Source organism: Hypanus sabinus, chromosome 10, assembly GCF_030144855.1.
Source record: "Hypanus sabinus isolate sHypSab1 chromosome 10, sHypSab1.hap1, whole genome shotgun sequence".
Classification (NCBI taxonomy): Eukaryota; Metazoa; Chordata; class Chondrichthyes; order Myliobatiformes; family Dasyatidae; genus Hypanus; species Hypanus sabinus.
The window spans coordinates 51224154-51368332 of record NC_082715.1 but is presented as its reverse complement, the minus strand read 5'-3'; positions in this window follow the sequence as shown (position 1 = coordinate 51368332).

Here is a 144179-nt window from a genome sequence, read left to right as displayed (position 1 = left end):
GGTTAAACCAGAAATGTGAGCAACTAGAAAGAATCCCTATTACTGATCCAAAAAGGTTACATCAACAAGTCAAGAATATCACTGGTAAAAAGCTCCTCTGTTCTTCAGGTGGATGTTTGAAAGCAAAGGACGGTTCCACTATCATGGAAAAAGATGAGATTATGAACAGATGGACAGAGTATATTCAGGAATTGTGTGAAGATGATCGAGGTGAAAAAACAGAAATTAAGAAGAACATTGAAGGTCCAAGTATTTTAAAATATGAAGTTCCTAATGCAATAAATAAGATGAAGAAAGGAAAGGCAGCAGGCCCTGATGAATTAGTAATAGAACAAATTATCGCCCTTGAAGGTTATGGAATTGAAAAACTTACTGGTTTAATCAATGACATTTAGGAGACTGGAATAACACTAGAAGAGATGAAAAAAATCAGTATCCTTCACTCTTCCTTAGAAACCTTGAGCAATAGAATATGAATTACATAGGACCATAAGTTTAATGAGTCATATCACCAAGATACTTCTAAGAATTTTGATGACAAGAGCTAAAAGTAAGATGCAAGCTGAAATAGTTAAAGAACAATGTGTTTTTTTTGAAAGACAGAAGTACATGAAACACAATATTTATGTTAAGGATACTATCAGAATGAGCTATTTAAATGAAGAAAGATTTGCTTGTTTGTTTTATCGACTACACAAAAGCATTTGATGAAGTGAAGCACAATAAGTTATTTGAAATATTACAGGAAACTCTAGATCTAGATTCGAAAGACCTCCGCCTAATCAGAATTCTGTACTGTGAACAATTTGCCGCTGTAAGAATAGATGGAGAAGTGAATTAATTTACGAAAATCCAGAGAGGCATTAGACAAGAGGCATGTGTTTTCTCCCCTGAATCGTCTAATGTGTACAGTGAAACAATATTACAAAATATAACAGACATCTTGGGAATCAAAGTTGGTGGTAATAACATCAATAATTTCAGATACGTGGATGATACTGTGTTAATTGCAAGTATGGAGGACAAACTACAAAACTTAATTGATAATTGTTGTTGAAGAAAGTGCAAAAATGGGTCTATCTATCAATTGCAAAACAACAGAATGTATGGTGATATCCAAAAAGAAGGAGAATCCTAGCTGCAGGCTGAAAATAAACAGGAAAGACATAAAACAAGTACAGAACTTTTGCTACTTAGGAAGCAGGGTGACATCAGATGGCAGGTGTGGCAAGACACCTTTAGGAGAATGAAGAATATACTGGTCAACACTAAACTAGGCATGACAACCCGCCTCAGAGTACTGAAATGTTACATTTATCCAGTCATGTTATGTGGCTCTGAATGTTGGACAATATCTAGTAACATGAGGAAATGAATTGAAGCAGCAGAGATGTGGTTTTTGAGGAGGATGCAAACAGTATCATGGACGAAACGAATATCTAACAAGAATGTCATGAATAGAGCAAGCACTAAAAGAGAAATAATGTATGAGAGCATGAAAAGGCAATGTAACTTCATTGGACATGTGATTAGGAAAGAGGAGTTAGAATGCATGGTAATTATGGGAAACATTGAAGGGAAGAAAGCAAGATGAAAGCAAAGACAAATGATGATGGAGCTGGCAGCCAGAGAACTGGAAATGAATACCAATGAATTGATCCACTTGATCCAAAACAGAAATGTGTGGCCATGGCAGTCAAAGCTCAAACTGGGCATGGCACCTGATGATGATGATAAGATCATCTCTTTTTCTTCTGAATTTTAGTGTGTATAGTCCCAAGCAACTCAGCTTCTCCTCATAGAGTAATCCCCTCTTCTCTGGAACCAACATCATGAGCCTCCTCTGCACTGCCTCCAAAGCCAGTACATCTTTTCTCAAATAAGGAGACCAGAAATACATGAGTACTCTAGGTGGGGCTTCACAGCTGAAACCCTGTACATTTGCAGAATAACATCCCTTCTCTTAAATTCAATCCTTTTAATAATGAAGGCCAACATTCCATTTACCTTCTTGATAGCTCGTTGCACCTGCAAACCAATATTTCAGAATTCATGCACAAGCACTCACAAGGCCTACTGTACACCTGGGGGACTTAGGAGTCCTTTCACCCTTTTCCTTCCAAAATGGAAAACCTCACATTTGAAGTCATTGTACTCCATTGGCTAGAGCCTTGCCCATTCAATGAACCTATTTATATCTTTCTGTATATTGTGAACAGTTGCAGGTCCAGTATCGATCCTTGTGACACTTCACTCACTATTGACTACCAACACTTCATCACAACTGGTTAACCAATCCACTACCATTCTAGTATATTGCACCCAAGTCTATACATCTTTTTCTGCAAGAAGCTCAGTTCATCATGAAAATCAACCTCCCCTCAAATGACCTCAACCTCCCGTTGCCTCGGGAAAGCAGCCAAAATTATCAGACTCCATCCAGGTCATTCTCTCTTCTCTCCCCAGCTTCCACAGGGCAGGATGCTTAAGCTTAAAAACATATACCATCAGGCTCAAGGACAGTTTCTATATTGCTGTATTGCTGTGAGAAGACTCTTGAACAATAAAGGTGAACTCTTCATCTCACTATCTACCTCATCATATCACATGACCTTATTTTTCTCCCATCATTGCACTGAGTCTGTAATGGTAACTACAACACCATATTCTGCATTCTGTTATTCCTTCTCCCTTGGTACTTATGTTTTGGAATGATCTACATAGATGGCATAGTTTTTCATTGTGTCTTGATGCATTTGCCAATAATATACCAATTAACAATGACCAAAGCTGAATATATATCAAAGAGAAGCACAAAGGAAAGATTTAATATAATGTTTCATTCTGTTTAAGTAGCAATATGTCTATATCTACTTGGGAATGGGTAAACCCTGTTACATGAGGCAAGGGCAAAGAGCTGGCAGTATTCGTACTTGCTTACCCTCATGACATTGCTCCCTTAATGGGCAAAGCTCCCTTCTAGGAACATAATTTTTGTAAAAATGCCCTTATGATCTGCTTAATTTTAATTTTTATTACTCATTATAGATGTTCAGCTAGCTGTATTGCTACCTCAAAAAACACTTACCAACAAATACATTGTTTCTCAGATCAATTAAGGAGAAACATAATTTTCCAATCAATTCCGTAATAAAGTTGTGTGGACTTGTCATCCCTGACTGGAGCCCATCAATGAGCTTATTTTGTTTACTCAGGAGAAAGCAGCGCAATGAAAATATGACAATAATATTAAAAATGGATTCCACTCTGACTCAAAAAAGACTTCAAAACCTGAAGTTAAAAAATAATAGTCTTACCTAAACTGGCTTTTTTTTTCTAAAAAAGGAGTTCTTCACAGTAAGTTTAATCATGTTGAATCTATTTTGAGAACAATTTCTTCCCTGGTGTTATTAGTGCTATGCCTTTTGCAGTGGCATATGTTGCATTCCAGGACCAATGGACTAAAGCCAATTATTACCTGAAATAGAAGCACCTGATTGTTGACTGGATGCCTTCCATGACCTGAGACTGCATATGCAACTTTTGTTTACATTCCTTTAATTTATTTTATTTTTTTGCTTGGGCCAGTCATCAGCCAGTAGAAAGTCATTTAATGCACCAACACTGCTCTACCATGTCAATATGTTACCACCTAGGCATGCTGACAATTTATTCTTCCAGAATACGGAGCATGACATTCAGAGAAATAGCTTTAATGTGCAGATGGAATGGGAAATGAACTTGTTTCGTTGCACTTCAATATCAAGAAGCACTATGATTAAAGTATAACAGCCTCCACTAGAACTATCAAAGCATATTTGGCTGTTCCCCTATTGTCAAGGCAGCAAAGCTTGAAACACGTAGACCTACTTATCTTGTAGAGTTTTTTTGCAGTGGTTACCAGGAAAATTGATGAAGGAAAGGCATACTACATGGACTTTAGCTAGGCCTTTGACAAAGTTCTGTGTGGGAGCTTGGTCCAGAAGGTTCAGACACTTGGTATTCAGGATGAGGTCATAACTAGCTTTCTACATTGGTTTCTTGGGATAAGTCGGTAAGTCGGAAGTAAATGGTTGCCTCTCGACTGGAAGCTTATGGCTAGTAGTTTGTCTTCGGGATCAGTGCTGGCTTGAGGTTTGTCATCAAGAACAACTATTTGGATGATATTGTGGTAAACTGGATCAGCAAGTTTGCAAATGACACTAAGATTGGGGGTGCAATGGAGAGTGAGGAAGGCTATCAAAGCCTACAGCATGTTCCAGATCAGCTGGAAACATGACAGATGGGATTTCATACAGCCAAGTGAAAGGTGTTGCTCTTTGCAATGACAAACTAAGATAGGACTTACACAGAGAATGGTAGGGCACCGAGGAGTGTGATAGAACAGAAATATCTAAGAATACAGATCTATAATTCCATTAGAGTAGCATCACAGGTATGGGAAAATATGCAGATAGTGGAAATCCGAAGTATCACACACAAAATGCTGGAGGAACTCAGCAGGCCAGGCAACATCTATAGAAAGATTTTGGGCCAAGAGCCCTGGTAGACAGAGTTGTAAAGGCACACTGGCCCTCAAAAATCAATGTATTGAGTTCAGGAGTTGGGATGTCAGGTTGAAATTGTCTAGGACATTGGAGAGGCCTAATTTGGAGTATTGTGAGCAGTTCTGTTGACCTACCTAAAGGAAAGATTTCAATAAGATTGAAAAATTATAGAAAAAATTTACAAGGATGTTGTCAGAACTTGAGGACCTGAGTTATAAGCAAAGATTGAACAGGTTAAGCCTTTATTCCCCAGAACATAGGAAAATGAGGGGACATTTGACAGAGATATATACAATTATGAGGTGTAGAAATAGGTAAATGCAAGCAGGCTTTTCTGCTGAGTTTGGGTGAGACAAAAACTAGAGTTAATGGTTAAGAGTAAAAGGTGAAATGTTTCAAGAGAACATGAGGGAGAACATCTTCACTCAGGGTGTGTGGAAAATGTGGAACAAGTTGCCAGTGGAAGTGGTGAATCCAGGTTTGACTTAACATTACTTCAACAAACTTCAACAAGTTTGGATAAGCACATGAATGGAAAGGATATAAAAGTCTTTGGTACAGTTGCAGGTCGATGGGACTAGGCAGAAGAATAGTTCAGCACAGGATAGATGGGCTGAAGGGCCTGCTTCTGTGTTGTAATGTTCTATGACTCCATGATTCCTTTTGTAAGACATAGCAACACCATGCACTGTGTACAATGCCAGTCGATGTGCATGCAGAGCATACAAAGCTATTTCACAAGGACCTTAACTGAATAACACATTGCTGCTTCAACGTGAATGAGTGCAGATTAATTAAAAGGCAGCTTAGCATTCCTCTTTGTGGCCAATTGATTTCAAGGCCACTATTTTTTATGATTGCACCAAAAATAAAGCTGATTAAAACAACTGATATTTTAAGTATTTTCCTTGACGACGTTAGCAACATTTCAACAATATGAGAGTGTGCAAAGAATGATCTGTCATAGCTGGGTTATGGTAATAGTATCAGTTCTTGTGTTGAAGGAGGAGCCATTTCTTCAGTAATCCTTCCACCATTCTCTAATACAGTTGCCATGATAGAAATGAGTCAGTATCAAACAAAGCCAGGAAATACAATTGATGGAAGTTTTTTTGGAATCCATTTACACTTGTGTTTGCTCAAGCTACGTGAGTGGTGGGACATTTTAGCCAAAGATAATCAACCATGGTGTACATCATAGCCAAAGTTAACCAGAACAGTTAGGTGCTGAAGAATAGTGGTTATCACTTTGGTAAATGGGAATAACACTGGAATTGTGCCTTATGAAAAACATGAAGCTATCGACATCTTTCAGCACCAGGCTTCTTCAGTATACACAATGATCTGAGCATCTGTCCATCCCAGAAGGCTAACAACATTTCAATTTATTTTATGGCTCATACTCAAGAAAGTGTTGTAAACCCCAGAGGACTTCAATTTCTTTTTTGTCTGTTTTGCAGGTCAGCACAGCATATAGCTCAGATGAAGCACACTCTTACATAACATCCTAACATAGTGATCTTCAATACAGTTATTTTTTATTTTTGAATATTTCTGACAATTGTGGCTTCCTTTGATTTGTTGTCAGTGGGAAATCTTCGGAAGACTTCCAATGATCTCAATGGTTCACTGGGTAGCTGACCTAATACAGTACTTAGAAAAAAACTGCAGTAACATCATGGATAAAAGTCACTGGGAAGAACTAATGCCATTTTGTGTTATTCTTCATATTAAAATAAGAGAAGGAAAAAGAAGATCAGGAATAATCTTATTTGTATTGTCTTTGTAATTTAGTTACCACCTGAAGGTTTTCAATAGGTGAGATATTCAGCAACGTTTGACTCACAGCCAGATAAGGTGATATGAAGAGAACAGTTAATGGAGTTATGTTCTGAATATCTTAAAAAAGGGAAGAAAGATAGACATGTAGAAAAGGTTTGAAATCCAGAGTTTAAGACTTTAGCATCTGTAAGCATGGTTACCAAAGGTAGAAAGACTAAATGTGCGATTAATCAATAGGCCAGAAAGGAAAGAAAACAGATGGATGAGGTGACAGAAATTATAGCAATAGAGGCCAGGAAGGAACTCAGAAAGAAGGAATGAGGTTTTCCATTGTTCAGCCAAGGTGAATGAGACTTAAACTGAGTTTGTGTTTTAAATGAGACTTCCTAGGATAGCTTTAGAATTGTCATCTCTGGAGGTGGTATATGTGTAAATGAGGGGTTTGAACAGCAAATAAGTTCTCCATGTGTGGAATTGAGTGAAGTTGCTGTGGTGGAAATAGGAAGCAATACTGATATATGGTCTGGGAAATATCTCAGAACAGACCCTTGGTAGTGAACAGTCTGGTTCAGGTCCAAACATTTATCCTTGAGAGGGGATGTGGTCAGAGATTAATAAATTAAGTATGTATCAGACAAATATAATGGGTTGGATCTCATTTGGCCCAGTTCATTTGTACCTCTTGCAGGTTGCTACAGATTTGTGGTTGCACTTCGCCAAACATCCTGCTAACTACCACCTTCAGGTGATCTGCTTGATGTATGAGATGAAAAACAATGTGGGCAATTTTAACCCTAAAGTATGGTCAGACCTCCTCATTCATACCTGAATTAAAGTCCAGCTAAGGTTTGGTTAACTTTGTGAAACAATAACTTGTGTAAGTGTACAAGGCCCTTTGTTACTGGCAGATAACTCAACCAACAAGCTGTTAAAATAATGGCTAGAGTGAACAGAGTATATATATTCCATTTTAAATCCATCGCCCCGTTGTATGTGTAGCTTCTCAGGAAGTTTCCAGCTATTGTTAAACTACAAAACTGAAACCTCATTGAAAATATACTTAATTATTGCAGCATTTTTAAAACCACTTTAACTGCAAGCTTTAGCAACTTGTAAATGAAGAAGGTATCAAATTGATGTTTTTGTTCTTGTGCACATAGATATTTGAAGCTGTTTATTACCCATAAACTGCTGCAGGAAGGAACAACAACTGAAATTAAATGAAAGCCATTCTTAATGATTGCTGCAGTGTGCCTGGGAAGAGAATAAAAGAAAACATTATCACCAGTTTAAAAATGTATCTGCTCTCATAACTGGTAACAATTAAAGGACTGCGTTGAATAAATAGCTAATAAAATGACTGAATAGATTTCAATAGTATTGGTAATACCACTGCCAATGTGATAGGCTTAAAATAAATTCCAATTTAATATGAAATAAATTAAATTATTCACAGTTCAGTTTAATGGTTATTGTATTCCTCATCTACCTTTTGTCATGATTTGTGAAATAAAATATTATCATTAACATTTTACTTTATTTCCCACATCTATGCCAATAATATAGATTTCAGCTTTAGACAATATTAAATAATCCATTAGCTAAAGACTGTAATGTCTATAGTTTGCTTGCAAGCTACATTTGTTTTTACTTTCTTTCACTCTGTTCAAAAATTTGTCTTGTACATACTGGGGTTACTTTTCTTTCAAGATTTCTTTATTACTTATTGTGTAAGATGACATTTCCTTGTGTAACTAGCAGCCTATGGGCATGTTGAATAATATGTCAACTCCTATGAGTATAATGCAATTAAACCTCTGTATTTTGCTAAAGCTAGCAAATCAGCCATTGCATTTTCTGAAGCAAAGCTGTGAAGAGAAAAGAACAATTTGCACATTTCTGGCCCAAGGTAGCATTAAAGGCCACCACACACAAAATGCTGGAGGAAATCAGCAGGCCAGGCAAAATCTGTGGAAAAAAGTTCAGTCAAAGTTTTGGCTGAAACCCTTCAGCAGGACTGGAGAGAAAAGCTGAGGAGTAGATTGGAAAGGTGGGGGAAGGGGAGTGACAAATGCCAAGTGATAGGTGGAACTTGGAGGAGGAGGAGGGATGAAGCTAAGAGCTGAGAGGTGGATTGGTGAAAGAGACAGAAGGCCATGGAAGAAAGGAAGAAAAGGGAGGTGGGGGGGTGTAGCAACAGAGGGAGGCAATGGGCTGGTGAAGCAGTCTCCCAATCTATCTCGGGTCTTAGTGATATACAGGAGGCCACACTGAGAGCACTGAACACAGTATTTGACCCCAACAGACTCACAGGTGAGGTGTCGCCTCACCTGGAAGGACTGTTTGGGGCCCTGACTGGTAGGGAGGGAGGAGGTGTAGGGGCAGGTGAAGCACTAGTTCTGCTTGCAAGGATAAGTGCCAGGAGGGAGATCAGTGAGGAGGTTCAAATAAACAAAGGAGTCACGTAGGGAGCGATCTCAGCGGAAAGCAGGAACTGGGGGGGGGCAGGGAAATGAGTTTGGTGGAGGGCTGTAGTTGGAGGTGGTGGAAGTTTTGGGGAATTATGTGCTGGATGCGGAGGCTGATGGAGTGGTAGGTGAGGACAAGAGGAACCCTATCCCTGGTAAGGTGGCAGGAGGATGGGGTAAGAGTAGACATGCATGAAATGGAAGAGATGCAGTTGTGGGCAGCGTTGATGGTGAAGGAAGGGAAGCCTCTTTCTTTGGAAAAGGAGGACATCTCCTTTGTTCTAAAATGAAAAGCCTCATCTTGAGAGCAGATGCAGATAGGATTCACTCACTATGATTCCCTTGTCCATTTGTCCCTCTGCACTGATCACCCTCCTGGCACTTATCCTTGCAAGCAGTACAAGTACTTCACCTGCCCCTACACCTCCTCCCTCACTACCATTCAGGGCCCTAAACAGTCCTTCCAGGTGAGGTGACACTTCACCTGTGAGTCTGTTGGGGTCATATACTGTGTTCAGCCTCCTGTATATCGGTGAGACCCGACATAGACTAGGTGGCTGCTTTGCCAAGCACCTATGCCCCATCTGCCAAAACAAGCGAGATCTCCCAGTGGCCACCCACTATAATTCCACTTCCCATTTCCATTCTGACATGTCCAACCATAGCTGCATCCACTGCTGGGATAAGGCCACACTTAGGTGGGAAACAGCACCTTATATTCCATCTGGGTAGCCTCCAACCTGATGGCATGAACATTGATTTCTCAAACTTCCAGTAATGACTCGTCCCCACCTCCCCTCTTCATTTCCCATCCCCTTGTTCCCCTCTCATGTTATCTCCTTACCCACCCATCACCTCCCTCTGGTGCTCCCCCCACTTTTTTTCTTTCTTCCATGGCCTTCTGTCTCTTTCACCAATCAACTTCCCAGCTCTTTGCTTCATCCCTCCCCCTCCAAGTTTCACCTATCACCCAGTGTTTCTCTCTCCCCTCCCCCTCTCTTTACCAACCTACTCCTCAGCTTTTTTTCTCCAGTCCTGTTGAAGGATTTCAGCAGGAAACGTTGACTGTAGTTTTTTCCTTAGATGTTGTCTTCTGAGTTCCTCCAGCATTTTGTGTGTGTTGCTCGGATTTCTGGCATCTGCAGATTTTCTCTTGTTTGTGAAAAAATGCCACTTTCCACCTTCCCCCTCAGCTGGTCTCACTTATCACCTACCATCTTGCACTTCTCCCCTTCCCTCCACCTTCTTATTCAGGTTCCTGCCCCATTCCCTTCTCGACCTGATAAAGGATCTCGGCTTCAAACATTGATTGCTTAATCCTCTCCATAGATACCTCCTGACTTGCTGAGTTCCTCAGGCATTTTTTGTGTTTTGTTAAAGGCCTGATGTTGGAGCTGAAAGTGTGTAGAAATACTGACAATAACATCTAGAAGTTGAGAAGGGTGATCAGTAGGAAGGGAGTTTGTACCGATTTGGAAGATGATGGAGTAGGACTTCAAAAGGCAAGGAAGAACAGGGCTACGTGTATGGTCAACAAATTTGGATGCAGGACATAGCCAGATCTATGAGGACTGAGCTTGGGCTTCATTTGGCATTGTTGCAGTGTCATGGCTGAAGAGAAATTCTGCCCTGGGGCATTTAAGCAAGGTGGCTTTATGGCAAACAAGCTCTGTGTGTAGAATTCCACAAATATTTGCCAGATGTCTTACAAATCATCAGAAACCTTAGAGAGAGGATAATCACGAGATACTGAAGTTGCTGGAAATCCTGAGTAATTCCCACAAAATGCTGAAGGATCTCAGTAAATTAGGCAACATCTATGGAGGGGAATAAACAGTGGACATTTTGCACTGAGACCCTTCATCAAGACTGGAAAGGAAAGAAGCAGGTGAGAATAAGAAGGTAGGAAAGAGGAAGGGTATAATCTGGCAGATGATAGATAAGATCATGTGAAGGGAACATAGGTATGTGGATGGGGGGTGGTGAAGTAAGAAACTGACAACTGACAGGTGGAAGAGGTAAAGGAGTAAAGAAGAAGGAATCTATTGGGTGCAGGCTATGGAAGAAGGGGGAGGAGTAGGGCAATCTGAGGGAAGTGAGGGGCAGGTGAGGAGAAGAAAAGGAGTGCCAGAGTAACTAAAATGGGGAATGAAAAAAAGAGACCAGGGAAGGCAGGAGAGGATAATCGATGGCTTTTATGCTGAGAAACTTGAAAATTTTTGAAGAAGTTTAGTTGCAGTTAGTCAGATGGCTGTGAAGTGCCTGAGCTGAAATATCATGTCGGGAAGTGTATGATCATGCACTTTGGTAGAAGGAATAAAGGTGTAGACTATCTTCTAAATAGGGAGAAAATTCAAAAATCAGAGGTGCAAAGGGACTTGGAAGTCCTTGTGCAGGATTCTCTAAAGGTAAACATGCAGTTGAGTCAGTGGTGAGGAATGCAAATGCAATGTTAACATTTATATCAAGAATATAATATAGAACAGAATATAAAAGAAAGCATGTAATACTGAGCCTAATAAAGCATTGGTCAGACAGCACTTTTGGAGTATTGTGAGTGGTTTCTATTCTGAGAAAAGATGTGCTGACATTGAAAAGGTCCAGAGGAGGTTCATGAAAATGATTCCAAGAATAAAAATATGTTTGATGGCTCTTGGCCTGTACACAGAGGAGTTTAGAAGAATGAGGGGGAATCTAATTGAAACCTACAGAATACTGAAATGCCTAGAGTCAATGTGGAGATGATGTTTTCTATAGTACGGAAGTCTAGGACCAGAGGAAACAGCTTAGAATAGAGAAATGCCTATTTAGAACAGAAATGAGGTGGAATTTCTTTAGGTTTAGGGTAGTGAATCTGCAGAACTCATTTCTATTGATGTCTGTGGAGGCCAAGTCATTGAGTATATTTAAAGCTGAGGTTGATAGGTTCTTGATTAATCAGTGCAGCCAAGGTTTTGGGGAAAAGAGAGGAGAATTGAATTGAGAAAGATAATGAATTAGCCATGATGGAATGGCGGAGCAGACTCGATGGTCTGAATGGTCTTATGATCTTAAGGTGACCCCCATTTCAAAATGATAAAATTAAAAGCATCCTCAGGGCAAAAGGACAATGCCCTTCCATGTGTGACGTCACACATCAGACATGAATACTATTTGTATAATTAAAGCTGCTTGACTGAAAGGAAAAGCAACATCAGAATTGGTGCTTGATCTTATGAATGAAAGAGAATGCTTGAACAATAAGAACATTGAAAAGTTACCCTTAAAGCAATTGGTGAGGAGCAGATTTTCAATTCATTAGCCTAGAGCGTGGGTTCCCAACCTTTTTTTATGCCATGCTCCATTACCATTAACCAAGGGGTCCATGGACCCCAGGTTAGGAACCCCTGCTCTAGAGCCTGGACTAGATGGGGAATGTTCTCTGGGCCTGTAAATTAGCAGGCTGCATCTTTCATTGGCTGAGCGACTTCAAATCATCTGTTACTGTGGCCTCAATATCAGTTTCCACCATTAACCTCTGTGCTGGACTTTCATGAGCCAACCTGAGGCAGCTACCTCTGTGGTTATGGGTCTGTTGCGAGTTAAGCTATCATCCTGATAGTGCCAGAAGTTGAATGTCATTAAGGGCACTTTAGCATTGTTAGGGGTCATGAAGTAATTGCAAAAAATGTGATGGACAAATTTGAAAATGTTAATGAAACTCTTCGTAGCCCAAGGGAAATAAGGTAGGTGGCCATCGTAAATCAGTGATCTAAGAAGAATTATAGAATAATAACACCTCTTGGTTCACTATTTCAATACCTGAATGTCAGTGAAACTTCAGCCAAAGGCAAAAGGAACTTAACCACAATTGCAGAGCTGGTGAAGTACTGCATGAATGACATTCTAGGAGACACTAGGAACTTCACAATTAATTCTTTACCAAAGATTGTTAATGACCATACTGTATGTTTTTCTCTACACACTTTTACACCATTAAATCCATCTTTCTATATTTACAGAGAGAAATACCAACAACTGCGCACTGACGATGTCGCCTCGCCTAGCGATGAAATGTCTTTGAGCTAATTGCCAAGCTCCGTGAACACCACAATATTAAATAAGTAGTGAAAAAAATAGAAATAAAAAAGTAGTGAGGTAGTGTCCATGGGTTCAATGTCCATTCAGAAATCAGATGGCAGAAGGGAAGCAGCTGCTCCTGAAACTCTAAGTGTGTGCCTCCTGACGGTGACAATGAGAAGGCATTACATGGGTGGTAACTCCTATTTTACAAAAGGACAACTCCACAATTTTATGGCCAAAAGAACATCTTTATCAAGGACGGCAAATGATACTTACTATACAGAGGCTTTCTGGTACCTCGTGCAGCATGGGCGGTGGAACTATATACAACACACACCAGAAGTAAAACCCCATCAACCCCAGATCCTGCCTCTTGCTACCAACTGCTTCTGATTCGTATTAATTTACTTTTAATAATACTCACATTACAATACTTCTCCCCCTTTAAAATCAACATTCCCCAAATATAGAACTGGGAAATAGAAACAGTGGTATCATTAGCAACAGGTTACCAATACAAAAACACCTAAAAAATGTGGCAAGTTCAACATTCAATCTAACAACAAAAGAAACTATCCAATCAAAGATTCAGTCTGTCAGGAGGTTTGCAAGGGCGCTGCGATCTGTGCACTACCCCCGGTAACCCAGCAGGCACCATTGGACAGGATGTTTTGGGTGGATCTACTGTTGGGGACATGAGAGGGGTCCGTGTGTCCATGTGAGAATGTCCATCCTCTTCAGGGGACTCTGCCCCCTCTGCCAGCGTGTCTCCCTCTACCCTACAGAAATATAGCTACTACCATGCTTTCTTTGTAGCGGCATTGATATATGGGTCCAGGGTAGGTCCTCAGAGATATTGACACCCAGGAACTTGAAATTGCTAAGTCTTTCTACTTTTGTTCCCTCTGTGAAGTCTGGTGTCTGTTCCCTCATCTTACTCTTTCTGAAGTTCAGAATCAGTTCTTTGGTCTTTTTGATGTTGTGTGTAAGGTTTCTGTTGTGACACTACTCAATCAGCTGATATATCTCGCTCCTGTACACCCTCTCATCACCATCTGAAATTCTGCCAACAATGGCTGTATCAATAGCAAATTTATAGATGGCATTTGAGCTCTGCCTATTTACACAGTCACGCGGGTAGAGTGAGTAGAGCAGTGGGCTAAGCACTAAGGTCCCTAATGTAAGGCATTGAACTGATGAATATGAGGCATCCCGACTCAATTCATTGTTGATTTATGTCTTCGCTCCTGTGATTGGTTCCATGTTCACTGGCATCACATACTACCAGTTCATAAATGAGAGAAAATCTGCAGTTGCTAGAAACTGAGCAAAACACACAAAATGCTGGAGGAACTCAGCAGGCCAGGCAGCGTCTATGGGAAAAAGCACAGTCAACGTTTCGGGCCGTAATCCTTCGGCAGGACTGGAGAAAAAAAGCTGAGGAGCAGATTTGAAGGGTGGGGGAGGGGAGAGAGAAACGGCAGGCGACAGGTGAAATCCGGAGGGGGAGGGATGAAGCAAAGAGCTAGGAAGTTGATTGGTGAAAGATAAAGAAGACCATGGAAAAAAGAAAAGGGGGGGGGTGGGGGAGCACCAGTGGGAGGTGATGACATGAGGGAGGGACAAGGTGATGGGAAATGGCAAAGGGGGGATAGGGGAAGGCATTACTGGAAGTTTGAGAAATCAATGTTCATGACATCAGGTGGTATCTCCCATCCACTGCCACCAACCTCATTGTTCCCACACCACACACCTCTCGTTTCTACCTCCTACCCAAAATCCACAAACCAGCTTGTCCAGGTAGACCCATTGTTTTAGCTTGTTCCTGCCCCACTGAACTCATATCTGCATATCTCGACTGTGTTTTATCCCCCCAATTCAGTCATTTCCTATCTACATCCATGCCTCTTCACATGCTCTGGATCTTTTCAATGATTTCAGATTCCCTGGCCCCCATCATCTTATTTTTATTATAGATGTCCAGTCCCTGTACACCTCCATCCCCCACCAGGAAGGCCTCAAAGCTCTCTGTTTCTTTCTGGACACCAGACGCAACCAGTTCCCCACCATCAGCACTCTCTTCCACCCATCAGAACTTGCTCTCACTCTAAATAATTTCTCCTTCGGCTCGTCACACTTCCTTCAAACAAAACGGGTAGTCATGGGCACTCGCATGGGTCCCAGCTCTCTGACCCGTGCCTTGTCTCTTCGATGTGCTCTTGGGTCCAGGCCCCACTGCCCCAAATTGGCCCATACCTAACCTTTCGAACCTATCCCAGTGCTTAAATTGGTTAAACGTCGGCTCATTCCTCACTCTTGGGTCCTAGCCCCACCGCTTTGAATCTGCTTAACCCCAGCTCATTTCACCTCGGATCTGTCACTTCAAATCAGCTCCAAGTGTGCATCAGCAATGGTCAAACATTGGCTTATTCCTCGCTCTATGGCCGTTTTAGAATATTCCATCCAAAAAAAACCTTCCAGAACTCAAATGGGACCTATAAAAAGCAAATGGCACTTTCACCAATATTGAAGTTATTGGAATTTGCCAAATAAAACCATTGTTAACTTCCAAACAAGGGTGAAGGGTAACCAGTCACTAAAAGATGAAAGGCATGAGATTGCGACCCTAATTTCTTAAAGTTTGATAGCCAGCTCTTCTTTTCCTCAAAGCAATTACATTACAGTTAGTATAAGGGCACCTGAAGCTCATTCTCTTGGTGCATGGGATGCGTGTACATTCTGGAAGTCAACCTTTGGAAAAAATGGTATAACTTTTCACAATGATGCTCTCCAGATAATAAAACCTGAATTCTGGTAACTTGCAGAGCACTATAGCCTATTTCCCATCCCTTTTTCCATCCCTGGGTTCACAAGATTATTTGGGGATGAATGACATGAATATCGGGTAGATGTGCTTATGCCAGGATAAGTCAGAAGGTTTTAGTTCAAAGATATCAATGTGTTACCATGGCACAAAGAGCTTACATATTTCATTGGTGAAATTCACTTAAAATCTGGAATTGTTCCCCCAGACCAAGATCCTGCATCAGTCACGTTACTTTTTGATTTTGAACTTAGAATTTCTGGAATGGTTTATCGACTTTCATGAGGTAGCTTTGTGATAAAAGAAAAAAGAGGATTAATCTCTGTAGCTTGAACTCAATTATTTAAATGTCAACATTTAAAGCACTCGCAATTGATTTCAGATTTTCTAGTTTGCAGAATATACACAGAGATAATGAGATCCCTTCGATTACCCTGCAGTAAGCTCTGAAGGTTCTTATTTTTACAGCCTTGGAGCTCTTCAGGATTTGCATACCAAATACAATAGAACAAAGCCAACAAAGATAAATTATATTTCTAATGTATGTTCTTCTTTCCTAAGTGATCTTAAGCACCTCAGTGATCGTGTTTCTTTTCTCTTCACTTTTCCTATTTTTCTTTGATTTTACTTTTAGGGAACATACAAAGTTATACTTAGGAATCATTAGTCCAATTTGCTTAGAGCTCAGACAAACCTGGCAAGTTATTTTATTATAAACACAATGGTGGAAAACCTAATTGCATTCTGTCCCAGACAAATCCTTCCAGAGCCTAATTCCCCATGAGTTAACATACTGCATAATATTACTGCTAGATGGAACAAAATGAATAAACATTGAAGGTATGATTTATTAGCAATATTAAGACTATATTACCCAAATTAACTGGAAGTTTTTATTCCATGGATAATAGGATAAACATCTCTAGATTTTTGGTTTGGAATGCTAATAAGATTAGATGTACTTGAATCCGCTTTTACATAGAAACATAGAAAATAGGTGCAGGAGTAGGCCATTTGGCCCTTCAAGCCTGCACCGCCATTCAGTATGATCATGGCTGATCATCCAACTCAGAAACCTGTACCTGCTTTCTCTCCATACCCCTTGATCCCTTTAGCCACAAGGGCCATATCTAACTCCCTCTTAAATATAGCCAATGAACTGGCCTCAACTGTTTCCTGTGGCAGCGAATTCCACAGATTCACCACTCTCTGAGTGAAGAAGTTTTTCCTCATCTTGGTCCTGAAAGGCTTCCCCTTTATCCTTAAACTGTGACCCCTCGTTTTGGACTCCCCCAACATCGGAAACAATCTTCCTGCATTTAGCCTGTCCAATCCCTTTAGAATTTTATACGTTTCAATAAGATCCCCCCTCAATCTTCTAAATTCCAGTGAGTATAAGCCTAGTCGATCCAGTCTTTCTTCATACGAAAGTCCTGCCATCCCAGGAATCAATCTGGTGAACCTTCTTTGTACTCCTTCTATGGCAAGAATGTCTTTGCTCAGATTAGGGGACCAAAACTGCACACAATACTCCAGCTGTGGTCTCACCAAGGCCTTGAACAACTACAGTAGAATCTCCCTGATCCTGTACTCCAATCCTCTTGCTATGAATGCCAACATACCATTTGACTTTTTCACCGCCTGCTGTATCTGCATGCCCACTTTCAATGACTGGTGTACAATGACACCCAGGTCTCGTTGCACCTCTGCTTTTCCTAATCGGCCACCATTCAGATAATAATCTGTTTTCCTATTCTTGCAACCAAAGTGGATAACCTCACATTTATCCACAACCTCACATTTACTCTGCAAAGTGAACACTGGAAGCACAATTGTAAAGGCTGGACTGAAGAAAATTAAAGCACAGCAGCAGATTGATCTGATGAGCTATACTGGCAAACAGTTGCTTGAGAACATCTTTAGTTTGTGTCTGTAGTTTCTAAAGAAGTGAGATAAAATAACCAGGATATCCTCATACAATAGAGTGATAAATTGTAGAATTCCAAATTTGAAATGGTATTATTGTCAAAAAGCAATATGTTGAGGCATTGATTACTAATTTCTTCCACCAGAAACATTTCATATGTTAAAACAAACTTGATAATAAGATTTTAACCATTTCATAAATGAACTTGTTAAAAAAATAATAAATTGTTTAACAACTGCTTTCAGTATCTAACAACAATTCAAAGAAAGAGAGGAAAAAGTTAAAATTTTGATCCAGATTAGTAATTTAAAACAATCGATATTGGATCAGCACCCCAACAGACATCCTTCCCTTTGAAGTACCTGATATTTTCTTCAATGCTTAGAGGTTCTCATAAAATATTACTATTAAAACAATATTATTGAATTAATATATGGGAAGAGTTTTGCAGTTCTGCTTGTGTGATATGCAGATTGTGAAGCAGGAGTTATGGGAAAACTAGGATAAATTAATGAAGCTATATTCCTTGTACCTGGTATCAAGGTCTGGCAAGTTCTGTTGCAATGTCATAAACAGATAAATGTTGGTTCACATGGCCATTAAACATTAAGGATGTCATATTTCTCTAGCCCAGAAGAATCATTCTTTTGCAGTGAATATCCATGCAATAGAATCTTAATATTTGGGCAAAAGAATGCATGAGAAGTTGCTCAAAGGCAAGACTCTAGGCAGGTAGAGCTTGCTTTGCATTATGTCCTTTCTATAACTAATTGACAAGAGGCTGGGGATAAATTATTCATTGGTTTGGCAGAATTTCATATTCTTTGCATCAAATTGGGACCATCAGAAGTAATCTTCCAAGCATGAGAGTTCAGATCTCAGGTGAAGACTGAACTGCTCCAACCACAAAGCAGAAATTCAGCCTGAAGACCACAGGATTCTATTGAGCATATAACAGGGAGATATACTCAATAGAAATTGTTCTATTGACAACCACTTGCATCTATTGGAATGACTGTAACCTTGCTTGTGCTGAAGTGAACTATGATCACTGACAACAATAAAAATCAACATCAAATCTTCTGGTTTTAATATTTATTAAAAGCCACCTGTCTTGATTATAGTGCCAAATTCATTATCTCTTGTTTTACACTGTAAGTCCTTTAAAACAAGCCTATTAATTGGATTTGAAATAAAAGTCATCCCTCCATCTTAGAAAACGTGAAAGAATTATTCCCAAGGTTGATTTTCTCGACATCTAGTGTTCTCCAAAATGCATGCCTTGATAAAAGCAAGCAGAGGAACATTCCAAATCTCAGGCATTTTAGTGCAGTCAACTGTAGGCATTCCGGTAATGGTTCCAAGATATTTCCTTGGTCTCCATCCTTTAGCAATAGTCAATCAGCTACAGACAGACAGAACTGGCAGGAAAAAAAACCTGCCATATTGAAATTTCTTATTTCTCAACAATGCAAAATTCATCCATACTCTCAGTAATATTATAGTAGGTTTCAAGTTATGAGATTACTTCAGTTTTAATAAACTTTATACTTAATAAGCATAACAATGCTTTTTTTTGCAGTGGCCTTTCTATAGGTGATCCTAGGCCAATACTGTTGCCCTGATGTGTGTGTGTATATATATATATATATATATATATATATATATATATATATATATATATATATAGTTGTTAAACCCTCAAAGGAGCATTATAAAATATGAGCTTATGCTGTGACAAGTTCTGTTGTAACAGGAAGTTGTTGAAGAATGAAACTGTATATATTAAATAAAGAAGGAAAAATAGTTCCTTTGCCATTTGGACTTAACAATCAATTCCATTGTTAACTTTGTGAATTAGGTTTTGTTGAATTCCATGGTATTGAATATTAGGTGTGGAATGCAATTTGCATCAGTACAATGTGTTTTCGTTATTTAACGTAAGTAATTGAGGAACAAGTTCTACCCTGTTAAAAGAAGAAAAATTAATTTATTTGTAATTAGAAAATCACATTTCTCTTCAAAAGAATTGCAGAAGCATCTTGATTAAAGTTCTGCCATTTGCAAAGGGTTCAAATGCCTCTTTATCAATGCAAACATTCTAACATTACTGACAAACATCTAGAATTTTTGAATTGAATTCACTTATTTCTTACATTCTTCACATACATGAACAGCCAAAATCTTTTCATTACGTCTCTGTCTAAATGGGCAATATGCAATTGTACCAGCATGAATTAATCAGTCTGTTGGCCTGGTGGAAGAAGTTTTCCCGGAATCTGTTGGTCCTGGCTTTTTTGCTGCGGTACTGTTTCCTAGATGGTAGCAGCTGGAATGGTGTGTGCTTGGGTTGACTCGGGTCCCCAATGATCCTTCGGGCCCTTATTACACACCTGTTTCTGTAAATGTCCTGAATAGTGGGAAGTTCACATCTACAGATGTGCTGGGCTATCCACACCACTCTCTGCAGAGTCCTGCAATTGAGGGACGTACAATTCCCATACCAGGCAGCAATGCAGCCAGTCAGGATGCTCTCAATTCTGCCCCTTTAGGAAGTTCTTAGGATTTAGGGACACATGCTAAGCTTCCTCAACCATCTAAGGTGAATGAAGCACTTTAGTGCTTTTGTCACCACACAGCCAGTACATTAAGATCCTTGGTGTTATGTATGTCGAGGAACTTAAAGCTGTTCACCCTCTGAGCCCCAGATCCATTGATGTCTATAGGGGTTAGCTTGTCTCCATTCCTCCTGTAGTTCACCACCAGCTCCTTTGTTAATGTGACAGTGAGGGAGAGGTTCTTTCTTTTTTGTGTCATTTTCCACAGATGCTGCCTGACCTAGGAAGTATTTCCAGCATTTTCTGTTTTAATTTCAGATTTTCAGCACCTGCATTTTTCTTAAATATTCAGTAATAACATTCTTCTTGATTGCAAAAAAAAATACAAATATTCTGTTCTCAGTTCACCTGTAGCCTGCAGTCCATTGGACTGAATTGAACTGGTTGCTGATCACTCATGGCTCAAGCCGTTCAGGGTTTTTCAGGCATTCTTGAACAAAGAATTCAGTAGGACTTGAAGCTCAGATGCCAGTGCAGGACTTTCCATTGAGCTCTTTGGCAGAGCAAGGGTTCAGGTGTAATCCTATAAGACCATAAGACATAGGAGCAGAATTAGGCCATTCAGCCCATTGAGCTTGCTCCGCCATTTCATCATGGCCGATCCTGGATCCCACTCAGTCCCATACACCTACCTACTTGCCATATCCTTTGATGCACTAACCAATCAGGAAAATATCAACTTCCGCTTTAAATGTACCCACAGACTTGGCCTCCACCGCAGTCGGTGGCAGAACATTCCACAGATTTACTGCTGTCTGGCCGAAAAAAAGTTCTCCTTCCCTCTGTTCTAAAAGGTCACTCCTCAATTTTGAGGCTGTGCCCTCTAATTCTGGATACACCCACCATAGTAAACACCCTCTCCACATCCACCTTATCTAGTCCTTTCAACATTCGGTAGGTTTTAATTAGTAATTTGCTTCTGACCCTCAGTTTAACACCAGAGATAGCGTGGGTATAAATAGCAACTGCATTCATTTTGACTGGACAAAAAGTAAGTTCCAGTAAGTGCTTGAGTTCTTTCAATTTCTTAATTTATTAGTTGTAATTCATTTTTAGATTTTCTGATGTTATAGTACATTTTTAAATGATTTAAAATAATAATTTATTACTTAAATACACCTGAACTGCCCCAGGCTGTGAGGTACATTCTCATAATAAAGAACATTTCAAAAACCTTTGACACTAGCACCCCTCAAGACTTTCTCTGCCCGGCATAGATTCTTCGATCTTCTGCATTGGGACAAGCCCATTTGTGGGTACTGTGGCATGCATATCTGTCACAGATCCGCAGGGTGCATCCTCTTTAACATAGTCTCGCCTCTCCCTATTTCCATAATCTCCTCCACCTACCACCAGTCTTCAATTTTCACTTCTACCCTCATGATCATTTCCCATATTTCATCTCTCCAGCATTGGCAGCCATGCCTTCAGCTTCCAAGACACTAGGTCTGGAATTTTCTCTATAAAACTTTGAAAGGGAAATGGAAGGTTACGGGGTAGTGTGGGTTTAGTACTTCTTTTTAAAGGATTATATGTGTCGGCACAACATGGAGGGCTGAAGGGCCTGTACTGTGCTGTAGTGTTCTATGGTTCTATGGTAAAACACTTCAAGGCTCTACTCCAATTTTCTCCTTTAAATCTTTCTTCAAACTTTCGGTCATCTGCCCTCATATTTACCTGGGTTGCTCAGCTTGAAAGGGTACCTGTAAAGCACACGAGAAAGTTCGCTATTTTAATACATATGCCAAGCAAATGTAAATTCTGCTAATTCTGATCTATGCTGCTCTGTCCTACAGCATTTATTTAATTCTATAGTTAACTTCCATTCCTTTTGTGCCAGATTTGTTGCTAGGCAACCCAAGCTCAGAACAGCTACATACCACACACAAAAGGAGTAGACCACTTTGTGCTGGAGGCACAGTATGTCATTCAAGCATACTATCTCAGTCTGGAAGATTTGAAAAAAGACCCTGATGGCAGTTATATACAGGCCTCCAAAAAATAACTGGGAGGTGGACCACAGATTACAATGGGAAATAGAAAAGGCGAGTCAAAAGGGCAATGTTATGATAGTCATGGGAGATTTTAACATGTAGGTCGATTGGGGAAAATCAGGTTGGTAATGGATCTCAAGAGAGTGAGTTTGTTGAATACCTAAGAGATAGCTTTTCAGAGTAGTTTGTCATTGAGCCTGCTAGGGGATCAGCTATACTGGATTGGGTGTTTGATGCACCATCAATAACTCTCGAAGACGTGAGGCGAGATTTAGGCTTTTATTGGCTGGAAGAAAGAGCAATCAGCAATTGACCACCACACTACATCCTGGAGACTGAGGCTGGGGCTGTGTCTCCAATCGCCTTTATAACGGGGTCTGTGGGAGGAGCCACAGGAGCAGTCAGCAGGGGGCGTGTCCAGACAGGTATATGCAGTTCACCACAGTGTTATATAATGAACCGGAGGCGATTAGGGAGCTCAAGGTACAAGAACCTTTAGGATCCAGTGATCACAATATGATTGAGTTGAACTTGAAACTTGATAGGGAGAGAGTAAAGTCTGACATCGCAGTATTTCAGTGGAATAAGGGACATTACAGTGGTATGAGGAAGGAGTGGGCCAAAGTAAATTGGACGGAGCTGCTGGCAGGGATGACAGCAGAGCAGCAATGAGGTGCATTTCTGGAAAAAATGAGGAAGGTGAAGGAAATGTGTATACCAAAAGTGAAGAAATATTCAAATAGTAAAATAGTACAACCTTGGCTGACAAGGGAGTTTAAATCTATTGTAAAAACAAAAGATAGGGAATACAACAAAGCAAAAATTAGTGAGAAGATAGAGGATTGGGAAGTTTTCAAAAACCTACAGAGAGCAACTAAATGAATCATTAGAAGGGAAAAGATGAAATATGAAAGCAAGCTAGGAAATAATATCAAAGTGGAAAGTAAAAGCTTTTTCAAATATGTAAAAAGTAAAAGAGAGTTGAGACTGGATATAGGACCACTAGAAAATGAGGCAGGAGAAATAATAATGGGAAACAAGGAGATGGCTGATGAACTAAATGAGTATTTTGCATCAGTCTTCACTGTGGAAGACACTAGCAGTATGCCTGAGGTTGTAGTGTGTGAAGGAAGAGAAGTGGGTGAGTCACTATTACATGGGTGAAGGTGCTCAAAGAGCTAAAAGACCTAAAAGAACATAAATTACCCAGACCAGATGAACTGCACCCTAGGGTTCTGAAAGAGATAGCGTTAGAGATTGTAACAACATTAGAAATGATCTTTCAAAAATCATTGGGCTCTGGCATGGTGCCAGAGGACTGGAAAATTGCAAATGTCACTCCACTCTTTCAGAAAAGAGGAAGGCAGCAGGAAGGAAATTATAGATTATTTAGTCTGACCTCAGTGGTTGGGAAGAAGTAGAATCAATTGTTAAGGATGAGGTGATGGAGTACTTGAAGACAGCATGGTTTCTTTCAGGGAAAACCCTGTCTGACGAACCTGTTGGAATTCTTTGTGGAAATTACAAATAGGATAGATAAAGGGGATGTAGTGGATGTTAGATATTTGGACTTTCAGAAGGCCTTTGACAAGGTGCCACACATGAGGCTGCTTACCAAGTTAAGAGCCCATGGTATTACAGGAAGCTTACTAATATGGTTAGAGCATTGGCTGATTAGTAGGAGGCAGCGAGTGGGTATAAATGGATCCTTGTCTGAATGAATGCCAGTGCCTAGTAGTGTTCTGCAGGGGTCGGTGATAGGACAACTGCTTTTAATGCTGTATATAAATGATTTAGATGATGGAATAGATGGCTTTGTTGCCAAGTTTGCAGATGATACAAAGTTTGGTGGAGGGGCAGGTAGTTTTGAGGAAACAGATAGGCTGCAGAAGGTCTTAGACAGTTTAGGAGGTTGGGCAAGAAAGTGGCAAATGAAATATAATGTTGGAAAATGCATGGTAATGTACTTTGGTAGTAGAAATAAATGTGCAGACTATTTTCTAAATGAGGAGAAAATCAAAAATCTGAGATGCAAAGGGACTTAGGAGTCCTTGTGCAGAACACACTGATGGTTAACTTGCAGGTTGAGTTGGTGGTGAGGAAGGCAAATGTTAGCATCCATCTCCATCCATTTCAAGAGGTCTAGAATACAAGAGCAAGGACGTGATGCTGAGACTTTATAAGGCACTGGTGAGGCCTCACCTTGGATATTGTGAATAGGTTTGGGGCTCCTCATCTTGGAAAAGATGTGCTGGCATTGGAGAGGGTCCAGAGGAGGTTCACAAGGATGATTCCAGGAATAAAAGGGTTATCATATGAGGAATTTTTGATGGCTCTGGGTCTGTACTTGCTGGAATTTAGAAGGATGGGTGGGGGATGGGATCTCATTGAAACCTTTCAAATGTTGAAAAGATTAGACAAAGTAGACGTGGAAATCAGGTTTCCCATGGTGGGAGAGTCTAGGACAAAAGGGCACAACCTCAGGGTAGAGTGGTCTCCATTCAAAACAGAGATATGGAGAAATATCTTTAGCCAGATGGTGGTGAATTTGTTGAATTTGTTGCCACATGAAGCTGTAGAGACTAGGTCGTTGGGTGTATTTAAGGCAGACATTTATTGGTTCTTGATTGGACATGGTATCAAAGTTTGGGAAATGGGGTTGAGGAGGAGAAAAAAACCCAGCCATGATTAAATAGTGGAGCAGACTCGATGGGCCAAATGGTCTAATACTGCTCCTATGTCTTATGGTATCATGGAAAGCAAAATCACTATAAAATCTTGAGAATGGAGACCCAGTCTTGTTCTTGGGTTACATTAAATTAGTAACACTCACTCTCAGTCAGGACCTTTCTCCTTTTAATGCACTTCCTCCATTAGAGCTGCCTCAGGTTAAGTGTATTTACTATAATCTCTTGGAGAAGAGAAAGTGACACAGCAATCAAAACATTGTACAATTTGTACAGTTCATCCAGGTCTAAATCTGTGTACTGTGACACAAGGATGAGAATTGATGGGATTTTGTTGGTGTTACAGTAATGTATCTAAATGGGGTCCTTGAATACTACTAGGAATCTGGCAAATTCTGCTGATAATGATTCCTGCAAGACAGAAGGGGTTTTAATTGAAGGCAGCAGATTCTGGGACATGGAACAAAACTCGATCTGCAGAAGGAACTCAGAGGGCCAAGCAACAGCTGTGGGAGGAGAGGGGGAGAGGAAGCAGTGAGACGGGGCTGGCAGGTGGACAGAGACAGGGTCAGGATAAGGGTTAGGGATGAGCAGAAGGAGCCAGATGGAAGGGTTGGATTTGGGAGAGACAGAGGTAGGTAGGTGGTGGATGGAATCAGTCAAGGAAAAATTAAGAAAAAGGAACAGATAGTGCCAGAAGCAGGGAGGAGGGTGAAAGTAGAACTTGACGGTAGTGGGTCATACAGGAATCACAAAGGCTACACATACTAGAATCTAATAAGCAAGGAAGATGATACTCGGAGTCACTTATGGCAGCAGTTGCAGATGGAACCAGATGAGATATGTAGGTAAATGTGTAGGTAAAAACTGGATGAAACTAGGGGATTAAAAATGGAGCTGCAAATAGTTGTGGGGGGGGGGGGAGAGGCACAAGAATGTGAGGAGTAGATTATAGTGCATTGATTCTAATAGCATAGAATTCTTCCATGTGATACTTTAAATGTGCATGGCATCACTATCTCCTTTGAGCACATGATCTATCCACATACCATTCAGAATACCAGTGCACCACCCTCTCAATATCAATAACGTCTAGTTTGGGAATGAATCTAAAGATAATTGGATATGGGAGAGAATGCATCAACCATCCCTTTTCCAAATTGCTAATTACCTGCTAGTTGCCAAATATATTTGACTCCTCACTACATTTTATCAGCTGGTAAATTTTCTGGCTTAACTGCATCATATTTGGGTGAATCTGCATCAGTATGTGCTTCATGGAGACTCTGCCTTCCTTCAATGTGACAGCCCAGCTCAATGTTATGCCTCTGCATATGTGGGAGGAAGAATACAAATTATTATAATATGCAGGAAACTCCTCCACATTCCCTGTTGCTTTCTCCGAAATCCAGTGTTAAGAAACATCAGAAAGGACTGGAGCAAAATGCCAGCCAAGACGGGCTGTGCCATAAATGTTGAAATGTTGAGATGGACAAATCACAAGGCAAAAGATGGTCTCTATCATTTGTTTTAATCAGCAGCTCTCTGTTTACTAGCACTTATATATGCCTTAACACAGTGAAATACCACCATCATGCTAATACGTGTAACTACAGTACTTGATTGAGTCAGGGGCATCTTCATCTCAGAGATAAAAAGCCCACTGCACTATAGAAACACTTTGGTGTAGATTAAACTTGTCAGATATCTGCTTGTAGGCCACAGTTTGTGGCTCACATCTTTGGATTACAGTGCTAATTTTCAGGTTATGAGCTGCTGAGAGATGTAATGTGTGATTTCTACATATAGTGCTTGATAAGTGGTATGTGTGCTTATAACAATGCAGATTCCCCCATTCATTCTTGCAATAACAACACAGTTCATTAGAAAATTCAAGATCCTGTGCTTTAAATAATCAGATGAGATTCTGATCACAGGATGCGTTTATAGTTCTGAATAACTGTACAGTCTTTTCCTATTTCTCACATTATTCTCAAACTGATTTCAGACACATGGCATGATGCTTAGACTTTAATAGGAACACGTCAGATATCATTCTAAAGTAGTCTACCTGTAAAACACAAGTCATAGCTTACAAAAATAAAACTATTATATGTAGCATAATTATTGTTAAAAGCCTGCTACAAACAATATATTAGTGGTCTGTTGTCCTAAGATGTACTTAATAAATGGATTTTAATTACTTGTGTGTGATTCAGTATGGTCTGCTAATTGTCCAAATAAATTACCTGATATGTATTTTCCAGTTAATGGTACATTAAGGCATTGTTTGAAACAGGTGCAGGAAGCATCAGAGGCGTCAGTGGCAGTGGAAGGCAGGGGGAGCACCACCAAAGGTGGTGAGTTCTCTCTCCCTGCATGGGGGTTCGTCTTAAACACCGTAGCCAGTGCGCAGGCGCGGTAAGTGTCAGAGGCATTGGTGGCAGCGGAAGGAAGGGGGAGCACCACCAAACGCAGTGTGTTCTTTCTCCTTGTGTAGGGGTTTTGCTTATTTTTTAAACCATAAAAGAGAGTGAAAGTGTTGAGCAGAGTGGCCATCATTGGAGTGGGGGCTAGAGTCAGAGTAGGAACTTGGAGGCTTTGACTCAAGAGGCTTCGATGAGAAGAGGCTGAGGCCAAAGAAACAGGTAAGAAGGGTAGGTTTTTCCTTTTGTTATTGCTGATTTGGTCTGGGTTGACCATAGTACAGTGCGGGCAGAACAACAGATATGGCAGTGGAATGCTCCTCCTGTTTGATTGTGGAACTCATGGAACCTGATGTCTACACCTGTGAGGAATGCAGCCAACTCCAGCCCCTGAAAGAGGGCTTTAAGTAGCTATAGCCTAGAGTTGGATGAACTTAGGATCATTCAGGAGGCAGAGCAATTGATAGCTAAGACCTTTGAGAAAGTGGTTACACTCAGAGTGTAGAATTCAGGAGGTAGATGGTTGAACACTGAGGGAGGTAAAGGGAAAAATAAGTCAGTGCAGGGTTCCCCTGTGGCTATTCCCCTCAGCAACAGGTAGACCCCTTTGGATACTGATGAGGGGGATGACCTCTCTGAGCAAGGCAGCAGCAGCCAGACAAATAGCTCTGTGGTTGGCTCTGCGCCTCAGAAGAGAAGGGTGAGTCCAGGTAGGGCAATAGTCATAGGGTACTCAATGGTTAGGGGACAGATAGGAGATCCTGCAGCAGCAAAAGACCTGCTAGGATAGTGTGTTGCCTCCCGGGTTCTAGGGTCCACAATATCTCTGAGCAGTTGCAGAATATTCTTGAAGGGAAGGGTGAGCAGCCAGAGGTCGTGGTACATATTGGTACCAATGACATAGGCAGGAAAGGGGTAGAAGTCCTAAGTTTAGGGAGTTAGAAAGGAGGCTGAAGAGCAGGACCTCCAAGATGGTAATGTTTGGATTATTCCTGGTGCCATGAGCTAGGGAAGGTGAGAAGAGGAAGATAGTGCAGAAAAATGAGTGGCTAATGAGATGGTGCAAGGGGCAAGGTTTCAAATTGTTGGATCATTGAGACCTTTTCTGGGGAAGGGGTGACCTGTACAAATGGGAGAGATTGCACCTGAACTGGAGGGGAACCAATATCCAGGGGGAAGGTTTGCTAATGCAATTTTGGTGGGTTTAAACTAGATTTGCTTGGGGGTGTGGTGGGAACCAGTGAAGAGGCAGAAGAAGGGATGGTTGGCGCACAAGTAGAGACCACTTGTAGGGAGTTTGTGAGGAAGGATAGTCAGATGATATAACAAAGATGCACTCAGCCTGATGGTTTGAGATCTGTATATATTAATCAAAGAGTATCATAACAAGGCAGATGGACTTAGAGCATGGATCAATATGTGGAACTATGATGTTGCGACCATTACAGAGACTTGGGTGTCTCATGGCAGGAATGGCTGCCGAGTGTACTGGGCACTCAGAAGATGTTTCAAAAAGGGCAGGAAGGGAGGCAAAAGAAATGGGGCATGACGTTGCTAATCAGGGATAGTATCACAGGTGTAGAAAAGGAGGAAGTCATGGAGGTGTTGTCTACTGAGTCAGTGTGGGTGGAAGTCAGAAACAGGAAGGGGGCAAAAAGTCTACAGGGTGTTTTTTATTGACTCCCAATAATAACAGAGACATCAAGCTCAGATAGGGAGGCAAATTCTGGAACAGTGCAATAATTATAGGGTTGTTGTGATGGGTGATTCTAACTTTCCTAATATTACATAGAAACATAGAAAATCTACAGCACGATACAGGCTCTTCGGCCCGCAAAGCTGTGCTGAACTTCTGGCATCTCCTTAAATAGCAAGAGGTTTGGATGGGGTGGAGTGTTCAGGATTGTTTCCTGACACAATATGTAGATAAGCCAATTAGCAGAGAGGCTGTACTTGATCTGGTATTGGGAAATTAACCTGGTCAGGTGTCAGATCTCTCAATGAGAGAGCATTTTGGAGGTAGTGATCACAACTCTATCTCCTTTACCATAGGACTTGAGAGGGATAGGAGCAGACAATCTGGGAAAACATTCAATTGGGGTTGGGGGAAATATGATGCTATTAGGCAGGAACTTTGGAGCATAAACTGGGAGCAGATGTTCTCAGGGAAATGCATGACAGAAATGTGGCAAATGTTCAGGGAATATTTGCATGACATTCTGCTTAGGTATGTGCTATTGAGGCAGGGAATGGATGGTAAGGTTAAGGAACCATGTGTACAAAGGATGTAGAAAATCTAGTTAAGAAGAAAATAAATGTTTATGAAAGATTCAAGAAACTGGATACTTTTAGAGCTCTAGAGAAGGTTGCCAGGAAGAAACTTAAGAATGAAATTAGGAGAACTAGAAGGGGTGATGAGAAAGCCTTGGTGAGCAGGATTAAGGAAAATCCCAAGGCATTCTAGAAGTATGTGAAGAGCAAGAAGATGAACTGTGTGAGAAGAGGACCAATCAGGTGCAAAATTGGAAATGTGTACATGGAGTTGGAGGAGATAGCAGAGGTACTTAATGAATACTTTGCTTCAGTATTCATCAGGGGAAAGGACACTAGCAATTGTGGGGATGACTTACAGTGGACTAAAACGCTTGGGCATATAGACATAAAGAAAGAGGATGTGCTGGAGCTTTTGAAAAGCATTAAATTAGATAAATCACCAGATCTGGATGAGGAATACCCAGACAACTGTGGGAAGTGAGGGAGGAGATTGCTGAGCCTCTGGTGATGACATTTGCATGATCAATAGGGATGGGAGAAGTAACAGTGGATTGGAAGGTTGCAAATGTTCCCTTGTTCAAGAAAGGGAGTAGAGGTAACCCAGGAAATTATAGTCCATTAGTCTTACTTCAGTGGTGGGCAGGTTGTTGGAGAAGATCCTGAGAGGCAGGATTTATGAGCATTTGGAGAGACATAATCTTTGTCAAAGACATGGCTTTGTCAAGGGCAGGTGATGCCTTACAAGCCAGACTGAATTCTTTGAGGATGTAACACATGAAACACAACACATTGATGAAGGCAGAGAAGTGGATGTAATGTATATGGATTTCAGTAAGGCATTTGATAATGTTCCCCATGCAAGGCTCATTCAGAAGATAAAGAGGTTTGGGATCCAAGGAGACCTTTTTTTGTGGATCCAGAATTGGCTTGCCCACAGAGGCACAGAGTGGTTGTAGATGGTTTGTATTCTGCGTGGAGGCTGGGGACCAGTGGAATTCTGCAGGGATCTATTCTGAGACCTCCTCCTCTGTGATTTTTATAAATGACCTGGATGAGGAAGTAGAAATTTGAGTTAGTAAATTTGCTTATGACACAAAAGTTGGGGGTGTTGTGTATAGTCTGGAGGGTTGTCAGAGGTTACAATGAGACATCAATAGAATGCATATCTGGACTGAGAAATTGCAGATGGAGTTCTGTCCAGATGGGTGTGAAGTGGTCCATTTCAGTAGGTCAAATTTAAAGACAGAATATAATATTAATGGTAAGACACTTGGCAGTGTGGAGGATCAGAGGGGTCTTGGGGTCCACGTCCATAGGATACTCAAAGCTGCTGCGCAGGTTAACAGTATTGTTAAGAAGGCATATGATGTGTTGGCCTTCATCAGCAGTGGGATTGAGTTCAAGAGCAACTATATAAGCCTTTAGTTAGATCCCACTTGGAGGACTATGTTCAGTTCATTACAGGAAGGACGTGGATACTATAGAAAGAGTGCAAAGGAGATTTACAAGGATGTTGCCTGGATTGGAGAGTGTGCCTTATGAGAATAGGTTGTGTGAACATGGCCTTTTCTCCTTGGAGCGACGGAGGATGAGAGGTGACCTGATCAAGGTGCATAAGATGATGAGAGGCATTGATTGCATGGATAGCCAGAGGTTATTTCCAGGCTTGAAATGGCTAATGTGAGGGTGTATAGTTTTAAAGTGCTTGTAAGTAGGTACAGAGGAGGATATCAGAGACATGTTTTTCACAGAGAGTGGTCAGTGTGTGGTTTGCACTGCAAGCGACGACGGTAGAGTCAGATACAATAGGGTCTTTTAAGAGAATCTTTGATAGGTACAGGAGCTTTGAAAAATAGAGGACTAGGTGGTTGGGAATTTCTAGGCAGTTTCTAGAATAGATGACACGGTAGTACAACATTGTGGGCCAAAAGGCCTGTAATCTGCTGTAGATTTCTATGTTCTACGTTCAAAGAAAAATATTAAAAATAAATCCTCTTAAAAGCAACCCAACGATATTGTTGCCAGGAGTAAAATTGTTTAACTCCCTCAAAAATTCTTTAGAACTATTGGACGATATAGAGTTAGAAGAATTTTTAAAATAATTTTTTATTCTTTTTTTTCTACAACAAACAAAAAAATTACAGCACATCCACAAAAACCACAACCTTAACAAAATCAAATTAAATATTGAGCAGCAAAGGGAGAAAAATATAAAGGCAAAACTAAACATACACAGCAGAGGTACACCGCACCAAAAAACCTCAGTCCTCACCCCGTAAGAAAGACCAATACAGGGCCCCATATCCTTTCAAAGATGTCCCCTCATTACATAGTCTCAGTCTCTCCAAATGTAAAGAATTTGCCAGTTCTCTCAGCCACAGATCGTACGTAGGCACAGAGTCCACTTTCCACATTTGCAGGATTAACTTCTTAGCAATCACCATTCCAACCAATACAGCCATTTTTTCATACTTACTGGCTGAAGATAGAGAGCTTGTTGCTCCAAGGATGGCTATGATAGAGTTAAAAGTTAACAGAGGAACACAACACTCTTTTGATCATGTGCAAGTACATTGTTTCTCACTTCAAACTTCTTACTATTTTTTCATATTTTACCAATGTTAAGTAAATTAACAAAGTGAAAAAAAGTCATTGCGTCTTGCCTAAGGGTGTCGGCCCAAGAAAGTCAACTGTACTCTTTTCCATAGATGCTGCCAGGCCTGCTGAGTTCCTCCAGCATTTTGTGTGTGTTGTTCGGTTGTTTGGACTTCCAGCATCTGCAGATTCTCTCTTGTTTGTGAAAAGTCATTAAGTTACTGGAATACCTTCTTTAAAATACGTGCACTTAATGAGACAAAAGGAATGTCCAAGTATACGGCGCGTGCGCGCGCGCACGCACACACACACACACACACACACACACACACACACACACACACACACACACACACACACACACACACACACACACACACACACACACACTTTCTCTGTAACTTCCTGTTACATATTCTTGCATCTCAGAATACAGAATGACTCATGTGATATTATTCTCAAACTGATTGTGATCTTATATTTGCAATTATTGTTCACAACCTGTGTTGGTACATTGCTTAAGTGAGGTAGATATACAGGTTATATGTTCTATGGTTATGGTTGTACAAGATGTTGGTAAGAACACATTTGGGGTATTTGTGTACAGTTTGGGTGGCCCTGTTATAAGAAGGACATCACTAAATTGCAAAGAAGGCAGAGAGTATTTATGAGGATGCTGTCAGGTCTCAAGTCATAGGGAGAGCATGGGTAGACTAAGACTTCATTCCTTAGAACATAGGCGTTTTAGGGGAGACCTTATAGAGGTAAATAAAATCTTGGAAGGTATAGATAGGATGAATATTGTCTTTTTCACAGGAAAGAAAACTAAAAATGAGATTTAAGGTCAAAGGTGGAAAATTGTAAAAGGGACCTGAGGGGCAATTACTTAATGCAGAGGATCATGTGTGTATGGAATGAGTTAGCAGAGAAAGTAATTGAGACAGGTACAATAAAGGCATTTGGGTAACTACTGTACATGGAGAGCATATGAGAGGCATATGAGTCAAAAGTGGGCAAATGGAACCTCCTTGGTGGGCACCATGGTTGGCATGGGCAATCTGGGTTAAAAGGTTGGATTACTCCATAACTATGACTCTACAGACACATTAACTCCAAATAACCTGATCATTCTCTTACAAACATCTATATGTTTCCATTGGTTAAAATTGGGAATGATATTCCAAATAGCTTTCTAGTTAATACAGTGCGAATGATAAAAGATTTGAATATGGTTAAGACTAGAGGAAGAACTTGGAATCTTTTTTGTGGAGATGTTTTTGCCAGAACTTGTGTGATCCAGATGACTCCTTCTTCTTATTTAATTACCTTCTTTCTAAAGAAGCCCATCCCGTATGCATCATTCATTAATAAATACAATGGAGAAGCCAGCCTCTTTACCACTGCTCTTCTGCTTCAGTTAGTTCAATAGTCCAGGCAGTTGCCAGTAGGTTCATGCCCCTTCCAATTTCTTTCAAAATTTCATGTGGGGTCTACTTGTAGTACAAGGATTAAAAATACTGAATGTCTGCAATTGAAAGTGAATTTTCGTCTAACAACACTTAGGTTGAGCAAGCAGGCTTACTTAGAAAACAAGTAAAGCATAAGGGTCACATAGCTCGTAAACGTGTCATGATGTAGTGAAATAAGGCAAGCTTGTTTATGGTAAGAAGGCAATTAAGAGTAGCTTGATACCAAGTGCAGTAACTGGTTTTGTGTTTGGGAGAATATGTGGTACCATTCATGTAATATAATTGATAGATGCGTGTATGAATCACAAATATTTTAACTATGTAAGAGTGAGCTATAAGTGAGCTCAATTGACTTTCCCTCAGACTGGGATCATGAATGATTCCAGGACCTTTGAGCTCTCCAATCCATCGCTCTTGTCATATCTCCAAAGTTCCCAGCAATCGGAAGGACACAAAGCTCACTGCTTTATTAATATTTTAGAAACTCTTTGTTTTTAAAAAATATTTTAATAAACATAGTACATGTAATTTTATATCATTGACGTGTTCTCTCTCCAGCACAGGTCTGAATCCTCAAAATCTGCTTTCATTCTGTTACACTAATTAAGTGCAAAATTAACTCGGTGTGAAGGCTGACCACTCAAGCCCCATGCGTGCTTGGGAGCACCTAATCCAGTTTGATATTCCAATACAATAATGAGACTGTGTGGCTCAGATAGTAATTACTAGCAGTGAGTTTCTCCTGGAAGGCCAGAGAATATGCTTCACATTTTCAGCTGTTAATTGGGAAGTTGGGAAACTGATACACCAGTCAAAATACCTTGTAGCATTTTAAAAAGGAAGTTCTTTTCACATTTTCAGACCGTTAGATTGTACAACCTGGACAATATTCTTGATCAGAGATTCTCATATTCTCAGATATGACAGTGGACCAATTGATAACAGATTAAAAGGTCCATGCCCGATGAGATGGATAAAAAACAAAGATCAATTCCCTAAGTATTCAGAGTGATGACATCAAAGATCTATGACCCCAGTATCACGTGTTAGACAATGGGTAGGAAAAATATGATAATCTGATTCAAATATTCAAGGTAGATCTTCTCATTATATTTCTGTGTTGCCAACAAAGCATGACCGCCATGTTCACAAGCAACAGAACAACAACAGAAAAGCAAAAAATATAAAATGGCAAAACAAAGCCCTTTCCTAGCAATGGACACACAGACAGTCCTCCCACCTTTGCCCTCCAACCTCCAATGGACTCGGACCAACAGGCATTGGACCTTCAAATTCCTCAGCTGACTGGCAGATTCAAGGTGCCGACCATTGGGCTTTGATCTTCAGTATCGTTGCATCATCGGTAACAATGTATGAGGACCCTGAACTCCAGGCCTCAGACTCAGACTTGCTGATAATGGGATACCGATCACTAGGTCTTGAACTCTGGCCATGTCAATTCATATACCACATACTAATTCATCATCCCTTGTGCTTCCTGCCCATAAGGAACTCTGATCTCAGAATCTGTGGATTACTCGCTTATCCTAGGTATTGTGGTCACCAACTCTCAAACTTGCTGGTCTTCAGGTCCAATAATGACCATGGATGTCCTCGGTCTCATATCCACATTGCTGGCCTTTGAACATGGAGGCCTGACCTTCAATTCCCTCAGATCCCTCTCCCTAAGCCTTAACCTGATTCCTAATTCCCTTCTCTGTACCTAAAACCATTCTTATAAGCCTAAACAACAACTAAGTCTGTGCCATGAACTCGACAGAGATTGCACCTCAATGTCACCATCTTAAACAGTTTCCTTTAATTGATTTTCATACACTGCTGTCAACAACAATTTTTTAAATTGTATCTTCCTGTATGCAATGCCATTATCATACAGTATAGTCAGTTAAACTTCCATGGACTATAGTTGTCAAAATTAGTTGTCTAATCTATTCATATCATCTATGGAAAAGGTAAACAGTGAAAGTTTTGGGTCAAGAGAAAGGGTCTCAGCCCAAAACATCGACTGTCTGCTTTTTTCCATAGCTGCTGACTGGCCTGCTGAGTTCCTCCAGTATTCAGTGTGTGTTGCTCTTCATATCATGTTCTCTTTCCCTTTATTTATTGCAAACCTTTTGTCACAGGTCCATCAAGTAGTGGTCAGTACAGATTGTCCTGCAGGAGAAGGACAGACTAGATCCTATGGGATGGTGTCATGGGCAATCTGTTACACTACTTATGAGAATGCCTCCCCACCCGAACTCCAAATCCTCATTTGTCTGGCAGTGAAAGGGAGCATCTCTGTCCCATCCTTCTGGCATAGTCAGCATCTCACTCCCAAAGTACACTGTGAAAGTAGCATTTGATGGAGTGGCAGGTGTATTTGGAAGTGGCAGATGGAATAGAGTGTCGGGAAGTGTATGGTCATGTACTTTGGTAGAAGAAATGAAAGGGTTGACTATCTTCTCAATGGAGAGAAAACACTAAAAGCTGACCTGCAAAGGGATTTGGGAGTCCTTGTGCAGGATCCTCTAAAGGTTTATTTGCAGGCTGGGTCAGTGGTGAGGATGCACAATTGTGCTATTACCATTCATTTCAAGAGGAATAGAATACTAAAGCAAGGATGTAATATTGAGACCTTATAAAGCACTAGTGAGGCCTCACTTGGAGTATTGTGAGCAGTTTTGGGATCCTTATCTTAGAAAGGATCTGCTGAAACTGGACAGTGTTCAAAGGAGGTTCACAAAAATGATTCCAACACTAACAGCTTGTCATTTGAAGAGCATTTGATGGCTCTGGGCCTGCATTTACTAGAATTCAGAAGAATGAGGGGTAATCTACCTGAAACCTATCGAATTGCGAAAGGATTTGATAGAGAAGATGTGGAGAGGATGTTTCCTAAGGTGGGAATGTCCAAGACCAGAGAACGCAGCCTCAGAATAGAAGGGTGCCCTTTTAGAATGGAAATGAGGAGGAGTTTATTTAGCCAGAGATTAAGTTATCTGTGGAACTTAGTGTCACGTATAGCTGTGGAGGCTAAGTCTTTATGTATATTTAAGATAGAGGTTGATAGATTCTTGATAGGTCAGGGCATGATGGAATACAGGGAGAAGGCAGGAGATTGGGGCTGAGAGGAAAACTGGATCAGCCTCGGTGAAATGACAGAGCAGGCTTGATGGGCCAAATGGCCTAATTCTGCAAATATATCTTGTGGTTTTATGGTCTTGATCTGCCCATAACATGTCTTCCAATATAATAAGATGTCTGTAATTGGACGCTGCCCAACAGGTGTGCTCTAGATTACATTAAGGGATGTGCTGAGACCCTGTGCTAGCACAAGGACTTTGTGTGGAAGGGCTGTAGACAAAGGTCCTACAGTTACTGTATATTAAAGGGCTGAGTCCCATGTAATTGTCCCCCTAATATTTGAATGATGTATTCTACTTAAGTGTACATGAGTGCCACTGGCACTTGTACATAGAAATTATTAACTTAATAACACTACGAATGTATTGACTTATATTACAATATTGACATATAGATCAGATGAATATAAATATATGAGTACTAAGAAAGTCGACTGTTTTGTATTTCTTGTGAATAGTTTTTGACAATTAAGTTTATTTTTGCAATTAAAAAGTAATGACAACCTAAACTAATCTCATTGCAAATGGGTCTAGCTTAGATGGGCATCTAGTACAGCATAGATGGGTTGTTCCCTAGGACCTGTTTCTTTGCTGATTGACTCTTTGACTCTATTTTTGTTTTATACTCCTCCACCATGATTCAAAATGGGCCAACAGATATAAGCCTCTATTATCCAACAACCTTTGAGTTTGTTTTGGAAATATGCATTAATATGCATTTGCCAATATTAAATGTCATTTTCTATTCATTCGTACTCAACAGCAATTTTTAAAAATTGTCACACTGTTGTTACAGTGACATTTGAATCTTGCAGACTTTTCATACACTCAAAAAATAACTAATGATTATGGAAAATGTAAGAAATTTCAGGTAGCAGATGCAACTGCAATTCTGAAATTTGCCTATTATCATATCTGGAAGTTTTAAAGATACAAATGCAACATCCTAAATTTCATCAGATTTAATCAACACAGAGTTTTTGAAGCTGACGAGATTATCATGACCAGAGACAAATACAAATGGTCCCCACAGAAGTAAGAACATTTTATAAATACACTGGGTAAGAATGTGCTTTCAAAATAATGGCTACGGGGATAATACTTGTTATTATCTATGATTAGTGCTATAAAGAGTGAATACATGTTAAAGTTACATATTCAAAAGCTATCTGAGCTGCTCACTAAAAGGGCAATTTTCTCTTGATCGATTCCTTTCTTGCTCTGATTACTCTTCTGTAACGTTGCTCATTCAACAACAAGTCAGAGCTTGTCATTATGAGCAGCACAGTAGCGTAGCAATTAGCATAACACTGTAACAGTACCAGTGACCTGGGTTCAAATCCATCGCTGTCTTCAAGAGGTTTGTACATTTTCTCTGTGTCCAAGTGGGTTGCTCAGGTTTCCTCCCACATTCCAAGGACATATTGGCTGATAGGTTAGTTGATCACGTGGGTGTATTTAGGCCGGAAGGGATTGTTACCAAGCTGTATTTCCAAACAAAGATAAATTAAATTAATGCTTTCTTAATAGCATGATGGCTGTTAATGACTGCAATCAACTTGCTAGCCAATGAAAATGAATGATTACAATTCGTGATTTGATTTGAGGTTTGACTTTTTTGGCAGGGCAATTTTAATAATAACGATTCTTTTAGTAAATACCTACTATCTATATTTCTGTCTCATCAATCACGACAGTGACGGCACCTCAGAAGTACGTCATTGATTCTCACAAGTGCCTCAGTGAGGCCTCAAAGGTTTGAGGAAAATGTTATTTAGGTGAATCTTTTTCCTCTTCCATTTATTCACTTAACCAAACTATTCTTGCCCTCCTTTTATGTCTCTTTCTCTATGTAATATGATGCAAAATATTAATTCACTCCATTTAATTACTGCCCCGACCCACCCCTATTCCATTGATTATCTAGTATTCTCATTAATTAAGGAGATGATCACTAACTCAGGTCATGGGTCACCTGCTACACAGTTAGCAACTTACTCTTCATCGACTAAATAGGAAAAATGATTTGGAGTCAAGATGTGCCAGGGTATGTTTGCCTAATAGCCCGTGCCTGAGGTGGTGCTGTAGGCAGGTTCTTCATACTTAAGAAGTATTTGGACAAACACTTGAATCATCAACACATGGAAGGCAAGGGGGCCAAATGCTGAAAAATAGATTAGTGTGGATGGGACCAACATTCAGACTGTGACATCATAGAAAGGATTAAAACTGACAGATTCAGATCTCGGTGGCAGTACAGGAAATCCAGTCATCAAACAGGCAGAGTCTAAAGAACAAAGCACCAGAGTGAAGGATAAAAAAGAGGTGGCCAAAAGAGGCAGAGAGGCAGCTACGAGATTGCTTCAAGTCAGTGGATTGGGCCAATGAATATGCCATGGTTGTCACAGACTTTAAAAAGATACTCGTGAAGATGTGTGTACCCACACAATCATTCAGAGTATTCTCCAAACAAATGCCCTAGATGAACCAAGAGATCTGTAATCTGCTGAGGACCAGAACAGTGGTGTTCTGGCCCAAGAAAGTACAAAAGGTCGAGGCCTGACCTCTGGGTGGGCATCTCACATGCAAAGTGGCAATTCCAGAAGGACGCAGGGCTTGAATGCCATCACTTCCTACAACACAAAACCATGTGATTTAAATAACAAAAAAGATTTTGCTCAGTGTCTTGGATCTGCTCTAATTTGCCTGCCTTCACAATAAGTGCCATTTTAATGTCTCTCCACTCAGCTCTGGACATCTGGACAATGAAGATACGTACACCAGGACAGACTTCATTGCTTACAGCTCAGCATTTAATAATATCATCCCCTCAAAACTAATCAATAAGCTTCCAGACCTAGGCCTTGATATCGCCTTTTGTAACTGGATCCTCAAATTCCTCTCTTGCGGATCCCAATCAGTTCAGATTGGCAACATCTCCTGCACAATCAGCACAGGAGCACCACAGGGCTGAGTGTTTCACCTTCTGCTCTACTCGCTTTTTACTAAGGATAACTACAGCTCCAATGCCATCTTTCAGCTTGCTGATAACTTCACTATTGTTGGGCAAATCAAAGGGAGTGACAAGGAAGGAGGTTAAAAATCTCATTAAGTGGTGCCATAACAACAACCTCCCACTCAACATCAGCAGAACCAATGAATGGATTGTTGCCTATAGGACAATTGTGGGTCTGTGAGCTAATGCTCATTAGAGGGTCATTCAGCAGTGGAAAGGATCCTAGACATTACCATATCAGTCTTGGGACCAGTACATAAATGCCATTCCAGCCTATCATCCAGGCCATTCTCTCTTTTTGCTGTTACCATCAGGAAGAAGATACAGGCACCTTAGATCCCACACCACCAGGTTCAGGAGCAGCTATCAGCCTACAATCATCAGGCTCCTGAACCTGTGTAGATATCTTCACTCACCACGACACTGAAGTGCCATCGAACACAACCTATGAACTCACTTTCATGCACTTTATAACTCGTGTTCTCAATATGATTTATTTATACATGTATGTATGTATTAATTAATGGATTTATTTATTTGTTATTACTGCTTGTTTCTTTTTGTGTTTGCAATTTGTATGTCATTTTTCATTGGTTCTATTATATTTCTTTGTTCTACTCTGATTGCCTGCAGGAAAATTAATTTCAGGGTAGAACATAGAACATAGAATAGTACAGCACAGTACAGGCCCTTCGGCCCACAATGTTGTGCCGACCCTTAAACCATATAGCCCTCCACCTTAAATTCCTCCATGTACCTGCCTAGTAGTCTCTTAAATTTCACTAGTGTATCTGCCTCCACCACTGACTCAGGCAGTGCATTCCACGCCCCAGCCACTCCCTGAGTAAAAAACCTTCCTCTAATATCCCCCTCGAACTTCCCACCTCTTACCTTAAAGCCATGTCCTCTTGTATTGAGCAGTGGTGCCCTGGGGAAGAGGAGCTGGCTGTCCACTATCTATTCCTCTTAATATCTTGTATACCTCTGTCATGTCTCCTCTCATCCTCCTTCACTCCAGAGAGTAAAGCCCTAGCTCCCTTAATTTTGATAATTTAGTGTTTGATAATAAATTCAGTCTATAGGTTGTAGAATCAGTTCTGAGTTATTGTGAATGAAGTTATCCACAGCAGATCGAGAACCTAATGGCAGTAGGGTGATCACTGTCCTGGACTTGGTGGTGTGGATCTAAGGGTTCTGAGCCTGCTGCCTGATGTAGTAGTAAGAAGAGAGCATGACCTAGATAGTGGAGGTCCTTGCTGATGGGTGCTGCATTCCTGTGGCAGTGCTCCATATAAATATGCTCAATGGTGGAAAAAGTTTTGCCTGAGATGGACTGGATTGAATCCACCACCCTCTGTAGTCTTTTCTGTTCGTAGGCGTTGGAACCAGTTTGGACAGACTTCTCTCCACACCTAGAGGAGTTTGTCAAAGTTTTTGATGACATGCCAAACCTATACAAGCCTCTAAGAAATTTGAGGTGCTGTTGTGCCTTTTTTATGATGGAACTCACTGGCTGGTTCCATGACAGATGCTCCAGGGAGGTTATGCTGCAACTGTACAGGATACTGACGAGGCCACACCTGGAGTACTGCATGCAGTTCTGGTCTCCTTACTTCAGAAAGCATATGCTGGCTTTGGATGCCGTGCAGTGAAGATTCACCTGGTTGATTCTGGAGATGATAGCATTAGCATATGAGGAGAGATTGAGTTACTTGGGACTATAATCACTGGAATTTAGGATAAGGGATCTTATTGAATGATGTAAAACTATGAAAGGAGTAGATAAGATAGAGGCAGGAAAGTAGCTTCCGCTGAGAGGTAAGACTATAACTAGGGGACATAGTCTCAAGATTCAGGGGGATAGGTATAGGACCGAGTTGAGGAGGAAATACTTTTCCCAGAGGGTAGTGAATCTGTGGAATTCTCTGTGGAAGCAGTGGAGGCACCCCTATAAAATATATTTAACATAGAGTTAGACTGATGTTTACATAGTTGGCGAATTAAGGATTAAGGGGAAAAGTTGGGTAGGTGGAGCTGAGTCCATGGCCAGATCGACTGTGATCTTATTGAATGCCACAGCAGGCCTAATGGACCACTTGGCCTACGCCTACTCTTATTTCTCACGTTCTTAAAACAACCAGCAAACTACTAATCACCATAGGCTAGCAACACTTTGGCCATTTTAGTCACTTTTCAATAAAAAAGTCCTTTGTATTTTGTTCTAATGGTATTCTTTCTTATATAATTTATGATTTCTTGTGGATGCTGTTTAAATGATGCTATGATGTTATGTGTCTATCATGCTGCTGCAAAGTAAGTTTTTCCTTACACGCGCACGTACTTGTGCGTGCAACAATAAACTCAACTTCGACCTCCAGTGGAGAAGTGTTTTTCTCATTCTAAATTGTTTACTGTGTAAATATTAAATACATACTTAACCTACAAATCTGATTGTTTTGGTAACTAATTTGTACATATGTCTTTGAGAATTAAGTGCACAATCAAAGGCAAGGTTTGCTTTCTGAAGGAAGTTGATAAAGACTGAACTCCTTCCAGGTTTTATTTGGTGGCTACCATATCATCTTGCAGGGTCTCTTGGACATGGCTCGTTAAGGCAGCTCCAACTTCTCAGCCATTATGTCTCTCATTTTGGTCTTGCAGCTCAAAGTATGAGGTATTGGCAAGGACAACTACAAGATAGCTTCTTCCAATTACAAGGTTTAAAACACGAATATTACAATTCACAAATTAAAACAAAAAATTTGGTAGTACTCAGTAGTTGTCTGACTTGCTGAGTGTTTCCAGCACTTTCTGATTTTAAATGGAAATGCAACTTCTTTGATCTTCAACCTTAACGTGGAGTCAAAAAGTTGTGTCAACTGCACAGAAGCAAGTCATTTTGCCTGTCTTTCATCCTCCATGATTCTCAAAAGTGTTTAGTTTGATAGGTTAGTTGGTAGGGTTACTTACAAATGGAGCAGCCATTTTGTGAGTGGACCAGTTTTAGAATGGGGAGGCTTCGGTTCATCAGGCTTTGGCAAGATCAGGCTTGGGTGAGGTAAGTTTTGATAAGTTTCTGCTTCTTCATTCTACATTCTTCATCTATCAGTACATTTTCAGAGCAGTGAGAATGGCTGTGTAATGTTCTTTATGTGAGATGTGTGTACATTGGGAGACCTTCAGCCTTTAAATCAAAATCAAATCAAGTTGAATTATTATTCAACCATACATGAATATAACTGGGACCAAGGTACAAAAACATACATGTGCAATCAATACAGTGACCAAGACCCTGAGCAACAGGTCCTGGCAGTCCAGCATGCAATTGCACCAATCCAACACTGGGAGCCATCACCAATGGTAGAAGCCACCTCCTACCAAGCCACAGAAGCTACGCAATTCCACCTCTGGCATCTCCTCACCTAGACTACAGCAGCAGACAAGCCCACAGCTTGGGGCCTAGTCCTTGCCACAACTGAGGCAGCATTTCTGCCTCACCATCTTTCTCAACACTAAACAAGGGAAACAGGTCTGCAGCAATCAATGTCCAACTGGGTCTTGTGATTGCAAAAGAAGCATCCAAGAAAATCACACACAGCTTCACTGCACGCCACCTTCGCACACCAATTCCGGTGCCTTTGAGTATCAGGAAGCAGCATGGTCTGCACCCAGATCAGTTCCACACAACCCAATCTAGCTCTTCCTGCAGCCTGACTCTCCTGCCATAGCCTGATGGCCCATCTCTCCTCCTGTGGCTTGCCGGCCAGCTACTCCAAACAACAGGCAACTGTACCCATTGTTATTGGAATCTAGTATTGTCTTACAATTTTGAAAAGGCTGAAAATTGAATAGAGTGATGAATACAAGATTGAAGACGTTATATTTGAATGCATGTAGTATACAGAATAATGTAGATGATCTTGTAGTGCAATTGGAGATTGGCAGGAATGACATCGTGGGCATCGCTGAGTCATGGCTGAAAGAAGATTATAATCCAATGATACGCATTGTATCAAAAGGCCAGGCAGGTAGGCAGAAGAAGTGGTATGACTGTATTGGTAAAGAATGAAATCAAATCATTGAAAAGAGGTGACATAGGATCAGGATATGTAAAATCGTGCTTAGAGTTAAAGAACTGCAAGGGTAATAAGAGCCTTATGGGCATTATATAGAGGCTTTTGAAAAGGAGCCAGGATGTGGGCTACAAATTTCAATGGGAGATACACAATACATGTCAGAGGGTCAATGTTATTTTAGTCATGGGAATTTCAATATGCAGGTCGATTGGGGAAATAAGGTTGATGTTGGATCCCAAGGGAGGAAATATCTAGAATCCCTATGAGATGGGTTTTTAGAGCAGCTGATGGTTGAGCCCATTAGGGGATTCTGGATTGGGTGTTGTGTAATGAACTGGAATTGATTAGAGATCTGGGGAAGGAACCCTTAGGAGGCAGTTGCCATGATATAATAGGATTCACCTTGCAATTTGAGGGGGAGGAGATAGGGTTAGATCTATCAGTATTACAGAGGAGTAAAGGGAATTACAGAGTCATGAGAGAGGAGCTGCCATAGTTGGGAAAGGGACACCAGCAGGGATGATGACAGAACAGCAATTGCAGGAGTTTCTAGGAGCAGTTCAGAAGACACAATATAGATACAACCCAAAGAGGAAGTTTTCTAAAGGCAGGATGATGCATCCGAGGCTGACAAGGGAAGTCAAAGTCAACAGAAAAGCAAAAGTGAGGACACATAATAGAGCAAAAATTAGTGGGAAGTTAGAGGATTGGGACACTTTTAAAAACCAACAAAAGGCAACTAAAAACCCATAAGGAAGGAAAAGATGAAATATGAAGACAAACTTGCCAGTGACATCAAAGGGGATACCTGAAGCTTTTTTCAGATATATAGAGAGTAAAATAGAGGTGAGAGTAGATATCAGACCACTGGAAGATTCTGCTGGAGATTTAGTAATGGGGGACAAGGAAATGGTGAACGAATTGATTAAGTATTTTGAATCAGTCTTATCAAAGAAAGGATGTGTTGACATTGGAGAGGGTTCAAAGGATGTCCACGAAAATGATTCCAGGAATGAAAGGCTTATCATTTGAGGAGCCTTAGATGGCTCTGGGCCTGTGCACGACGGAATTTAGAAGAAGGAGGGGGATCTCATTGAAACCTATCAAATATTGAAAGGCCTATATAGAGTGGACAATGGAGAGGATGCTTCCTGTAGTAAGACTGGTGGGCATAACCTCAGAATAGATGGATGTCCACTTATAACAATGATAATGAGGAATTTCTTTACCCAGATAGTGGTGAATTTGTGGAATTCCTTGGCACAGGCAATTGGGAGTATTTAAGGCAGAGATTGATAGATTCTTGATAGGTCGGAGTTTGAAAGGTTACAGGGAGAAGGGATTGAGAGGTAACTGGATCAGCCATGAGCAAATGGCGGAGCAGACTCTACTCCTATGTCTTATCGTCTCATGGATGGGATCTCAGTTATGCTATGACAGACAGTGATGAACTAAGTCCCTAGCAAAGCTACAACCATGGCAATTGTTGTGTCCCTAACTTTTGGGTATGTTGTCTTGCAAAACAATAATCTATTTTTGTGTCACTAACAATGTCTCTTCACACTGGTGTGATCTTATAGGTATTCTGCGCAACTTTCTTCATTTTCTGTAGAAATACCATTCTCATTATAGAATTGATGATGTTTATATAAAAGGACGTTGACTAAGTTCAATGACATTTTCTTGTGGAAAGAAATTAATGCATTTTAGCACCATATAATTATGGGACTAATGTTCACTGTCTCATTTCTTATCCATATTTTATCCAAAGTGAACAAATTAGGATTGCCATGTGACCTTGGTGCTTTGCAAAAAAATCTGTTAACTACTGCCTTTTGATGAATGACAGCAATGCTTTCCATGTACCATTTAATCAGACTGTGGTTACCAACTATTTTTTTTGCATCTTTGTTGACCATAGCCTGTCAAACACAATGACCTGCTGCAAGTCAGAAGAGGCAGCTGGCTGACATTTGAGCTGGGCAAAATGACAGAATGCCACTCAGCAAATGTCAAGGCAATAAAATGCTGCTGTGGCTGATAAACGGAAGACTGAGTACCGTCGTGGATTGGCCAATGCTGATGACAGTGGCAGTGATGTTACAGCAGCTGGTTCAATCCCTGTGGTCAGAATGTTAATAATGATGCATTCACCAGAATTGCTCATAAATAATTTATCTTGCTCAAATGTTTAGGGAAACATGACTCATTTACTTCAGCTGTAGGTGATTATTGAATATAGATAAAAATATGCACTGTGTCCATAACAACTGTTGAAGTAAGTAATGGAATTTTAACTTCTGTATATTTTGTATTCATGACTGCACAGATTGACCAATCTGTACATCTTAAATAGATTTTCATCACAGTATGCACAGACACATGTACTTATAAATATAAGGAGTCAAAAGATTAATTTCAGTGTGCACAGTATTTGACATTAAACTAGATGCTTTGGCACCACAGGGGTCAATCTGTGTCAAATTCAGTGTCGAACCTGTGGACACATTTGCAGTGTGTCACATCAAACATTATATTAGGTTTTAGCTCTTCCAACACTTGTATTTGCATTAAGCAATAAAGGATGGAAAGACAATGGTGCCCGTGTTTAATATCGATTCCTTATCAAGTAGGTGCAATGAGGCTGCAGCTTGTAGAGCCACCGCCTTGCAGTGCCAGAGACCCAGATTTTCTCTGCATGGAGTTTACTCATTCTCTTTGTGACTGTTTGGATGTCCTCTGGGTTCCTGCTTTCTACATCTCAAAGGTGTACAAGTTGGTGAGTTGATTGGCTACTGCCGATTTCTCCTAATGAGTGATAGATTCTGAGAGGATATCATGCGAGTCTGGAGAGAAGAAAAACAAATGGCTTTGGTATGGGATTAGTGCAAATGGACATTAATGGTCAGCGTAGACTTGGTGGACCAAAGTCTCTGCTTATGTGCTGTATCTCTCTTTGACTCTTTGAGGACCTCATTAATCCTGCCTACATCAAAGGAAAAATGGGCCACTTTCAGATTGACAATAATAATTACTGAATTAGTATTGGAGCCTAAACTATTTATTACCTATATTGAAGAGTTGAATGAAGGGACTGAGTGTCTTCTGGCTTAATTTCCTGAGAAAACAAAAATAGATAGGTTAGTAAATTGTGAGGGGGAGACCAACAGCATGTCAAGGGATATGGCTAGATTTAGTGAGTGGCTAAATGTTTACCCACTCATTAAACCTATCTATATCTCTTTGGCAGACAGAGTAGGTTGAGAAAATAAGTGATCTACTTTTCAGAATCAAAATCAGGTTAAATATCACAGGTATATGTCATAAAATTTGTTAGCTTTCACAAATAAGGACAACTCATAAAACAGTTTATCGTTTAAACGGCGTGATAGTACAAAATGTTAGGATGCAAAGGGATCTGGGGATGTGGTAAGTGAAGGATAAAAATGTTAGTACGTGGTTGCAGCAGGTAATTAGGAAGACCAATAGAATGCCATGTGTCAAGACACAGGGAGTATAAAAGTAGGTTTTGATGCATCTTTACAGGATGCTAATGAAACTGCACCTTGAGTATTCAGAATCAGAGAATCAGATTTAGTATCATTGGCATATGTCATGAAATTTGTTAACCTTATGGCAGCAGAATAATGAAATATATGAAAAATGAATGGAATCCCCTGGTTTCCTTGGCTGCATCAAATCACAGTCCCGCTCCGTGTCGAATCCTCTTCTCTCCTGTGTCTTCCTTCTTCATCTCTTCTCAAACAAAAGCCCCAAGCCCCTTCACCAGAGAAACCCCCCCCCCCTTAATCCGCCCATCCTGATTGGATGGCATAAATTTTCCTCATCTGTTATCTTCAACAATAACCCAAAGAAGCTGAAAACAGAGCAGATTGTTCTTACAGAACTGCTAAATGAAATACATAGAGCATAGCAGTAAAGTATGAACCAGGGCATTACATAAATATAGAAAAAATCCCGAGTTACATTAAGTACGTATATGTATGTCAATTAAGTAGTTAAGTTAAAATAAGTAGTGTAAAAATCAGAAGTAAACAAGTAGTGAGGTAGTGTTCATGGGTTCAATGTTATTTAGAAATTGGAGAGCAGAGGGGAAGAAGCTGTTCCTGAATTGCTGAGTGCATGCCTTCAGGCTTCTGTACATCCTTCCTGACAGTAACAGTGTGAAGAGCGCACGTCCTGGGTGATGTGAATCCTTCCTGAGGCACTGCTCCTTTAAGATGTCTTGGATACTATGGAGGCTGGTACCCATGATGGAGCTGACTAACTTTACAAGTCTCTGCAAACTATTTTGATCTTCTGCAGGAGACCCACCCCCCCCCCCCCTTACCAGATGGTGATGCAGCCAATCATAATGTGTGCATTTGTAGAAGTTTTCAAGTACTTTAGTTGGCAAACCAAATCTTCTCAGACTCTTAATAAAATATACCTGCAGTCTTGCCTTCTTTATAGTTGCATCACTGTCTCCATTTCAGATTCACATTCAGATTCAGTTTATTGTCATTTAGAAACCACAAATGCAATGCAATTAAAAAATGAGACAACATTCCTCCAGAATGATATCACAAAAGCATACGACAAAACAGACTACACCAGAAAATCAATATAACGTTTGGCAATCCCCAATCTAGAGTCCGGAGAGGCTGTTGTGTATTAATATCGCGCTACCGTCATAGCGCATTCCCTGGAAAGGAGCTCCAAATCCACCAGACAAAAGTCCACAATCAGATCTTTGGTCTTGCTGACATTGAGTCCAAGGATGTTGCTGTGACATCATTCAACAAACTGGTATATCTCACTCCTTTTCACCCTTTTGTCACCATCTGAAATTTTGCCAACAATGGCAGCATCATCAGCAAATTTATAGATGGCATTTGAGCTATACCTAGCCACACAGTCACGGCTGTACAGAGAATAGAGCACTGGGTTAAGCACACATCCCTGTGGAGTGCCAGTATTAATTGGATATGGAGATATGGAGATACTATTTCCAATCCGCACAGATTGTGCTCTTCCAGTTAGGAAGTTGAGGATCCATTTGCAGAGGGTGGTAGAGGTCTAATTCTGTTGCTTTTCGATCAAGGCTGTAGGATTGATGGTGGTAAATACTGAGCGACAGCCAATAAACAACATCCTGATACAGGTATTTGCATTGTCCAGCTGCATGGAGAGCCAATGAGATTGTGTCTGCCGTAGACCTATTGAGGCAATAGGCAAACTGCAGTGAGTCCAGGTCCTTCCTAAGACAGGTGCTGACTGTAGCCATGATCAACCCTTCAAGGCATTTCATCAGCGTAGATGTGAGTGCTACTGGACCAAAAACTCCAGAATGCAAATGTTGTGTACAGGTTTTTCAGAAAATATTCACCAACTTTATTCTTGGGATAAAAGAAGAAAACTTGAGAAGGTCAGGTCCAGGGTCACTGGAGCACAAAAGGAGACGTGTTTTATTAAAACACACAATAAAGCACCTCTGCACTTACTAGTAGAAATTTCCCCTTTACATCATTTAAACAAGACATCAAGGCAGACATTGATTGATTTCTATGGAGTTTTTGGTTGAGCAAAATTGATTTGCTTCTTTAAAGTTTTGAAGTGTACTGCAAGTGCTGGAAGGCTTATGAAGTTTGTATTGGAATCTAAGTTTTGCTTACACAATATTTGCTATTCCTGTCAGTAGAGGAAATATAAGAAGATTGAAAGAGAGTAAAATCGGAGAGTAAGAGCTTAATGAGGTTTTTATATCATTACTTAATCAAAATTATTCCACTTCCTAAAATTAGTAGATTTTCCATCTCACCCTCCTGCTGATGACTGTTGTGCATTCCCAGGTTAGTTGTCCCTCCATGATCCTGATTTATTTTACACAATCTGCCAGACCATCACCCTTTCAAGTCCACTTGAGCTTCACCCTGCTGTTCTCCTTTTGGGTCTGCTTGCTCCACACTGCTTATGTTTCATTTGAATGACAAAGTTACTTGAGAAAGAAGACCTGTGGCAACTAGAACTTGAGAAAAATCTGAAATAATAAAGAGAAAATGCTGGAAATGTTGAGGAGATCGGATAGCATCTGAGAGCAGAGAAACTTTATATAAGGGCTAAGAGTGTTGTAAAAACAAGCCTGAAGGCTTTGTATGTCAATGCGAGGAGCATTCGTAACAAGGTGGATGAATTGAATGTGCAGATAGTTATTAATGAATATGATATAATTGGGATCACAGAGACATGGCTCCAGGGTGACCAAAGATGGAAGCTCAACATCCAGGGATATTCAATATTCAGGAGGGATAGACAGGAAAGAAAAGGACGTGGGGTAGCATTGCCGGTTAGAGAGGAGATTAACACAATAGAAAGGAAGGACATTAGCCTGGAGGATGTGGAATCGATATGGGTAGAACTGCATAACCTTAAGGGGCAGAAAAAGCTGGTGGGAGTTGTGTACAGGCCACCTAACAGTAGTGAGTTTGGATATGGCATTAAACAGGAAATTAGAAATGTGTGCAAAAAAGGAACAGTAGTTATAATGGGTGACTTCAATCTACATATAGATTGGGTGAACCAAATTGGTAAGGGTGCTGAGGAAGAGGATTTCTTGGAATGTATGCGGGATGGTTTTCTGAACCAACATGTCGAGGAACCAACTAGAGAGCAGGCCATTCTAGATTGGGTATTGAGCAATGAGGAAAGGTTAGTTAGCAATCTTGTCATGCGAGGCCCCTTGGGTAAGAGTGACCATAATATGGTGGAATTCTTCATTAAGATGGAGAGTGACATAGTTAATTCAGAAACAAAGGTTCTGAATTTAAAGGAGGGTAACTTTGAAGGTATGAGATGTGAATTAGCTAAGATAGACTGGCAAATGATACTTAAAGGGTTGACGGTGGATATGTAATGGCAAGCATTTAACGATCACATGGATGAACTACAACAATTGTTCATCCTAGTTTGGCAAAAGAATAAACCAGGGAAGTTAGTGCACCTGTGGCTGACAAGGGAAATTAAGGGTAGTATCAAGTCCAAAGAAGAAACATATAAATTAGCAAAAAAAAAAAAGCGGCACACCTGAGGACTGGGAGAAATTCAGAGACCAGCAGAGGAAGACAAAGGGCTTAATTAGGAAAGGGAAAAAAGATTATGAGAGAAAGCTGGCAGGGAACATTAAAAACTGACTATAAAAGCTTTTATGGATACTTGAAAAGAAAAAGATTGGCCAAGACAAATGTAGTTTCTTTACAGTCAGAAACAGGTGAATTGATCATAGAGAACAAAGACATGGCAGACCAACTGAATAACTACTTTGGTTCTGTCTTCACTAAGGAGGACATAAATAATCTTCCTGAAATAGTAAGGGACCAAGGGTCTAGTGAGATGGAGGAACTGAGGGAAATACACGTTAGTAGGGAAGTGGTGTTAGGTAAATTGAAGGGATTAAAGACAGATAAATCCCTAGGGCCAGATGGTCTGCATCCCAGAGTGCTTAAGGAAGTAGCCCAAGAAATAATGGATGCATTAGTGATAATTTTTCAAAACTCCTTAGATTCTGGATTAGTTCCTGAGGATTGGAGGGTGGCTAATGTAACCCCACTTTTTAAAAAAGGAGGGAGAGAGAAACCAGGGAATTATAGACCGGTTAGTCTGACATCGGTGGTGGGGAAAATGCTAGAGTCGGTTATCAAAGATGTGATAACAGCACATTTGGAAAGAGGTGAAATCATCGGACAAAGTCAGCATGGATTTGTGAAAGGAAAATCATGTCTGATGAATCTTATAGAATTTTTTGAAGATGTAACTAGTAGACTGGATAGGGGAGAGCCAGTGGATGTGGTATATTTAGATTTTCAAAAGGCTTTTGGCAAGGTCCTACACAGGAGATTAGTGTGCAAACTTAAAGCACATGGTATTGAGGGTATGGTGTTGATGTGGATAGAGAATTGGTTGGCAGACAGGAAGCAAAGAGTGGGAGTAAATGGGACCTTTACAGAATGGCAGGCAGTGACTAGTGGGGTACCGCAAGGCTCAGTGCTGGGACCCCAGTTGTTTACAATATATATTAATGATTTAGATGAGGGAATTAAATGCAGCATCTCCAAGTTTGCAGATGACACAAAGCTGGGCGGCGGTGTTAGCTGTGAGGAGGATGCTAAGAGGATGCAGGGTGACTTGGATAGGTTAGGTGAGTGGGCAAATTCATGGCAGATGCAATTTAATGTGGATAAATGTGAGGTTATCCACTTTGGTTGCAAGAACAGGAAAACAGATTATTACCTGAATGGTGGCCAATTAGGAAAAGGGGAGATGCAACGAGACCTGGGTGTCATTGTACACCAGTCATTGAAGGTGGGCATGCAGGTACAGAAGGCGGTGAAAAAGTCAAATGGTATGTTGGCATTCATAGCAAAAGGATTCAAGTACAGGAGCAGGGAGGTTCTACTGCAGTTGTACAAGGCCTTGGTGAGACCGCACCTAGAATATTGTGTGCAGTTTTGGTCCCGTAATCTGAGGAAAGACATTCTTGCCATAGAGGGAGTACAGAGAAGGTTCACCAGATTGATTCCTGGGATGGCAGGACTTTCATATGAAGAAAGGCTGGATCGACTAGGCTTATACTCACTGGAATTTAGAAGATTGAGGGGGGATCTTATTGAAATGTATAAAATTCTAAAGGGATTGAACAGGCTAGATGCAGGAAGATTGTTTCCAATGTTGGGGAAGTCCAGAACGAGGGGTCACAGCTTAAGGATAAAGGGGAAGCCTTTTAGGACCGAGATGAGGAGAAACTTCTTCACACAGAGAGTGGTGAATCTGTGGAATTCTCTGCCACAGGAAACAGTTGAGGCCAGTTCATTGGCTATATTTAAGAGGAAGTTAGATATGGCCCTTGTGGCTAAAGGAATCAGGGGGTATGGAGAGAAAGCAGGTACAGGGTTCTGAGTTGGATGATCAGCCATGATCATACTGAATGGTGGTGCAGGCTCGAAGGGCCGAATGGCCTACTCCTGCACCTATTTTCTATGTTTCTATGTTAAACAGAATTGACATCTCAAGTCAATGACTTTTCATTAGAAATGGGATAATAAAGAAACCAAAGGAAATATAGTAGCACATAATGGATGAAAATTCAGAATCAACTTTATTATCACCAGCATGTGACGTGAAATTTGTTAACTTAGCAGCAGCAGTTCAATGCAATGCATAATCTAGCAGAGAGATAAAAATAGTAATAATAATAAATAAATCAATTACGTATATTGAATAGATTTTAAAATTGTGTCAAAACTGAAAAGTGAGGTAGCGTCCAAGGGTTCAATGTCCATTTAGGAATCAGATGGCAGAGCAGAAGAATCTGTTACTGAATCATTGAGTGTGTGCCTTCAGGCTTCTGTACTTCCTACCTGATGCTATCAGTGAGAATAGGGCATGCCCTGGGTGCTGGAAGTCTTTAATAATGGACACTGTTATTCTGAGACACCGCTCCCTAAAGATGTCCTGGGTACTTTGTAGGCTAGTGTCCAAGATGGAGCTAACTAGATTTACAACCTTCTGCAGCTTCTTTTGGTACTGTGCAGTGGCGCCTCCATACCAGACAGTGATGCAGCCTGTCAGAATGCTGTCTACGGAACAATTAGAGAAGTTTTTCAGTGGGCAAAAAATTTCAAGTTCAGAGTAGGACAAATACTGATATAATGTGTATATAATGTATACTGATATATTGCAATGAAAAACAGGGTGAAGGGTGGAGACAGAAGAAATGGTGGAAACAGGAACAACACCAAGAAAGTGATGTCTCATATGCCAGGATGCTAATCATCAACTTCAGCTTTGTGTTTAACACGATAATCCTTCAGAGGCTGGTAGGACTCAATACTCTCCTCTGTAACTGGATTTTGTACTTCTTGACAGAAAGGCTCCATTCAGTCTGAGTTGGCAGCAACATTGCAAGCTCCATCATGCTGAGCATGGTGCCCCCCCCCCTCCCCACAGGGTTGTGGGTTCAGCCCGCTGCTGCTCATGCTGCTGACATCGACTGCACTGCCAGGTTCAGCTCAAACCGCACCATCATGTTCACTGATGATACTACACTGGTTGCCCTCATCAGCAACATTAATGTGTTGGCATACAAAGAGGTGGTTGAGAGGTTTGTCAAATGATGCAAGAACAACAATGAGTCTTAATGTGGACAAGACAAATCAGAAGATTGTGGACTTCACGAAGGCATAGATTGACACTCTTCATTGCACATCAATGGCTCTGCTGTGGAGAGAGTGAAGAACACAAAGTTCCTTGGTGTGGACATAATGAATGACCCAACCTGGGCCCACAACATTTCCTCACTAGTCAAGAGGTACGGCAGTGTCAACACTTCCTGAGATTGAGCTGTGCAGGGTTTACACTCCTATTCTAACAACTTTCTACAGGAGGACCATTGAGAGTGTCTGGTCTGGCTGCGTCATTGTGTGACACGGAGGCTGAAAGGCACCAGACCACAAGATCCAACAGAGCATATTTAAAACCACCGAGAGGATCACCTCCCCTCTATTTGTGACCTTTACCGGGTGCATTGCAGACAAAGGGCCCAAAGCATTGTTGAGGATCCCCACCACCCATCCCACAATCCCTTTGACCCACTACTGTCAGGAAATAAGAACAGAAGCATCAGGGCTAGGACTGCCAGACAGGGTAAAAGCTTTTTCCTTTGAAACTAAAAGCTTCTGGCCATGAGACTAACGAAAACTCTGCTACCATCAAGGTTCTGTCACTAGGTCAGCATGATTTTTACTGTATACTGTACAGTTTACTGTTTACCTGTGCTGCATGCATTCAAAAATATATTTTATTAACTTATTTATGGCAGTATTTTGGTTTATGTGCTGTTTGTGTTATACGTTTTGTGGGTGCACCATCGTCTGGAGGAATATTATCTCATTTGGAGGAATATTATCTCATATTATCTCATTTTGTATGTATGTACAGACAGATGACAATAAACTTGAACATGAACAAGCAATTTGCTGGAGAATCTGAATGGGTTGCATAGAATTAGTGGTAGGAAGCAATTTTTCGCATTGATTGTTAACGTTTTGGGTCAAAATCCTGCATCAGGAAGTGTGGAACCTGAGTAGGACAGGGAGGAGAATGTTATGAATATTCCATGAAAAGCTGGGCATAGTTAGGACCAATTCAATTCATCCTCCCTTTTATTTTTAGCATTCTGAAGGAACTCATACACACTGGTTCACTCTTGAAGGTGGACCTGTCTTCCTTCCTATAATACCCTTCCAAATAGGGGTAGAAATACCATCCTTTCTTCTGTTACCTCCTCCTCTCTCACCATCTAGAATTCTAAGCATTTCTTCCAAATAAAACTCCATTGTCTTGGATATGGAGTGCTGCATCACTGAAGTCTCTTCTGTAGAATGGTAACAAATATTAATTAGACCAGTGCTTGTGGAACATGTTGGCAGAGACACTAGTTATGATCACAAGCTTTCAATCGCTCAATGCCACTCCATTCTATTGTTAGCTTCCTGTGTATTTCAATGAATCTCAACATCGGCTTTTGAAAAGGAATTTCATTCTGCAGTTTGGCACTTTGGAGACTTCTAGACCTTGTATTGTGCTCAATAATACCAGTTTATGCTTTTATTTTCTATTCAGACGCCATCTATGTTTCCCATTGTCACCTTCCTTTAGAGTCACATCACCAGCCTTTCTGTCATAGTATTGGTCTTGCCTTCCACCCTAATGTGCATCCTTCCTCTTCTTCATCCCACCTCCCTTTGAACCTCTCTGCCTGCTCAAAGCTAGTTCAGTTTCTGACTTCCTACAGTTCTGCTGAGAATCATGATTTCTTGGCTGCTCTCTGCACATATATTGCCCAATGCTGAGTAGTTTATCTTTTCTTGTTCTGATGGCAAATTTCCAGCGTCAGCTCATGCATCATATGGAAAAGTGAATCATATTTGTATGTTGGTTTCTTTATAGAAATTTGCCCTGTTTGGTTTCTATTATGGCTTTAACATTCTATATTGGTTTTGCATTGTTGTCTGTCTTTCTTTCTTCTTACGCCCTTAACTCCTGGTGGAGTCGTCGGGGTGCCATCATGACAAGCTTTGCACCAGTCTGTTCCATCTGTCATGGTTGTGTGCCAGGACCTGGGTCACCACAAATGTTTTCCCTGTCCATTCTTTAATGTTGTCCATCCATCTTTTCCTCTGTCTGCCTCTCCTTCTTTTCCCCTCCACAGTTCCTTGTAGAACAGTCTTTGCAAGGCCTCTGGACCTTGTTATGTGGCTGTACCAGCTCAGTTTTCTTTTCTTCACTGTGCGAGAAGGTCTTCATGAAGGCCAATGTGGTGTTGGATGGTCTTGGAGACCATTCCCACTTCATCTGTGAAGTGGTCCAAGTATGAGATGCCCAAGATGTTGCGATAACATCTCGTTTCCAATGCCTGTATCTTCCTCAGTAGCTCTGCTGTGAGGGTCCATGTCTCACATGCGTACAGGAAGATGGAGAATACCAATGCACGCAGGAGTCTGATCTTGTACTTCATGGTGATGTTGCTATCCCTTCATATTGTCTTGAGTTTGGATAGTGCAGTCATTGTCTGTGCGGTTCTTGCCAGAACTTCTGATCTTGATCCTTCATCACTAATGATTGCCCCCAGGTATTTGAACTGCTGCACTGTCTCAAGTTTCTGACCATGGATTGAGATGTCTGTTGTGATAGCACCGTAGGCATTTGCCATGAGCTTGGTTTTGTCAGCACTTATTTCCATTCCAAACTTTGTGGAAGCTCTGTCAAGATGGCTGACCAGGTTGGCCAGTTCATCCTCTTTTCCTGCAAGTCCATCAATGTTGTCAGTAAATCTTAGGTTTGTGATGTTCCTCCCTCCAATGCTGACTGTGGCCACATGATCTTCCAGGGCAACACTCATGATCCGTTCCAGGAAGGCGTTGAAGAGAGCGGGGGAGAGGAGGCAGCCCTGACGGACTCCTACAGATGTATGGAACTACTTCCCAATGGTGCCCAGAGCAGGTACTGCACTGGTTGCCTTGGCGTAAAGCTGATGGATTGTATGAGTTAGCTTCTGCACCATGTTGAATTTCTTCATGGTGGCCCATAAGGCATCATGCCAGACTCTGTCAAATGCCTTCTTGAAGTCTGTGAAGATGTGGTAGAACTCTCTCTGAAGGTGTTTCTCACAGAGGGTGTGGAGGTTGAAGATCTGCTCAGTGGTGCTTCTGCCCTTACAGAAGCCAGCTTGATCCTCCACAATGATGTCTTCTGCCTGAGGTCTCAGTCTGTTCAAGACAATTCTGAGCATTACCTTGCTCACATGGCTGATCAAACTGATGGTACAGTAATTCTGGCAATGTTGGAGATTGCCTTTCTTAGGAAGCACAATGATCAGTGACTGAGTCCAAGGTATCAGCCATTCACTTGTCTGCCAGATCTTATTGCAGATGGTGGTAAGCATGTCTATCATGGGCTCTCCTCCATGCTTCAGCAGTTCAGCAGGGATGCTTTCAACTCCTGCTGACTTCCCAAACTTCAGTGATCGTATTGTGGCTTCAACTTCTTCACGTATGATTGGATAGTCATTGGTTAATATATAAAATACTTTTTTTTCAGTTTTTGTAGGATCTATTTTGATTTGTTTTCATCTCCTGCCCTGCAAGTGAATAATAATTGCATTTATTTTCCATAAATTTAAGATGATTTCCGCTTTCTCTCTTCTGTTCTCTGTTCTAGTGCCATTGTGAAACCCTCAATTCATAATGCCTCATTCCAAATATTCTCCACGTTATCTATCCAAATCTTTTGTTGACAGACAAAGTCACTTCCTTGTCTTACTTGTCAATGGCAGATCATTTTCAATGTCACACTTTATCATACAAACAAAACAAATCTTGTTGACCTACTCTAAGGGAGAAGTGTAAGGGAGAAGTGTAAGTCAGATGTATCCGTATCACAATGGAGAGAGGAGCTTGCCCAGGGTGGTTGGAGGAGGATACTGGCAGGGGTGACAGCAGAGAAGAGAGGGCTGGAGTTTCTGGGAATAGTTCATAAGGCATAGGACAGATATGTCCCACAGAAGTAGTTCTGAAATGGCAGGGCTAGGCAACCGTGGCTGACAAGGGAAGTTAAGGACTGAATAAAAGTCAAGGAAAGGGCAGGATAAGGTAGTAAAAGTTGAGTGAATGGGAAGCTTCTAAAATCCAACAAAAGGCAATTAAAAAAGTTATAAGAAAGGAAAAGATTAAATATGCAGACAAACAATCTGATAATATAAAGCAGAATACTAAAAGTTTTTTCAATTATATAAAGAATAAAAGGGAGGTTAGAATGATATTGGACCACTGAAAAATGATGCTGGTGAGGTAGTAATGGGGGATAAAGAAATGACAGGTGAACTTAATAAGCACTTTGCTTCAGTCTTCACTATGGAAGACACTAGCAGTGTGCCAGAGGTTCCTGAGTGTCAGAGAGCAAGAGTGAGCCCCATTGCTATTACAAAGGAAAAAGTGCTAGGCAAACTCAAAGGTCTGAAAGTGGATAAGTCACCTGGACCAGATAGACTACATCCCAGAGTCCTGAGAGAGGTTGCTGAAGAGATAATGGATTCACTAGTCATGATCTTTCAAGAATCATTAGATTCTGGCATGGTCTTGGAGGACTGGAAAATTGCAAATTTTCTCTATTTTGTTGTTAGTATCCAAGTATCCAAGTATCCTCATTTCTTTTTTATATATATATATATATATATATATATATATATATATATATATATATATATATATATATATACACACAAGGAGGATGAGAAAAGAAAGGAAATTATAGGTCTGTTAGCTTAACCTCAGTAGTTTGGAAAGTACTGGAGTCTATTATTAAGGACGAGGCTTTGGGGTACTTGGATACTAACAATAAAATAATCAAAATCAGCATGGTTTCTGTGTAAAAGGATATCTTGCCTGAAAAATCTGTCATATTTCTTCAAGGAAGTAACAAGCAGGGTTGACAAAGGAGAGGCAGTGGAGGTCATTTACTTTGATTTTCAGAAGGCATTTGATAATTGACAAATTGGAAGAAAGGGCAAAAAAGTGGCAGATGGAATACAGGTTGGGAAATGCATGATAAAGCATTTTGATAGAAGGAACTATAGTGTGGACTATTATCTAAATGGGAAAAAGTTTCAAACATCAGAGGATGTCGTTGCATTAGACTCCCAGAGGTTAATTCACAGCTTGAGTTTGTGGTAAAAAGTGCAAGTACAATACAGCCACTTATTTCACCTTAATCATCTTCCTGTTCTTCATGTATATGTAGACTGCCTTGTGGTTTTCCCTAATACTATTCATGACCCATTCCAGCTCTTCTCTGTTCCTTCTTAAGCTCTTTCCTGCCTACTTCATAACTCTCAAGAACCTTGTAAGGCAGAAAAGTTCAGACTAGGTTCTTGACAGTTATGAAGTAACCGGGAAAGAGCTTGACAAGAGAGCTCCTAATGAGATCCATAACAGCAATGTAATTCAGTTTGTTTTCCACTGTTATGGATGCTCTGAAAGGGATTAATCTTTTCAGCTTTTCCAGTCACAGCTCAGTCAATCTGATGACATTGCATAGAATGTTAACTGAATGCATTGTGGAAGTGTATCATTTACAGTAAGGGTTTTATCAGGTATGGGAACAAGAAGCAAGTGGGCACTCCCATTTCCAACAAGCCCCTTCCAACATGTAGAAAGTGCAATTGTACGCAGTTCCCACAAGTCTCACAAGACTGAGTGGTATACTGTTTCCCTTCTTAGTACAATTTGTCACTTAACATTGTCACTATTTTACATGCGCGTATCCACTTCCTTCCTCTCCACAGCAGGACGGACGCATTACGGAATATGTTGCTGCCTCTGAAATAGTTAAAGTAATGAGACAGCGCAGAATAGAAACATCACAGGGTGAAGAAACCTGTTATTGAGGCTTGGATGTAATCCTGGGAGATCACCCTGTCAGCATTGCCGTGAGTATACAAACCTCACAACAGGGAGAGCAACTGCCACTCAGCCTGAAACTTCAGTGCAGGAATGGCTGGGAGCATTACACCCATCTAACAAGCCTCTGAAATCAGGTGCAGCAACCCACGCAAGCATGTCAAGGTACGCAAAACTGGCTGATAATGGCCACAGTTAAACAGAAAATCCAAGGGAGATTTTATATAATGAAAAGTAAAAGAATTGTACATGATGAAAATATGAAATAAAAACAGAAAAAAAGCAGGAAATGCTCAGCTGGACAGGCAGCACTAGGGAGAGAAGAATATTTCTGCTGAAATTATAGTTTCCTTTCTTTTTCACAAGTTTTGACATAGGCTTGAAATTCCTGCCCTGTGAGCTGTGGTCTGCCTGCTGGAAGTCTTGTCCCTCTCACTTTGAGTGCGAGCAGGTAGAATCAAAGACCCACGAGAACCATTTGCTGCTCAGAGGGCAGCTTCATGAGATTGTCCATGGCTATCTGAGGGAACAGCCTGGGACAACTGGCTCTGCAACATGGGTGTCTACAGCCTACAGTATGAAAAGTCAATGTGTCGTATGATTTAGAGCTAGCTTAAGGGGGATATCTATGCTGCAAGTTTACACACTAGGACAGAGGGCCTACTGATAATCCTGTTGTGGATGGTTAGATGGCAATGGACAGATCCATCAATGTATCATTCTCTGGACATCTGCAGTGGAACACTAGCCCTTTATCACGGGCATCTTGTTCCTTGTCTTCACTCCTCTTCCACTGCCTCACACACAAAATGAAGGAGGAACTCAGCAGGTCAAGGCAGCATCGGTGGAAATGAATGAACAGTTGGTATGATGGGCCAAGACTCCTCTGCAGGACTGGAAGGGAAGGGGAATGATGCCAGAATAAAAAAAGGTGGGGGGAAGGGAAGGAGGTTAAGCTAAAAGGTAATAGGTCAGGGGTTCCCATCCCGGGGTCCATGCCATCAAAAATGTAGTGAATCCCTGTGATAGGTGAAGTCTGATATCTGGGAAAGGTAAAGGCCTGATGAAGAAGGAATCTGATAGGACAGGAGAGTGAACCATGGGAGAAAGGAAAGAAGGAGGGGCAGCAAAGGGAGGTGATAGGCAGGTGAGGAGAGATGAGAGGCCAGAGTGGGGAATAGAAGAAGAAGGAAGGGGGAGGGAAAATGACAGGAAGGAGAAATCGATCTTCAGCTATCAGGGTGGAAACTACCTAGACAGAATATGATGTGTTGCTCCTTCACCCTGAGAAAAGTCTCATCACGGCAAATGAGGAGGCCATGGACCAACATGCCTGAACAAAACTGTGGATAGGAATTAAAATAGTTAGCCACTGGGGAATTCTGCTTTTGGCAGATGGAGCAGAGATGCTCGACAAAGCAGTCCCCCAATTTACATCAGGTCTCACCAATGCAGAGGAGGCCATATCAGGAGCATTAGATATAATAGATGATTCAAACAGATTTGCAGGCAAAATGTTGTCTCACCTAGAAGGACTGTTTTGGGCCCTGAATAGAGGTAAGAGGAGGAGGAGGTGAATGGGTAGATGTAGTCTTTCTGTTGTTTGCAGGGATATGTGCCAGGAGGGATGAATGAACAAGGAAATCACAGAGAGAGTGATCCCTGTGATAAGCGGAGAGTGGGGGGAGATAAAGATGTGTTTGGTGGTAGGATCCCTTTGAAGATAGTGGAAATTGTGGAGAATGATATGTTTGATGCACAGGCTCATTGGATGGTAAGTTAGGACAAGTGGAACTTTAACCCTGATAGGGCGGTAGGAAGATAGGGTGAGCATGGATGTCCAGGAAATGGAGGAGATGCAGGCGATGGCAGTATCAATGGTGAAGGAAGGGAAAGCCCTTCCCTTGAAGATGGAAGACAGCTCTAATGTCCTTGAAAGGAAAGCCTTAGGTACAGATGCAGTGGAGACGAAGGAACTGAGAAAAGGGGATAGCATTTTTACAGGAGACAGGGTGGGAAGAGATGTAGCCAAGATAGCGATGGGAATCAGTAGATTTATGAAGGATGTCAGTAGACGATTTGTCTCCAGAGATTGAGACAAAGAGATTGAGAGTGGTGTCAGAAATGGACCATGTGAATATAAGGGTAGGGTAGAAGTTGGAGGCAAAGTTGATGAAATTGATGATCTCAGCATGGGTGCATGAAGCAGCACCAATCCAACTGTCAATGAAGCTCAGGAAACTTTGGGAAATATTACCAAGAGAGGCTTGGAAGGTGGACTTTTCTACATAGGCAATGTAGGTACAGTTGAGGCCTAGGCAGGTACTCATGTCTACTTCTTGAGTTTGGAGAAAGTGTGTGGGACCAAAGGAGAAATTGTTGTGGGTGAAGACCATTTCTGCCAGACAGAGGAGGATGTGGTAGAAGGGGACTAGTTGGGAAAGAAGTGGAGAGCTTTAAGGCCTTCTTGATGGTGGATAGAAGTGTATAGGGAATGGACATCAATGGTGGAAATGAGGTGGTCAGGACCAGGGAATTGAACATTGTTGAGGAGATTGAGAGCATGTGAAATATTATGCATGTAAGGGGAAGGGTCAGAACCAAGGTGGATAGAATGGAGTCGAGGTATGAATTCAGTGGGGCAGGAGCAGGCAGAGACAATGGGCCTACCCAGACAACCAGGTTTGTGAATCTTAGATAGGAGTTAGAAATGAGCAGTAAGGGGTAAGGGAAGTATAAGTTTGCTGACAGTGGATGGGAGTTCTTGAGAGTTGGTGAGATTAGTGACGGTGTCGGAGACAATTTTCCGATGACCCAAATGGGATTCTTATCAAGGGGGAAATGAGAAGAGGTGTCTTCCACTGTTTGCATTTAACAACTTTGCTCATGATAGGGAGAGGAGTAAATGAAGAATGGATGTGTCTGCACCTTCATCTGAATCAGAATCAGGTTTATTATCACCGGCATGTGTCGTGAAATTTATTAACTTAGCAGCAGCAATACACTGCAATACATAATAAAACAGAAAGAAAGAATAAAACAAATAAATAAGTAAATCAGTTACAGTAAGTATATATGTGTATATTGAATAGATTAAAAATTGTGCAAAAATAGAAATTATATTTATTTTGTAAAAGTGAGCTAATGTTCATGGGTTCAATGTCCATATAAGAATTGTATTGCAAAGGAGAAGAAGCTGTTCCTGAATCATTGAGTGCATGCCTTCAGGCGCCTGACCCTCCTTCCTGATGGTAACAATGAGAAAAGGGCATGTCCTGGGTGGTGGGTGTCCTTAATAACGGACCTCACCTTTCTGAGGCACTGCTCCTTGAAGATATATTCAGTACTAAGGAGGCTAGTACCCAAGATGGAACTGTCTGATTTTATGACTTTCTGCAGCAGTAGAACACCACCATAACAGAGAGTGACACCGCAACAGAGAGCCTGTCAGAATGCTCTCCAGGTAACATCTATAGAAGTTTTTGAGTGTTTTAGTAGACAAACCAAATCTCTTCAAACTCCTAATGAAATATAGTTGCTGTCTTGTCTTCTTTATAGCTGCATTGATATGTTGGGACCGGGTTAGATCCTCAGAGATCTTGACACCCAGGAACTTGAAACAGTTCACTCTCTACACTTCTGATCCCTCTATGAGAATTGGTATGTGTTCCCTTGTCTTACCCTTCCTTTCTGGTGGAAGATCTCACAGATACCATGTCTGTTCTATAAGAGAGAGATTTCCTCGTGTCTTGCTTTTCTCTGCTCATGTCAGAAAACAAAGTGATGATGGGTAACACCTCTTTACTTGCATGGAACAAGAAGATGCTCGTGCAGCACATCCATGTGAAGTGTTTGTGGGAGCATTACTACGTCCAGTGAGAGCTGCAATCTACTCCTGAGCGACAACATATTGCTTCCAGGAAGAACAACCTGCTGATGTGTCACCTCTCTCTGTTCCTTAGGGACTTCAGGCTGTTGTCTAGTGTAATGCTAGTGTTCCATTAGCTCACTGCCACTGCCACCTGCCTCCTAAAGTGTTCCATAATGTTGTTAGTTCCGAGCCTTCACCAGAAAATGTCCATAGGCTCCGGAGGTATGCTGATTGTCACAACAGATGAATTGCAGGAGAGACTCAGCAGGGAGGGAATGAACAATCAATATTTCAGGTCAAGAATCTTCATCAGGACTGAGCCTGTTAAACAGCCTCAACTTGAAATATCGACTGTGCACTTCCCTCCATTTTTGCTGCTTGATCTGCTGACCTCCTCCAGCATTTCATGTGTTGTTTTAGACTTTCAAAATTCTGTCTTTCTTGTGACTGAATCTTGCATGCTTATTTTATCCTGGATCTGCAAAACCATTTGTGCTTTGGTGTTTATTGTCAACTCATACATATGGTCAGGCAGTCGTGTGCAATGTTCTTAAATTGTGTCATGTGCCTTGTAACATAACAGTAGTTACATCTTACAGCATGATTTTAAATGAAAAGCATCCATCATAACAACGCTTCATAGTCCACCTGGTCAGTAACCACTCCTCTTGGTCCCTTTTCTTCTAATTTTATTTTTTCTCTGGTGATCCATCTGACTCCAATCTCCCTACCTCTTCACCGTGCTCAACCCTCTCCATCTGGTCATCACCCACACACACTCCTCCACTTGTTCCCTTCCCCTCCTTCCAAGTTCCACCTTCCTATCATCTCAGATCCCATCATCTTCATCATTTTGTCACTTCCACCTTTCTGACATCATTCTCATTCTCCTCCCTCCCTCAAGAGCCAATCAACCTCACTCACTATTACCTACCCACTCTTGCTCCACTCCTTCTCTCTGTCTTTTCATTGTGACTCTTTCCTCCCTTTCATTCAGTCCAAATGAAGGGTCTAAATCTGAAATGTTGACTGTTCATTTCACTCCATAAATGCTGCCTGACACATTGAGTTCCTCTAGCAATTTTGTGTATTTAATGAAAAACACACTAGTACTTTTTACCTGGGAAAATCTTGCATTTCTGCTGGGAAAACGTCAGATGTCAGAATTATACACAGCTCCCTTGTCAGACATTGGAGATGTTCAACATTCTCAATAAATATTCTCTAATAGCCTTTACGGGATAAATAATTAAATATACAAAATATCATGACAAGGTAAAGTATTGATAAATCCTATAGTATGACATTGCCCTTTCCATGATCTTTTTCTCTTTTCCCATTTCAAGATCTTTATGAGGTTGTACTGTGGTACAGCTCACCCAGTCCAAGGAAATTTTCCATAGGTTTCAGTCAGGATTTGCTATTTTTCCATTGAGTTAACTAATGCTTTCAGAAGCCTCTTTCAGTTTGTATAAGAATGAACCAAAAATTTATTTTAAGAACTTTGTCTGGATTTAAATGTGTATCACTAAAAATAAATGAATCTTTATTTAAACTACTTTGTTAGCTGGAAGTATCTCCTCCTTGGTAAGGGGGGATCCAATGCTCAAATTGTGGATATTAGCAGCTACATCCTGTGAAGGATAAACAGTGATGTGAGCTAGTTCCTGAAGAGTTGGTAGCTACAGTATCATGTCCCTTTAGTGAGGGTACCCATAGCTATCTATATCGGATAGAGCTGAAGGTCTTTGTGTTCATAACTTGGTGGTCACCAAACCCAGTACAATTGTTTCATTTACATGACCAACTATCACCAGAACACAAAGGGCTTACACAGACACCATACATGAGTTAGATTTCTTAAGGTTTTAAGCATCTTCTTTCAGTGTGAGGTTACAACATAGTGGTGAAAAAGGCACAATGAATGTGAACTAGCTTTAGCTTGGATTAAATAGGGGTCCCCTCACAGTACCAATGATGCTTTGTCATCATCATCATCACTAACAGCAGACCCATGCCTTTACACAACTTGTTTCCTGCTCATAACATTTATAATGTAAATATATGTCAAGATGGAAAGAGAAAAAATTGATATATTGTGTGAGCTTTACAAACTCACTCTCTGCTCCACACGGACAAACAGTTCTGCACAAAGTCTTAGGCACCTTCGTTATATACTGTTTCTGTGCCTAAGACCTTTGCACAGTACTATATTTTAAATCTCTGCTGAGTTGTAGTTACAGTAAGATTATTTCTGATCATTCTTTGTAACTCTGCGCTCCATTAGTCTTCATCTCCATTTTCTTTAACTCAATTTATTTCTGCAGATTCATCTCTTTTTCCCCTACACTAATGCCACTTTGATAAATAAATGTAGTGTCAGCTGCAAGTTCTGTTACATTGGCGACCATTGAAATCAGTCAAAATGAGCAGTAATGGGCTGAAATGGATTTGTTTTGCTTTTGGAGAATAGGACACATCTGGTTGATTTTCTCCTGTTGGCTCAGTTTCAGCGTTGCTACGGCGGAACAGGATGACTAGAGGCTTGCTTACTTCTGCAACACAGCACTGCAGCAGGGAATCTACTGGGGCGAATAGTCTTTTCCATATCCAGTATACTTTGATACTTACTCAACATCCCCTGGAATAAGATGGGCTTACGTAAAGTGTGATCACATGGTGTATGTAACATCACGTGGCTCCTTGCAGGCACAGAGCTTCTTTGGGGTTGAGAACATTGATGGGGTGCCTGAGGAAGGAACTAGTTCAACATCAAAGGTGAAAGGCAGAAAGATAATTGTTTTGTCTCACCAGCACTCAAAGGACTTTAGGGCAATGTTACGGTGCAGAAATAGTTGGACAACTGCTTATTATGAAGAAATACTGGGAAGTTATACTTTGACAACATCTCTCACCATATTTGTATCTTGTAGCTCTTCAGGGTATGGTTTTTGACTTGACCTACATTGCTAGATCCTGCCAAGCACCCTGTGCTTTTTTACTACCTAGATAGTGATAGGATGAGACCAAAAGACTTCAATAATCTTCCAGACTACTTGTATTCAGTTGTATTTTCTCTAAAATTATTCCGGGGATGCGGGGTGAACAGAGTTACAAATAAAATTCCCATATACTTAATTGTAGCAGCTCTCTTACAAGGTACAGAAGCATTTGGACTTTCTAAAGGCCAAATGAACTTAAGAAGAAGTTAAGTAGGTACATGAGAAGTAACAAGTTGTGCCCCTTGGATTACAAATACCCAACTTAATGTGCATGTGAGAACAATCGTTTGAGTGACAAGCAGTAAGATGTGTTAGCTGTTGTTGGGCTGTTTCTATCGGTGAGAATAGGGTATTTCCTCTCCTCCCGATCGACACATTGCTACCCCAGTGAGACAGCCATTTAGGAGCTGGATTAAACCTAGCAGAGCTAGGATCACTGAGCAGACTCACTCACTGAGTCAGTGAGGCAAGCTGGCAGCCTCTCTTCCTCTGCCCATTCACTGTCCTGTCATGGCTGATTCTCCCCCACACACTGGTCTTTGTTCATTTCCAACTTACAACCTGTTCGAGGCAGGAACCTGCAGAGACAGATGAGGTGGACTTGTTGGGGGGGGGGCATGGAGAGACAGTAGAACAATATTTAAGCATATCAGTAAGCTTGAAAGAGTGCAGAAGAAATTTCCAAGGATGTTGCTGGGATTTGAGGTCCTGGATTATAGGAGTTGAATAGGTTAGGACTTTATTCCCTGGAGCTCAGGAGAATGAGGGGAGATCTTAAAGAAATATACCAAATTACAAGGGCTATAGAATGCATGCAGGCTTTTTCACCTCAGGTTGGGTGAGACTAGAACTAGAGGATATAAGTGCAGAGTCAAAGATAAAATATTAAAGGGGAATTTGAGGGGGATCTTCTTCACTCAGAGGGTCATGCTAGGGTGAAACGAGTTTCCAGTGGAAATGGTCAATGTGGGTTCAATGGTAATATTTCGGAGAAGTTTGGATAGGTACAAGGATGAGATGGGTTTTGAGGAATATGGTCTGGGAGCAGGTAGATGGGACTTGACTGATGACTGGGTCAGCATGAACTAGATAGGCTGAAGGGCCTTTGTGTGTAGTACTCTATAAAATGAGTACTGGAATTGTGCTGCAAGATCAAATGAACATTTTCTGTACTGAATGTTCTACATATCAAAGGTGGTGATGAATCAGCATGCAGGAGGGAGATTAAAAATTTGGCTGAGTGGTGTCATAACAACAACCTCTCACTCAATGTCAGCAAGACCAAGGAACTGACTGTAGACCTCAGGAGAGAGAAACCAGGTGTCTATGAGCCAGTCTTCATCAGGGGATCAGAGGTGGAGAGGGTTAGCAACTTTAAATTCCTGAGTGTTACTATTTCAGAGGATCTATCCTGGGCTAGCATGTAATAGTGAAGAAAGCATGGCAGCACCTCTACTTCCTTAGGAGTCTGAGGATATTTGGCATGTCATCAAAGACTTTGACAAACTGCTATAGATGTGTGCTGGACAGTATATTGACTGGCTGCATCACAGCCTGGGAAGGAAACACCCCAATGTCCTTGAATGTAAAATCCTACAAAAAGTAATGGATTCAGCACAGTACTTCACAGGGAAATCTCTCCCAACCATTGAGCACATCTACATGAAACGCTATCATAAGAAGGCAGCGTCCATCATCCGAGATCCTCACCACCCACGGTATGCTCTTTTCTCACTGCTGCCATCAGGTAGAAGGTTAAAGAATCTCTGGACTTGTCCCACCAGGTTCAGCAACAGTAACTACCTCTCAGCCATCAGGCTCTTGAACAAAAGGGGATAACTACACTCATTTGCCCATCCATTGAGGTGTTCCACAACCAATGATCTCACTTTAAGGACTCTTTATTTTGTTATTTCATGCTGTCATTATTTACTGATATTTATTTACATTTGCATTTGCACAGTTGGTTGTCTCATGCACTCTGGTTGATCTTTCATTGATCTTTTTATAGTTACTATTCTATGGATTTGCTGAGTATGTCCACAGAAAAATGAATCTCAGGGTTGTATGTGGTGATATATGTGTATTCTCTTAATAAAATTTATTTTGGACTTTGAAGGCAAAATGATTCTTCATACCCTTTAGACATTGGCTTCCCCAAGATCACCTCTGTTGCAATGTGAGATGTGTTTCATAACATGATTCTTTTGAAGCTTTTGTTATCACATTAATCCCTAAAGAGACATTCTGATCAGCTTCTAATAGACCAGTAAATACTTGCACTATTTCTTGAATGATCACTTTCTGAGTGGAAAATACAAGCTCTTTCCTCAATAGCAACTGAAATGCACTAAATTGTATTTGCTCTACACAACAACAATTTCACCTACTCTGAACATTCAACCATTTGTAAATTATTTCATGTGACCCACTGATGATAGATGGTCCATTCTTTAAAAAAAAACATAAAAATTAGGTACAAGTTCATACCGGCTTCCTTAACAATGCATTTAATTCCCTGATCAGTAGTCTTAAATCATCTTGTCTGAGTAAAATAAGCACAATTTTTTTGTGAGATTATGATAGGTAGGCAGAAAATTTCACACTCTTTTAGTTAAACAATATTGAGGTTTGACAGAATCAGTGCTGGATCAAGATGAATTAAAACAAAGTGAGATGTTGTCCAACCATTTAAAGAATTGCATGAGGTTTTGATGGCTTTAGGAGAGAACATGCAGTAACAAAATCTGTGCCAACCATTACAAGACTGCACATGACAATCAATTGAATTAGTATGATTTTCTAAGTTACTAGTTTGAAGGTACAGCTGAATCTGAATTGTGCTCACATCCTTAGTTAGGTTGAGTATTACCAACCCTCCACGAGCAGATATGTAGTGTCATTAGAAATACTGTAGCTTTTATTTACTGGCTATTCAAAATGAAAATACCCTTTCAAAAATCTTTTATTCTCTAGTTAATGTAAGTAATGGAAAAAGTTCCTAAGGTGAAATATTTAACTGCACTTGATAACATTGTTATAAAATGTCCAGTTTCTTTGGGTGCTGTTTTCTTTGGGACCAGCAAATAAAAATGCACCGAGGCACGAATGACGAACCAGTGACCTAATATTTGGTTCCTACCTCACTGAAAACTTAGAATAGAATTAATCTAGGTATATGCATAACTAACAAAAAGACTCAGAGAAGTATTTCACTTAGATTTAAAAAGCAATGGTTAGCTGAACTGATCACTGTTGGCCACTTATCCAACCACTTTATCCTGGAGCATTTCAATGAATGATATATGTTACATACTCATGAGCCTTCATAAAATTCAAGACTGTTCAGAAATATTTACAATAATTGATTTCCAATTGACAGTAAACCTTATTTTCAACATTGCCAACATTCTTGATTTTATTATCAATTTATTGATGTGACACTTATCAAATAGAGCCCATGTATTATCATAAAGGTATCAAATCAATGAATTGTAAAAGTACCAATCTTTTATTATGTCGCTTTTTGCAATTTATTCCAATTTCCAGGAGTGTACTTCTGCCAGAGAAGGGACTAGTTGCACTGAGCTAAAACGTAATTATGCTGGGCACCACCACAGGTTTCTGTTCTTAAAGCATTTTCAAGTGAAGGTTAAAAGCCTAAAAATGGCAGGAAGAAATCAAAATAGCAATGGAAACTACAGCTGCCTCAAAGCTGATGATTTTCTCAACAGAGGTATTGTTTGGGAAATGCATTTTGTAAGATTACATACTAGATTAGTGAAGAGAGCAATTACACAATCACCCAAGTGTCTGCTGCAAGTTCCTTTCTAAGCTGCAGCAGTGAAGCCCAGAAATCAGTAAGCAGAAAGCAGTAAAGACCCTTCCTGATGAAGGGTCTCGGCCCAAAATGTTGGCTAGTCTTTTCTCAAGGATGCTGCCTGACCTGCTGAGTTCTTCCTGCGTCATGTACGTATTCTTTGATCCACAGCATCTGCAGTTGTATTTTTATGCTTTGAAGCCCAGAAATCACTTTGCAGATTTCTAAGGCCAATGGGTAGAGAAGCTAGCCTAATACAAACTCTGAACCGTTAACAGAAAATCATTCAATGGCGGCTGGCTTTTTCCTGAATTTGAGATTGGTCAAGGTCTCAGTAATTAAATGCTGATGCTCTTTAATTGATAAATATTCTTCGATTTTACAACTGTAAAATGTTCCTAATATAAAGACTTTGTTTGAATCTGACCACACAAAATGGAATTGAATACAATATTGGGATTGGTTCAAGTCATCATCATCGGTCATAAGATATCCTAAACTAAAGGCCCCAAAGCAATAAGTAATCTCAGTTAATTGCAGCAGACAGAATTGAAAATATCTTGAGGTTGAGATGCCACTATATCTAATTAAAATCATGAATCCAATCCAATCACTTTATCGAACATAACTATGCCATTGCTTTGTGTGGAAAAAGTTTCAAGAGATGTGTGAGACTTGTAAGGGTTGTTGGAACTAGGATATTATACAATGTGCAAATTCAACATTGAGGCATTTTATTACTGAAGGGCGTGTGAGTTTAAGTGTGGGAGAGGGATGTACATTTGTGGAGACAATCAGCTCCTAGAGTTAATTCCAAAGCATTGTCTTCAGGGCTCAACTCCCTCTTTTCAATGGTGGCTGTGACACTTAGTCAAGATAAAAGGGTTAACTTTTTGAATCAGTGTAATTCAATAATATTTTCAACCTGCACAGAAGCCTGCACCTTGCAATCACAGTTTTCTTGAACTCCTTGAAATTTATCAAGAAGTAAGTGGTGATTTATGGGGCTCATTAAAACCAGACAACCACAGTAATAACTGCTCAGTTTCCGCCTCTGATTCCTCACATTCTGTTGGGAAAAGACTGTTGGAAATAATTGTGATGAAAGGCTAATTGTGTCAGACAACTGAAGCTAACTGCAGGAAGATCAGCTTCTTGTTGGCCTTGGTGGTTATGTGTTAGCAGAAGCTGTAAAAGTTGCCACTGTCCACAACTTTTTAGCTTCTTTATCCTCCACATCCCGAATGTAAAACAGTCGAGGAATTCTAGTCAAGTACAAATGATCAGGCTAGAGGGTTGTTTGTGCAGACTGGCAATTGGCTCTGATTCGTCAGACTGGGTTTATGTTTCTGACAGGGCACCGTCAATTACATGAATTGTTAGGTGTACTTCCTGATTATCAGAAGCCTTTATAGACTGCAAGTGATCCTACTTCATTAAAGTGCTGCTGGTGACCATCCACTGTTTTGGGTGAATGCCAGGATCCCAGATAACCACAAGGCTACAGTCATTCTGCAATGTGTCAAACACCCTGGTTTCTTTTGACCTGTAAGATATTTTGCTTTAGTTATCACATGTGTATCAAAATATACAGTGAAGTGCACCTTCTGTACCAACAGACAACACAGTCTGAAAGTGTGCTAGGGACAGCCCACACATGGTGCCAGGCTTCCAATGCCAACTTGGCATTACTAACCTGTATGTCTTTGGAAGGTGGGAGGAAAGTGGAGTACCCAGAGGAAACACACACAGTCACGGGGAGAACAAACTCCTTGCAGATGGTGGTGGAAATTGAACACCAACATTACAGCTAGTGTACTGTAAAGCACTGAACTAACCCCTATGCTAGACACGTCCTGGGAGGGATAGCACCTCTGATGAAGGGGTCTGGGGCAGCTCACTCACCTTTGGTTCCCATCAGACACTCAGCTCTCACCTGTGGCTCCAAGTAGTTCATTGCATGCAACAGCAGCCACCCCACAGTACACTGCTTTGATAGGAGATCTAGCTAGCTGAGGTAAGGACATGCCTGTCCTAGTGTGTAATGTCAGCTACGGTGAACTGGGCAGATGAGACCTACAGTGAGTTCCAATGGCCAGAACAGTGGTTCTGCAACACTCCATTGAAAACAAAAGGCATGACATGGCACAGAAAAAGTCATGGCCGTCTACTGCAACCAAGAAAGACCCCAGTTGTGGTACCATTGGCCCTGAACTTTTAAGGTCAAGAGAGTGGAGCTGCTCCAGAACAATACTTTTTCATTTTAAAATCTCTCCCACACAGATTTCCACTCATTGTCAGATGTGATGGACAAGCACCAACTGTTTTGCTATCATGCCACCTCTTGAGTGGGGAATGGTTGTAGTGAGATAAAGAACAATCTTCTCCAAACTGGATGGTAACACAAAAAGCAATATGATAAAACCCAAATGTCAATTTTAGTTCAAGAAGTGCTCATAGTTTTGTTAATCTGTAATCTGCTTGTTGATTCAAGAACCAAATGATTGAAGGAAAGTAATTGTTTTTGAGACTGGTGGTGTGGGAATTTCAGGCGTCTGTATCTCCTGCCTAATGTTAGCTGCGAGAAGATGACATAGCCTGGATGATGGAAGTTTTTGATGACGGTTGTTGTCCTCTTGAAGCATTGTCTCCTGTAGATATTACCAATGGTGGGGCGGGCTGTGCTAGTGATGTACTTGGCAAAGTCCATTACTCTCCACAGCTTCTTATGTTCCCATGCATACAAATTACCATACCAGACCATGATGTTATCAGTCAGAGTCTGTTGGCAAATCAAAACTCCTTAAACTGAAAAAGTAAAAATGCTGATGCAATTTCCTTACAATTATATCTACGTGCTCAGCCTTGGACAGGTCCCCTGATATATAAATGCCCAGAAAGTTAAAGCTGCTGACTTTGTCCACCCCTGATACCCCAATGTAGATTGGCACATGTTTAACCTCCTTCCCTTTCCCGAAGTGACAATCAGAAACAGAATTAGGTTTAATATCACTGGCATATGTTGTGAAATTTGCACATTGCAATAGATAATAATAGTTTTTAAAAACTATAAATTACAATAACAAATATATATAAAATAAAATTAAATAAGTAGTGCCAAAAGAAAACAGAAAAAAATGTTGAGGTAGTGTATTGTCCATTCAGAAATCTGATGGTGGGTGGGTTGGTGCGTGGTGAAGAAGCTGTTCCTGAAAAGCTGAGTGTGTGTCTTTAAGCTCTTGTACCTGCTCCTTGATGGTAGCAATTAGAAGAGGCTTTGTTCTGGGTGATGAGGTTCCTCAATGATGCTTTTTGAGGCATCACCTTTTGAAACTGTCCTGGATGCTGGGGAGGCTAGCATCCATTTGGAAGCTGGCAGAGTTTTTCAACTTTTTCTGATCCTGTGTAGTAGCCCTTCTGTACCAGATGGAGGTGGAACCAGTTAGAATGCTCAACACAGTACATTTGCAGAAATTTGTGAGGAACTTTGATGACATATCAAGTATTTTAAAACTCCTAATGAAATACAGCCACTGTCCTGTCTTTGTTATCATCAATATGTTGAAGCTAAGATAGATCTTAAGAAATGTGGTCACCCAGGAACTTGAAGCTGCTCACCCTTTCCACTGCTGATCCCTCAATGAGGACTGTTGTACTCCCTCACATGATACTTCAGAATGCGTGATTTCATTAGATGCGGAGAAAGCATTTGACAGAGTTGAATGGCCTTACTTATTTAATGTGTTGGAGAAGTTTAATTTTAGTCCGATATTTATATCATGGATTAAATTGATTTATCATACTCCAGTAGCCTCAGTGGTTACCAATAATCAAAGATCTCCCTTTTTTCGCCTATTTCGGGGCACTAGACAGGGTTGTCCTTTCAGTCCATTACTATTTAACATTGCTTTAGAACCTTTGGCAATTGCCATCAGACAATCACAGGATATTTTGGGTATTAATCGTGGGACAGATATTCATAAGTTATCTTTGTATGCAGATGATTTATTACTATTCATTTCTAACCCGGAGAAATCCATTCCAGCAGTTTTATCATTATTGGCTCAATTTAGTGAGTTTTCTGGGTATAAGTTAAATCTTAATAAAAGTGAATTGTTTCCATTAAATAAACGGGTCCCAATTTATGGAAATTTACCCTTTAAATTAGTTAATGACTCTTTTACTTATTTAGGGATCAAAATCACAAAGAACCAAAAAGATTTGTTTGGATTTAATTTTTTACCCTTAATTGATCAGATTAAAGGTTTGTTTACTAAGTGGTCACCTTTGTCTCTATCTCTAATAGGTAGGATTAATGCTATTAAGATGGTTATTTTACCTAAGTTTTTATATATTTTTCAAGCGATACCAATTTTTATCCCGAAATCTTTTTTTACTAATGTTGACTCTAAAATTTCTTCATATATATGGCAGTATAAAAATCCCAGGTTAGGTAAAACATATTTACAGAAGACAAAAAAGGAAGCCGGGTTAGCATTACCTAATTTCAGATTTTACTATTGGGCAGTTAATATTAGATATTTGTTATGCTGGTTGAAAGATGGGGGTGGATCTTTTGGCCCTTGTTGGGTGAGTTTAGAAACTAAATCGGTATCAGCTTATGCTTTGGGTTCTATTTTAGGGACTTCTCTCCCTTTTGCTCTTTCTAAATTGCCGAAACGAATTGACAACCCGATAGTTAAACATACATTGCGTATATGGTTTCAATTTCGGAGATTTTTTGGGTTGACTCAATTCGTTTTAAATAGTCCTATTGTATCTAATTGTTTTTTTCACCCTTCCATTATAGATCAAGCTTATTCAGCTTGGAAAACTAAGGGATTATTAAGATTTTCTGATTTATTTTTAGATAATTGTTTCATGTCTTTTGAACAATTATCCAACAGATATAACTTGCCGAGATTTCATTTTTTTAGATATTTACAGATTAGACATTTTTTAAGTTCTGTACTCTCTACATTTCCAAATTTTGTGCCTTCAGATACTTTGGAGAGTTTATTTGAATTAGACCCTTTTCAAAAAGGGCTTATTTCAAAACTTTATAATATAATTATGAAGATACGTTCAGAGCCCCTTTATAAGACTAAACAGGATTGGGAAAGAGAGCTTAGTTTTAGTATTTCTAGTGAGAATTGGGATAGAATTCTTCAATTAGTTAATACATCATCGTTATGTGCCAAACATTCACTAATACAATTTAAGGTTGTACATAGGGCCCATATGTCCAAGGATAAATTAGCTCATTTTTACTCTCATATAAGTCCTATTTGTGATAGATGTCATTCTGAAATTGCGTCTTTAACTCACATGTTTTGGTCGTGTTCATTTTTGGAGAAATATTGGAAAGATATTTTTGATATTATTTCTGCGGTTTTGAATATTGATTTACAACCTCATCCTATTACCGCAATTTTTGGTTTACCAATGTTAGATTCACAGCATTTATCTTCTTCAGCCCGTCGAATGATTGCATTTCTAACTCTGATGGCTAGAAGATCTATATTGTTGAATTGGAAAGAAATTGATCCTCCCACTGTATTTAATTGGTTCTCTCAAACTATGTTATGTTTAAATTTAGAAAAAATTAGAAGTGGTACTTTTGAGACTTCTATTAAATTTGAAAAGTTATGGAGACCATTTATTCAACATTTTCATATGATGTAATATGACCCTGTGCCAAGTACATTTGATTTCCCAGCTTTTAGCTTATGTATTTTGAGAGGACCAGAAGTGACGGCATTGATGAATACTTATTTTTGTGAGATATTATAAACAGCCCACTTTTTTTTTTCCTTCTCTTTTGTTTGTTTTTTTTTTCTTTTATATTACTTATTAGTTATAGTTATTAGATTAGATTAGTTAGTTTTGCATTATATAAATTTTTTTTGTTTTTTTTTCTTTCTTTTTTCTGTTTTTTTATATTATACATTATGAAATATTTAGATTTACTATGTCCATACATATATCTTATGGCTTATGTCTTGGTAAACTCATTTATATTGTAACTATTATGTATGTTTTTTTTTCATATGTAATGGAATGTGTATGTTGGTAATTTCTTTATCAATATATCATCTGTATTCTGTCTATATTACTAATATTAATAAAAAGATTTAGAAAGAAAGAGGACTGCTGTGTGTTACCTCGACTTCCACTTCCTGGAGTTCACAATCAATTCCTCGGTTTTACTTACACTAAGTGCAAGCTTGTTTATGAGATACCACACAAGTAGCTGATCGATGTGGCTCCTGTGTGCCTCCTCATCACCATCAGAAATTCTGCCAACAATAGTTGTCATTGGAAAATGTGTCAATGGTGTTTAAGTTGTGGCTTGACACACAGTCATGGGTGTAGAGAGAGCACAGCAATTGGCTAAGCACGCATCCTTGAGGTGTGTAATTGTTGATTGTCAGTGAGAAGGAGCCGTTATTTCCCATCCATACTGACTACGTTCTCCTGGTGAAGAAGTCAAGGATTCATTTGCAGAGGGAGATCAGAGGCTCAGACTTTGGACTTTGTCAGTAAGAACTGAGAGTATGATAGTGTTGAGTGCTGAGCTGTAAACAATAAACAGCCAACTGAGATAGATATCACTACTGCTCAGGTGGTCCAAGGCAGAGTGGAGAGCCAGTGAGATTGCATCCAGTGTAGAATTATTGTAGCAATGAGCAAAGTGCAGTAGGTCCAGGCCCTTGCTTAGATAAGAGTTGATTTTGGCCGTGACCAACCTCTCAAAGCACTTCATCACAGCAGCAGTGAGTGCAACTGGGTGATAATCGTTAAGGCAGCTCACTCTGCTCTTCTTAGACACTGGTATGACTGCTGACCTTTTGAAACAGTAGTGAGAGATGGAACTTGTCCTTGGACACTCCCGCCAGTTGGTTGGCACAGGTTTTCAATGCCCTTCTGGGTACACAGTCAGGGCCTGATGCCTTGCAAGGGTTTATTCTCTTGAAAGATGTTCTGACATTGACTTCTGGAACAGATTTCAGGGTCAGCAGATGCTGCAACAATTTGCACAGGTGTGCATAAATAGTTTTGAGCTCATTTGGGAGTGAAGCATCACGGCCATTCATGATGTTAGGGTTATCCTTGTAGGAAGGAATGGGCTGCAAACCCTGCTAGAGCTGATGTGCATCCGATTCCATCTCTAACTTCAATCAGATTTATTATAGCCTTCCATAGGTCATATCTGTACTTCTTGTAGAATTCTGGATTACTGATGTTGTTACCACAGATCTAGCCCTCAGCAGACTATGAATTTCCTGGTTCATCCATGGCTTTTGGTTTGGGTATGTCCCATACATTCTTGAAGGCACACATGTCTTGATGAAGTTGGTGACAACTATGGCACATTCATTCAGATTCAAAGATGAAACTTGTCTAGTCGACTGACTCAAACTGGTTCTGTAGGTGCCCCTCTGACTCCCTTAACCATATCTTCTTGGTCCTCTCCACTGGTGCTTCAGTCTTTAGTCTCTGTCTATATGGTAGAAGTAGAAGTACAGCCAGGTCATCGGACTTTCCAAAGTGTGGATGTGCGATGGCCCAGTAAGCATTCTTGATGGTGACCTAACAGTGGTTAAGTGTGTTGGCTTCTCAGGTTCTATAGGCGATACAGTATGTTGGTAGATGTTATTCAGAGACTTTGTCAAGCTGGCCTGCTTGAAATCCCCTGCAATAATCAGAAAGGCAAGAAGGTGCGGTTTCATGACAGCTGATCACAGTGCTCAGCTCCTCAAATACCAGCACGACGTTGGCCAGAGGTGGATGCACTGCACACGTTTACCAGGTTGATGGTGGAAAACTCCCTCAGCATATAAAATGGACAACACTTGACTGCTAGATGTTCTAAGTCGGATGAGCAGGATTGAGACAGAACCATGACATCTGCACACCATGATCAGTTTATCATAAAGGATACTCCACCTCCTCTAACTTTAAGAGACCCAGTTGTTTTGTCTTTGCAGTGAATTGTGAAACCCTCAGGCTGCAGCACTGCATCCAAAATGGTGGGTGTGAGCCATGTATCCATGAAGCAAAGTACACAGAACACCATTATGTCCTTCTGGTATTGGAAATTTAATGCGAAGTCTTCAATTTTATTTTCCACAGACTGTACGTTCACCATCAGGATAACTGAGAGTGGGGGAATATAAGACCTCTGTGCTTCAATTGTACCGGTAGGTCAGTGCATCTTCTGTGCTTCTTTCCTCTTAAAGGGAAGCTGCATTTGTGTCCTGAGTGAGTCTGCTGTTCTTGAGGACCGATGGATTTTTTAAACATCTTAAGATCATTGGTCACTGACATACCCATAGCTGCGACTTGGGATTTGAGCTGTAGTAGTCCTGAATGGAAGCATTTGATGATTCCTATTGGAGTTGGGCACAAAAAGCTGCCACTTACCAGCACCGTCTGAAGCTCAATGTCAGCTCTTTAATTTTACTGATATTGACTGAGAGGTGATTCTAAGCAAACAATATTCATCCTTAAGATGTGCTTGAGCTAATTGGATGGCTGTGGAGAAAACTCTGAGTACTTGTAGACAAGTATAAGATCATAACGCAGCATTGTCTAAGCTACAAGAAGCAGTTCTGCACAGAGAATAGACGCAGAGGGCACATTATCTGCTCACTAAGAAGAGGAGGAGGAAGAGGTAAAAATGGAAGGTGAGTGGGAGGGGGGAAAAGAGAAAAATCAGGCAGATTCTTGGCACACTGGATTCAGTGAATGAACCAAAGCTCTTAATCAATAACAAAGGTTCAGTTATCCTTTTATCATAGATTTAAATCTACAACAAAAATGACAAAAAACTGATAGAAAACTTAAAGAACTGTAATTCTTTTCATAGAGTGGTTTCAGTGTCAAAAGTCTAAATACTGATACTCCAGCTCCTCTGCTGTATATAAGAAATAATATTAAATCGTTAGAAAAGGAAGACATAGGATCAGAAGGTGTAGAGTCTCTATGGGTTGAGTTAAGAAATGACAAGGGTAAAAGGACATTAATGGCAATTGTATACAGGCCTCCAAACAGCAGCCTGAATATGGATTACAAATTACAGTAGGAGATAGAAAAGGCATGTCAGAAGGGCAATATCATGATAAATGTTGGGGATTTTAACATGAAAGTGGATTGGGAAAACCAGGCCAGTACTGGACCTCAAGAAAGAGAATTTGTAGAATGTCTAAGGGAAAGCTTCTAAGAACAACTTGTTGTTGAGCCAACTAAGGGATCGGCTGTGCTGGATTGGGTGTAGTGCAATGATCCAGAGGTAATAAGAGAGCTTAAGGTTAAGGAACCCTTAGAGAGCAGTGATCACAATATGATCAAGTTTATTTTGAAATTTGAGAAGGGGAAACTTAAGTTCCAATGTGTTGCTATTACAGTGGAATAAAGGAAATTACAATGGCATGAGAAGAAAATTGGCCAAGGTTGACTGGAAAGAGACACTAGCTGGAAGGACAGCAGATCAGCAATGGCTGAAGTTTCTGTAAAAAACTGAAGGAAATGTAAGACAGATATATTCCAATTGAGAAGATATTTTTGAATGGAAGAAGGACACTACTGTGGCTGACAAGTGAAGTCAGAGCCAAAGTAAAAGCAAAAGAGAGGGCATACAAGGAATCCAAAGCTAGTGGGAAGCTAGAAGGATTAGGAAGCTTTAAAAAATTGAAGAAGTAAACTAAGAAGATCATTAGGAAGGAAAAGATTTTTATCAAAGGAAGCTAGCGACTAATATCAAAGATATTAAAAGCTTTTTTAAGTATATAAAGGGTAAAAGAGAGTCGAGGGTAGATATTGGACCAACAGAAAATGATGCTGGATATATTGTATGAGAGATGTAGATATAGCAGAGGAACTGAATGCGTATTTTGCATCAGACTTCACAATGGAAGACATCTGCAGTATACCAGACATTCAAGAGTGTCAGGGAAGTGAAGTATGCGCAGTGAAAATTATGACTGAGAAGGTGCTCAGGAAGCTTAATGGTCTGAGGGTGGATAAATCTCCTGGACCTGATGGAATGCACCCTCGGGTTCTGAAGGAAGTAGCTGGAGAGATTGTGGAGGCATTAACAATGATCTTTCAAGAACCGATAGATTCTAGCATTGTACTGGATGACTGGAAAATTACAAGTGTTACTCCGCCATTTAAGAAGAGTGGATGGCAGCAGAAAGGAAACATCAGTGGTTAGAACTGATTATTAGGGTGAGATTACGGAATACCCGGAGGCACATAACAAGACAGGCCAAAGCTAGCATGGTTTCCTGAAAGGAAAATCCTGCCTGACTAACCTACTGCAATTTTTTGAGGAAATCACAAGCAGGGTAGACAAAGGAGATGCAGTAAATGTAGTGTACCTGGCCTGTGACATGGTGCTGCACATGATGCTGCTTAGCAAGATAAGAGCCCATGGAATTACAGGGGAGTTACTTGCAGGGGTGGAGCATTGGCTGACCAGCAGAAAACAGAGAGTGGGAATAAAGGGATCCTATTCTAGCTGGCTGCTGGTTACCAGTGGAGTTACACAGCGGTCATTGTTGGAACTGCTGCTTTTTATGATGTATGTCAATGATTTGGATTATGATATTAATGGATTTGTGACTATATTTGCTGACGGTATAAAGATAGGTGAAGGAGCAGGTGGTGTTGAGTAAATAGAGAGCCTGCAGAGAGACTTAGATAGCTTAGGAGAATGGGCAAAGTAGTGGCAAATGAAATACTATGTTGGAAAGTGAATGGTCATGCACATGGTGGAAGAAATAAACAGGCAGACAATTATTTAGATGTGGAGTGAATTCAAAATGTAGGGATGCAAAGTGACTTGGGAGTCCTTGTGCAGGATACCATAAAGGTTAACCACCAGGTTGAGTTTGTTATAAAGAAGGTGAATTTCTTTTCTCGAGGTATAGACTGTAAGAGCAGAGATGTGATGTTGAGGCTCTATAAGACACTTGTGAGACCACACTTGGAGTATTGTGTGCAGCTCTGGGCTCCTTATTTTAGAAAGGATATACTGACATTGGAGGGTTCAGAGAAGATTCATGAGAATGATTCCAGGTATGAAAGGGTTACCGTATGAGGAACGTCTGGCAGCTCTTGGACTGTGTTTCCTGGAGTTTAGGAGAATGAGCAGGGAGGTATCTCATAGAAACATTCCAAATGTTAAAAGGCCTGAACAGATTAGATATGGCAAAGTTATTTCCCATGGTAGGGGAGTCTAGGACAAGAGGGCACAGAATGGAAGGGCGTCCATTTAGAACAAAGATGCGGAGAAATTACTTCAGTCAGAGTGTGGTAAATATGTGGAATTTGTTGTCTCGAGCCACAAGTCATTTAAGGCAGAGATAGATAGGTTCTTGATTAGTCAGGGCATTAAAGGGTATGGGGAGAAGGCAGGGGAATGAGGATGACTGGAAGAATTGATCAGCCCATGATTGAATGGTAGAGCAGACTCAATGGGCAGAATGGCCTACTTCTGCTTCTATATCTTATGGTGTTATGATCTTATACTAATGTTGTTTTTTGTGCCATGTAGAAATGCAAAATCCCACATAGTATCTCTGAAATTACTGGTAAAGTTTTACAAGGGGTGAGTTATCTTCATGCAAGATAATCTACATGGCTGGATGTCATTCAACACCACCTCAAGGAGAAGCATGCAAAGCAAGAAATGTTTCACGGTCAAGATGGCACCAATGAACAATGATTCCTTGGGTGACATCTTCCAGATAGCCAACCTCTTCAATTATTCTACTCTTTCTATGCCCTTTTCTTGTTCTTTTCATCTTCATTGTGTTTCAGAGACTGCTGGAATCTGGGACATCCAGTTGGGAGATCAATCAAGTGATCAGCTGTTCTGATGTCCCCGGAAAGGACTGTGAGCACAGGCTGCCTTGTGCAGAAGAGCAGAGATGGGATGTGGGGCTGCGATCAACTCCATTTCAAAGCATTGAGGAAGATAGAAGCATCGAGGTGAATGTGGAGGAGGTGAGAGGTCACTCTCCACAGAGATATTTCAGTTCAATCTAGCTTGGAAAACATTAGCTGATGTAAGGGATTACATCAGGGATAAACCTTTCCTTAACATAGTGCATTAAGCAGCATAATACTGAATCATTTCAAACATGTTTTGAAGATGATTGTGATTTTATTCATGTATACAAATTGGGGTTATAATAGACTAATAGAGATTCCATGCAATTTTAACCTAGTAACAACCTTCTTACTCAAAGCTCTGCAACTGCCAGCTTCAGGATGTACTATGTACTTTAATGAATGCTAAGACTCTCCTGTATGGAGCTCAAAGGAACAAGAATGCTATAACCAGGGAGGTGCAGTTGTCCCTGGTTTGGAGTCCATTCACTTTCTTACCCTATATTACATCTGAAAGTATTTCTTTCTCCACCATTTACCAGGAAGCTGGAGCAGGCCATTTGTGTTTAATTTGTCAATTACTGCTTTCTGCCACCTTCACATCCATAGTGAGCATAAAGTAATCAAGCAACACATAACTGGATCCCAAGCATTAAAATGGAGCACTTGGCAGACTCCTCTCTTTTCTGTTGCATTGTATACCACTGAAGTATGGATTGGAGCCACACACCCAAAACCTCAATATTCAGGCTGACTCCTTTCATCAGGAAGTGTGTCTGTGTGGACTGGAATCAGCCATGTCTGCTTCTGAGTGGAGTATAGCTATCTTTAAATGAAAATGGCTGGATTTTATCTAATGGTTTTAATGACATTTGATCATTTAGTATGTATTGACATAGATTTTGAAAGATTGGAACAGCTTTACATCACCAGTACAATCCCAAAGGTTCTGAATAAGTAATAGCTTTTCTCAGCATTTGCAGCAGGACTGACTGTTACAAAATATACCTGAGGGGGGTAAACTTATTTTGCTTGCAGGAGCAGTAGGGGCCTTAAAGTATTCCATGAATATCACACATAAAACAATGATGCCAACAAGCCCTAGGAGATTATAACAGGTATAAAATTTGCCTTTGTTGAGTAGCATAATGCATAAAAATGCAACAGCATAGGCCACTGTGTCCAGATCTTTGTGTAGCAATGACCTAAGAGTTGAAGATAAAATTCTAGACTGTGTAATAGAAAAAAATTGAAGGAGCTTTGTGTACATGTGCACAAATAGGAAATAGGTATACCCAATATGACTTCAAGAAGGAGAACTATTAACCAATTCAACACTTCAAACAGGCTCTCCTCATTGATTGAAATACAAGAATTACCAGATGCATTCGGCAGGTCAGGCAGCATTTGTGTCAATGTTACACATCAAATACTCTCCTCAAGTGAATTTCTGCTTCACCTCAAAAGACCTTTTGGGCCTACTGTTTGCTACTGCTATTTCAATAACTCTTCCTTTCAACCTTTTGGCTGTAAGAATTCTATTTACTGTTTCTGCATTTAATTGAATTGCTCAGATGACATGAGTATCTACACCAATACCCCATAAATGTCTTCCTTTTACCTTAACCTTATCTTCTCTTCTGTAATAGCTGACAGGAATCTCTCAATTCTATCTCTTTGATCTCCATTGCCTCTGCTCTCACATCTTTCTCCTTTCAGATGTAACAAGGATAGGGTTTCCCTTATCTTCAGCTTCCACCCTACTACCTCCATTCGCTAGACATCTGGTGTAATTTCCACCTCCTTCAACAAGATTCTAGCACTTGCTACATCTTCTATTCTCCTTTGAATATTCCAAAGGGATTAATTGCACCATGATTCCTTGATTTACTTTATCTCTATCTATCACTCCCTTTTCATAACATTTTCTTATGGAACATCAGAGATGCAAAACCTTATTTATTTCAGACATTCAGGGACCCCAATATGCATCGCAGGTAAAGCAGTAATTTACTTACATCTCTTATTTTGAGGGATTGCTTCAGTGATCAGTGCAATGTTGGAGAAAACAAGTGCAAATTGGGTGACTGCTTTGGAGATCACCAATGTGTTGTCTACAAGGGCAACCCTGAGATTCCAGTTTCCTGTGGATTTAATTCTCTATCCCATTCCCATTTTGATCTCTCTGCCTTTGGCCTTTTATAAGGTTCCAGTGAAGCCCAATAAAAACTCAAGTAAGGGCAACTTATCTCCAAGCTGGGCAGGTTGCTGCTCTGGGGGTGAAATATGAGCTGAATATTTACAAATAGCCAATCATTCTTGTTTGTGTCAGAACTACAGTAGCAAATTACTCTGGTTATCCACCTGTAAAATCAAGTCAGATTTCCTCACTCATAAATATCTGTTGGCTATTTCCAGTATTTGTGTTTTTGTTTCAGATTTCCAGGAAACGGAAAACAGGGAAATATGACATTCAATGGTGATATATGTGTGTGCATTGCCTCCTATGTTGTGAGAAATAGCATGACCTCCTTGAGGTACTTGCATTGTATTCTGTTCCTTTGAACCGCTACTCTTGAAATTGTGATTCAGTGGTTTTATTATGCATGTTACCCCTAAAGTATTAATATACAGCATATTACTGAACTGTATTTATGCTTAATTTATTGATGACATGCATTTACTACCATGCATTTAATTCTGTGTAGGTTAATGCCACAAATTGAATGGCATGCATACTCAGCGGGCTCATGTTGACTTCTGGTTGGCTTTGAAGTGATTTATATATCGCTTACATCTTAGTGATTCCATGGTACATAATTTTTATTGTTTTCAGAAAAGGACCAATAGGATAAAATACAACAATGTAGGGCTGATGCCTTCTCTAATATTGTTTAAAAGATGATATACAGAAATGTAACTAGGTTTATTCAGAAGAGAACGTAGTCAGTGTATTTCAATAAAGCCAGGTTTGTAACACTCTCTGAGAATGCCTTTATTGTTGAGTATCAAAAATGACAGGAACCAGAGTATGATAATCGAACATACAGGTTACTGTAAAGGCCAGCCTCTGGCTTGAATCTGAATCTATCATCAGTAGTTATCATTCTTAAACAAGTTGCAATAAATTTAAAATCATCTCATGGAAATGCTAATTTCAAGTTAAATGCCAAGCACTGAGCAGAATGGAAAATCAAAACAAAAGATCTCAACAATATTTATATCTGAGATCTGCTATCAATCACAGACTATAATGAATTTCTATGTAGAAATAGGTGAGTGCCATAGAACTACATTATATACACAGCCCAACTCAATTTTGTTAGAAAAAGAATGACTGCAAATCTAGAACACATCATGCGGCTTGAGAAGTGCATCTAATTTTTCTTCTGAGTTGTACTATGTGCAATTAGATTATGTATAATGAATGTTAAGACATACAAGAGCCCTAACTTGTGTGATGATATCGATTGAGATGCATCATACACCTGAATGCCAGCTCCATCATTTTCATTGAATTGCATGGTTTGTGCCAAACATACAGAAGTAGGTCTTCACAATAGCAGTAAGAGTATGCACATCAGCAAGGACCTGTTGTGGGCCAATAAATAAGGCAGCGTGGTAGTGTAGCAGTTAGCATAACGCTATTACAGGCACCAGTACCCATGTTTGATTCCTGTCATCTTCTGTAAGGGGCGTGTCCGGTTTCCTTCCACATTCCAAAAGGTTAGAAGATTAATTGGTCACATGGATATAATTGGGCAGCACTGGCTCAATGAACTGGAAGGGTCTGTTATCAATGCTGTATTCTAAATTAATAAATAAAACACATTTTGCACTGCCATACACTGAATGATTACAGGCACTAGCAAGCTTTTAAGGCATAGAAATTATATTTTGGCAATATTCATTGAGGAATGAATATTGGGTAAGTCAAAATCCAGTATCCTCTTTATTATTTAATTATGTTTTATGCCCAGCTACGAGACAAAGTGGAGATCTAATTTAATGTGCCAATCGTGCAGAATTCCTTTGATATTACATGGAAGTATTAGCCAAGACTTTACCAGATTTTTTTACCATGGACTTGACCACACACATTTCTGACAGAGAAGCGAGTATTATCACAAGCCAAAGCTGGCATTTAATGAAATATTCCAGATGAGTCTTCTCTAACATCTTGCTGGATAAACTAAGTCATCTTAAACTTTGGACATTGTAAGTAGAGAAAAAATTGTTCGCATTTCCAACCAATGTACTTTCATCAGAATGAGGAAAAGTTAAAAATCATACATGGTTTTCACAGGAACATAAAAGCATAAGCAGGACTCTTGAACCCTCAGACATCCACTGCTGTTAAATCAGATCATGGCTTCAATGTGTGTTTCCTACTTCTTCCCAAATGGCTATCAACCTCTACTGATGGCGGGGTGGAGGTATGTTTCTACCAAAGGAGGTGTAAGGTATTCCTTCCCTCCATTAGCCTGCAGCTCACTCTTGGATAAGGTGTAGCACCTGCTTAGCCCCTCACCCCCCTGATCAGGGTCAAATGAAGCCATCGAATCTGGTGGTGAAATGTCATATGAGCAGCTGGTGCATATCACGAGTCCTGATTATGAGAGCACTGACAATCTCTGAAGAGCTCCCCTGTATTGATAATGGCTGGAGTCACCCATCTTGTAAAGACACTGCCCAGAAGAAGGCAATGGCAAACCACTGCTGTAGGAAAATTTGCCAAAAACGTTCATGAAACCATGATCAGCTATGCCATTGACATGGCACATAATGATGATGATCATACACCTCTGCTTTGACTGAACCCAGAGCTCTCTGAGTTGGAGATTTCAAATGGTACACGAGTCTCTGAGGGAAGAATTCCCTCCTTTCACCATTTTAAATGAACGGCTTTTAATTCTGAAATAATGCCTTTTTATTCCAGGTAATCCTATTAAGGAAAAGATAACTCTGCACCATAACCAACTTATCAAACCCCTCAGAATTTACATGTTTAAAATAAACACCTTTCATAGAAACATAGAAAACCTACAGCACAATACAGGCTGTTCGGCCCACAAACTTCTGCTGAATCTGTCCCTAGCTTAGAAATTACTAGGGTTACCCATAGCCCTCTAATTTTCTAAGCTCCATGTACCTATCCAAAAGTCTCTTAAAAGACCCTATCGTATCCGCCTCCACCACCATTGCTGGCAGCCTATTCCATGCACTCACCACTCTCTGCATAAAAAACTTACCCCTGACATCTCCTCTGTACCTACTCCCCAGCACCTTAAACCTGTGCCCTCTTCTGGCAGCCATTTCAGCTCTGGGAAAAAGCCTCTGACTATCCACATGATCAATGCCTCTCATCATCTTATACACCTCTATCAGGTCACCTCTCATCCTTCATCACTCCAAGGAGAAAAGGCTGAGTTCACTCAACCTGTTTCATAAGACATGCTCCCCAGTCCAGGCAACATCCTTGTAAATCTCCTCTGCATCCTTTCTATGGTTTCCACGTCCTTCCTGTAGTGAGGCAACCAGAACTGAGCACAGTACTCCAATTGGGGTCTGACCAGGGTCCTAAATAGCTGCAACATTACCTCTCGGTTACTAAATACAATTCCACGATTGATGAAGGCCAATGCACAATATGCCTTCTTTATCACAGTGTCAACCTGCATAGCTGCTTTGAGCGACCTATGGACTCGGACCCAAAGTTCCCTCTGATCCTTCACACTGTCAAGAGTCTTATCATTAATACTATATTCTGCCATCTTATTTGAACTAACAAAATGAACCACCTCACACTTATCTAGGTTGAACTCCATCTGCCACTTCTCAGCCCAGTTTTGCATCCTATCGATGTCCTGCTGCAACCTTTGACAGCCCTCCACACTGTCCACAACACACCCAACTTTTGTGTCATCAGCAAATTTACTAACCCATCCCTCCACTTAGTCATCCAGGTTATTTATAAAAATTACGAAGAGTAAGATTCCCAGAACAGATCCCTGAGGCATGCCACTGGTCACCAACCTCCATGCAGAATATGACCTGTCTATAACCACTCTTTGCCTTCTGTGTGCAAGCCAGTTCTGGATCCACAAAGCAGTGTCCCCTTGGATCCCATGCCTCTTTACTTTCTCAATAAGCCTTGCATGGGGTACCTTGTCAAATGCCTTGCTGAAATCCATATACATTACATCTACTACTCTACCTTCATCAATGTATTTAGTTAACTCCTCAAAAAATTCTATCAGGCTCGTAAGGCACAACCTGCCCTTGACAAAGCCATACTGATTATTCCTAATCATATTCTGCCACTCCAAATGTTCATAAATCCTGCCTCTCAGGATCTTCTCCATCAACTTACCAACCACTGAAGTAAGACTCACTGGTCTATAATTTCCTGGGCTATCTCTACTCCCTTTCTTGAATAAGGGAACAACATCCGCAACCCTCCAATCCTCTGGAACCTCTCCTGTCCCCATTGATGATGCAAAGATCATCGCCAGAGGCTCAGCAATCTCCACCCTCGCAGTACAGTAGTAGCCTGGGGTACATTTTGTCCGGTCCCGGTGACTTATCCAATTTGATGCTTTCCAAAAGCTCCATCACATCCTCTTTGTTAATATCTACATGCTCAAATTTTCAGTCCAATAAAAGTCATCACTACAATCACCAAGATCCTTTACCATAGTGAACACTGAAGTAAAGTATACTTTTTTTTATATCTTTTTATATTTGAATGTGTATGGCCCAAAATGCACAGTATTATTTTTACATTGCAGCATATTCATCCCAGGAATTAACCTAGTGAATCAACATCCTTGCATGCTCCTCACAATTTATTAATTTCCTTACATTTGTATAATTTGCAAATTTAGCTGCGGTACATTTGTCCCTTCAATGAAGTCATTTACATAAACTAAATAGTTGAGGCCCCAGCACGGATACAAGAAAATTACTTAGCATCTCTGTTGTTTTTCTATTTTCTGCTGTTAATTCCCTGGTTTCATCCTCAAAGGGATCAATATCGACATTTATCTGCTCTCTTCCTATTTATATACCTGTGGTCTATTTATATATAATCTGCCTATTTATTTCTTCTTTCAGTTTGATACCATTTATAACTTCCTTGGTTAGCCAAGAGTTATGTATCCTCTTTTTTCCCTGCCAGACATTTTTGCTGTTGAAGTATTGCCTTAAATATCTTACACTGTGTTTTATTCCCCAGTGCACTTTAGCCAATTCTGTCCTTATACCATGGTAACTATCTTTGTTTAAACTGAAGACACCAGTTTCTCATTCTTAAAATGAATTTGAAAACAGTATGTTCACTCATCCCAAGGGAATCTGTTACTGGGAGATTACTACTTAATCCTGTCTCGTGACATGATACCAGATCTAAAATAAACTGTTCCCCTGTTGATTCCTCAATAAATTGCTTTAAGGAAGCTCCCTTGCAACCTCACACTCTACAACTTCCACCCAGAAACAATTAACCTGTGATCTCATCTTGGAAACAACAACAAAGGAAACATCACCTTTATGATCACAACCTGGCAATAATCATCTCCCAGACTCCATCCAGCAGTGGCTACCCAGCTTCCTCAACCTGGCAGCAGTCAACTTGCAATACTCACACAGCAACAGCTATCCTCAAATCTCAACCCAGTAATCACAACTCAGCAAAAGTACTTCTCAACCACAACCTCAGAAACGTCACTTGAAGATCACAACTGGGCAAAGATTATTCTGTAACCACAACCACATGGGTTTTTCAAATGCATATTAATGGCTAGGAGTTAGGTGTATAATGTACAATTACCAAATTTGCAAACAAATTACATTTGCAGATGAAATTAACTATAAAATACCTCAAGGAAAAGTAGATAGAGTTGTGGAATGAGAGGATAGGTGGCAAATAAGAATGTACTGCTGGGGAAAGTAAAATGTTACACTTTGGTAGGAAGAATGCAAGGACCCAATTTAAACTAAAGCGCACAATTCTAAAAGTACACAGGCAGGCCAGAGTGATCTGGAGTTTTAGTGCATAGTTCATTGTAATAGGTGGGAAGGCTAAGGAAGTGGCTGAGAAATGGATCTTTGCATTTTAAATAGACCTTTCCACGCTTTGAGAAGTAGTCCATCTGTTTTTTTCAGGGTGGCTTCTGAGAATAATATTTTAAGTATCCACCCAAGGAGATGAATGAGGATTGATTGCTCTTCTATTTATTGGTTCTGTAAGGGTCATCTGCAATTAGCTGGCCTTCACCACTTCCTCTTTGCGGGCACCATCAGTTTAGGTAAATTTCAATTTCTTTTTTTCTCTACCCTATCACAAACATTCCTTTCTCCCTTTCACCTCCCTTCCTTTTCTGAAAATCAAAACAATCTTGCTCTCCTTATTTGTCCTAGTTCTGATGAAAGGGCACTAAAATATTACTCTCTGTCCAGATGTTGAATATTTCATATTTTCTCTGTTGGTATCGGCTAGGGACAGCCCCATTCCCTTATCATATGCAATTGAAATTGTACACTTCCATTTTATGCCTAAGCACATATGAATGGCACTGATCTCAGTATCAACTGTTAACTTCCGGAGAGTACTTATGACATCAATGATGAAAGGTGAAAGGCTTCAACTTGGATCCCTGGAGAAACTGCAGGTGAAACCAGTTTCTGAACAGAACAACTTCAATCCGAGTCCTCTGGCTTAAAAATAGCAACTAATTCCCTCTTTAATCTAGGGAGTATAGAAATATCAAGAAAGTGAAAGGAGATACAGCATTCTTGCTTATTATGGCTTTTCCTTTATCTCAATATTATGTTCCACTTCTTTTTCAAAATCCCTAGTGCTTTATACATCAACAGATCTAGTTTTCTCGTTCTGAATTTATTCAGTAACTTTCCCTCAACACTCCACTGTAGTAGAGAATTCTTCACGCATACCAGCCTTTGAGAGAAGAATTTTCTCCTCACATTGACCCCAAGTGTCTTTTCTTATACCTAGATTTCCTATCCTAGACAGGAAAATATTCTTATTGCATCTAACCTATTGATCTCTGACAGATTTTTGTTTGTATGTGTACCTAAACCAGAGGAATGCTATCTTGTAAAATAACCTATTAGTCATTGAAATGAATAATATTCATTAGCTTACTTCCATTTGACAATTCAGATGCTTACTGTAAAATATCTAGTTTGGCATCCCTTTCAGATATAGGCTCATTTCTGTATCACATCCATCTGGCTGAAACATGTTCTTTTTTTCAAAAGCCTTTAAACTAAGTGGGCATACGAGAGCTTTCCAATAATGTTTTGTGTAATAGCTTTCCAATAATTGACAAAATAATTAGATCCATTTATTTTCTGCTTCTGACTTGCTGCCTTTTTAAAATATTGGAACTATTGGAATCTTTTGATTCCAAAAAAGTGCACCTTCTAATGACCTATTAGATTATTGAATCATACAACAGTCAACCAGGCTTTTTGGCCCATCATATCCATGCTGACTATGAATTATCCATCTGTACTAGTCCCATTTACTGGCACTTGATGCATACCCTTCCGTGTATGGCAATCCGGGTGCTCATCTGGATGCTTGTAAAATGTTGTGAGTGTACCTGCCTCTTTCGCATTCCAGTTTCCAGCAATGCTGGTAATGGTGTACATTCACCTTTGGTTAACATCAGCAAGCACTGGAAGAGCCGAGCACCAAGATCAGGAGTGCACACTAATGCCTTCCCTATCATTGCAGTGGATTTCAGCCAGGCTAGCTTGAAGAACTCTCTCAATGATGACCACCAACTTATCACCATTGTTATACCACCATCTACTATGATTACTGTACTATCCCATGCCCACTCTTTGTGAAGTCCTGACCACCAGGCTATATTTCTATTCTCGCTGTAGAGTCAGGGACCAAAGGCCGCAGCACCATCATGGGCACTAGCCACCCCAGAATCCAGGGCATCTTCAAAACATAAAGCCTCAAAGATGAGGCATCCTTCATTAAGGACCCCATCATCCAGAACATGCCTCTTCTCATTGCTACCATCAAGGAGGACGTACAGGAGATTGATGACATATGCTCAATGTTTCAGGACCAGCTTCTTCCCTTCCACCATCAGATTTCTAAATGGACAATAAACCTAATGAACACTATCTCACTATTTTTCTCTCTTTTTGCACTATTTAACTTATTTTTAATATATATCTTGCATTGCAATTTATATTTTTGCTATTTTTTATTGCAATGTACTGTTGCCACAAAACAAATTTCATGATATATGCCAGTGATATCAAATCTCATTCTGATTCAAATTCTGGATCTGCTTATGAACAGAAAACATAGATCTCAAATTTCTTCCTTATCCTTTTATCAGAGTTAAGTTTAAACTCAGATTATTGTCATCCAATTGTACACATATACAACCATTCAATTGAATGTTCCTCTGGACCAAGGTGCACCATGCAATGCATGTAACTCACACACAACACGTGAAGTGATATTACCACAAATAAATGAACAAATAATAAGGTGCACATACAAGTTCAAAAGGAAACAGTACAGCACTACTGGTGCTTCATACGTGTTGAGAACTGAGTGGTGACAGGAAGTTCAGTAGTTTCCTGGTGTGAGGAAAGAAGCTGTTTCCTGTTACATCTAAAACAATGGAGCCCCAGAGTACTGATCTGCCCGTCCTGTCCCTGCTGAAACCAGGTCTCACTAATGGCTACAATATTATAATTCCGTTTTGATCCATGCCCTGAGCTCAACTGCCTTTCCTACAACATTTCTTGCATTGAAATATCTGTAGTTCAGAACATTAGTCACGCTGTCGTTTGGAGTCCTTGCTTTGTCTGAGCTCATAACAATGTGTGCCTCCACAATCTGGTTCCCATCGCCCTGAACCCTAATGGCCATTGATGCTGAGTTTTGTTGCATAGCAAATGTCACCAGTCCGAGACACACACTCTAAATTTCTGCCTGCTCTCTTTCATTGTCAATTCTGAAAAGATTGCGCTCTTGAAATTTCGTAAGCATTAAAACAGTGTCCCTATGGTAACAATGCAAGCAGATACCTTAAATCACTCATTGTGTTTCCCTGAGGGTTTTTGCAGATTTTTGCAAGAGTTACTACAGGCTGGTAGAAACCATATAAAACAGGAGGCCACACATTCCTTTTACAATGAAAGTTTTATTTTAAATCTGAAAATTCTGTTCAAAATGTGCAGGTGAGAGCACTGTATTTTTTAAATCTTTTAGTGATTTTAATGTGTGTTAATACAATAGACAATAGACAGTAGGTGCAGTAGGCCATTCGGCCCTTCTAGCCAGCAATGCCATTCACTGTGATCATGGCTGATCAAACACAATCAGTACCCCGTTCCTGTTCTCTCCACATATCCCTTGACTCCGCTATCAATAAGAGCCCGATCTAACTCTCTCTTGAATGCATCCAGAGACTTGGCCTCCACTGCCTTCTGGGGCAGAGCATGCCACATATCCACCACTCTCTGGGTGAAAAAGATTTTCCGCATCTCTGTTCTAAATGGCCTACCCCTTATTCTTAAACTGTGGCCTCTAGTTCTAGACTCACTCATCAGCGGGAACATACTTCCTGCCTCCAATGTGTCCAATCCCTTAATAATCTTATATTTTTCAATCAGATCCCATCTCATCCTTCTAAATTCTAGTGTATACAAGCCCAGTCACTCCAATCTTTCAACATATGACAGTCCCGCCATTCTGGGAATTAACCTTGTGAACCTAAGCTGCACTCCCTCAATAGCAAGAATGTCCTTCCTCAAATTTGGAGACAAAAACTGCACACAATACTCCAGCTGCAATCCCAGGACCGAACCTTGTGGTACCCCACTGGTCACAGCCTGCCATTCCAAAAGGGACCCATTAGTCACTATTCTTTGTTTCCTGTCAGCCAGCCAATTTTCAATCCATGTCAGTACACTGCCCCCAATACCATGTGCCCTAATTTTGCCCACTAATCTCCTATGTGGGACTTTATCAAAAGCTTTCTTCAAGTCCAAGTACACTACATCCACTGGCTCTCCCTTGTCCATTTTCATAGTTACATCCTCAAAAAACTCCAGAAGATTAGTCAAGCATGATTTTCCCTTCATAAATCCATGCTGACTTGGACAGATCCTTCTACTGCTATCCAAATGTGTCGTAATTTCCTCTTTTATAATTGACTCCAGCATCTTTCCCACCACTGACGTCAGGCTAACCAGTCTATAATTCCCTGCTTTCTCTCTCCCTCCTTTCTTGAAAAGTGGGACAACATTAGCCACCCTCCAATCAGCAGGAACTGTTCCTGAATCTATAGAACATTGGAAAATGATTACCAATGCGTCCACAATTTCTAGAGCCACCTCTTTAAGTACCCTGGGATGCAGACCATCAGGTCCCGGGGACTTATCAGCCTTCAGACTCAACAGAATATCCAACACCGTTTCTTGCCTAATATAAATTTCCTTCAGTTCATCCTTTACCCTAGTTCCTTTGGCCACTATTACATCTGGGAGATTGTTTGTGTCTTCCCTAGTGAAGACAGATCCAAAGTACCTGTTCAACTCATCTGCCATTTCCTTGTTCCCCATAATAAATTCACCTGTTTCTGTCTTCAATGGCCCAATTTTGGTCTTAACTATTTTTTTGCTATTCACATATCTAAAGAAGTTTTTACTATCCTCCTTTATATTCTTGGCTGGTTTACATTCATACCTCATTTTTTCTTGGCGTATTGCCTTTTTTGTCATCTTTTGTTGCTCTTTAAAAGCTTCCCAGTCCTCCGGTTTCTCGCTCATCTTTGCTATGTTATACTTCTCTTTTATTTTTTTACTGCCCTTTACTTCCCTCGTCAGCCATGGCCACCCCTTACTCTCCTTAGGATCTTTCTTCCTCTTTGGAATGAACTGATCCTGCACCTTCTGCATTATTCCCAGAAATACCTGCCATTGTTGTTCCACTGTTTTCCCTGCTAGTTCCATTGAACTTTGGCCAGCTCCTCCCTCATAGCTCCATAGTTCCCTTTGTTCAACTGTAATACTGACACATCCGATTTTCCCTTCTCCTTCTCAAGTTGTAGGTTAAAACATATCATATTATGGTCACTACCTCCTAATGGTTCCTTTACCTCGAGGTCCCTGATCAAATCCGGTTCATTGCACAACACTAAATCTAGAATTGCCTTCTCCCTGGTAGGCTCCAGTACAAGCTGTTCTAAAAATCCATCTCGGAGGCACTCCACAAACTCCCTTTCTTGGGGTCCAGTACCATTCTGATTCTCCCAGTCTACCTGCATGTTGAAATCCCCCATGACAACTGTATCATTACCTTTGCGACATGCCAATTTTAACTCTTCATTCAACTTACACCCTACATCCAGCCTGCTGTTTGGGGGCCTGTAGATAACTCCCATTAGGGTCTTTCTACCCTTAGAATTTCTCAGTTCTATCCATACTGACTCTACATCCCCAGATTCTATGTCCCCCCTCGCAAGGGACCGAATATCATTCCTCACCAACAGAGCCACCCCACCCCCTCTGCCAGTCAGTCTGTTCTTTCGATAAGATGTATATCCTTGAATATTCATTTCCCAGGCCTTGTCCACTTGAAGCCATGTCTCTGTTATTCCCACAACATCGTACTTGTCAATTTCCAACTGAGCCTCAAGCTCATCTACTTTATTCCATATACTTTGTGCATTCATATATAATACTTTTAATTCGTTACTCCCCTCACCTTTCATATCAATTCCTATTTCACTTGGCCATACAGTATGATCTCTTCTTGAGCTTTCTACTCCATTGATTCTGTTGTCCTTTTTAACTTTTCTTATTTTCACTTTCCCTTTAACTCCATCCTTATATTTCCAGTTCATCCCCTTCCCCCCACTACTTAGTTTAAACACATCCGTGTTGCAGTGGCAAACCTGTCTGCCAGAATGCTGGTCCCCCGCCTATTAAGGTGCAACCCGTCCCTTTTGTACAATTCATCCCTACCCCAAAACAGATCTCAGTAGTCCAAGAATGTAAATCCTTGCTTCCTGCACCAGTTCCTCAGCCACACATTCAGATCCATTATCTCCCTGTTCCTGCCCTCTCCAGCACGAGGAACTGGAAGCAAACCAGAGATAACCACCCTGGAATTCCTGCTTTTCAGCCTTCTTCCGAGTTCTCTGAAGTCTCGCTGCAGAATGTCCTTCCTCTTCTTCCCGATGTCATTTGTGCCAACATGCACTACCACTTCCGGCTGTTCACCTTCACCCTTGAGTATTCCCTGCAATAGGTCTGTGATGTCCTGGATCCTAGCACCAGGGAGGCAACACACCATCCTTAAATCTCGCCTGTTGCTGCAGAAACCCCTTTCCGTACCTCTTACTATGGAGTCCCCTACTACCACGGCTCTTCCTGATGTCTGACTCCTCGGCTCTGCTTCTGCACCAATTTTTGGCTTGCTGACCTGTATGCCTCTCAGACTGGCAGTATCTTCTGTCCTGACAGCTGTCCTGATAGAATCTTCTTGATATTTAATATCTATTTCTGCAAATTTGTCTTCAAAACTATTTTTATTTAATTATCTATTATTTCCTCCTCCATTTCTACAAAATCCCTTTGTATCCTTGTTATTAGGAGGGAAGAGTTAATATTCATAAGACAACCTTCACAATCTAGGATGTACTTCATAGCCAATGCAATCTATCTGAAATGGATCACCATTGTTATGCTGAAAAGCATGGCAGTTTGTTTAAGCACAACAAAGCACAAATAATGAGAACATCTGTTCTCAGCGAGGGATGAACTGTGGTGTGGAAATCGTGAATCTGTCCTGCTCTTGTTTTACAAAGTGCTTTGCCTCCACCTGACAGGAACGGCAAGGTTTTCTGCATTGCAAGAATAAATGATAAGAGTATTCTGCAGAGGAGTTGTTACTTCCCCAGTTACTCAGAAAATTGGAACAAGTCCTGATAGAAATTCAAGGCATGCATTTACAGTTCTGGTGTCGTCATTCAAAAGAGGAAATCTTCCTCTTTTCAGATGGGGTGTAGATTTCATCATGATGCAAATGTGATTTGCAATGTTGGCCTATAGAGTGCTTACAAGCTTGAACAAGCAGCAGTGCAACGTGTTCTGAATTAATGACAATAGGAGCTGTGTAAGATTAGAGAAACGTAGGCGAATATTTATTTTGTATGTTGTAATAATTTCATACATAAAGTGAGTAGGGTCTGACAAGGGTTTTCAAAAAAATTGAAAGCACATACTTCTGGAATGTAACCAAAGACTGTAGATGATTATACTTACTCAAATATAAAGTGGAGGGTCTCTCTGATGTGATAATTGGATCCTGAGAAAAGCAGGAAAAGAAAAACAGAGATTCTTGCCATAAATTCCTGAATTACCTTGATAAAAAGATGATGAAGTGTCAAATGTGACTTTCCTCTTTAGAAGGAGATGAATGTGAGCCAAGAAATTTTACACTTCGGTTCTGGGTGATTTACTAAAGCAAGGTTTATTTGCATCATTCCACAAATGATCAGTCAGATTGGGTCCACACATCTAAAACAATATGTTCTTGGTTTTCAGAAGCACACGTTATTTAAGGAAGCAGTACATTTGGAATAAATCCTATAAAGACAAGCATAGTCCTTGGCTTTGCACCAATAAAAAATAGAATACCAAGGCAGGGAAGTACTGTCAAAAAGCAGGAAACACATCCCCAGTCAACAGTGCAATTAACAGCCTGATTTAAATTTAAGAAATGGCTTGTGGGTTTCCCAGGCCTCAATAATCTCGACAGGGAATGGAAGATGTAAGTGCCTTTTATAGCACTCTTTGTGTGCTAAAGCATCCAAAATCTTGCTCCCTCATTCTTCCATGCCAGCGCCTCTGCGATCACTTTTTGCTGCTGATGGCAGCCTCTTTCTTTGCAGAGCTCTGTTGGCTTTTGTCCCACACCCATCAGCCCAGATGCCCTGTACTCACCTCCTTCCTGATCATCCACAACTCTGCCTTCTGTTGGTGGATTAACACGTGGCAGTCTGCCATTCTTAACAAAAAATATTCATTTAAAATACTTAGTTTGACTGCCAAATAACAGACTGTGCCTTCACGTTGCAGTTAATCATAAACCAATTTTGATAAAGAAACTAAGTGCTGAGAAACAGCTATCAGTCTCAGGTGCGTGCCCTGGGCACTTCAATAGAAGCCGGTAATCATATGATAATGAAATGTATTGCAATAATTTTGGACTTGGGGATTCAACATTTAATTCCAACAACAATGAGGTATTGATTATATATCTCCAAGTCAGGATGCTGTACAATTGAAGGAGGACAATTTGTCTACACGTGCTGCTCTGATGTATCGCTCGCAATAGTCTATCTTGGTGGTACAGGGCATGGATTTGGGAAACGCTGTAAAATTATCAAGGTAAGTGACAGCAGTGATTTTGTCGATGGTATACACTGTAGCCACCATTGCACCAGAGTTGGAAGAAATGAATAGCTAGAATGATACACAGGTAACAAATCAAATGGACTTCTCTGTCCTTGATGCTTGCCTTGCTATTTATCTGGCTGCTCTAATTAAGTTTCAAGTCAATGATGACCCCAGGTTTTTGTGTTTGGAAAATGCGATGGAGAAACCCAGTAATAAAATAAGATGGAGTAGGTGAAGAAGCCGGCTTGGAGGGTAGGGGACGGAAGTGGGGGGGGGGGGGGGGGCGCTGGAAGAAGGATATCAGGTAGAGTTACAATAACACACACAAAATGCTGCTGGAACGCAGCAGGCCAAGTAGCATCTATAGGACAAAGTACAGTCGACGTTTCGGGCCAAGACCCTTCGTCAGATAGAGTTATTTAGGTTTATCCAGCAGCACAAAATATCAGAAATTCAAACACTCTTAATAATTTCCATTCATTAAATCTTCCAAGCACAATAACATTGCAAGGGTAAAATCCTTGAACTTCAAGTCAGAGAACCATTTCTCTGTTCAATTATCTGGTATTCTGCACGTCTTTTGATAATGGTCCAAAACAAAGTTTGGGCATTATGTATGCTAAAGTGGCTATGAAAAGCATGTTGTTGTTATTAATGGGACAGTACAAGGAGTAGACTACCAGGGTCAGGACTGAAATGCAGCTTTTTGCAATGCAAGACCAGCTTCTTGCAATTGGGATTCTTTACACAAGTGTTCAAAGAAATCTTGCAACTCATCTCTCCTATAGATGGTAATGACTAACAAAGTGTGGCATTATCTCCGCGGAGCCTGAGACTCTTGTGCTGTTCGGTGTACAGTCCCACCACTGTTGCTGAGAGTTCCCTTGCTGCTTCCCATCAAGCAGTCACCCCAGGTTTCCACTGCTAATGCCAAGAAGATGCACTCACAGTCAGAGCCACCTGAGGCTTTCCAACGGCCTCATCAGAGCCAGCAGCTTTGCTGTGGTCTCAGTAGATACACTCAGGCACAAATGGACAAGGAAGTCAGACAATAAGGGAAAACAGGAAATGTGATTAACCAACTGTTGGTACTTGGATTCATAAACTTGATTGGCAATGTTTATTTTGCACTGACATTTATTTTAGCACTATGACCAAGCAGATATTTGGTTGCAAAATAAAACTGGGAACCACACATGAATGAAAGAGAGCAGTTAAAGTTATTACTAACAGAGCTGGTCACACAGTCCATTAAAAAAGTCCTGGCTTTCATCATCTCTCCTTCTTTCTCCTCTACCATTTCCTCCCCTACTGACCTTTCTGCTCAGCAGCAGCTGCATGCATGCCTGGGAGGTGCAGCATCGAACAGGCTCTTCTGTCCCTTTGAGCTGCACTAGCAGCAACTCATTGATTTAAGTACATAATAAGCGTATAAAAGCCAAGCATTCAGAGGACACACCACAAATGAACAGTGCATTGATGATGCAGTGATTGGTAACAAAACGTTTGCATTACTTTATAATAAACTTACTTTGAGCTTTGAATTTTGATGGCAAGATTGTAGAGCTCGCTCTGGTGAATGCTGCAGGGATTCTTGAGAGTAGTCAAGTAAGTATAATTGCTTGATCATACCAGTACTCTGTTCTCCCACTGCTGTGTTTGCATCTGTAAGCACACTGCCCATGTAATCACAGGTTTGCAGTGGAGGCAATGGATAGATGTTGTTGCCCAATAGCCTCAAGTCACAATTGGTCTAGTACAAATGAGACATTAGACTGGTTTTCAGCAAAGGTACCTTGACTGTGACGGGGGACTGACACTGATAATTTATCTGTGTGGAGAAATTTACTTTCATCTCACTCCAAAATGCCCGGAGACTGTGTTCTGATTTTTCTAGCCAGTGAAAGCCTATGAAGATGTCAGAATTTTCTAAGTTTCAATAACATCTCTCCATCATCTAAGCTCAAGTGAATAAAGGCCTTGTTGACACAACCTCTGCTCCTATCATCCATCCTTCGATTATATCTCATGTACAAACACCAGAGCCACTGATACTGATGAAGCTCTCTATAATATTATTGGTACAACCATACTATTGTTTTCTTCCTCTCTTTATCTATATTTCTCTCTCTATCTCTGTCCATCTATGCTATCTATAAAAGGATCAACTTTATTCACCATATACATACGTTTACATTGTTACAGGAATACCCCTTGTAATAACGATCAGTGAGGCACAGACTATCTGTATTTAGCGACAAGTAACTTCTATTGTTTCAACTAAGAAGCGAGTGGGGTCACAAACTATTTACCTGTGTGCACCCATCTAGAATCCCTGACCCTCCATGAACAGTCCATGAAGAGAAAAGGTATTACCCGGGAAAGGAGTCTACGCTGGCCAAGCGTTCCTTGTGGCCCCGATCTCCATGTGTCCGTGGGGCCCTCCTGATCCGCGATGGTTGGTCTCCGGCTGCTGGAGAGTTATCACCCCTGTGTGTTTGGAGCTCCTAAGTCTTATACTGTTCCTCAACAGTTGAACAGTTAGATCTCCATCCTATTACCCACAAGGTCACCTGACCTATCTGGGTCACCTTCTTACTGGTCAATGTACAGGGCTAAAACCAACATTGTTTCATAGCTCTGCCCACCCCAGCCTTGTGTATTTGAAATTTTCAACTCTGACTGGTCCAAACCAGTTAAATGAGGCAACCCAGGCAGAGTCTAATGAGATTAAAGATTACTTTTTCAGTAGGTCTGACATTTTACATAATAAGTAGCTACTCCTCTGAGAACGGTCTCAGATTTAGCAGGTCATCACCTGAAGTTCCTTATGTCCACATTCAATCGCTTTGATTAGATTGTCCTAGAGCAAGAATCAGTTCAGAGTCCACAAGATAGGGGGAAACAAAGAGAACTGATTTGTCTGCTTCCCCTGCCCTTGATTAGACTGTTGTTTCTTCTGGCCAACAACATGTATTAGAATTTGCTGTGGTGTGTTGGTAGACAAAGAAAGAAATGTTGCTCTCCTTGAACGGAGAGATTCAGTGACCTCCCTTATGCAAGAAAGAATGTCAAAAGTGGGATGTTGGAAATATTTCCAGCTCTAACTTGGAAAGAATAAGACTATCAGAAGCAATAGACCCAATGTATCAACCCCTGGGAAAATGAGAGCAGAGGCAGGAAAAGCAAGGTACATCAAGTCCAAAAAACTAGAATTCGTATGATGTCCTCTACTTTCTTAGAAGTTAGTGAAGATTCAACACATCATCTATAATTTTGACAAACTTCTATAGATATGCAGTGGCAAAGCCTGGTATGGGAAAATCACTGCCAGTGGTTGAGCTGAGATCCTCTCCATGACCTACTGAATAACCAGTGGAGCACTTTTTTGAACATACTTATTGAGCTCTGCTGTCACAAGGATTGTTACAGAAAACCTTTCCTACCAAATGCAATAAGCATATACAGCAATTCATTGCTGTACAACAGGAGAACAAATATCATAGTATAATAGTCTCTGTTTTATTATTTTGTACATTATTATTGCACATTATTAATCATTGGTACATTACTATTGGGTATATTATTATACTGTTTTATTATTATTTCTCTCTTGGGATCAATAAAGTGTTTATTATTATTATTATTATTATTATTAATTGAATGGTAAAACCTACAAAAAGAAGTGGATACAGCCCAGTCCATCATGGGTAAAGCGCTCCCCCTATCTACAATACACGAAAGCAGTATCCATCACCAGGGACCCTGACCATGCAGGCTATGCTCTTTTCTCACTGTTGCCATCAAGAAGGAGGTATGGGAGGCTCAGGACTCAGACCGTCAGGCTCAGGAACAGTTACTACCCCTCATCCAGCAGGCTTTTGAACCAGATGGGATAACTTCTCCCAACTTCACTCACCCAAACACAGCAATGGTCACAGAAACTATGGATTTACTTTCAAGGATTTTTCACCTCATGTTCTCAATACTAATTGCTTATTTATTTATTATTATTATTATTTCTTTTCTTTATTTTCTTCTTTTTGTATTTTGCGCAGTTTGTTGGCTTATGTACATTGATTGCTTGTCTTCTAATGTATGGTCTTTCATTGATTTTATTGTGTTACTTTGTACATATTGTGAATGCCTGGAAGAAGACAGGTTTCAGGTTTGGGTATGGTGCCATACATGTATTTTGATAATAAGTTTACTTTGACTTCTTTTTCTTTAACTTTGATGTCCGATAGCTTCAGGAAACTGGGAGCAGTAACACACGCCACCTCCAGGAAACTCAGAGTCTAATACAGTTCAGCAATGGAGCAACAACGTGAATGGAAAAGCACCTCAACTCCGCAAGATCAGGAGTGGTGCATCAGTTACACCACAGCTTAATTCCAGAAGAAATACAGTGAAACCTGCATCCCATTTCTGGGAACCTGGCAGAAGCAAGTTTGAAAACAACTTAAATCAAAAAACCAAGCAAGTTCTCCCCAAAGAATGCCACCTGTTTCACCAGAGTGAAACTCAACACCAGGACTAATCAGATCCCATACTGAATCCAGGAAAATTTAAATAGTTCACATCAGAGTAATGGACTATTGTGACATAATTTTAAATGCACTTTGTGACATGCTGTTATCTTTGAATACCTTCCCATGGTCAAGGAGATTGTTGCTCATCTCTGACAACATCAGTACCTTTACTCCATCCTGAGGGTGCAGTCCACTAATGATGAGAGTGATCAATACAGACTGTAATGTATTTCCATTTTCCTGGTGTTCTCACGTTAATACTCAGATCCATGGTTTGCATTTTATTTAATTACAAACAGCAGACCATGTACTGTGGAGAGATATACACTCAGTGGCTACTTTATTAGATACACCTGCTCATCAACACAAATATCTAATTAGCCAATCATGTGGCAGCAACTCAATGAATAAAATCATGCAGACATGGTCAAGAAGTTCAGTTACTGCTCACATGAAACATCAGAATGGAGGGGTGTGATGTAAGTGACTTTGACTGTGGAGAGATTGTTGGTACCAGACAGTGTAGTTTGAGTGTCTCAGAAACTCCTGATCTCCTGGGATTTTCATGCACAACTATCTCTAGAGTTTACAGAGAATGGCATGAAAAGCAAAAAACATCTAGTGAGCAGCAGTTTTATGGGCAAAAAAAGCCTCACTAGTAAGAAAAAGCAGAGAAGAATGGCCAGACTGGTTCAAGCTGACAGGAAGGTGACGGTAGTTCAAATACCTATGCATTACAACAGTGGTGTGCGGAAGAACATCTCTGAATGCACAACACAACAAACCTTGATGTGTTGGGCTATAGCAGCAGAAGACCATGAACATGCATTCAGTGGCCACTTAATTAGGTATAGGAGGTGGCTACATGTTGTGATGTAATACCAAGCTAAGCTGAAGCCAATTTATTACCATATGCTCAAGTACGTGCATGCACAGGTGCAATAAGATACAAACATACTACTTCCATCCATCTGTAGATTTGTATTCTGTCTTCAGATATTTCTTTACTCGATTAATATATACTTTTGAAAAAATGGTTTACATTCAGTTTTACAATGGATTCCACTTAGTTACTTTTTTCCGAGTATACCAATGGTAATGGTAAGAGTGGAAGATTTGGTGTCATGTGTATAGTGCACTAATCCAAGAGTGCTATTTTTGTATTTAAAAAATGTTCAGAAAATCAGACGGAGTCAGAGCCAACTCCAGACGAGCTTGCAGCAACTTCTTCAGCATTCAAGGAGGGCGGATGTGAGGGAGGAACTCCAAGAGGTGAAAAGCCAACAAGCTGTTCTCTTTGCCTCTGAATCCGCAAAGATCAACTTCAGATATAGCATAATCAGAATCAAACTCAAGTTTAATATCCCCAGCATATGTCAGGAAATTTGCTTCTTTGTGGCAGAACTACATTGAAATGCATAATATTAAAAAATAAAATTATATTAAATATACATAACAATTAAATTAAGTAAGTAGTGCAAACAAGAGAAAAAATAGTGAGGTTGTGCTTATGGATTTATTGTCTATTCAGAAATCTGCTGTTGAAGAAACTGTTATTGAAACATTGAGTGTGTGTCTTCAGGTTCCTGTCCCTCTTCCTTGATGGTAGCTATGAGAAGGTGGCAGGTTCTGAGTGACAGAGTCTGTAATGATGGATATCGCCTTCTTGAGGCACCACCTGCTGAAGACATCCTTAATGCTGGGGATGCTCCATTCTAGTGCTTATGATGGAGTTGCCTGAGTTTACAACTTTCTGCAGCTTTTTCTGATCCTGTGTAGTGGCTCCTTCATATTAGGTGGCAATACAACCAGTTAGAATGCTATTCATGGTACACCTGTAGAAATTTGTGAGAATCTTTGGTGACTTACTGAGTTTCTTCAAACTCCTAATGAAATATAACCAAAGTTGTAACTTCTTTGTAATTGCATCAATATGTTGGACCCAGGGTGGATCTTCAGAGGTAGTGACATGCAAGAATTTGAAACTGCTCATCCTTTCCACTGCGGATCCCTCAGTACTGGGGCTTCAATTATTTACAACTTATAATCAATGTTCCCTCTAAAATGTGTGTGTGTGCATGCACACGTTTCTTTTGCTACTAGTGCACAAGGGAATTTAAACTGTGACAATAGATTATGACTCTCTACCTCGTTGGCATGTTTAAGTATATTTCACAATTCTGCGCAATTACATTGCGTTTCTGGATTCTGATGTGGACAGGGTAGACTATGTGGAGTTTGTTGGAATTCTCCTACAAATTTGTAGGCAAATTATTGAAGAAATTATTGATTCGCTATTTCAAGTTCCAAAAAGGCAAAGAGTGTGAAGCACAAAAGAACTGCTAGTTCATTTAAGGTGGAGCTGGGTTAATGAAACATTAGAAATTGCTACACCAAAAGCTCCTGAGGTCAGGAACATGCAGCTACGAGAAATATTTATGTACAATGCAGAAACTGGCATTACCTGCATATATTGTCATGATGCAAATGTTGCTGGAGAATTTACAAGTGGGAAGAAGTGGAGTGATATTTGGAAACTTGACTTTTTAAAGTGTCATTTAGCAAGCATATCACATATGGACTGTGCAAAAGCTCTGGCAAGAAACTATTTCATTAACGCTACAGTCCTGCCATGTATGTTTTGTGAGAGTGCAGATGAATGAGAGTGAAAACAATGAAACTCAGAAGAGATCAATGTTTTTATTGACACTGTTTTGCTAGCTGTTAAAATGAATACCTCTATATGTAAAATTCTGTGTATACATGTTGTCACTGGGCAAACAATTGCACTGCACAAGATTTTTGTGCACACTGGTCATTACAAGTTAGAGGAAATATTGCTTGATGAGGACTGCTGTCTGTCTCCTCAACTTCCACATCCAATAGATTACAATCAATTCCTTTTTCTAATTTACATTGAGTGCAAGGTTATTGCTGAGACACCACTCATCCAGCTGATCTATGTTGCTCCTGTACCCCTCCTTGTCACCGTCTGAAATTCTGAAAACAATAATGCCATCAGAAAATTTGTAGATGGTGTTTGAGCTGTGCTTAGCCACACAGTTGTGGGTAGAGGGAGCAGAGCGGTGGGCTAAGCATGCATCCTTGAGGTGTGTAAGAGCTGATTATCAGTGAGAAGGAGCTGTTATTTCTGATCCATACAGACTGTGGACTCCTGGTAAGGAAGTCAAGGATCTGGTTGCAGAGGGAGATACTGGAACTCAGATTTTGGAACTTGTTGGGAAGAACTGAGGGTACGATTGTGTTGGACGCTGAGCTGTAACCTGCTATTGTTCAGGTGATCCTAGGCTGAGTGGAGAGCCAGTGAGATTGTATCCACTGTGGAACCATTGTGGCAATAGGCAAGTTGCAGTAGGTCCAGATCCTTGCCTAGGCAGGAGTTGATTCTGTCCATGAGCAACCACTTAAAGTACTTCATTACAGTGGATGCAAATACAATTGGACAATAATCTTTGAGATAGCTCAACCTGCTCTTCTTGAGCACTGGTATGTTTGTAACACTTTTAATGTATGTGGGAACTCCAACAGCAGAGTGAGAGAGTGAAGTTATCTTTTAACATTCCCACGATTTGGTTGGCACAGGTTTTCAATGCCCTGGGGTACACAGTCAGTACCTGAGGCCGTGTGAAAGTTCACCTTCTTGAAAGATGTCTGACGTCGCCCTCTGGGCCAGAATACACAGGGTTACCAGGTGATGCAGGGATTCTCGCAGGTGTAGTTTTATTCTCCCTTTCAAAGTGTGAATCAAAGGCATTGAGCTCATCTAGTAGTGATGCATTCATGATGTTAGGTTTTGCCTTGTAGCAAGTAATGGCCTGCAAGCAATGCAAAAGCTGACTTTCATCTGATTTCATTTTTAACTTCAAACAGCTCTTAAGTAGTTCTGGATCACCAGTCTTGAATGCTACAGAAATAGCCCTCAGCAGACTATGAATTTCTTGCTTCACCAACACCTTGTGGTTTGAATGTGCCCAGTATATTCTTGAAAGCATATACTCAACCACACAGGATGAAGCCGGTGATAAGTGTGGCATATTCATTCAGATTCAAACATTCAGAGTCTACCAAGTCAAAGCAGTCCTGTAAGTTCTCCTCCATCTCCCTGACCATACCTTCTTGGTCCTCACCATTGATGCTGCAGTCTTTAGTCTCTGCCTATATGCCAGGAGTAGAAAAACAGCCAAATGATCAGATTTTCCAACATGTGGACAAGGGATGGCACAGTAAGTGATCTTCATGGTGGTACAGCAGTGGTCAAGTGTGTTGGCTCCTCTGGTTCCACCAGTGATATGTTGATAGTAATTGCAGGGTTCTGTGTCTCAGTTCCTCCTCAGCAGCTGTGAACAGAGGCTTTTCTTATCTATGGGCTGTTCCCAGGGATGCACACTGAGATAGACATCAAGTGCTACAAGAAGTTATCAACTTGGTGAAAGATGCTTTTTGTTCTGCCCAAAATCCATTGGTCTTCCAGCACAGCAGGATGCCAGTAAGAGAATGCTGCAGACTGGCTCAGTCCAGGCTACAGGAGTACTTACTGACAGATACACTGAAACTTGGTGCAGTTACTGCCAAGGCTCAGTGGGAAGGACCACAGTCTAAGGACTTCCTGCTACAGCACAGAGGGACTGAATCAGATGAAAAGCCCCTCAAACAATAACAGCTTATATCACTCTAGGGAGCCACATAATTGGTACAGTGCAATGTTTTGCTTTCTTTTTATAAAAAAAGGTAGTATGTGAGGTATCCCATTATTTATTTATTTATTTATTCCTTTGTATATATTCCTTTTATTATGACTAAAGTTATGACATTTTTTAAAATTAAAAGTGATGCACAGGGAAAGCTTTCCAACCACAGCAGAGGCAGGGGATGCTTGCAGGCTCGTATCTACCAATCTTTTAACCTGGATGTAAGAGTCCATCCTGGCTTACTAGAGGGGAAGCCAGGTGAAATTTAGCTGGTAGTACTGACTTCTCCTTTCTCACAGCATAATTACCTTTAGAGAGCATAGAAATATTGTTCTCCAAAGTTTGCAGTCGGAATTATTTCATATGATCATATTAAATAAGGTATCCTGAATGGTCTCGTCTCCAGTTTTTCTTCCATCTGTTTTAGTACCAAATTATGCCCCAAGCCCTTTTCAGCCAATTAGTTGTACTCTCTGCCTGTTCGCTATTGAAAGTAGGCAGTTCTATTGGCATCAGCTGTTTTGCTGCCCTTACCCAAATGCTATAATTATATCTTGATACTTTAGAAGGTTATTGATTTGATGCAAGTCTCACAGCTGAGCTCAATATCTATATTACCAAGATTCACATATAATCTTTTCCAGCAGAGATCATTGGATCTCAGTCAGAAATGTGAGTCTATTATTGATTTTCCATCAAAACAATTCAAAGGAGCTGAGGTCATTTGTGATGTCCCAGTGAGATGAAATGTTCAGCACAGCTTGGAATTAGTCCAACTGTTTGGAGCTAGTCAAGCTTATTGAAAAGGATGATGCTTACTTAACTAGTTTTCAATGAAACCAATCAATAATTTAAAAAATTAAATAGAGTCAGAGCAGCTCAGCATAAAAATAGCCCCTCAACCCAACAAATCCATGCCAATTCCTGAGTTGCATTAATCCTTTATTTTGTCTTCCTACTTTCTTGCCAATTCACCTAAATTCTACTGCTCCATGATTTACAGGGGACAATAAAGACCATAAGACATTGGAATTGAATTAGGCCATTTGGCCCATCGAGTCTGCTCTGGCATTCAATCATGGCTGATCCTTTTTATTTCACCTTCTCAATCCCATTTCCTGGTCTTCTCCCCATAACCTTTGATGCCATGTCCAATCAAGAACCTATCAATCTCTGCCTTGAATACACCCAATGACCTGGCCTTCACAGCTGCCTGTGGTAACAAATTCCACAAATTCATCATCCTCTGGCGAAAGAAATTTCTCCACATCACTGTTTGGAAAGGACGCCCCTCTATCCTGAGGCTGTGTCCTCTTGTCCTAGACTCTCCCACCATGGGAAACATCCTTTCCACATCTACTCTGTCTAGGCCTTTCAACATTTGAAGGGTTTCAGTAAGAACCTGCTTATCCTTCTAAATTCTTTACAGACCCAGAGCAATCAAATGTTCCTCATATGATAACCCTTTCATTCCTGGAGACATCCATGTGAATCACCTGTAGTAATTAACTTAACAATTTGCATGATTTTGGAATGTGAGAAAAAACTGGAGTCCCCAGGATAACCCACGTGGTCAGTGGGAAAGTATACAAATGCTACACAGAGAGCAGCTGAGGTCAGGATTGAGCTAAGGTTTCTCCTTGCCATTTTGAGATAGGAATTTCCTCACAGTACCACTCTGATGCCCATGGTAATAAGAAAATGCAGGTATTTGATTCCACCAAATAAATTATTTATACAGGGACAAAAGCTACTTTCTGAATGTAACTGCTCAGATTCTCCCCAGGTTGAGTTACTGTGAAGGGTGATACCTGACCGGTAGCATTACTTAAACTTACCCTCAAACTCCTCTCAGATGATGCAAGGAGAACTGACCAGTTGCACATTGTCAACAGATTTGCAGTAAGAAAGCTTATTTGGCAAGCTGTGTCAGATTGGCACGGATAATGTTGGGTAACAATGAAATATTCCTATTCAACTGGAAATCAAAATTATCTCTAGCCTTTAGAGCCTGCACTCCTGTTTCATTCATACATGACTTTCCCTGTTTTCCAAATGCAATGGTTTACATCCTTCCATGTTGAATTGTTAAAGCTTTCTGAAGCATAGTAACTTCCTCCGCTCTATTTTCTTCCATGGCCAATATCTGTAATCTTTTTGCCTATTGCTTATTTGTGCACATCACTATCCTGCTTCCTTGGATTTTCTACAAGAAATTAGAAAAATGATACTTGAGATAAAAGGATTAGTGTATGAGAACTGCCTGATGGCTCTGGGCCTCTATTCACTGGAGTTTAGAAGGACTGGGCAGGGGGAATCTCACTGAAACCTATTGAATATTGAAATGCAGAGCTCACATGAAGAGGATGTTTCCAGTAGTGGTAAACTATAATCAGAATATGGTGAATCTGCAGAATGCATTACTACAGATGGCTGTGGAGGCCAACTTATTGAGTAAATTTAATTCTCATAAGGTATGCTCCCCAATCCAGGCAACATCCTGTAAATCTCCTCTGCACTCTTTCTATGGTTTCCACATCCTTCCTGTTGTGAAGCGAACAGAACTGAGCACAGTACTCCAAGTGGGGTCTGACCAGGGTCCTATAGAGCTGGAATATTACTTCTCGGCTCCTAAACTCAATCCCATGATTGATGAAAGCCAATGCATCATATGCTTTCTTAACCACAGAGTCAACCTGCACAACAGCTTTGAATGTCCAAGATCCCTCTGATGCTCCACACTGCCAAGGGTCTTACCATTAATACTATATTCTGCCATCATATTTGACCTACCAAAATGAACCACTTCACAGTTACCTGGGTTGAACTCCATTTGCCACTTCTCGGCCCAGTTTTGCATCCTATCAATGTCCCGCTGTAACCTCTGACTGCCCTCCACGCTATCCACAACACCTCCAACCTTTGTGTCAAAGGTATGGCTTCAAGCGGACAGGGCCTGGGAAATGAATATTCAAGGATATACATCTTATCAAAAGGACAGACTGACTGGCAGAGGGGGTGGGGTGGCTCTGTTGGTGAGGAATGATATTCGGTCCCTTGCGAGGGGGGACATAGAATCTGGGGATGTAGAGTCAGTATGGATAGAACTGAGAAATTCTAAGGGTAGAAAGACCCTAATGGGAGTTATCTACAGGCCCCCAAACAGCAGGCTGGATGTAGGGTGTAAGTTGAATGAAGAGTTAAAATTGGCATGTCGCAAAGGTAATGATACAGTTGTCATGGGGGATTTCAACATGCAGGTAGACTGGGAGAATCAGAATGGTACTGGACCCCAAGAAAGGGAGTTTGTGGAGTGCCTCCGAGATGGATTTTTAGAACAGCTTGTACTGGAGCCTACCAGGGAGAAGGCAATTCTAGATTTAGTGTTGTGCAATGAACCGGATTTGATCAGGGACCTCGAGGTAAAGGAACCATTAGGAGGTAGTGACCATAATATGATATGTTTTAACCTACAACTTGAGAAGGAGAAGGGAAAATCGGATGTGTCAGTATTACAGTTGAACAAAGGGAACTATGGAGCTATGAGGGAGGAGCTGGCCAAAGTTCAATGGAACTAGCAGGGAAAACAGTGGAACAACAATGGCAGGTATTTCTGGGAATAATGCAGAAGGTGCAGGATCAGTTCATTCCAAAGAGGAAGAAAGATCCTGTAAGAGGCAGCCGTGGTGGACGAGGGAAGTAAAGGGCAGTATAAAAATAAAAGAGAAGTATAACATAGCAAAGATGAGCGGGAAACCAGAGGACTGGGAAGCTTTTAAAGAGCAACAGAAGTTAACAAAAAAGGCAATACGCCAAGAAAAAATGAGGTACGAAGGTAAACTAGCCAAGAATATAAAGGAGGACAGTAAAAGCTTCTTTAGGTATGTGAATAGCAAAAAAATAGTTAAGACCAAAATTGGGCCATTGAAGACAGAAACGGGTGAATTTATTATGGGGAACAAGGAAATGGCAGATGAGTTGAACAGGTACTTCACTAGGGAAGACACAAACAATCTCCCAGATGTAATAGTGGCCAAAGGAACTAGGATAAAGGATGAACTGAAGGAAATTTATATTAAGCAAGAAACAGTGTTGGATAGACTATTGAGTCCCCGGGACCTGATGGTCTGCATCCCAGGGTACTTACAGAGGTGGCTCTGGAAATCGTGGACGCATTGTTAATCATTTTCCAATGTTCTATAGATTCAGGAACAGTTCCTGCTGATTGGAGGGTGGCTAATGTTGTCCCACTTTTCAAGAAAGGAGGGAGAGAGAAAACAGGGAATTATAGACCGGTTAGCCTGACGTCAGTGGTGGGAAAGACGCTGGAGTCAATTATAAAAGAGGAAATTACAACTCATTTGGATAGCAGTAGAAGGATCCGTCCAAGTCAGCATGGATTTATGAAGGGAAAATCATGCTTGACTAATCTTCTGGAGTTTTTTGAGGATGTAACTATGAAAATGGACAAGGGAGAGCCAGTGGATGTAGTGTACCTGGACTTCCAGAAAACTTTTGATAAAGTCCCACATAGGAGAATAGTGGGCAAAATTAGGGCACATGATATTGGGGGCAGAGTACTGACATGGATTGAAAATTGGCTGGCTGACAGGAAACAAAGAGTAGTGATTAACGGGTCCCTTTCGGAATGGCAGGCTGTGACCAGTGGGGTACCGCAAGGTTCGGTGCTGGGACCGCAGCTGTTTACAATATACATTAATGATTTCGGTGAAGGGATTAAAAGTAACATTAGCAAATTTGCTGATGACACAAAGCTGGGTGGCAGTGTGAAATGTCAGGATGATGTGATGAGAATGCAGGGTGACTTGGACAGGTTGGGTGAGTGGGCAAATGTATGGCAGATGCAGTTTAATGTGGATAAATGTGAGGTTATCCACTTTGGTGGCAAGAACAGGAAGGCAGATTACTATCTAAATGGAGTCAAGTTAGGAAAAGGAGAAGTACAACGAGATCTAGGTATTCTTGTACATCAATCAATGAAATCAAGCATGCAGGTACAGCAGGCAGTGAAGAAAGCTAATGGCATGCTGCCTTTTATAACAAGAGGAATTGAGTATAGGAGTAAAGAGGTCCTTCTGCAGCTGTACAGGGCCCTGGTGAGACCCCACCTGGAGTATTGTGTGCAGTTTTGGTCTCCAAATTTGAGGAAGGACATTCTTGCCATTGAGGGAGTGCAGCGTAGGTTCACATGGTTAATTCCTGGAATGGCAGGATTGTCATATGTTGAAAGATTGGAGCAACTGGGCTTGTATACCCTGGAATTTAGAAGGATGAGAGGGGATATGATTGAAACATTTAAGATTATTAAGGGGTTGGACACACTGGAGGCAGGAAGCATGTTCCCGCTGATGGGTGAATCCAGAACTAGAGGCCACAGTTTAAGAACAAGGGGTAGGCCATTTAGAACAGAGATGCGGAAAAACTTTTTCACCCAGAGAGTGGTGGATATGTGGAATGCTCTGCCCCAGAAGGCAGTGGAGGCCCAGTCTCTTGATGCATTCAAGAGAGAGTTAGATCGGGCTCTTATAGATAGCGGGGTCAAGGGATATGTGGAGAGGACAGGAATGGGGTACTGATTGTGTATGATCAGCCATGATCACAGTGAATGGTGGTGCTGGCTAGAAGGGCCGAATGGCCTACACCTGCACCTACTGTCTATTGTATTTAGTTCAGTTTTTAGTATTTTGGTGATTGAGCATTTTAATCTCGATAACCAGAGAGCCAACTATTATCCTTAAATTTGCTGCTGAAAGGCAATATAGTGAGTAGTGGGGAGAATATAAGGAGTTTAAGAGGATGTAGGCCACCCAAGTGAGTGGGCAGAAGCTTGGTGGAAAATAATGTGGAAAAACGTAAGGTCATCTGTTTTTGTGCAACAAAAAATGGAAAGCAGAATGCTGTGTATTTAATATCTCAGTAGTATTTGAGAAATATTGTAACAAATTGTTTGATTAAACATTCTTGTTCATTTAAATAAATCACTACAGGTTATATGAAAAAATACACAAACTGCATACATTATGATGTTACCACATTATACTTGCATGCCTCACTTGAAGTAAACATGAGCAAAGACTTGCATTTTTTGGCTCTTTTGTTTTCCTTTGAATTAGATTAATGTTTTGGAGTTACAAAACATAATGCAGAATATTTGAAAATGGTAGAGAAAAAGCAAAATGTGGATTATCTTGTATGAGAGTCACTGAAATCTCAAATGCAATGCAGCAAATAGTTACAAGACAAAATTATATGTTGCCTTTTATTACAAAAGGACTTTAGCATTAGAGTGAAGGGGTCTTACTGTAATTGCTTAGAGTCATGTTGGACCATATTTGGTCACAGCTTGGTGCACAAATTTGATCTCTTCCTTAAAAAGGATAGACAGAACACAGCTGTGATTCTAAGATGACATAAAAGGACAAGATTAAATAGGGTAGGCCTAAATTCACAAGAATTTGGAAGAATGGGAGTTGAAAGTTACTAAATTTTTGCGGGACTTACTTGAGAGATAGAAGCAGAGAGAATGCTTCCTCTAATTGAGAAGTTAATAACCAATGGTCACAGTCCCAAAATTAGGGAAAGGCTATCTTGAACTGAAAAGGGAAGTTCTTAATTCAGAAAATGGTAAATCCTTGGAATTTTCTACCCCAGAGTACTATGCAGTCTCAGTCACTGAGTTCATTCAACGTAGAAGTTAGTAGATTCCTGGGTATTAAGGAATTTGAGGGGCTTACAGTAGATCCAGGGCAAGCAACTGAGGCTTAGGTGAAAGGTAAACTGATCTTACTATCTGTCACAGGATGAAAATAAGGCAAATTATATTCTAATAAACTGAAATTTATTTTGATTGCAAAGTATGGATATTGCATACTGCTGATTTCAAATCACAGTGAAGCAATTAATAACATTGGAACATAGGGAATTACTTTTTCTCTGACTCAAGTGGGAAATCCCTTCCATTAATCAGAATCAGAAATGGAATCAGAATTAAGGTTTATTATCAATGATATCAGAATCAGGGGAGACTAGAACTAAGGGACATAGTCTCAAGATTCAGAATCAGAATCAGGTTTATTATCACTCGCACGTGACGTTAAATTTGTTAACTTAGCAGCAGCAGTTCAATGCAATACTTAATCTAGCAGAGAGAGAAAAAATAACAAATAAAATAAAACAGAATAAATAAACAAGGAAATCAATTATGTATATTGAATAAATTATTTAAAAAATGTTCAAAAACAGAAACACTGTATATTAAAAACATGAGCTAGTGTCCAAAGCTTCAATGCCCATTTAGGAATCAGACGACAGAGACGAAGAAGCTATTTCTGAATTAATGAGTGTGTGCCTTCAGGCTTCTTTACCTCCTACCTGATGGTAACAGTGAGAAAAGTGCATGCCCTGGGTGCCTGAATGTCCTTGAATTCTCCTGCTAGTTGGTTGGCACAGGCTTTCAGAGCCTTACCAGGTACTCCATCGGGATCTTCTGCCTTGCGAGGGTTCACACTCTTTAAAGAAAGTCTAACATCGGCTTTTAAGACAGAGATCACAGGGTCATCAGCAGGGATCTTTACAGCTGTAGTTGTGTTTTCCCTTTCAAAGCGTGCATAGAAGGCGTTGAGTTCATCTGGTAGTGAAGCATCGCTGCCATTCATACTATTGGGTTTCACTTTCTAGGAAATAATGTCTTGCAGTCTCTGCCAGAGTTGTTGTGCATCTGATATCACCTCCTACCTCATTCGAAGTTGTCCCTTCGTCCTTGAAATAGCCCTCCACAAATCATACCTGGCTTTCTGGTTCAGGCCTGGGTTGCCAGACTTGAATGCCACAGATCTAGCCTTCAGTAGGCAATGTACCTCCTGGTTGTAGAATCTATTGTTTTGAGACAACAATACAGTTCAAGGCTTAAAATTACAATAAATTAAAAAAAAATGAAAATGTGGAATAACTAGGTAGTGTTAATAGGTTCACAGGCCATTTGGAAATCTAATGGAGGAGAATAAGCTGCTCCCAATCTTTTGTGTCTTCAGGCTCCAGTACGTTGTCCCTGATAGTGGGAAGAAGAAAAGGCCATGTTCCAGTTTGAGGGGGCGCATAATTATGGCCCATATTCTTGAGGCACTGTCATTTGGAGACGTCTTTGTTGATGACTGAGTCTACAATTCTGTGCAGCCTCTCTTGATCCTGCACATCCATCTCACTTCTGTACACCTCCTCATCGCTGTCTGAGAGGCTGCCAACAAAAATGGTGTCATTACCTAATTTATTGCTGGTGTTGAGCCTGCCAAGCCACATGGTCATAAATGCAGAGGCAGTAGAGAAGTGGGCTAAGCATGCACCCTTAAGGTGCACTATACTAATTAAGAGTTATCACTGATCTGCCCTGACTTCATCCCCAGTGAGGAAGTCAAGGGTCTAATTGCAGAGGGAGGAAGAGAGGCGTAAGTATTGAAGCTTGTTGGGTAGTACTGAGGGGATGATGGTGTCAACTGCTGAGCTGTAATTGATAAACAGCAGCCTGACCTATATATTGTTGATGTCCAGGTATTCCAAAACCGAGTGGAGAAGCTGTGAGATTGTGTTTGCTGCAAACCTGTTGTGGTGGTAGGTAAGTTGCAGTGAGCCCAAGTCCTTGTCCAGACAGGAGTTCATACTAGCCATTAACAACCTCATCACAATCAAAATGAGTGCTACTGGGCAATGGACATTGAGGCAGGTCACCTTACATGTCCTGGGCAGCGATATGATTGAAGACCATTTGAACTAGGTGGAAACTTCTGACCACACCAGTGAGAGGTTGAATATGTCCTAAAACAATGCACTAGTTGGTTGGCACAGGTTTTCAGTATCGTACAGTACCATTGTAAGCCCAACAAGGTTTCAATCATGTAGGATATTCTGAAGTCAGCCTCTGAGACAGAGATCACAGCATCTCTATTTGCTGCAAGACCATAAACCATAGGAACAGAATTAGGCTATTTGGTCCATTAAGTCTGCCCCATCATTTAATCATGGCTGATCCTTTTTTTCCCCTCTTCAGCCCCACTCCCAGCCTTCTCCCTGTAACCCCTGATGCTGTGTCCAATCAAGAACCTATCAATCTCTGCCTTAAATACACCTAACAATCTGGCCTCCACAGCTATCGGTGGTAATAAATTCTACAAATTCACCATCCTCTAGCTAAAGAAGTTTCTTTGCATCTGTGTTTTAAATGGATGCTCCTCTATCCTTAGGTTGTGCCCTCTTGTCCAAGACTCAACCACTATGAGATATATACTTTTCACTTCTTCTATGTCTAGGCCTTTCAACATTTGAAAGGTTTCAGTGAGATTCCCCTCATCTATCTAAATTCCAGCAAGTACAGACCCAGAGCCAACAAACATTCCTCATATGATAACCATTTCATTCCTGGAATCATACTTGTGAACTGCCTCTGGACCCTCTCCAATGGCAGCTCATCTTTTCTTAGATGAGGAGCCCAAATATATTCAAGCCACAATACTCAAGGTGAGGCCTCACCAGTGCCTTATAAAGCCTCAACATCACATCCCTGCTCTTGTATTTTAGACCTCTTGAAATGAATGCCAACTTTGCCTTCTTCACCACCTACTCTAACTGCAAGTTGACCTACAGGGTGTTTTGTACAAGGATTCCCAAGTCCCTTTGCACCTCAGATTTTTGGATTTTTTTCCCCATTTAGAAAATAGTCTCCACATTTATTTCTAAAATGACCATGCATTTTCCAACACTGCATTTCATTTGCCATTCTCTTGTCCATTCTCCTATTCGTTTAAGTTCTTCTGCAGCTCACCTGTTCCTCAACAGATGTGACCTTCCCACTATTCAGGACATTTACAACAGGTGTGTAAAAAGGGCCCGAAGGATCATTGGGGATCCAAGTCACCCCAAATACAAACTGTTCCACCGGGGAAACGGTACCGCAGCATAAAAGCCAGGACCAACAGGCTCCAGAACAGTTTCTTCCACCAGGTTATCAGACAGCTCAATTCATGCTGACACAACTGTATTTGTATCTTGTTGCACATACTATTTATTGTAAATTACTATAAATTGCACATTGTACATTTAGATAGAGACCATAGCATAAAGATCTTTACTCATGTAAAGTTATAAAGTCAATTCAATTCAATTCAATTTATTTCAACACTACCTACCCCTCCACCATGCTTCATATGATCTGAAAGCTTTGCAGAAAAGCCATCATTTAAATCATTGCTATACAACTTAAAGAGAAATGGTCTCAACCCTGACCCTGTGATGCTGTGGGGATTTGCACAAGTGTAGTTTTATTCTCCATTTTAAAGCCTTTGAGCTCATTGGGGAATGAACTATTCGTGCTGTTAGATTTCTCCTTACAGGAAATAATGAGAGGCAAACCTTGTCCCAGCTGCTATGCATACAATCGTGTCTTTAACTTCAAACAGAATTACCTTTCCGCTCTCATAATGGCTTTTTATAGGAAGGGTACAACAAATTTTAACCAGCTTGATTCTGAAGCTAAGGAAATTTTTCTTTGAGGAATTACTGAAATTTTGAATTCTTTCCAGTTAGAAGAATGACAGCTGAATTAATGGAAATTAATAAAATATCTAAGATTTGACAAAATGCATCCTGACTGGTTGTTTCTCCTGGCTGCAGAGTATAAAATCAGAGATCATAGCTTTAGGAAAAGTGAATAGCCATTTAAGTCTGCGATGGGGTCAAATGTCATTACTTAGAGAGCTATAAAATTTCTGAATCCTGAACTGTAGAGGGCTATGGAAGCTTGGCCAGGGTAAATTCATGACTGCAATAGATATTTGGCTACTAAATAGAGCTAATGAAGAAGAACAACCATTATGTTTAACGGCAAGTGCAAGCCAAAATGTTTCTTCAGGTGTTAGTTCATTTCCAAGTTATTTAGTGTTGCGTTGGCTGGGATAATTCCTCTCCTGATTCCCCTCAGCACCTCTGATGTTTGCCATTTTGTTCATGATGTCATGGGTCTTGTAGCATTTTTCCTCTACTACTTGCACATCAGAGAACTTCGGAGAACCCTATAACTTCTGCCACTCACAGCAAAACAAGCAGCATATTGCGCAGGGATCAGTAACATAATAGCAATTAAAGGGTATAGTTCACAACACATAACTTTACCAGGTCTCAGAGCCTTATAGCCACATAAAGAAATATTAATCATAGCAGTTCCTTTCATTGGTGCTGCATTTTTTGAAATGACAATACTGAGTGGTGTGTTCTGAACATTAACCCATTGAGACGTGTAATAGACACAAAATACTGGAAGAATTTAGCAGGTCAGGCAGAATCTATGGAGAGGAAGCCAAGGCCCTTCATCAAAACAAAGCTGCTGATTTGCTTTAGCTTGGGAGGCGTCCATTTGGGCAGGTCATCTAAAGCAGCCTCTCCTGTGACTTTCCAGCAGCTTCCATGGGGAGAGTCCTTTCAGAGCTGTCCATGTGTTCAGAACTGCAGAGCACTTCACTTAATCGATTCTCGTTCCATGTTGTACAGTTTTGCATTATTGCTAACTCATGTTAAATACAATGAAAAAGAGCAAAATAAAATTTCTAGACATTTGTCATAGAGTCTTCGAGTCATAGACCACTACGGCACAGAAACAGGCCTGTCCGTCCATCTAGTCCATTCTGAACTACTAATCTGTCGAGTCCCTGGACCATAGCCCCAGTACCACTGTTATTCATGTACCTAGTCAAATTTCTCTTAAGCGTTGAAACTGAACCTGCATCCTCCATATGCTGACAGCTCATTCTATACTCTAACCATATCTGTGTGAAGAAGTTCCCCCTAATTTTCTGAAGGGAAGGTCATGCCTCATGAGCCTAATTGAGTTTTTTGAAGAGGTAACAAAAGAAATTGATGAGGGTAGGGTGGTAGATGTTGTCTACATTGATTTTAGACAGGGTCCCCCAGGGGAGAATCATCCAGAAAGTCATGTGGCATGGGATCAGTGGAACCTATGCAGTTTGGATAAAAAATTAGCTTACAGGAAGAAAGCAGAGGGTAGTAGTGGAAGGAAAGTATTCTGCCTGGAGGTTGGTGACTAGTGGAGTGCCGCAAGGATCTGTCCTGAGTTCCCTGCTCTTTGTGATTTTTATAAATGACCTGGATGAAGAGGCAGAAGGATAGGTGAGTCCACGAAGATTGGAGGAGTTGTGGATGGAGCCATAGGTTGTTAAAGGTTACAAGAGGATATAGACAGGATGCAGAGTTGGGCAGAAAAGTGACAGATGGAGTTCAATCCAGATAAGTTTGAGGTGATGCATTTTGGAAGGACAAACCAGAAGACTGAGTACAGGATTAATGGTCGGTTACTTAAGAGTGTGGATGAGCAGAGTGACCTTGGTGCTCAAATCCATACATCCCTCAAGGTCGCTGCACAGGTTGATAGGGTAGTTAAGAAGGCCTATGGGATGCTAGGCTTCAATATCAGGAGGATTGAGTTCAAGAGTAGAGAGGTCATGTTGCAACTCTACAAATTTCAGGTGAGACCGCACTTAGAGTATTGTGTTCAATTCTGGTCACCTCATTATAGGAAGGATGTGGAAGCTATGGAGAAGGTGCAAAGGAGATTTAACAGGATTGGAAAACAAGTCTTATGAGGCAAGGTTAGCAGAGCTAGGACTTTTCTCTTTGGAATGTAGGAGGATGAGAGGGGATTTGATAGAGGTCTACAAGATTATGAGAGGCATAGATAGGGTGGATAGCCAATACCCATTTCCCAGGGCACATATAGTAAACACCAGAGGGCATATGTATAAAGTTAAGGGAGGGAAGTTTAGGGGAGTCATCAGGGTGAAGTTTTTTTTACACAGAAGGTTATGTGTGCCTGGAATGACATGCCAGGGATGGTGGTGGAGGCTAGAACATTAGGGGTATTTAAGAGCCTCTTGGACAGGCACATGGATGAGAGAAAAATAGAGGGTTATGGGATAGTGTAGCTTTAGTACTTTTTTTTAAGGAATAAATGGGTCGGCACAACACCGAGGGCTGAAGGGCCTGTACTGTGCTGTAGTACTCTGGAGGTCTAGTGTTCTAATGTTTCTCTTAAACTTTTCATCTTTCACCTGTAACCCATGACCTCTGATTCTGGTCTTACCTAGAAGTTGCTAATGTCCAAGTAGACAACATCCACTGTCTTGCCTTCACCAACTTTCCTGGTAGCTTCCTCAAAATCTCTATAAGATTGGTTACATATGACCTACCATGCACAAAGCCATGGTGACTATTCCAAATCAGTTCCTATGTATCCAAATACTTAAATATCTAGTCCCTTATAATACCTTTCAATAACTTACCCACCACTGATGTAAAGTTTACTGACTATAATTTCTTGGATTATTCTTAGAGCCTTTCTTAAATAACAGTCAACATAATCTATCCTCCAGTCCTCTGGCACCTCATCCATGCTAAGGATGTTTTAAATATCTCTGTTCGGGTCCTGAATTTTCTGCCTACTAAAAGTCCAGGAAACACCTAGTCAAGGTCAAGGAATGTATCCACCAAAATTTTCCTCAAGAAAGCAAACACCTCATCCAATGTAATCCATATATAGTCCATGACCTCACTGATACTTTGCTTCACTTCTATAGACTCTTGTGCCCACCTCCTGAGAAAATACACATACAAAAAATCCATGTAAGAGCTCCCCATCTCTTTAGGCTCCATGCATAGATGATCACTCTAATCTTCCAGGTTCAATTTTGTCACTGGCTGTCCTTTTGCTCATAATATATCTGCAGAAGTCCTTGCCATTCTCCTTCACCTTATCTGCTGGAGCAAACTCATACCTTGTTTTAGCCTTCCTTATTTCCTTCTTAAGCATTCTCTTATATTTTTTTATTCCTTGGGCACCTCATTTGTTCTTTCCTGCTCTAACTGCTATGTGCCTCCTTTTTCTTAACCAGGGACTTAATATCTCTTGATAACCAAGGTTCACAAAACCTATTAGCCTTGTCTTTTACTCTGAAAGGAAGATAAGCATGCTGTACTCTCAAAATGTCACTTTTGAAGGCCTCGCACTTACAAAGTACAGCTTTGCTTGAAAACAACTTGATCCAATCCATGCTTACCAAATCCTTTCTAATACATTCAAATTTGACTATCTCCAGGTTAGAATCTCAACCTGAGGAACAGAACTATCCTTCTCCATAATTATCTTGAAACTTATGGCATTATGATCAGGAGTTGCAAAGTGCTCCCCTACCCAAAACTCTTTCACATGCCAAGCTTTATATCCTAATAGGAGATTTATATTGCACTCTCTCTAACTGGAACTTACATGTATTGATTATGAAATGAAATGAAATTAAATGAAATATCTTTATTCTCATTGCATACTACAATTTGTCATACACCAATACACAAAAATGAGTTTGGAACTCTCATATTCAATGCCATAAAACAACAAAAATAAATAAATAAACAATAAATAAAGTAGCCAGCCAGTACAAGCAATGTCCAGCAGTACAAAAGCGCAACTCAGATGCATGATAGCTGTAAAACCAGTATTAAAAGTATTAAAGGGAAACTTTTCTGAACGGATTTGACAAGCTCAATTCCGTTGAGCTCTTTTATAGCATGGGAGTTCCAATCAATATATGGTAAGTTAAATCCACCTACTATAACAATCTTATGATTCTTACAACAGTCTGTGATCTGTCTCCAATTGTTTCTCCTCTAAATCCCTTGAGAGGTCTATAATATAATCCCATTCATGTGCTTATCCCTTTCTTATTCCTCAATTCCTCCAATATGGCCTCATCAGATGAGCTTTCTAGCCTGTCCTTCCTGAGCTCTGTTAGGCCCGCACTGGCAAGCACCTCCAAATTTCCACCCAGCTACAGGAGTTTCCAATTCCTCACCTGCAACCTATTTAAGCCCAGCAATCATGTACAATCCTTGATTACTGATATGAACCAGCCAGCCTCAACCAGTTGTTCCTCGCCTTCAGTAACCTGTTGTGTTAAGTATCTGTTCTCTCTTGTTTTGTGGCCTCTCATGGCTTGTTCTTTTGCAGTTTATTATTGCTCACTCTCTGTTATATCATTTCTGCTGCTTTGCGTTTGGGTTAAGCTTCCTCTACACTTCCTGACAGGGTGAGTAAACCAGTGATTGAGCCAGAAGAGTTTGTTCACATAAAGGAAGCCATCCACCAAACACGAGTACATATCCCAGAAGCAGCAGAGAACCTTGACCATCAGCTCGCTACTCAAAACTATCTTCTTATCTCAGCCCTGTGCCAATCGACCTTCTCCCTTAGAACCTTGGATTCCAGTACCCAAGCACTTCAATTGTTCCCCAGTCCAATGTCTCAACTTCCTGTCTCAGTGCATCTTACACTTCAATCTCTTGCCATCTTTGTACATTACGGGCCAAAGCAAGATTGCCCATGATATTTCTCTCTTGTCTGGACGAGCTCTGAACATGAGGTGTTGCTAACTGGGACAATAGCAATCCCAGTTCCAACCAACGTTAAGATTTTACCATTGAGATGCAATGGGTTTTCAATCACCCAGGAATCCTTTCACTCCAACGCATAACTATGAACTTTGCGAAAGTGTGTGCCGTTGCTGGATGGCCCCAATGCTCATTGTCCAATATTGCAATGGATGTCATCACGGGTTTGCTATTTTCTGATGGGAAGGTGATCATGGCAGTGGTGGACTAGTTCTCCAAAGCAGCCTCTTCATTGGTCTCCTAAAACTTCTGTCAGGTGAACAGGGCATGCCGTACCCAGTCGATTGGGAAGGGTACATCCAGTTTCACCTTGGACCCATCATTCTTCGAGGAGTTCCACTTCACCCATCCAGATCATCCTGGGTCTTTAGGTGCCAGCTGTAGGACGCGGGGTCATTTTATGCCTACACAGGTAGGCACTTTCCAGTCTCCACCCAGTTAACAGGAGGCATCTGCCACTTGTTTCAAAGTCATCACCTGTAGCCTATTTAAACACAGGTCTCATCCACAATCCTTCTTTGCTCATATGAACCAGCCAGTCACAACCAGTTACTCCCAGCCTTCAGTTACCTTGTTGCCTTGTCATGTTAAGTATCTTCTCTCTTTTTTTGTGGCCCCTCATAGCTTGTTATTTTGAAGGTTATTATTAAAGACATCACTCACCCCTAAATTATCCCCGCTGCTCTTATTTGGGTTGAGTTTCCTTTACGTTTAAATTTTTCCCTGACTATCTCTCCTCCTTTAATCCCTCCTGCTCTATCACGTCTAAAACAATGAACATTGAGCTGCTAATCCTGCCCCTCCTGCAACCAAATCTCACTAGTGGATATATGCTCATCCATGCGTTTTGCTCATCTGCCTTTTCTACAATACTCTTTGCATTGAAATACATGTAATTCGGTCTATTGATTCCTTGCTTTGTATGTAGGCTTAACAACAATATCTTTCTCTGCAACCACTTCACTAGATGTTCTGGCCCTCTCATTCCCATCCCACTGCAACTCTAGTTTAAACACCCCTCCCACACCCACCCTCACCACTTCCCAATGTACAGCACTAGCAAACCTTCCTGCAAGGATAATAGCCCCCTCCAGTTCAGATGCAAACTGTCCCTTCTGTACAAATCCCACCTTCCCTGAAAGAGCTAAAAAAACTGAAGCCCTCCCTCCTACACCATCTCCTTAACCATACATCAAAGTATATTATCTTCCAATTTCTGGCCTCACTAGCACTTGATTCTGGTAACAATCCAGAGATCACAACTCTAGAGGTGCTGTCCTCTTTAGTAGCTTACTTTGCACCTAACACCCTGAACTCACTTTGCATGACATTATCACCCTTCCTACCCATGTTATTGGTGCAAACATGGACCATGACCTCCAGCTGCTCAACCTCCCACTTAAGAATGCTGTGGACTTGGTCCAAGATGTCCATGATCCTGGCACCTGGGAGTCAACATACCATCTTGGAATCTCAGACCCGCCTGTCTGTTCCCCTTACCAATGAAATTCGTATTATTACAGTTCCCATCTTCTCCCCACTTCCCTCTGAGCCACAGTGCCAGAGAACTGACTGCTGTCACTTTCCTTTTCGAGGGCACCCACTCCAACAGTATCCAAGGGGATATATCTGTTGTTGAGGGGAATGGCGACAAGTGGACTCTAGACTGGCTGCCCATCTCCTTTCCCCCTCCTGAAAGTCAGTGTGTCCTGCACCTTGGGTGTAACTACCTCTCTGCATGTCCTGTCAATCAGCCCCCTCAGCCTCCTGAATGAACCGGAGTTCATCCAGCTCAAGCTCCAATTCCTTAACGTGGTCTGAAAGAATGTGTTGTCCAAATCTAAAATTAAATCTTCAACAACAAGGGTAGAATTCTTATGATTGAGATCTCAAGATTATGTTTCTAGTATTTATTTCAATTGTTGAGTAGTCACGATCTCTTTCTTCCTTTCTGTTTTGTCTATGTCAATGATTCAATGCTTAACATGGAAACTCTGCTGAAACATAATCAGTAATATCTATGAGGCTATACCAGTTCAAGGTACATTCATATTCCTATTATTTAGGTTTTAGGGTAGCCTTCAGAATATCTCCACTTTGAAACTCATATTTTAAATTGATTTTAAACAAATTTTAGCTAAACTTGAGTCATACCTGAAAGCAGCAAACTATAGTTTTATTTGTTTTATACCTGAATGGGAAGAAATATTGTTTCTGTTCACTAGTCAAATGAAATTAGAAGATGTTCAATCTGTTCAATGTCAGCCTCATAGAAAAGGAGGTTGGGGCAGTGTTATGGTCCTGAGGATTTCCATGTTAAGTTAAAACTTCGGTGTATATATTCAACACCATGAATTCATATCTCTTCACTTGAGTGTTTCCAAAGGTACATTTTTCATGATTACAAGTGGCCAATGACTTTTGAAAAGTTGGTTTCTCAAAATGGATGTAAGTTGAGCCCAGGCCAAATTTTATAGGACGGACAGTCATGAGCTGGTGATGGTAAATGGGCAAAATAGAATCAGAATCAGTTTGAATATCATCAGCATATGTCGTGAAATTTGTTAACTTTGTAACAGCAATACAATGCAATACATGATAAAGATAGAAAAACTGATTTACACCAAGTATATACGTATATTAAATAGTTAAATTAAGCTAAGTTGTGAAAGAACAGAAATTGAAAAGAAAGAAGTGAAGTATTGTTCATGGGTTCAACTTCCATTTATAAATCTGATGGCAGAGGGAAAGAAACTGTTTCTGAATTGCTGAGTATGTGCTTTCAGGCTACTATACCCTCCTTCCTGATGGTAACAATAAGATAAGGGCATATTCTGGGTGGTGGGAGTCTTTGATGTTGAAAGCTGCTTTTCTGAGGCACCACTCCATGAAGATGTCTTGTTTACTATGGAGGCTAGTTCCCATGATGGAAATGAATAATTTTACAACTTTCTTCAGCTTACTTTGATCCTGGACAGTAGCCCTCCCAAGCACCCAATTAGATGGTGATGCAGGCAGTCAGAATGGTCTCCACAGTACATCTATAGAAGTTGTTGAGTATTTTAAATCTTTCTAACATTACAAACTTTGATTCTTTTGAAGTCATTGAGGCAACTTGTGTTGAGTTGCCAATTTTAAAGAAATATTTGTCATTTCCCACTATACTCCTGGCTGTTGTGAAAATCTCCTTTGTGATTTACTGCACTCAAAAAAGAGGACAAACAACAGATATCAGGACGTAGAGATTCGAATGTGCAGTGCAATGTTTATGTAAACTAGAAATAGTCTTTCAGAAGACATACGAAGTCTTGGAGTTTGAATTGATGACCCACTTCTCGTGGGTACTCAATGTTAAATGCTCAATAATGTAGTGGCTTTCATTCGCTACCCACCCCCCCAACTGTATCCTATTGTGGCCCCAAATACATCCCAGTGGGTCACCACCTGACAGCAGCAAACTAACCCGAACCCTTTTTTGGCTCCAGCTTCAAACCACTGCGTGTCCAGAGTTAGTTCCACTATTATCCACTATAATATATCCACATTGGACCCACTGTCTTCAAACTAAACTCAATCACAATTGTCCCAATCGATATGCAGCCCCAATGCACATCATCAGTCCCTAGTTGTAACCCCCTCTCCCCCAACATCCCGTTAAGGGCTTCAATGCCCAGATCTAACCTTACTCTCACTCTGTGTCCATTAGTGATTCTTTGAGTTCCTTACAAACTTAGACCCAACTCACCTCTACTCTCCTCCGTGACCTGGAAGCTGGACCTTCAACCTACAAGATTTCCTTTGTTCATTCTGCAATGATGCTAATTGGTCAGTAGAATGTGTTAATCATGCAAAGTTCACATTTAATGATTACATTGCCTTGAGCCTCATGCACAAGCCCGCAAAGGAAATATTTGTTGGCCAGAAGAAACTGCAGTCTGATCAAGGGCTATTGACATGTCTTTCCAGGTCCTAGATTGGTCATGTTTGGAGCCTTATTGATCCTTCCAGAGAAGCTCAGAGGTTAAACTCACTAGGAAGCCTTGGGCAACATTGTCATATCAATAGAATATTTGTAAAAGTGATAGGTTTATAGAGATAAATCTATGGAGGAAGATAGGGATGTTTACAGCTGGTGATGGAGTGTATTCAATTGTTGGACAATAACTATTCAGAATAGTCGCATAGACATAGAACATAGAAAACCTACAGCACAATAAAGGCCCTTCGGCCCACAAAGCTGTGCCGAACATGTCCTTACCTTAGTACTACCTAAGCTTATCCATAGACCTCTATTTTTCTAGCTCCACATACCTATCCAGGAGCTTCTTAAAAGACCCTATTGTTTCTACCTCTACCACCGCCGCCAGCAACCCATTCCACGTACTCACCACTCTACGTAAAAAAACTTACCCCTGATATCTCCTCTGTACCTTCTCCCTATAGATGCTGCCTAGCCTGCTGTGTTCTACCAGCATTTTGTGTGTGTTGTTACCTTAAAACTATGGCCTTTTGTGGCAGCCATTTCAACCCTGGGAAAAAGCGTATGACTATCCACACTATCAATGCCTCTCATTATCTTGTACACCTCTGTCAGGTCACCTCTCATCTTCTGTCGCTCCAAGGAGAAAAGGCCGAGTTCACTCAGACTACTCTCATACGACATGCTCCCCAATCCTGGCAAAATCCCTGTAAATCTCCTCTGCACCCTTTCTATGGTTTCCACGTCAACTAAGAAAATTAAGAATGTGGCACATTCCTTAACTTTTTAGAAATAACATCATTCGTTGGGGAAACTTAAGGGAGTATCTTTACGTGGTAACAATGATTACAGTAGCATATTGGAATCACTATGCTGAATGTTAATCCATAGTACCGAATGATTAGTATTGCTAAACCAAAACTTTCTAATTGCTTTCAAAGTGATTTCTAATTATTTTATGATAGTCTCTTAGTAAGAAAGTTAATTACTTCAATTCAGGGGGCATATGTGAAAAAAAAGTATTAACAGGAATGAAGAACAGAAATCGAGCTCAATCCCAGATTTTCAAGTAAAATCTGCTGCCATTTACAAATTAGATTAATTGGATATTTTTATTTTAAACTTAAAATATGAGTAGCCAAAATTACTTTTATATGTCAAGTCACCTAGGAAAGATGACAAGTGTAACCTGAAAATATTAATATTGCAGTGATCTACTCACCAAATCTGATGTTCACTCAGAATACTTCCTACAATTTTAATTAGTTTCAAATTAAAGCTAGTTTTATTCCATTCAGTCATATTCAATTCAAACTGGGTTGAAAATGTCAGCAAATGCTTCATTATTGAACCACATCAGCCATGTCAGCTTCCCTACAGATTTATAGATTAATTTTGGTCAGAGCTTCTAAAGCCCTTCTTTTCATAGGGTGATAAAATGCAAGAGGACAAGTGGTCCATTGTGCCTGCATCAGTCAGTTCTTTGACAGGACTATCCAATTAGTTTCACTCTGGTTTTCTTTCCCAATAGCCCCGTAAATTGTTCTTTTTCTATTATATATCTAATCTCCTTTATAAGAATTTGCCTCCACCAAGATTTCCAGATCATATTAACTTGCTTTGTTTCCATCATTGGCACATACTGACCCCAGCTCAGGTAGTTCTGAATCCTAAATAAAACTTAACAGACCTCGAGAGGTGAAATTTAATCATCTTCCAATTCCAGATGACAATCTAGCAAAATCAAAATGGCACCACTGAATGATGCAATCAACAGCAACGTCCAGCAGACGGTTTTCAAAACTATTTCATTTACTTCTTCTTTTAAAAATGATTCCACCGCTGATCTGTGTGTGATTAGAACCTGTGATTTACATGTTGATGGTATGTTTTTGGCCTGATTGAATGATCTGGTGCTCCTCTGGTGAGGTTTGGAGTGGAGTATGCAGCTTGGTGGCCTGGACGACTCCATTGTTTCTCTCTCCGATTGAGTCATCGAGCAAGGCTGAAGCCGATGAAGTTGAGAGCGAAGTGAGGGTGGGTCTACCTGTCTTCCTCTCCATCTCTCTAGCTGCTGTCAGAGGGTAGTGCAGGAGCCTTGGGTTCAATACTGCAAGAGTTAATGGGCGGGACTCATGGCTGCAGACTCGTTTTGGGGGGACTTTGAAATTTGTGTTGCATGTATTTCTGGATTCTGCTTGTTCTTTTTTTTGCCGTTTTTGTGTAGTTTGATCGGGGCACCTCAGAGAAGGCTGGCCCTGCAGCCTGCAGTTGGCTAGTGGTGCTGAACTGAATTAAACTAAATACTCCTGGTGTGATATTTGATAATGTGTTGTTAGCATACTTTTTGCAATTTGTCCTTCTTTTTGCAAGCTGTATCTTTGATGCTTTCTTTGAATGGGTTCCATGGTGTTCCTTTGTTTTCTGGCTGCCTGCATGGGGATGAATTCTATATGCATACTTTGATAATAACTGTACTTTGAATCTTTGAATCCATTTAAAACTGTTGGAAAACGTGTTGGTGAAGGCAGGACTGAGTGCAGTTTGCTAATCAGATAGTTCACTGTCATTTCAGGTTTATAAGTATATCCATTTATTGCAGAAGGTAGTGATTCTCTGGAGTTCTTTACCCAGGAGGGATATGGTAACAAGATTATTGGAATAATTTAAAGTGGAAATAAATATTTTTTTAAAAGATCTGTTGTAGAATATGATTGAGACCAATACAGATCAATCCTGATCATATTGATAATTAGTAATTGTTTTCATTTTGTCATGTCTGTTGAAATGCAGTGAAGAACTGTTTTACATGCCATCTTTATAGATAATTTCAAAAGAAAGGAAAACTAGCAATAAAAGAATGCCAAATATAGTGTTAAATTAGCATTACACATAGACAATAGGATGCAAGGGTCACAATGAAGTCAAGCGAGGGATTAAGAATTCATCTTTATTGTGCATTCAAGGTCCATTCAAGAGCTTGATAACAACAGCATTGAAGCTGTCCTTGTGCATGTTTTCTTGATCGAAGGGAAGTGTGGAGGGGGCTTATGATGTAAAAATGGGAAGGATCTTTGAAAATGCTGGCTCTTTTCCCAAGGCAGTGGAAGGCGTAGCAGAATTGATAGAAGGGACGCTAGTTTTGAATTGACTTTATTTTTTACATCCTTCACATATACGAGGTGTACAAATCCTTACATCACGTCTCCATCTAAATGTGCAATGTGCAATCATAGTAATTTATAAAAAATAGAACAGTCAATGTAATATAGAGTACACTCAAATCAGTGTGAGTTCATCAGTCTGTTGGCCTGGTGGAAGAAGCTGTCCCGGAGCCTGTTGTTCTTGGCTTTCATGCTGTGGTAACAGCTGGAAGAGATTGTGGTTGGGGTGGAGTGTGTCTCCAATGATCCTACAAGCCCTTTCCATACACCTGTCCTTGTAAATCTCCTGAATCATGGGAAGTTCACAATTACAGATGTGCTGGGCTGTCCGCACCATTCTCTGCAGAGTCCTGCAATTAAGGGAGGTACAGTTCCCATACCAGGCAGTGATGCAGACGGCCAAGATGCTCTCAATTGTGTCCGTGTAGAAGGTTCTTATGATCTGGGGGCCCCATACCAAACTTCCTCAACCGTCTGAGGTGAACGAGGCACTGCTGTGCCTTTCTCACCACATAGCTGATGTGTACAGACCACATGAGGTCCTCAGTGATGTGGATGTGGAGAAATTTGAAGTTGTTTACCCTCTCAACCCCAGATCCATTGATGTAAATAGGAGTTAGCCCCTCTCCATCCCTCCTGTAATTCATAACCAGCTCCTTTGTTTTTTGCAACATTGAGGGAGACGTTATTTTTTTGACACCACAGTGTCAGAGAGATGACTTCTTCCCTGTAGGTCACCTCGTTATTGTTTGAGATAAGGCCAATCAACATAGTATCATTGGCAAATTTAATTAGCAGATTGGAGCTGTGGGTGGGGATACATTGATCTCAGTACGCAGCCCTGAAGGGCTCCTATGTTGAGAGTCAGAGAGTTAGAGGTGAAGGAGCCCACTCTTACCACCTGCCAACGATCTGATAGGAAGTCCAAGGTCCAGATGCACAGGGCAGGGTTAAGACCAAGGTCTCTGAACTTCTTGTTGAGCCTAGATAGAATTATGGTGTTAAATGCTGAACTGTAGTCCAAGAACAGCATTCTCACATAAGCATCCTTCTTCTCCAGATGTGCAAGGAAGGTATGTAGAGCAGTGGCTATTGAATCTTCTGTCAATTGTTTGTGTCAGTAGGTGAATTTAGGAGGTCCAGTTTGGGTAGCAAGCTACAGGTGTAATCCTTAGAGAGAATACAGAGGCTACAGCCTCTCCTAGCATTTGCTTATTATTGAGGTGAGTACGACAGGACACCAGTCATTCAGGCATGTTAGCTTTGTCTTTTTTGGTACAGGGACAATTTGAAGCAGGAGGGCACCCCACACTAGGGGAAGGGGAGAGAGGGAGAGAGAGCGAGAGAGAGATTGAGATTAAAAATGTCTGTAATCACACCTGCCAGTTGTGCTGTGCACATCCTGAGTACTCACCCCAGGATGCCGTCCAGTCCTGCAGCCTTGCGACTGTCCACTTGTTGGAAACATCTGCATACCTCAGCCTCAGAGATGACCACATTGTTGATGGACTGAACAGTGTCCACAACTCTCTGCAGTTTCTTGCAGACATGAGCAGAGCAATTGCTACACCAGGCTATAATGCACCTGGATAGGATGCTTTCTATGGTGTATGTATAAATGTTCATGCCAAATTATCTTAGCATTCTGAGGAAGAGGCTCTAGAATGCCTTCTCAGCCATAACATCTTCATGGTTAGACCAAGACAAGTTATAGATGATAATTACATCTCTGACCTTGAGGTTTTCACTCATCCCCACTATAGCACCATGGATGCATATGGGGCCATGTATTCTGTCCCACTTCCTGAAGTCAATTACTATCTCTTTGCTGCCATTGAGAGAGCGGTTAGAGGACCAGATGGTAAACGTGTGCTCCTATCATCTTGTATTCCTGTGGAATCACACAAGCATGGGTGGTACCAAAAAGCTGTTGGTGTTCATTTCCTTGTAATCACTCTTTGAAGTTCAGTGCCCAGAAAAACCCCTCAAATGGATGGAGGCAACACAAGTGAATCTGCAGATGCTGGAAATAAATAACAACACAAAATGCTGGCAGAACTCAGCAGGCCAGACAGCATCTATGGGAGGAGGTAGTGACGAGGTTTTGGGCTGAAACGTCCCGATGACTCCTGATGAAGGGTTTCAGCCCGAAATGTCATCACTACCTCCTCCCATAGATGCTGTCTGGCCTTCTGAGTTCTGCCAGCATTTTGTGTTTTTATTAAAATGGATGGAGCTTGGCCAACCAATGAGCTTTCTTCCAAGTCTATATTACTGCAAGTTCTCTTAATCACCACACTTAAGCTTTGTGTATAACAGAACAGACCCTGCACACTTCTAAGGCTTTTCCTTCACCAAGATCAGCTTTGCTGTGCACGGTGTCATGTTGCTTGAAATGGTGTGGAAGATTAAGGCTGTAGAGTGGGAGGAGAATCTGGGCTTGAAGGTTGGGAGTAGAGATCACTATTAGTTGTTTGGGGTGGTTTGGGATGTGAAGATCATAAATGGAGAGAACTCTGGTAGGGAGCTGCTACAAAGGTTTTATTTTAATCTATTTTATTTACAATCAATGGGGAATCAAGAGAAACCTCTGATACATTGTCTGGACAGCACTTCCAATTTTTCTCTGAACTTTCCATTGGTTTTTTGCATAATCATGAAGTAAAACCAGGTAACTAGCAGAAACTCTACTTCACAATCATTAAAAGATTCAATTCATCTAGGACATCTTATAGTATTTGATACTCTGGCATGAAAAGCTTGCTTTGAAGTATCAAAAGTGTTTGAGGGGAAATGTGTTGGTTGCCAGTTTGTCAGATCCTACATTTCAGACTCATTTGCAGCATCTCCAAACTTCACTATGGCAACGCCCGGCATGCTGACTTTTTAAACAACACACACAATTCTGAAGGAACTCAGCAGGCCAGACAGCATCTATAGAAAAGAGTGAACAATCGAGTTTAGGATGAGATTCTTCAGTAGGGCTGTTTACTCTTTTCCATAGACGCTGCCTGGTCAGCTGAGTTCCTCCAGCATTTTGTGTGTGTTGCTAAAAGGTCAGTATCTGCAGATTTTCTCATCTTTATGCTGACTTTTCCGTTGAATCTACTGTGAGTCTGTTGCATGTTGGCTGCCCTGTACTGAATTCCAATTACCCTTCGGTCAAGTCTGCCCTAAGCAATATTGGCCATGCTCACCATGACTTTGCTTCAGAATATATCAATTTCCTGACTCAAGCACACCCTTGGCAGCAGAGTTATCTTTTACTATGCCATAATTCTTCCCTTAATTATTTTTATCTCTCTCATACCTTTCCCTGATCTCATAAAAAATATCTTTCTGCTTACAGAAGTAGCAAGGTGGTTAGATACCTGGAAATAATTATCCAATGAATCATACTATTGACCCAGAGGTATCTCACCACAGTAGCTGTGGTACATTACAACAGGAGCTCAAACATTGCAATGAAAAGCTGGCTCTGGTAGTGCTGACTTACATTGACTACCAATTGTTAATAAAATCAGCCTAGCATACTCCTGAACTGTAGGGGAAGATATCTTACTAAATTAGGTCTATAATTGATTCCAGACTCACAAAAATGTATCTGGCCTTTAAATGGCTTCCTGTACTGCTTAAATCTATGTCAATGAGGAAAGGGCAGTAAAAAGCTTCACCAATGATACCCCATGTCCTGAAATGAAGAAAATAAATTCCTTTCCTGTCCAGATATCATATTTTTCCTGAGGCATTGCTGGATCCCTGTTTTAGATTAAAGGCACCATATGGAGTACATATATGTTATACAACAGAACATGTGACTTGCTATGAACATTATCAAAGTGTGTAAAGAAGGAAAATCCAAAATCTGAAATGTAGCCGGTAGTTCAAGCCAATTCCTATTTGATATAATCAATGCAAAGGAAGCAACACACACAAAGTGCTGGAGGGACTCAGCAGGCCAGGCAGCATCAATGGAAAAAAGTACAGTCGATGTTTTGGGCCGAAACCCTTCGGCGGTACTGGAGAAAAAACGCTGAGGAGTAGATTTGAGAGGTGGAGGGAGGGGAGGGAGAAATACCAGGCAATGTGTGAAATGGAAGAGATGCAGTTGTCTGCTCCTACTCCATCCTCTCATCATATTACCAGGGATAGGGTTCCTCTTGTCCTCACTTACTATCCCATCAGCCTCCGCAAGCAGCACATAATTCTCCGAAATTTCCATCACCTCCAACTGGATCCCACCACCAATCTCATCTCTCCCTCTGCTCCACTTCCTGCTTTCCACAGGGATCACTTCCTACGCGACTCCCCTGTCCATTAATCCCTCCCCACTGATCTCCCTCCTGGCACTTATCCTTACAAGCGCAACAAGTGCTTCACCATCATCTACCTGCTGTTGTGAGCTCACTCTCGCCTGAATGATGGTGGTGTCTTGTGAGAATAACATTTTTAAAATTTCACTAGTGCCTCAAATACAACCCTGCTACTTCTTCTGAGTGAAAAGCTGCATAGGATGAGCATAGACAAATCCACTATCTCCTGGATCACCGACTACTTGACAGATAGACCCCAGTTTGTATGTCTGAGATGGTGGTGAGTGGCACTGGTGTGCCGCAGGGGACTATCCTGTCTCTGTTTCTGTTCACACTCTTCACTTCAGACTTTCAGTACAACTTGCAGAAGTTCTCTGATGGCTCTGCGGTGGTTGGGTGTAACAGAGATGAGCGGGAGTTGGAGTACGGGGACTGGTGGCCAAGTTTCTGGAATGGTGCGGGAAGAATCACCTAGTCCTAAATGTTTCTAAAACTAGGGAGATGGTGATTAATTTTAGGAGTAAGAGGACTGTATACATTCTGGGAGAAGGAGATGCAGTGGTGGAGGAGTAAAAATACTTGGGTGTTCACATTGATAACAGACTTGACTGGAGAACCAACACCAAGGTTGCTTACTAGAAGGGAATGAGCAGACTCTATTTTCTAAGGAAGCTGAGATCCTTTAATGTATGCAGCAGGATGTTGGAAATCTTTTACCAGTCTGGTGTAGCGAATGCGGTCTTCTTTGCTGCTTTCTGTTGGGGAAGCAGCATCGAGGCTGGAATTGTCCTTGGCCATAACATGGACTCTTTTGAGCTAGTGGTGGAGAGGAGGTTACTAAACAAACTGTTATCCATTATGGATAATCTGGTACATCCTCTCCATGACCTACTGAATAAGCAGAGAATCACCTTTTCAAACAATTCATTCAGATCCGCTGTCACAGGATCAATACAGAAAACCTTTCCTACCAAGTACAATAAGCACATGCAACAGTTGACCTCTTTGCAACAGGAGAACACACATCATAGTACAATAGTCTCTGCTTTATGATTTTGTAATTTATTTCACATTGGTACACTATTCTTATATTATTACTATTTATACACTATCATTATTCTGTAGTTATTATTAGTTAAGTACAATGCTAAATGTGTTTTTAAAGGTTGATGCTGTAATGAAAGTATTCCCCATGCAGGATCAATAAAGTAATATTATTATTATTATTATTATTATTATCATTATATGTTGTTTCATCGTCTCACTAGTATTAAAGTAGTAATATCTTTCATTCCCTGCACCAACATCTATTAGATCAATGAACATGGCACTCATTATTTTTCAATAAAATCTTAAGATCATAAGACAGGAGCATAATTAGGCCATTTGGTCTATCGAGTCTGCTCTGCCATTCATTCATCTGATTTATTATCCCTTTCAAACTCACTCTTCAGCAATCTCCTCATAATACTTGACAGCCTTAGTAATCAGGAACCTGTCAACTTCGGCTTTAAATTTACCCAATGATTTGGTCTCCAAAACTATCTGTGGCAATGAATTCCATTCTCTGGCTATATAAATTTCTCCTCATCTCTGTTCTAAAGGAATATCATCGTACTTTGAGGCTATGCCCTCTGATCATAGATATTCCCACAAAAGGAAACTCTCCATGTTCCACTCTATCTATGCCTTTCAATATTCGATAGGTTTCAATGCGATCCACACCCCTCATTCTTCTGAACTCCGGCGAGTACAGGCTGAGAGCCATTACACGCTTCTCACGTGTTAACTCTTTCATTCCCAGGATTATAAATAATCACAATTTTCAAAAGCTGAATATTTTCCTTTCCTAAATTTTTAGTCTAGCTTGAACGTATTTTGAGTGATACCTTTAAGATCTGCTTTTTAAAGAATGCTTTTGCTTATGAAATATGTTTTTGCATGCATCAAGATAAATTTCAACATAAGATTTATATCTGAAATTGAAACAGGAAATGCCGGAAATACTCTGAATGTCAGGCAACATGTGAGGAGAGAAAAATTAAGTTGAAATTTAAGTCAATAATCTTTCATCAGCATGAAACTTCAGCTGTGCTGATTTTGTCCTGCTGCTGTTTATTTCCAACATCTTTCATTTTTGTTCAGGTTTCCAGCATTTGCAATATTTCGCCTTTGGTGTAGAAGTTTGTGTTAGAATGACTTTTCATTTGCAATCATATTGCCCATTAGTTCAGGAAGAACAGAGGACATTGGTCCACCCATTGTCCAGCAGGAAAATGAACACCATGCTTTCAAATCCAGACACTTTGACAAGGTTTGCATAGTAATCAAAGTGCGTTAGACAGTGAAGCAGCTGATTTTTCCTGGCAGGGTGTTTATGGTGGGCTGATTGAGGGCAATATGGCTCTTGGACACTATTGATGGTCATGCACAGGGTATTGATAATCTGGAGTATTTTACAAAAATAGCAGATGAAAATGTTTTCAAAGGAGGCCACTTACCAGAATACTGAATAACTGATCAGATGGCTGCACATTGGAAGATAACCAATTAGTTATCTATACCTGAATGCTAACCAGCTGGTTGTGTAGTGGCATCAACGCTGGACTTCAGGGTGAGAGGTCCTGAGTTCCAATCCGGCTGGCTCCCTTGCACGCTCCTGGCTTGAGTGTAGCTCGTAAAAAAAAACCTGCAGAGGGATGGCCTCCGCCAGGTTTCAGATGCCCAAGATGTACAATGAGCAATCACCAAAAAGATTGGTGCAAAAAGCTTGTCATGACGGCGCCCCGACGACTCCACTAGGAATTAAGAACACAAGCACACCTGAATACTGTCTACAGTTTTAGTTGCCCCATTATGGGAGAGACATTATTAAGAATGAAAAGAATGTAAAGAAAATGTTTGAAAATGTTGCCAGGTCTGGAGGCCCTGAGTTAGAGGAAGAGGTTGGGCAGGTGGGGATTTCATTCCTTGGAGTTAGGAGACTGAGGGGTGACCTTATAGAGATGTATAAAATCATGAAGCACATATATATATGGAACAAGCTGCCAGATGAAGATGCTGAGGCAGAAACAATAACATTCAAAAGATAGTTGGACAGGCACATGGATCAGTTGATATATTGGTTTATTATTGTGACATGTACTGAGGTAGAGTGAGAAAAATTATTCAGCTTGCTGTTCATATAGATCAATTCAATATAACAGTGCATTGAGATAGGGCAAGGTAAAACAATATGAGAATGCAGAATAAAGTGTTGTGGAGAAAGGTGCAAGATAGCCAATAAGAAGTAAGGTCATAATGAGGTAGATTGTAAGGTCAAGAGAACATCTTATTGCTCAGTAGTCATATAGCAGTGGGAAAGAAGCCATCATTGAGCCTGGTCCTACAATACATGCAAAAAGTGCTTGTATCATCTGCGTGATGGGGTGGGGGGGAGCAAAGAGAGTGTTCAGAGGTGGTGAGGTCCTTGATTATATTGGCTGCTTTTCTGAGGCAGTGAGAATTGTAGACAAGAGTCCATGGAGGAGAGAGGCTTGTTTCAGGATGTGTTGAGCTGTGTCCACAACTCTCTGTAGTTCCTTGTGGTCTCAGGCAGAGCAGTTGTCATACCAAACCTTCGTGCATCTAGATAGGATACATTCTACAGTGCATGATTAAAAATTGGTGTAAGTTGAAGGGGACATGCCAAATTTCTTCAGCATCCTGAGGAAGTAGACATGCCGGTGAGATTTCTTGATTGTGGAGTCTACATGGTTGGACATGGACAGGCTACTGGTCTTATAAAAGTTGAGGTAGGTTATGGGCCAAATGCAGGCAAGTGTATAGCTGCATTATATCCATAACTACCAACACTTTCCTATGCTATGCTCTATCTAGTTTTAAATTGCCGAAAATCATTGGACTCTGAGAAGCCCCAAAGGATTGAGAAAACACAAACTTAACCTAAAGAGGAAGGAAGAACACAGACTTAAACCAACATCCAAATAATTAAGAAAATCTAATATGGAAGATGTTTATTAAATATGAAGCAGGATGCTTAAAGAATATTAGACAATCAAGCAGAAACATTATTCTCCCAGATGGCACTGAGCTGCAAACTCCATTGAGTCACAACTCAGACTTGCATATCGTTTAAATTGCCTAATTTTTAATTGTTTTCTAGATTCATAAGCATGATTTTGAGGACAGGTGAAGGAGTTGGAATCAGGTTAGGGTTTAGGAACAGTAATATGGGAGAATCAGAGGTCAGGCCAGGTTCATAGTGTGGTGAACTACATATACCTGTCTGGACATGCCCCCTGCTGACTGCTCCTGTGGCTCCTCCCACAGACCCCGGTATGAAGGTGATTGAGGCCTGAGCCCGGCCCTCAGTCTCCAGGATATAGTATGGTGGTCAACTACTGCTTGTTCTTTCTTCCAGTCAATAAAAGCCGATATCTCGCCTCACGTCTCAGAATTATTGATGGTGCATCACATAGTCTCCGCTCCACACTCGAAGATCGGCCATGCAGATATGGGGCATCCATAGCAAGATGTCAGATGTTGGAGAGTGGATGAGAGCCCCCATAAGTCAGCGAGCTATTGGCAAGTTCCAGAGTGGAGTTATGTGTGGACAACAGTAACGTGTTCCAAAAACCCCTGGGTTCACAAATCCATGTGTTCAAAGTTCATTGTACTCTGGGGTTGGTGCCGAGGAGCGAAACCCAAGGAAAAATCAGAATTCTGCAAGTCAAGCCCATTCGCTGGTGCCGAGTATGCGAACTTCTGCAAGTCTGCTAGGAAGGATGAAGCCCACTCTCTGCAGGCTTGAGCCTACATCTGCTGGAGGCCGAAGATGGAGGTCTGTCCTGGAATGTATACGTCCATGGGTGGGAGAGAGCTATGCAACTGTTTTCACCATTTATGTTGTTGCTTGCTGTATTCCATGTTGCCCTGCTGAGCATTGTGGACATGTACAACGACTCTTGTGGGCTGCCCCCAGCACACACTCAGGTGTGATGATTGTTAATACAAGTGATGCATTTCACCGTATGTTCTGAAGTACATGTGACGAATATCAATAAATCTTGAACAAAATTGCATGTGTTAAATTTGAGGATGTAGCAAACATGGTGAATAGAACAGAGCCAATGTTTCGTCTGAACAACAACTGAAAGTTTATTATTAAAGCACATCTAAGTCACCATATACAACCCTGAGATTAGTTTTTCCATGGGCATACTCAATACATCCAATAAACAAAATAGTGTTAATAAAAGATCATACACAACAGTGTGGACAATCAGTGTGCAAAAGACAAGAAACTGTAAATACAAAAGAAAAAGAAAAAGAAATAATAATAATAAATAAGCAATAAATATCGAGAGTATGAGATGAGGGATCCTTGAAAGAGGAGTCCACAGATTGTGGGAACTGTTCAGTGAAGAGGCAAATGAAGTCGAGTGAAGTTATCCTCACAGGTTCAAGAGCCTGATGGTTAAGGTGTAATAATTGTTCTTGAACCAGTTGGTCCGAGTCCTGAGGCTCCTGTACCTTTTTCCTGATGGCAACAGTGAGAAGGGAGCATGACCTGGGTGGCAGGAGTCCCTGATGATGAATGCAGCGTTCCCGTGACAGTGCTCTCAATGTTGAGGAGAGCTTTGCACATGATAGACTGGGCTGAATTCACTATTCATCATTTATATATAGGCAGGCTAAATGCTGAGTTGGCGTGTCCCTTTATTGGCATAACTTGAGGGAGAGCCATCCCTTCAGGATATAACGTCACCCAATTCAGAGGGTGTTGCAGGGATCTATGAATCTCAGAGAGCTGTGGAGGCAGAGCCTTTGAATATCTTAAATGTAAATATTGATAAACATTGAAACAACAAGTGAATCACAGGGTATGAAAGGAGTGCGAAGATGGTGTTGAGATGATGGTTAGATTAGTCATGACTCTGACTGATAGAACAGGATTGAGGGCCAAGGCTGTCTACTCCAGTTCCTGTTACTTATGATCTTAAGGTTAATTGTAACTCTAACACAATTTCTTATTACTCCTTTAGCAACATCTGAACATTTCCTGTTCCTCAGACTTGCTGCAGTTTTGGAAGCTTCTTAAGCGATTTCCTTTTAAATACTAGTTGTTTTAAACCCATCTATAATATACACTCAGTGGCCACTTTATTAGATGCACCAGCACACCTGCTTATTAATGCAAATATTTAATTCACCAATCATGTGGCAGTACTCATTACGTAAAAACCTGCAGACATGGTTAAGAGGTTCAGTTGTTGTTCAGACTAAACATCAGAATGTGGAAGAAATGTGATCCAAGTAACTTTAACTATGGAATGATTGTTGGTCGGGTGGGTTTGAATGTCTCAAAACGTACTGATCTCCTGGGATTTTCACACACAACAGTCCCTAGAGTTGAAAGAGAATGGTGCAAAAGTGGTGCAAGCAGTACCTAATAAAGTGGCCACTGAGTGTACTTATCAGTATATGGAAATAGTCACATACCAAAGCAGAATTATACTGAGAGTAGGTGATGCACCATCAATAACTCACTCTGAAACATAAAGGCGAGGTATCGGCTTTTATTGACTGGAAGAAGGAACAAGCAGTGAGTGACCACCATACTACATCCTGGAGACTGAGAGGCCGGGCTCAGGCCCCAATCGCCTTTATACGGGGGTCTGTGGGAGGAGCCACAGGAGCAGTCAGCAGGGGGCGTGTCCAGACAGGTATATGTAGTTCGCCACAGTAGGCTAGGCTTTTAAGAGGTAGTCAAGTTCTTACACAAACCAATTAATTTTTCCAAGAAGCCAGTCTGATTTAGTTGGTAGCCTTCACCTCTTTTTCCTCATGCTCTTATCAGCTTCCCCTAAACATACACAGAATATACATAAATCTTGTGACGTTCTCTTTGCAAAAATACAATCAAAGTCACTTCTGTAGATCCAGAAGCCAGTTAGGTAGACCAAAGACAGATTGATAAATGTAGCCCATCTCCCATTTGGTAGTTTATTTTCATATTGATTACAGTGATTCCCAGTGTTGGATGTATCTCAACATTGGCTGAGAAATTAATTAATGTGGATCTAATAGCTCCACACAGCTCTGCTCCTTCTGAAGAATACAGCAGCAATTTTGACCAGCTGCCACTGACATTAGATTATCTAGAGATCAGGCACTGGGCACATTGAGAAGCAAAAATAATTCAATGCATCACAGCCTCAGAAATGAGCCAGTATGAGCCAACTTTGTATTCAAAATAACGTCAATTGCCATATTGTTTTTTTTAAATCAAGGTACATGTCCTCAAATTTTGTAATCCAGTAACATAACTGAATTTATTGGATGCAACACAGCTGTTGACATAATTGCCTCAGAATTACTGTTGACAATATTATCCGCTGATTTAATGAATTCATACAGTGCTCATTTGCCCATTTACTTAGGGCAGACGATACCATTTAAAATAAATAGGTTAATACTCCGTTAAAATAACAAACACGAATGTCACAAGAATACATTAAATGTCCATTTGTTAATAGCAGCAATTGTAATTTGTAGCTTTGTAGCCTTTGACTCAACTTTTCTCATGTGTGTGTTTTAAAATGTCTCTTTAAAATCAATTATTTGAATAGAGTACACAGATTATCAACAAGTCTCAATGGACAGTGAACAATGACCTAGAACTTATTCTACTCCAGGAAATTTGACCTCCACCAGCAAGTGGAGTGGAACATTGTACGGTTTAATGAAAAGACTGCTCACTATAAAATTTCATTGTTTTCAAGGGTCAAGGTGTCATTTGCAGCAGTACAGGTATTGCATACTGTGTGGACACACAGCTCTGCAAGTAAAGGAACTGAAGTGCATCATAGTTCACAGATTGCACAATGCAAGACGTTCTGGGGCTTCAGGCTTAGACCTTTGCTTAGCAGGACTGGGAATTGGAGTGATTCCTTGGGAGCAGGGCAATTCATCAGGTTTAACTGCTGTATGAGGAATGGTACTTGGAAGCTGCAATCAGGTCACATAGGTCGTATCTAGGGTTCAGTTTCAAGCAGTCAAAAGAGACTCAATAAGATATGAGTAGAATAGATAAATCTAAATTCAAATGAGGCTAAATGCAACTTATGTTACCAGGGAAATTCAACAGTTATACTCTAAGAGGTGACAGGATGAACCCATGATAGAATATATATTTCCATCTGATTCACTGGGCTTACTAGCAGATTTACTTCCACATCACCTGGCAAGTAATGTGACATGGAATTCAGCATTTCAAAACACAATTCTTAAAATAAATTGCTTTATTAAGTTATTACCTGAAATAAGAATCACAATTAAGCCTCAGTTATACAGTTAAAAAATATTGTCACAAGAAGTCAGTATTACCTAACACTGTGTGTCATGCCCAGAACATAGACAGGTGATTAAATGCCACTGCTAGGGATGGGATATTTCTGCTTACCTGACTGCTTGAAAGTTGTAACAACATCAAGTTTCAGGCACAAAATGCTGGAGGAACTCAGCAGGTCAGGCAGCATCTCTGGAAAAAGAATAAACATTTGACACTTTGAGCCGCGAACCTTCATCAGGACCAGAAAGAAAAGATGAGAAGTCAAAGTAGGAAGGTGGGGTGGAGGGGAGGAAGAAGTTCAAGGTAGTAGGTGGTAGGTGAAACTGGGAGCATGAGAGGGGGTGAAGTAAAGAGCTGGGAATTTGATTGGTGAAAGAGATATAGGGCTGGAGAAGGGGGAATATGGTAGGAGAGGGGAGAAGACCATGGGAAAAAGGGAAGGGGATGTAGCACCAGAGGGAGGTGATGGGCAGGTGAGAGAGGGAAATGGGAAGGAGCCCATTACCAGAAGTTCAAGAAATTGATGTTCATGCCATCAGGTTGGAGGCCACCCAGACAGAATTAGAGGTGTTGCTCCTCCAACCTGAGTGTGGCCTCATTGCAACAGAGGAGGAGGCCA